General features: G+C 34.2%; 1 protein-coding gene across 2 annotated transcripts; it reads right to left on the bottom strand.

Moving 5' to 3' along the window:
• Positions 1-18,622: 18,622 nt before the first annotated feature.
• Positions 18,623-120,320, bottom strand: Hcrtr2 (hypocretin receptor 2). 2 transcript variants are annotated; one of them, XM_046426709.2, is made up of 8 exons: positions 119,832-120,320; positions 51,514-51,692; positions 46,054-46,297; positions 39,578-39,693; positions 26,519-26,739; positions 24,294-24,415; positions 22,678-22,903; positions 18,623-20,623 (listed from the first exon to the last, which is right to left on the bottom strand). In XM_046426709.2, exons 1-8 carry the CDS (start codon positions 120,052-120,054, stop codon positions 20,569-20,571), a joined length of 1,386 nt encoding a protein of 461 aa, XP_046282665.1. In that variant the 5' UTR covers positions 120,055-120,320; the 3' UTR covers positions 18,623-20,568. The 2 variants fall into 2 exon arrangements, with proteins under 2 accessions (XP_046282665.1, XP_046282664.1); XM_046426708.2 differs by having other exon boundaries at positions 18,623-22,903.
• Between the last annotated feature and the right edge of the window lie 15,707 nt (positions 120,321-136,027).

Genomic DNA, 136,027 nt, shown 5'->3' with positions numbered 1-136,027 from the left:
AAAATCTCCCAAATACGACCCAAGATTTTCCAAGACATTTGAGCTCACTCAGTTTCCATCTCAGTTATGGAAATGATTTCATGTAGTTGGAGGACATGCTCAAGGAAAAAAGACATAAGCAGTCCTGAAAAATTACAGGAAATTCAAGTTCCCGCAGTATAAGACTGGTTTACCTCATCTTCCTAAATGAGGAAAGTTTTGCTCCATGTTCCGTAAACCCCAGTGTGTTTAGAAATTTTGTCACTTTAATCACAGTTTCTCCCACTCTTCAAATACAGCTACGCTGTAAAAAAGTGATCTCTCACAGTGATGCAGAAGTCCTCTGTTCCGCTGGGAAGGTAATCATTCACATCTGTGTTCACACTTGACAACTCTTCTAGCTCTGATGCGGGATATTGTTTGTCTCACATCTTCTTTGATACTGCTCTTCCTCACCTAAGCCTAGAGCACATCATCTCCCTCCACCCAGGCTTTTCCCCACGCCCGTGTCATGAAGCTTCTGATTTTAAGTCACCCTGAGCCATTTCTGTAATGCATTAGGGAATATAAAATGCTGCTTTGGCAAGAAATTAGGAAAAGATAGAGTCAGGAGAGAGGAGCATTTGTGTTTGCCCAGTTACACAGTAAGGTGTTTTTGATCACGTGCTGTTCATGTTTATTTTATACTAGTAGAGAAGCTCTGTTTTGTTTTCAGAATGCATAGTGGAAAAAAACACAGACATTTGAGTCCAGCAAACGGAAAATGTAACACTTCTTCTTTATAGATTTAGACAGCTTACTTAATACCTGAAGTAAATCACTCCTCTGTAAAATGATTGATAGTATCCATGGTTATGATTGATATTAAGCATGTATACAGGGTTTTATATCACACAGGTCCACAAAAGGTTATATTACAGCCATTGACTTTATTATTATTAAATGAATGAATTATAATATCATTAAAATTATTTTTCCTTTTAAAGGCATTAGATAGCTAAACCTGTTTTATAACTTCTATCAAGATTCTTGTTCTTTTTGATATAAGCAACTCAAAATGGCTTGGGTTAGAGATGGAGTTGGTAACTCTCCCAATTGGAGTGGCCTGGGCTAGAATTAATTTCAGGCAAATTTTTAAGTTGTGCCTTTAAATTATATCTTCAGTGCCTTAGTTTTGTTGTTGTTATAGTTCGTTTTTTTCCTCTCCTGTCTCAGCTGCTTTCTCCTGTCTCATGCTCAGGAAGGTGGGGTTCTCCTTTCCCCTGGCTGGAAAGATGACTGAGAGCCCATGGTGTACATCCTTCTCTCTTAGAAATGAGGCTGGGAAATGAGACTTTTCCTGTTAGAATCTCAGAATTAGGTTACATCAGTTCTAGATGGGTCAAAAGAACATCAGTCTTCCCAATGGGTACAAGCAGCAGGAAAAGGGATCCTTGACAGGCAAAAACAATGTGATCAGAAGAGCATCTAAGTGCTGAATTTAAGTAGGGCAACCACAAAAAATAAAATAAAATAAACAGATATGACAAAGGAAAAGGATGGCATAATGCAGTTTCCTGTTTTAGGGAGGAGATGTAATTGTGACTTTTTAAAGTGAAATGATACACAGAAACTGAATTTAAGACACAGGGGGTAAATGGCTTTAGTCTTTGCCAAACAGAGACAGATGCTAAGGTCTATAGCTTACAGTGCAGACAGGACCTATGACCCTAGACCTGCTTATTCCATATAAGTAATAATTATTAGCTGTTGCTTCTAAAGCATGATCACTGTGTGGTCACTCTATAGGCCTTTTCTCAGAATATCTTTAAATGTCTGAAAATTTTAAAAGACAGACAGCTAATCATCATCAAATATAGTTATCAAAATATTTTAAAATAAACTAAGGTAATACATATGTTTTCTTCATAAAAGTAAATATCAAGATCCAAGAAGAGCTAATAATATATAATTCCAAAGCAGCAGTGATTATGGATCCTAATTTGTGAGATCTCCCACAAACTCCATGATGTACAAAAATATCTGTAATTTCTACTGGTAACAAAGATAGCACAGGATGTACTGAATTTCAATGAGTTTAGTAAAAAAATAGAACAATTTTTTTGCCACAAGCAAATTTATAGGCATCCCAGATGAATAAAACCTAATTAATGTCAATAAAACAATATGCTCAATTGTGTTTTCAAATAGAAAGTGGCAATTGCATCATAATAGTTTAGAGGTGAGAAGGATAATAGAATCATCATTTTCAGTAATTTCCAATGATAATGTGTATGATTATAAATATATCCTGTTTCAAATTAAATACTATGAATGCATAACTGAGACAGAATGATGAAGACTTGCTCTGGAAGGAATCTGTGAGAAGCCCAGGTCTGCTTATTGGGGTTTGCCATCAGTGACCAGAGCTGGCTTGAGGACATGCAAAGGCTCCAGAATTCTAATTCAAAATCCCCTAGTTTCATTTTATTGTGTTTTTTTTTTTTTTACAGACTAAGAAACCACTTTATGACAGTTAAATGTAAACTAAACTTCACACCTTGGCAAAATATATTCAACAAATATTTACTAGAAGTCCATTATAGCAAAGATTCTGGAAACACAAAAAATTGAGGCATAGCCTCAAGTTTTGGGATTAGATACACTAGGGGGCAGATGAAACTATACATAAAAAGGAAAAACAATGTTAACTGGGTGTGATGTTGTATATCTATAGTCACAGATACTTGGAAGACTGAGGAAGGAGAATCAAAACTTCAAGTTCAGCCTAAGAAACTTAATGAGTCCCTCTCTCAAGAAAAAAGAAAAAATATTAAAAGAGATGGACATGTAGCTCAATTGGTATTTGCCTACCATGCTTGAGGTCCTAGGATCTACGTACTTTTTATTTTCCTGTACTGAAAAATAAATAAATAAAGGTTGAACAACAAAGTCAACCTGTATCAGTCTATTTAATAGAAGACACTTAATAAAAGACATTTAATCTATTTAATAGAAGACATTTCCTTTTGAAACACAAAGCTCTTTAAATTTTTGTCTAATATTTGACTTTCCTTAATTACCCTGGCATTTATCATATATTTGTCTACTTTAAACTTCGTAACATTCTCTCATCTGAATGGAAGATACTAGGTCTGATTATCTTTAAAGTCAACCTAATATTGACATCTCTGGAAGAAGGAGCTCTGGATAGAGATAAAGGTAGAGATAGAGATAAAGATAATGTTCCTTCTCTATAAAGTCTGTAAATAGGGTTCAAAGAGAAACAAAGGAAAATTACTCACAAGTATGTTTTGTTTTCTTTTGAGAAATGAAAAATTCATACTATTTTTTTTACTAGAGGGATTTGCAGCATTTGGAAAGGAATTTGGACATTTTCAGGAATTTGGACACCTCTAAGAATGGTCTGTCAAGACTAACTATTGTAATGCATTCTTAAGTCTTTAAAATTTCTTAAACTTTTATTTGCACTCTGCTTCCCATTTCATGTTAATATTAGAGTACGTTGCACATTCTGATCATCACCATTAAAAGATATTATGTATCTGTAGATGCAGCAAAGTTAGCTATCTCCACCCATCATGTATTTATATGTTAATTTATTTTTCCCTTAGGTGTAGAATATAATAGTCTTTGAAATGTGTTTGTCACAGTGCAAACATTGTCCATCAGAGAGATGATTGATTCCATAAGGAATGCCTCCTACTGAATTCTAAGTTGAGCAATCCATGGGATGTCCAGACCAGCTCTCCCAGTGAACCCATAGAAAAAGGCTCTGGATATTCCTTGGAGATGTCTGGTGGCAACATAAAAGGATTTTTAATATGTGATCAAGGCAACTGGAAACAGATTCACATTGTGATAATTACCTTCCTTCTCTTTTCAAGGTAACTTTTTCCATTTTACAGTGTTGGTACCTAAATATATCCCTGGAAAACAACAAATAGAGAGGTAGTCCAGTTTAAGTTGCCCATGTATATCTTCTTTTAATTTTTTTGTACATTTTTGAATGTTTTTACTTAATTAATTTACTGTGTTTCTAAAGCATCCTTGTTATCATATTTATATTTGTATATTAAAATATTAATTGTATCTCTTGCATTTTTTCTTCCAAAATCAAGGAAACAAAAGAAAAAATTACCATGATTCTACTAGTGTAACTGATGTTAATGTGTTCACCTTTCTTAGTTTTGACAAAAATATACATAAATTTGTGTGCTATATACCGTTTTTCAGAGCATATTTATCACAGGATTATTAATAAATTATAGATAGAAAAAAGACTTGGTGAAAGTAGCTATCCTGAATTTCCAGTTGATTATTTCCATTTAAACTGTATATTTGTTTCTTGGGTGTAAGGTATAATTGAAAAACAAAACACCAAAAAATAGACTTTCCAAATCCCAAGTGTTAAAATAGAAATTCAAATGACTCAGATTCCATGAGTAGCATATTAAATTAATGCTTCATCCATGCAGTATATTTTAATTGAAATTATTCAGCTGTTGATTGTGATTACTAAAATAACTTATAATCTTTGTTAAAGATGTAGGAATTTATAAACTAGAAAATGTAAATAATGTGTAATTGAGTCTTAATGATAATTGTCAAGATTTTATGGGCACTTTTCAAAAATTTCTAAGCATTTTCATGAATGTACATCATGTGTGTTTTATTAAGATTATACTCTACATACTTTTCTGCAATCTATTTTGTGATCTTAACAATGGACAACAAACACATTTCCATGTCCATGTGTAGATAACAGAATTAGTGTGTTTATTCTATCTAGTATATGATTGTAGAGATGTTTTAAACTTTATTCAGTCTACTATTCACTTATTTATTCAACAAATAGTTATTGAGCCCCTATTATATTCCAGATACAGCTCTTATTTTAGAGCTAGATAATAATAAAGACATATCTCCTCCTTGGCAGTATATATTCTAGTTGGGGAAGATAAGCATAAACAAATAAAAAATAAATACCATCTACATTAGAAAGTTGTAAGTTGAATAAGAAACATAAGGCAGGACAGAGGAGAATCATGGGAGAAAGAATGATCATATTAAACAGGATAAGTAGGGGAAGAAAGTGCATGCATAACACAGAATAACTCAGAAGAGATTTCAGATGAGGAGAGAGCAATGTCAACATCTTGATGTCTTGATATTAGGTATGCGTGTGGCATGTTCTCGGAGCAGCTATTGGGCCACTGTGACTAGGACAGATGGACAAAGGGAAGAGAAGGAAGACATGGGGTCAGAGAGGTTCTGGTCCAAAAAATGTTGGGTGTTTTTTTAGGCATTTACTAGGGCCTTTTTAAAAAGATTATATGAAATTAGGAGTCATAGAGTAGTAACAGAATTTGACTATTTTTTTTCCCCCAGTGCTGGGGATTAAACCTCACATATGTTAGGCCAGTGCTGTGCCACTGAGCTACATTGCTATCTCTGTCTAACACTTTTTAAATACTGTCATAAATGTTGCTTTATGGAGAACAGACTACCCCAAATTAAAATGAAAGCAGGAAACCCAAGTATAAGACAACTCAGTGCCCTGGGGCACTTTAAAATATGAGAACAGAAAGATGAAGAAGAGACAGAAAGAAAAGCCCAATGAGGTGACAGGAAATCCATGAGAACAGAGCATCCTAGATGTCCAGTGAACAAATGTTTCAGAGAAAGGAATAATTAACTAGTAACAACTCTTGAGGACAGGATATTGATTTGGCAATGTGAAGAAGGCCATAATATGAAAATATTTGTGGGATTTGGGCCACAAATACATAGATGGATTGGATTTGGGATTAAATGAAAGTTCTGATAATAAGTGTTTCCTTTTTCAAGGGAATTTGCTGTAAAGAGAAGCAGAGAATTGGGGCTGGAGAGGGATGTTGGGTCAACAGAGATGCTACTGCAGACACAGATTATATTTATTCTATACTTAAATGACTTTTCTGACTGCAAAGAAAAACCAAATGAGTTTTTGAGTTATACCATAATGTGTACTTTGACTACTTGTTACAGCTCATTTGTCTCTAAAATTTAAGCTCCTGCCAAAGGTTAGCATTCTACTTCATTTTCTCCCTTGTAGAGTTATTTCTAATTTTTGTAGTCAAACAATTGTTTCAGAGGAATGAGTTTCAAAGCTTCTTCATTACTTTGGCGTAATAGGGAAACTTTGAACCACTAGTACTTCTTGGACACAATCTCTATCTCTATGTAGTTTCTCTACATAGTCTACCCATCTTAGTTGCTTCAAGAAAACTGAGCTTCTTACATGTCAGATTAGAGTTCTGTGTGATATGTGTCAAGAGTCAGATGGAAGGCTTTTTTTTTTTTTTAAGCAGTAGTTAGTTTTACTGTTACTGTAATGAAATATCTCAAAGGCAGGCTAATTTTATGAAGAAAAGTTCATTCAGCTATAGTTTTGGAAGCTGAAAGTCCAAGATAAAATGGCCTCCTTGGTTTGGCCACTGGTGGAGACCTAATTAATGGCAGATGGCATCATGGTGGGAGAGAATTCTAGAGGGAACATTCCCAAATAGGAAGCCAGAGAGGCCAGGCTTCCACAATCTCTTCTGAGTGTACTTCTCTAATGATCTGAGAACTTCCCACTGTGTTCTGCCTCTTGAAAATTCTACTACCTCCCAACATTGCCAACCTGTGTTGGGCTTCCAAAAATAGAACAACTGGGGGACACATTCAAACCATTGCAATGGATTTTGTTATTTAGCCTTCAAAATCATGTTATGTAAACTATTGCAAATTATTGGTTGAGGAAATTACTTAGTTTTGCCTCAGATCCCAATTCCTGATGGAAGAGTATCAACACTATGTTGTAAATAGCATGTGGGATGGTGTATATAATGTTGAGGGTATCTATGAGAAGAACATCTGCCATAACTTACAAGCATCAATTACCTTCTTCTTTGACTCATATTTCTCCCTGTATCATGCCCTTACATTTTGACATAATTTCCAGTCCTGCATGATTTTCTTATTCTCTCATCACTTTCCTGGTTTCATTTCCTTGCCTCCCAATTTGACCCTATGGCTAGGCACTTTTTCACATTCTTCAGTACCTCCAGATGCTCTCTCTTGTGATCCTTAAATACACTAAATATTTCAGTCACTAAATTTAATTATGTCTGCTTCTGAATTACTGTATCATATTGGAGAAAATTACATTACTGCATTGTTGGATTTATTTTCATTCTCCTTATTTTAATTTTTTACTTTCAACTAGAGTTTTTGGCACTGCCCAGCAGTACTGTCACAACTAGTGAGAAATATTGCTCATTCCCCAGGTTGACAATTATAATTATTTATCATTTATCTGAAATACAATTTTTTTACAATTCTTTTCTACTAACAGAAAATTTGGTCCATTGCAAACAGAAATTTATCTTATTTTTTTAAATTTAATCTCCACAATATTTAATTTCCAAAATTCAATATTTTTGTTCAGTTATGTTTATCATTAAAAAGAATATGAACATATAATACTTCATTTTTCTTTATAGACATAGCAGTTTTCCATCTATTGGTTTCTTAGAAGAAGAAGAAGATGACTTCTCTGACGTCTTCTCTTTATCTCTTTAATCTTTTTTGTTTAAATAAACATTAGTACTTTCTTTTTATTGTAGTTGTCAGTGCATATTAATTATACAAAACAATGGTATTCATTGTGACAATTTCACACATGCATGTAATATATTTTGATAGTATCCATCCACCCTACATCCCTCTGTTCCCCCTCACCCTTTCTCGGTTCCTTTCCCCTTCCCTAACAGTCCCCTTCTATCTTTTTTACCCCTAGCTTTGAGAGTAAACATGGGATGCGTGTCATTCTAATCTCCAGTTCCATCCATTTTTCCAAAAATGATATGATTTAGTTTTTCCTCATAGCCAAAAAATATTTCATTGTGTTTATATGTCAAGTTTTCTTTATCTACTGATGGCCACCTAGAGTCATTCCGTAACTTGATCATTACGTATAGTGCTATGATAAATATGGGTATGCAGATATTCTATAGTATGATGACTTTGATTTTTCAGGTATAAAGAAAGAATGTAATAGTTCTATTTTCAGTTTCGTGACAAATCTCTATAGTGGCTCTATTAATTTACATTCCCACCAAGAGTGTATAAGGGTTCCTTCACTGGCCCTTACAACATCCTCACCAGCATTTGTTCTTTTATAGTATTCTCAATAAAAGCCATTATTACGGGGTGAGATGAAATCTCAATATAGTTTTGATATGCATGTCCTGATTGCTAAATATTTTGAGCATTTTTTATGTATTTATTGGTTATTTGTACTTTTTAAAACTTGTTCTTTTTAGTTATACAGGACAATATAGTATATTTTGACATATTTATAAAAACATGACGTACATCTTATTCTAACAAATGGGATGGTATCAAACTAAAAGGCTATTTATAGAAAAAGAAACAATCAAGAATGTGAAAAGAAAGCCTTCAGAATGGGAGAGAAATCTTTGCCACCTGCACCTCAGAAAGAGCATTAACCACCAGGATACATAAATAACTGAAAAAACTTAACATCAACCCCCCCAATAACCCAATTAATAAATGGGCAAAGAAACTCAATGAGTACTTCACAGAAGAAATATGATTGGTCAACAAATATATGAAAAAAAATGTTCTACATATCTAGCAATTAGAGAAATGCAAATTAAAACTACACAGAGATTTCATCTCATTCCAGTCCAAATGGCAATTATCAAGAATATAAGTAACAGTAAATGTTGGCGAGGATGTGGGGGAAATGTACACTCATACATTGCTGGTGGACCTGCAAATTGGTGCCACACTGGAGAGCAGTATGGAGATCTCTCAGAAAATTTGGAATGGAACCATCATTTGACCCAGTTGTCCTACTCTTAGGTTTAAACCCAAAGGACTTAAAATCAGCATACTACATTGAGACAGCCATATCAATATTTATAGAAGCTCAATTCACAATAGCTAAATTATGGAATCAACCTCGGTGCCCTTCAACAGATGAATGGATCAAAAAATTGTGAGATATATATATATATATATATATATATATATATATATATATATATATATATATACACTACTCAGCTAGAAAAGAATGACTTTCTGACTTTCTGGCAAATGGATGGATCTAAAGACTATTATGCTAAGTGAAATAAGCCAGTCCCTCCAAACCAAAGGTTGAATATTCTCTGTGATATGTGAATGCTAACATCCAATGGGGACAGGGGAGAATAGAAGTTCAGTGGACTAGACAAAGCATAATACAGGGAAAAGAAGGGGGACAGGAATAGGAATGACATTGGAATGGATCTGACATAACTTTCCTGTGTGTGTGTGTGTGTGTGTGTGTGTGTGTGTGTGTGTGTGTATGAATATACCAGAGTGAATCTCCACATTATGTACAACCACATGACTGGGATCCTAATTAGAATAAGATATACTCCATGTTTTTATAAATATGCCAAAAATATACACTAATATCATGTATAACTAAATATGTCAAAATATTCTTTTTAAATTTTGGTCATAGAAATCGAACCCAGGGTCTCACACATGCTAAACATATGCTCTGCCACTGTACTACATGTCCAGCCCCCGATTTTTACATTATTTTTAAATTAAATCCATCCTACCTTTTACTTCCTTTTAAATCAAGTACTACTTAAGAGCATGTGTCTTAACTTTTTAGGCTAACATATATCCATATTAATATTATTTGTATGTAGTATATACCAACAAGGTTTCTAAGTGTTTTATATGTGGTGAGTAGTTCAATACTCAAAAGAGCTCTAAGATGTTGTATTATAATTATATATACTATTTTATATTATATTTATAATATACTGTATTACACCATTTTAATCCTTATATTACTGATGAACTAGAGAGAAGAGAGTAACTTTTCAAGATCATAAGACTAAGCTAATTTAAGGGTTTAAGTTCACAACCACTATTAATATTGACTCAATTTATGACTAGTGGGTATTAAATTATTAAATTAGTTCATAATATCTATAACTTCCTGCCTTTATCAAAGTTTTCTGATTGACTAAAAAACATTACCAAGTTTTATAAATATTCTGATATCTTAAGAAGATAATCATGTTCTTATGTATAGACAACAAAGTATTGTATACATATGTGTGATATCAATATATTAATTTAGTTTGATGTTACTTTGTGTGACAAATACATTAATGCTAGTATGATACATATATGAATAGATAGTTGACATGTGATCAAGTATTTTTTATTTTTATATTGTCAGTATTATTTCAAGTTCATAAAAGTTTGTGACCATGACCATGGATTTGGATTGTATTTATCCCTATGTAATGTTTCTCTTTGTCATGTTATCACCTTATATTTTACTTTGCCTAATATTAATATATTAACTTTATTTTAACTTGCACTTGCCTGGACTATCTTTGTTCATGGTTTTTCTTTAAAATTTTTGTCATCATTTTAGATGAATATATATATATATATATATATATATATATATATATATATATATGTATGTATGTACTGGGGAGATGGAATTCAGGGTTACAAGCATGCTAGACAAGTGCTCTTCCAATTTTTTAGTCTACATTCTCAGCCTTAAATACACTTCTTATAAACAATGTATGACCAGAATTTGGTTGAGTAGGATTCAATCCACTCATTTTTACTATAAAATATAGTTACTTTTATACTTTCTAAGTCATTTTTTAATGAGAGTTTTCAACCCAGTACCCCAACTCATTATCAACTTTCAGGTTTTTATCTTAAATCATTTAAGATTTTTAGTCCCAGTCTCCTATGAAGTTTTTCCTTAAGTGTCACTCCTTGTTCTCAAGGTTCTTTTTAAATTTTTTTTTAATATTTTTTTAGTTGTTGATAGACCTTTACCTCTGAGCCCCAGCCCCAGTCCTCTCAAGGTTTTCAACATGCATTTTATATACTTTCATAAATTGTAGCATTAGTGGAGAGCAGACTGCTGATTTCCTCTCCGCTATCTATGTTACTATTTTTCCCTAATCTGAAGCATCACTGAGCCCAGTTAAAGCACTTCATATCCTGTCCTCTCTGAAAATAAAAATGGTTAATCAGGGTTTCCAGGAAAGTTCCTGAGAAGGGGAAAGGCTGATGTCACAGATGCCATGTGTCTTTCTGTTCGTTTTTTCTATTCTCTTTGCCATGATTCGGGCATAATAAATGCAGTGTTAACAGCCACCTTTCCTGCAGGGCAACCTGGAGCATGAAAACCTTCTTGAAAGATACAGAGAAAATATGTGAGCCTGGTGTCCTGAAGACTGTGCACCCTGCATGCCGTCCTCCCCAGCCCTGCCTGCTCTGAAGTGCAAGTAAGTGAAAGACAAGGAGACTTTGGCTTTGAGCCACTCACTTGAACTTCTGTTTTCTGTAGCTAAAACTAACCCTATCTAATAGATGATCAATTTTGATTTGACATTGTAATTGTATGCGCATATGTGAATGTTTATGTTAAGATTTGCTACTCAGCTCATTTCTTGTCACCTTTATTTTTCTGTTCTGAATTCTCATTTTGCCACTTCAAGTTTAAATAGTTTTTAAAGTATTTTCTTGGGAGGCATTCTCTTTGATTCATAAAATCTCCCCCAAATGTCACCCTTTGGTTTGACACATCCTGGATTTGGCACCCACAAACCACTGACTTATCTTCCTGCCTAGACACAGTCTCCAGAAAGGGCTCAAGGATTACAGGGTGGCCCCCTGAGAAAGAGCAATCCAAGTGTAAGCTGCACTACTAAAGAGCTTCTAAGATTTGGACTTAGGACAGGTTTTAATATGAGACACCTCTGGATGTGTATAACATGAGAAAAGAAAATGTGTCTTGCATTCCTTCTGTTTAAAGTAGACACATACACTTATACACTCAATGAGAGAGAGAGAGAGAGAGAGAGAGAGAGAGAGAGAGAACAGACCCTCACAGCCCACACTCATATAGGAAGGCCACCATTAGCCAGGGAGCAGCTAGCTAGCAGAGTAGGCTGTGGGCCAGGTGGTGGCAGATTCTTGGCTGTAAGACTGGCAGATTGGCAGCAATGGCTGGGTGGGTGCCTGAGGCAGCATATGCCAGAAGGTGGGGGTAGGGTACATCCCTTGGCAGAAAAGAGGAAGGAGCCACCTCAGGGAGTGAACTTGCATGCATGGTCACAACTCAGCCTCCCCATCCATAAACAGAGAGTAAAACCATGTGAACAAGGGGAGGACAAACTGCAAATGTATTTAAAGTACCTCCTAGTCTGAGCTACTGGAACCGCACCACTGTTAAAGTAGGTGATGGCTAGGATCCATTGTAAATAGAATTAAACATTAATGTGATCTCTCTTATTCCCCAAATCTTCATCTAGATGTTAAATCTTTTGTTGACTTTCCAGCCCCCATTGCCACTGCCTTGGTATAGATCCAAATTATGTTCCTTGAGAATGGATACTTTTATGAAAGGCAATTTGAGATCTAAACTTACAACCCTCCAGCTCTCCAATTCATCACTATAGGGCTATTAATATACTTTGTAGAACACAAGCTAACCTGGTCACTGTTCTGAACAAAATTCTTACATTGCTCCTCATTATGTAACACAAGTTTCAAGTTTCCTTGAACATTGTAAAAAGTGCTTTACTATCATCTACCCCTTCCGGTCCATCCCACACCAGTTCCTGCCAGGGCCCCATTTTCCTTTTAATGATATGATGGGGGTGCTGCTCTACATCCTGTCTGAATATGGAGCTGTCCCTTCTGTACAGAATGGACTTCTTCATGTCTGCCTTTACATTCCAGCAACTCTTTTCAATGTCACCTTTCTTTAAGCAGAGCCAGACATTTTATCCTGTCTAATCTCTGACACCTAAAAAATGATTTTTAAATTTTGTTTAACTTCTTCCCAAGAAAAGCATTAGCTTAATGTGGGTAGGCATTTCCTTCTTTGATCTGTATATCACTTCTAAGTACAGTGTTCACATAAATAGTAAACATTCAGTTTTTGTTTTCTTTACTAGCAATGTCTCACATTGTTCCTAACACTTTTCAAAAGTAAGTAAAATAAAGCACAATCCGAGACAGCGGACCTCTCATTTATTGGTTCAGTCTGTGAATGTTTACTGTTAATGTGACACTTGATGGCACAGAAGTTTCTTAATTCCATCTAGGGAGGTCTCAAGATATGTAATGTAGGGAAGTTTACTCTTTGGTTGTGGCCTGACCTGGGCAGAATAATTTAACCAAGTCTTCATTGGAAATTTGTAGTAAGAACAATCTCTTACATATAGGCCATGTTTTGGGAGATTGGGGTTTAAAATCTGCATTTGTATCTAACCTGTATTTTTATAGTTCCAGTTCACTTGTGATACAGTTTAGTGATATTGAAAAGAAACATTGTGTATATGTAACTATATCTGAAGCTAGCTTTGCTTGCCATTCATGTCATTAAATTTTTTCAAGTACTCTTGGTTTTTGTGCTTTCTAACAGACTTTATTTATATTTATTTGTTCCAAGAATCATTTTAGTGCCAAATACAATTTTAAAAATTAAAATTACAGGAAATGAAGACAAATAGGGAAGGAAAAGTAGGAAAATAAAGTGAGACTAGATGGAGATTAGCACATACAATGTTGCCTAGGACATGGTATATATTTGCAAAGGTGGGAATGAGTAGGTTACAGATCTAATCTTTCCAACAGGCAATTTGAAAAGTGAGCACAACTTGAAAAAAAAAAAAAAACAACAAAATATTGTACAATGGTATTAAGATAAAAACAAGAAAAGTACAAGTACTCTTGGTGCTTAGTCCCCCCCAAATTTTCCTTACAAACTCTTTCATTTTAGGACTTTGGAATGCCATGAGCAAGGTCAGTCACAATTTTAGGTAAATGGAGTAATGTACTTTTAGGACTCATCTTTGGACTAGAATGCTAACATCCTGTAAAAGTATACACTCACACACCACACACTGTATCAGGAGAACCCAGTTTCTCCTGAGGTTAATATAAGAATGGGTTTTGAAGTAGATGGAAAGACAGGGAAAAGAAAAAAAAAGATTCCTTGATCTACCACAGAAAATTCTCCAAAGATATTGTTTCCAGTCATTGGTTTTGATATGCAAAAGTAAATTCTATAGGTTCTTTTCATTACTTCCAGTTAGTTTCTGAAAAACATCATAAGGAAGCTTATTTATAAGTAAGTTCAAAGTGACACCATCTGGTAAGGGTAGAAAATGTTTTGTTTTTTCTTATCATTCTTTTTGATCAAATATTGCTAGTTACAGATCTATAACTGGGAGAAAATCTGTGAATTGTGACAAAAGTCTGGAACTAAGCTATATTGCTAGAAAAGAATAGGGACTTATAATTTTGTTCTTATAAAACAGGATTATATCGACATTTTCAAACATTAAGAAGCCAAACAAGGACAATGGCTGCAACAAAACACAGCCAACTCGAGTCAGAAGCGGGCAGAGAGGCCCATAGACTAGAGATGCTCTCTCCAAGATACAACAGAATCCTTTCTAAAATGAATGAGTGAATGGTGGACCTCCCTAGAGTCCCAGGTGATAAATAAGTGGTTAAAGGCCATTCTGTACCATGTGAGTCAGAATCTGGATTTCATTCCAAACCAAGGGAATCTTCATTTTTAACAAGAATCTCAAGGGATATTGAAGCAAAAAAATTAGTAGTCCCTGCCAGGGAAGACTGGTCACAATAATGTAAACTTGGAAACAAAGTATAGTCAAAATCCACTCCCACTAAATCACTCACAGAATGTTCAACTTTATGAGGCACTAGCACAACTTACCATCTAAGAACTGCTGAAAAATATCAGTGCTATTGTGTGATTGGATGAATTGTCTTCTATATAGGTGACCAGGATTTACATTGGCCAAAATCCTTGAGTGGAGATATTAAATTATACAAACCCTGGCTAGTGAGCTTATTGGGGTATAGCTATGCAAAATAATCACGTTTATTTAATGTATTTTATTAAGCTCTGTAATGATGGTAGTAGCTGTTTTTAGTGATCTAGTCTGGATATTCCTGGTGACAACATGATACTGTTATATGTATATAAAATACTTAACTATCATTCTGTGCTCTGTAATTTAGTCATCCTAAATTCATCTGATTTAAGTATTGAATTAAACAACAACAACAACAAAAATAGTTACTTAAAGAAGGTGGCAGAACTCATTAATGTTTTATCCCAATGAAAATCTTGTTAAAGGAACATCTTAACAGACCATGGCTCTTAAAATATCAAGTTTTAGAACCAGTATAAGCATCAGTAGCTGGCCTTACCATCACTTTTCAACCAATTAACAGATGGTAGATGGTTTCAGTTTCTTGAACAAGTTACATTCAGGGCTCTTTTTAATCTGCTTGTAAGCAGTTGATGAACAATAAGCGTGAAAGACTGTCTTACAAGAATACATACAGTGCTGTGAACTTTTGAAACAGATACTTCTGTTCACAAAACAAGGGACATATTTCCTTTTTCAGCCTTCTGAACTCCACCATCTCACTGTATTCTAGTTATGTTTAAAAAACGTCATAATAAGAGCACAATATAGGGGCAAGAAGGTAAGGAACAGTTAGCACCTTTTAGAAATGTGACTATAACAACCTTGGGGTAGCATTTGAAGCCCATTCTTCAGAATCTGTTGGTAAAACCAAACAAACTTATTTGTGATGATACATCCTAAAGGCCTAGAGTGGATTTTCAGGTGAGGAAAGTGGAATTTTTAGAATTGGTGGACTCTAGATTCAGGAAAGAATACATACGTTGTCAGGAGAAAGGTAGTTTTGTAATACAAATATTTTAATTAATTTGGTCAATTCTTACCAATCTGTAGAAAGTTTCTTCCAGAGGAGAACAAAATACAATATACCTAGTTTAATAATTAAATGAGGAGGAGTTCTGCCACCTTTTCAACACGCCAGTGTAGAATGAGGTAAATTCTACATTTATAACAGCTCTGGATAAAAGGAATAGAATTACAGGATTTACATAGTAAAAGAGTACCTACTGCAGATACATTTCAAATGGATAATTTGCTATATAAAAAGATGAATAAATGAGAAAATTATTAATAAATACTAAAGAAAAATGAGATGAACCTATTCTTGCCTCCAAACACACCTAGTTAAAAGCAAAGACTGGGGAATAAGAAGTAAGGGTTGTAGAGGCTTTGCAAGATCAAGTTTTGCAGATTTGTGTGGTCTTAAAGAGCATTTATAAATAATAAAAATTATTTTCAGAATTGCTTCTAAATTAGGAGAAAAAATAGTGTGTGCTCATGACACGAGAGATGGGGTGAAGAAAGTGATATAATTGAAGCCCTGGCAGTCTTCCTTCCTGGAGTGTTAGGAATCTGTACCACAGGAGAGAGGCTGGTAATCCTGAGGCCCACCTAACTTCCCAAGGACTTTGTGCCTGGCTTGGACCTTTTATTTTCAGTGCTATAGAAGAGTGGTGTCTGCATTGTATAAAACTGGCATGATTTTCATTAGGAAAAAAAAGTAAGAATATGTCTTCAGTACACAATGTCTACAAATTAGTGCAGTACCATTCATGGTCTTGCTTTTCTCTGGGTAGGGAAGGAATTTCAGAATGGACCTTGTAATTAAGGACATTTGATTCGAAAGTACTATTGGCATGTAATGTTAGAGTAGATGGACTATTCATGGACCTCTCCTTTTCATTTGTTCTAATTTCTATAACCATATGAAAGCCAGTAAAAGTAAACGTCACAAAAATCAATACAGAGAAAAAAATCTGTTGGAAAATCTTTCTAGAACAGTAAAGATATGAAACCTGGATATTTGTAACAGGGTGAGGAGAACTAGTTACCAGATTAAAGAGAGTGAACTAGATAAAAGAGAAATCGTTAAAAGACTCATATGAAATTAAGATACATTGTGATATATTTGCAGACCAACTACCTGTGTTGAACCACACACACACACACACACACACACACACACACACACACACAGATTTGCATTTGCAAACATTTTACAGTGCTTGAATATGTGTGTTAGTAAGGCTCTAATATGAGTGGGTTATTTTTTTCCAATTCCATAATGGATATTGTGTATGACCTGGACACAGCTTATTAGATAAAAGTTCTCCACTTACATCTTTTAAATCCATGTCCTGTGAAAGGGAACATTATCCATTTCTGAAGATATCCTCTGTGTCACATTAGTAGGAAATGGAGCTCCAGGTTACCAGACACTATCAGGGTTTTCCCAGTTCCACAAACATTTTGGTTATTTCACACTTCCCTAGTAATTAACATATTGCCTTAAGCAATTTGAAATTCATTTTGAATTTATTATGTAAAAACAACATTTAAAAAATTATTATCTGTATTTATTATTATTATCTGTATTACCTTTTGGGGGTTTGACCTACAAAAGGTAATGCAATCGATGTTTTGCTTCTGAAGGTGCCATAGGCTACTCCATGAGCACATATACCCACTGATCTACCTTGGCTTTGGATCTCAAAACTTGGATCCTTTCCAGTTTGAGACAGCAAGCTTAGCTAGGCCTTGGAAAAGGAGCTGATACATCCAGAAGTCCATGGTGAACATTATTCTGGCAATCACTGATATTCTGGAAAGGAAATAACTGACCTTTTAAAAAATGTAAAATTGATAAGGTTTTTGTTGTAAAGCACATTTTTTCCCTTTTCCTTGAATTCTGCTTCATTTTTTTCTCCAAATTTACTACTGGCCAATTGTTCTTAAGAAATAGAGCCTAGGGTTGGGCTGCAGAGCACTTGCTTGGCATGTGTTTGATCCTCAGCACCACATATAAACCCATAAAATAAATGTCAATTGACAACTAAGGAATATTTGAAAAAAAGGAGAAAGAGCCTGAGGTCATTGGATGGTGCTGAACTGAAGGAAGGTCCAGGAGCTCTGTAAGGCAAGAGAAACTCCTAAGAGATCTGTCAGTGCTGAGGTTGGGGATCAGCCCTATGGGCAATGAGTGAGAAAGCAGTGAAAGGAAGATGGGACCAAAGAGGTGCTCCAAGAAACTCCTTCTGTTACCCACTTCTCCTTCATGGCATTGGCCTGGATCAAGGTGCAGATGCTCTGATCCCTCTTCAGGGTTAGTTCAAGGGGGAGGTGATTAGTACCTACTCAGTGATCATAGATTGCTCAGAGCAAAACATTCTCACCACTGAAATAGATTATCTTTCACTATAAAAAGTTCATGTACTCCTGAGGAATACCCCTAGACTCTAATCACATATCCCTAGGAGTCAAGTATTTATCTTGCCTGACTACTTTATCTTTGATAAAGGTTAAAATTAAAAGTGCTGAATAAAAAAGGATCTTGAACATTAAAATCCTTGGCACTTGATTCTGAAATTTAACAGAATCTTTTAAAGCAGAAAAATATATATTTTCAGAATTCACCATTGAGTTTAAACAGTCTTACACATAATGGCTTAGAACAATTAGTTATGTAAATAGATGCTTTACATAATATGATAATAAATTGAAAATCATGAGGTTGTTTTCTCTAAGTCAAAAGTACATTGAACCTCTGACTCAGAACGAAAGCTCCAACATTTAATGCTTTATGTACATAACTTTATATAACTTTTAAGAAATATTTCTGTATTAATCTTAACCTTTATTGTAATACGGCTCTTAGAAACAATATTAAAGATCTTTTATAACATGATTATCCCTGGTTATATAAACTTATTGGGAAAAATATTTTGGTCATTAAGTACTGCACCAGAGGGCTTAATCTGATCCTTAACTGCAAAGATTTGACACTAATTATGAGTGAATATTCAATTTATCTAATCAACAACAACAAAATTTTTCTTACAATAGAGAGGGCAGTATGATGTGATTATAGAATTCTCAATATGATTTTTTTTTTACTTAAAAACTGCATCATGAGTACTCTTCACAGCAGCGGATGTGTAATCACCTTGGGTTTGATAAGAAATTTCCTATGAAGATAGTACACTCAGGCATAAATAACTTTTAAAAGTATAATTGTTGAACAATTGACATGATGTTACACACATGGAACACCATAACTAGAGAAACACATTTCATGGAAAACTTCAAAATTTATAAAGAAAATTTAAAGAATAAGAATACGTGGCGAATCAGGGGGCATCTTTTGCCCCCTATTAGTAGCAGTAGTTATCTAGAAGACAAGTCCCTTTGAACTTTGAGTAAGTATTTTTCATGCCTTTGTACTTCATTTTCTGTGGTAAATAAAGTAATAAAATTGACAAATTAGCAATATTTCTCCTGTTTATATAATGGCTCTAAAAAACACTATTATTTTGCTTCATGCAACTTGAGAACCATTTGAACATAAGCTACTGGAATTATTATTATTTTTTTGAGTTGTGACTTGTGACTTGTAGGAAGTAGAAAAGTCATCAGTTGTGAAATTAACTTTCATAAAAAGCTTTCTAAATTGTAACAACTAGCCAGATATTTTTGAAAAGCAATTTACTATTATTATGATATACACCAAATGCAAAACATGGTATTATTACACTAGTATCAAAATACTAATAGCCCTCCTTGTAATTTGGATCAAACAACTTTGGGGTTTTTGCCATTCTGAAGTTTCAGATTTAAGCATATTCAGAGTACATTTTATGTGGATTTTCTTGATCATCTTTACAACAATGTACACTGGGAGTGAAACTTGATATCATTGTGGTGAACACAGCAATGAACTTACCAACAATTTGTGACAGGTATTTAGTATCCAGAAATTCTTCATGTTTTGTGAAATTTGAAAGTAATTTTTCTCACAAACTTGCTATAATCTATTGTCAAGAATGAATGACTCAAATATCTGGATTTTCCTGGTTTTGTAGTAATTCAGAAATAATAAAGCTCAAACATAATATATATTAGGTAAAATTATTATCCCTATTGAAAATAAAATTTCAGTGACAATGACATCTTACTACATTAAGTTTTTAAGATGTAACAAAAAACAGAGATACATATTCAATTGTATAGCATAAAATGGCCCAACACAATCTTCATAACAAATCTTCTCATTTGTGTCATTAGCACATAATGAGGTAAGTAGTTGACCCTTTATTCCATCACATTCATAGGGCTTACAAACTTGTGTCTTTACCATTTGTCCTATTAAGGTACCCATACAAGTCCAGCTCTCTTAGGAAGTTCCAGGGTCCACATGTTGAGAGATACATACATGGTCCATTATTTCCTTTCCCAGAGTTTAAGTACTGGCTTTATTTTATGATTTTCCTTCCAGGCAAGGATCATTCTTAAAAACAATCTGCTTTCACAAAACTTAAATTTTAATAAATAAAACTGAGAATTTGAAAGTCTTAGTTAAAAACACAAGTCATTCAGGTTACTATAAGCATATGAGTGCCTGGACACGGGTCTTCTTTCACACTGCACTTATAACACAGTGGCACTTGTTTTATAAGCCATTATCTCTTTGAGTGAGATGACACTTGTGAGGTTCAGCATTGACACTCAGCCTCTTCTTTCAGACCTCCAACCAGGTTGACAGTAGTGATGACGGTGGTCCCTGTTGTAGATACCTGTGCAGTAAGAGACTTTATTTCACATGGGCTAATAAATTGATGCCAAATGGTATCATTTTTAGCAGTGTTTCTCAAATCTTAAGGTGCTTGAAAATCACCTGTAGGTCTTGTTAACACATAGATTCCTGGGTACCACCCCAAGGTTTCTGGTTCAGTAGGTTTTGGTTTTGCATGTTTAGTAAGTTCCCCGGAGATGCTGATGCTGATTCAGGAACCACACTTTGAGAATCACTGATTTAGAGCAAAGAAATTCTGATTTCAGATCAGTTATACAAATGCCACCTCTCTGAGTTTTCTTCTCTCTCTCTCTCTCTCTCTCTCTCTCTCCCCCTCATTCACTCTTAAATCTCTCTCTCTCCTTTAAATGGTAAGAACTAGGTTTAATAGTTTTTAAAATATTCACTCTTATTCTGAGCTTTACTTGTCTATTAAGGCATGTTACCAAAATATCTGAGATTTTTTCTCAAACTATTTAAAGTGCTAACTTTTATCCCAATCTGAAAATTACAACTCTCCTTTCATGCAACACACATAAGACAAAAAATTATCACATGTACAAAATACACTATTTGCACTGATAATAGTGGAGATATTTAGCAATGTAGTTCCATAAACCTGTATAAAAGGGTTGTTTTTGCTTTGAGTAGGAAAAGGCACAAGGTAACAGAATCCTAAATTCAAAAGTTTATAAAATAAATCTGGATGCATTACTTTTCTCTGAAAATGATGAGTAGGGCAAAAAAGAAAGAGATAATAAAATATTAATTATCTTCTAAAAATATTCTGTCCAAATCTTTCTCAAATATTGTGTCCCTATCTTGTTTTAATACAATCAGAAGACTTGCTGATATACTATGAGATGAAGAGCATTGTTTTCATGAACCCTTCTTCTACTTTTAATGTAATTTCAAGGTGAATATTTGAATCAGAAGATTTTTGAAGAAGAACAAATCTAAAGTACTCAGTGCTTTGAGTTGCAGATCTATTGTTTATGCTACACATGCTCTACTCCTTTAGTTCATGTGTGAGTTGACAGCAAGGCTCTCTTTCCTCCTAACCACCTGAATCTCAGCACAAGCCCAGTGGAAATCACTGGCATAGAGAGTGTAATTAAATGTATGGTCCATTTTCTGGTGAGGACCATCCTCCTTAGTTGTGGCACAGCACTGCCACATCAGGTAGCATCCCTTGAGTTGTGTGTCCTCTTGTGCTCTTCAACATGTCTCCCTGCCTAGATTACAGCTCTCTTGAAGGCACTCACCTCTTCCTTATTCCCTGTGACCTTGATTTTATCTTATTTTTAAATGTTAAAGTTTTTCCTAAGAGACAGAAATTATTACATATTAGGAGTTACTACAATTTTAAAATTTTAATATACTGTCTTACTGGTCATATGTTGGGGAAGAAATATTTGCAACAGTAAGGTTATAAACCTGAGAAAATTGCCATCAATGAGTGGTAAACTAGTGGAAAATAAAGTTGAATAGTCCTTATTTTATGTGGTTTTGAAAGGTAGTTTATAAATTTTCTAATGTAATATTTTATTTTATATATATTCTTTCAGATGTCACATTGTATTGATAGTATTTTGTGAGTTTTTTTTTTTTAAATGTGAAGTTGTTAATATATGGCAGTTGTTAATCAAGAGTTAGTAATTGCTATCTCTTTTAGTAACCAAAAGAAAATCACTGAATAATACTTGGTGATTTTTAACAGCCAATTTGAATGTGTGAGATTAAAATAACAAGGGATTATAAAAAGGATTAGAAATGTTCAAACATTTAATTGACACACGTTTAAATACATGAAGCTAAAAGTCAAATAGCCTGAAATAAGTTCAGTAATGTTAAACTTCTAACATGTTCAAGTCAAAAGTTGAGATTAGTTTAAACTCACTTTTTTTTTATTTTCAAAGAGCAATAAGTTATTTTAAAAAAAATCAATGAATAATTTTAGCTTCAGATCATTAGGGTAATAAAATTTCTTTTACAGATATTTTTAAAAAGAATAGTTTGACTCAGGTATCCTCGTCATATGAATAAATATTCTACCAGTTTTGCAGTGGTCCTGCCCCGTTGGCTGCTGGGAGTGTGCTTATGCTGGTGAGCACAACTTGCTCTGAGAGTTTTGAAACATTATCAAAGTTGCTGATCTGGGTGGTCAGAGACTTCCTGCTCTCTGTGCTTGTCCTTCCCCGGGTGAGACGATCCTCCTGGCGATGGTGAGCTCCAAGGCAACAGCAAGAAAATGCAGCTTTAAATTCCTCCCGAAATTTTCCTGGGAGAATGAAAGAGAAAGGAATTATGCATAAACGTTTCAACAAATACTGCTTAAGGTACAACTGAGGAACTCCCCTGAGCCAAACTACCAATGAGGTGCAATGTTTTACAAAGATGGAAAAAATGGGAAAAGGAAATTAATGTTATTGGTAGATTCTTGTAACAATGAGACTTCTTCTATGTGATGCTCATTGTTTGTTTCATTCCTTTTAGATCATACCCCATGTATTTATGAATTTAATTGTATTTAACTATATCATTACAATAAAAATGATCATCTATAGAGGCATGCTCAGAGATACATTATTTTTATTCAAAAATAATGAAAGCCATGTTATGCATTGCCCAAATTGTACAGAAATGACTCCCTCAATTTCATTCTAAAAAAGATACTAATGGCACACAAAAGTTCAACAAAATATCTAGAAAAATATATTAAACCATTTATAAGCATTATAGCTTATATCAGAAGAAAATACAGAAGGGGGGAAATCTTTAGAAGTCTGGATCAAAATTATTGATGGACAACTAGAAAGTTGTGAAATGAAACAATCACCTTTATTAGAGCTAATGACAGTGCTGGAAATCATCACTTGTTTTCTTTGTGCCTCAGTTAACTTTGCTGGGTTACCAAGTATTTACATGAGAATATGAATGTTAAAGCATCAGGATACCCCAAGTTTCAGCAATTATTGGCTGTTTTCCCTAACTCATTCTTAAACCCATACCAGAACTTTGACTTGGCAATAAAATGAATTGTTATTTTTACATATAAAAATATCATATATTAAGCTAATAGGTTAGAGAAGAAGACAATCAAAGATGTAGTCAATGAAAATGCAATTATAAAAGTCAGGCAGGTAAAATAGAAAGAAAACAATAGTTATTTAAAATCATATTTTTTCCATAGACTTAGGTAGAGTGAATAATTTATAGATGTGTGTATGTACATGTTGCTTACCTTATGTATAATTTATTAACAATAGTTTTTGTGGTCAGTGAGACCACACAATTTGGAAAAGGAACAATAAACAGATAAAAATTATTTTATATAATTGTGAATCATTAAGTTTAAAATAGGACACACAAGATTCTATGTTATTCATTTCTTACAAATTTCACTTTCTTCCTATTTCAACACTTTTTCTAAATTTACCAGAAAACAAAACAAAACAACAACAAAAAAAACCACTTAGATAATTTTCTCTGACGAGTGAGGTAATGTGTTTCTTCTCAGAAGACACTCAAGCAAATCAGGTCAGAGGAAAATTTGTTTCAAGTAGCAACAAAGCTCTTCACATACTTCAAGATTGTTCCAAACTTTTGGTTATCGATCCCTCAGCCTCTTTTAGAATTATGGATTATAGAAAAAATAGTTGAAAACTTACCACTGAGAAAATTGTAAATAATGGGGTTTGCAGCACTATTGGCATATACAAGCCAGTGGGAAAATGTAAACCAAGCATATACAGTCTCTCTGTCTTCAGTGTGGGCAAACATTCCAAATACTCTGTAGGAAAAGAAACAAAAACAGAAAATCCAGAGTGATTCTGGGAGGCACATTTTAAATAATCAATTCAAAGGTGAGCAGGGCCCTTGGTAGGCCTAACCCCTAGTCCTCTGAGCAGGTATCTATCACTGATAATTTCATGACAGCAGAGTCCCTTTAGAATAGCTTCAGTACCTGAACAGACACACCATGGTTCAATCAGTAAGTCAAAAACTGAGTAAAATCAGAGGGGCGGCAAATGCAATGTTTTATGGTAAAAAAAAAAAAAAATACAGAAATCGAATATATATCCTTCTTATTTCATTTTGTTTCTAAATACAATTGTACAATGTTTTGTTGATATTCACATACTATTGTGATTTAAAAAGCACTTCTTTTAAGTAATACTTCTTATTTGTTGGATTTGACTGATCAGGCAAAAAGTTAAGTTTCAAGGAAAAGAAGCTAGGATATTTTTGTATGTGAGAGAGAAAGAAAAAAGCATTTAATATTCAGGGCAAACCTAGAGCTAAGTATTTTAAGAAAATGTATGTGGTAAAGAGAAGAACGATTTTCAAGATTCTTTTTAAAACATTTTAACTTTGTGGGAAAGAAAACACTCAAAAGCTTGAAAATATTTTAAATTGAACTTGGACTTTTTCCTTAGAAAGCTATTTGTTTTCCTTGGATAGGATGATATTTAACTCAGAAGTATAAGATAAATATTACTGACAAGTAAGTATTTGGAAATAATGAAAGGAAAAGGTACAAGTGCTGAGATATAGGAAATTCAAATGAACAACCAAGAGAGCAGTAAATCCACTTTTTGTTGAATTTTGACTGGGTAATAAAGGAGAGAGAGATAGAGAGTAAGAAACCCACCCATGAACATAGCATATTTTCTTATAACATTCTTAAGAACAGAACACAACATCTAGCAAAAGTTCAGAATAAATTTGTATGGGATTTCTCTGAGCAAGAAAAATAAGAAGGGGTGATTATGGAAAGATATGAAGGCAAAACAATTTTCATTATCTAGCATATGGCTCAAGGAAAAGCCACTCAAAATCTTATACCTTTAAGGTTGGGATGGCAGTAAATAATATTATTGAACAAAAGTTTATTTTCCAATTTTTTTTCTCTATTGAAAAATCAATTAGGCAATCAAAAACAAGGGCCAAAGAGAATGAGAAATTTTTGGAGCTGGTTCTACCATCTTTAGTCAGTTTCCAGCCAAAGCTGCTGCTCTCCAGAGTCCCCAGCTGTGAGGAATATGATATTGACTCTGAAGCAGGAAAGAAAAGCAGCAATTCAAGGTTAAGTTTGAAGTCTATTATAAACAGAATTAGTATAGCCTTGGGACCTGTCTATTTGCAATATTTTTGCTAATTCCCAATAAAGTTGACTGGTCCTGAAGTTCAGAGTAGACCACTGCCTTTGCAACCACTTTTACTGTCATATTGACCCATTATCTGAACTTAATAGTAGTCATGTCTGCAGCATAACAAATTCTATACTTTCCCCCATTGAAAAATGTTGTGCTAATTTTTATTAATCTTCAATTTGAGATTATTTCAGTAATTTAAAGGGATTTTCTCTTCTAAGGTTAGACATTCAGCACATAATATCTGTTTTGATTACTTTTTTGTTGTTGTTTAGTGCTTCAAACAAAAGCTTATCTCTTTTTATCCTTTGGAGAGAATTTTTTCATGATTGGCTACTCTTTGAGAACAAAGTTTTGCAAAACCCATTTGTTCCCATCAAAAAAGAACTCTTAAGCTGTAAATGAGGTTTTTTTTTTTTTTTTTTTTGGTTTTGTTTTGTTTTGTTGGCATTAGAACTTTTTCTGCATCTTAGGCTTAGCAATTAGCTTGAGGAGGTTAGAGGAAAGGTCTGTTTTATGTCTGCCATTCAACTGAGAATCTGCATGAACAAGAGCACATGTCAATGTACTCTCAAAGGATATTCACCTTACCTGCTGGTAACAACAGCATAACTGAGTTATCTGGCCTGACAAGCTATCAAGGCAGAAAGTGGAGATTTTGGGTTTTGCCAACAACAACAACAAAAGTTCTTAATTAAAATGTCAAGTCACTTTATTTTCAAATAGTTGATGTCCTTTACCTCTTTAGTACATTGAGGATGCTAATCGGCAGATAACAAATTGCAAACACCAAAAGCACCACCATCAACATCCTAGCTGTTTTCCTTCTGGCTCGGATCTGCTTGATTTCAGCCGCCACAGCACTAATCCGGGACTTGGTAGGCTGCCCTGGTCCTCGGGGCTGTGAAACCTGCTGCAGGGGCTTCCATTTTCTCTGAACTACAGATGATGTTCCAGGAATCTGAAAGGAAAGGGAATCCTTTATTGGTACTTGGTTTAGGAAAGTTCCACTTTGGAGAAGTCATTAGAAGACACAGGAAAGGGTCTCAGACGCTGGCTGTCTGGGAAGTTTGAGCACCTGTTTCTCCAGAGCATTTGCTAGGTTGAGTATGTTCTTGGCATTCATTTACTCGAATGCCAAATGGGTGTTGGTGGGAAAAAATAATAATAATTAAAAATAATTTTGTCGAGGCATACCGAGAACAGCAAGTGGAAAATATATCTTCTCATATAAAGAAAAGCAAAACGTGGGGGGAAAGAATGCTAAGAAAAGGGCAACCATATCATCCCACAAGGAATTCTAGATTCAGATCCCTTGACTAAATTTACAGAGAAAACCCTAGCAGGTAAAGGAAAAAGTAACGTGAAGGGATTTTTTTTCATGCATCAATACTGCCATCTGCTGTCAGAAGAAGAGAGAGGACTTAAGAATCAACTGCTTTTTGTTAAGGTTTTGTGTTTCGCAGATTTGGACAAAGCAAATCTTTGTGGTGGGGGCCGGGGGAGACAAATATTCTCTGTTGTTTACAATTTTTAGTAATGGAATTGTTTAAAACCAATTTTTCAGTTCAGCCTTTTAAAATGCACACATGCAAAAATAATGAGAATCCTTTGTGGTCTTACATTAACATTTCAAATAGCTAGAATTTGAAACAACAGTTATACAACTTGTACTTTTCCATTTCTTTTCAAAGTTATTTGATAATAGCAGGGAGTCCTGCCAAGTATAATATTTTCTTAATTATAAGCTCATGAAGATTGATAGGGTTTAGTGAGCAAAACAATAAAATTCAGCATGCCTAATTTTTTGTAAGAGGAAAATGTGCCAACAAGCACACCATACGGCTGTCTAACTTCTATTAAGATTATTCAGCTGTTGCTTTTATCTCTGTGCTGCACGCCAGGACAGACCAATGTGTCCCTGTGGTCTCTCAGAATGAACGTTAGATGGATTCTGTTGCTTTTACACCACAAGATCAAAGTCTGTTAGATAATCTTTAATTTGAGAACAAAATTTTACTTTGATGTCTACACAGCAGAAATAAAAGATGCTCCTTTTGACCATCTTCTCTCTTGAAGAATAGTCCATGATGCTAATGAAAACCTGAACTTAAATAGGAAACATCTAATAAATGATTTTCCTCCTCCCTCTGTATGTCCTGTTATGTTGACTACCCTTTTCACACAGTGGTGGTACAGTTCAGTCTTCTCATGTAGTGGTTAAGGGAAGATAGGAGCTGAGAAGCCCTTCCTCTTTTGTGACTCTTTAAGCATTTTTTTTTTAAGCAATTGAGATGAAGCAGCAATGGATGCTGGAAAGTTCCAGAACTCTAGCATGAAAGCCCCCAAAGTGCCTGCTAAATGGTCTTGAACTATTTTCTAAATGATCTCAGAGAGATCATTTAAACTTTTGTGATTCTATTATTGAGTGTTTCCCTGAAGGAGAGAACCAACAATCTGCATCTGATGATTATAGAAACCATCCGAAACAGTTCCCATGAAGAGAATCTACCACAGGGAGCACAGTTATGGTCCCAGCAGTCATTAAAAAAATTCAGTGATGCCCCTTTTCAGATCATAACCTAAACAAAGGACAGAAAAGATGCTCAATCTTGCAACTTATTTTGAGGACACATAACTGTTCTCCACTGATAAGCTGAACAAAGAAATTGAATATCCAGAGAAAACTGGCATAAAATTAATTAGGAGTTACTGACATTAACTGAATTTCAGGAATAATGAATAATTGTGAGTGATTCTTAACTCATAACTAAATCAGATTATAATCTCATTTTATAGGTTTTGATCATGTAGGTACTGAGAAGGATTATATCAAAGTCCCTATCTTTAATGTGTGAAACCAGAATTTGCAGTCAGATCATCAAAACTCATGTTTTTCTATTGCGATGCAAGTTTTTCATTTGTAAACTTGTGCAAAGTGATTTGGGATGGGAGTCAGTAAAATTTTGAATACATGTTTAGTTACATGGAAACAGTAATAATGATACAAAAGACATGAAAGTTTAATCTTGAGAGGCTGCTTTTGTGGGAAGGTCTTTTCCTTGCCATGTTGGTCAGGGCTCCATAATCTTTAACTGTGGAGAGCACATTCACAGACACAACACTTTTATAGCACTATTTTAAACATTATGAATCATCTTTCACAAGAAACTATGTCCTAAAAGAGGAATTACCACCATTATGAATTTGAAATATCATGTAAATGATGGACTTTGGAAACTACACTGTCTGAAAAAGTATTTGTGACCAGAATGAAGCTACATGAAAAGGGAAAACATGCTACAGACATTAAAAAGAGAATAAGGACTTTTATGAACAACCAGTAAGTTTGCCAACTTACATGAAATGGGCAAAGTACCCAAAAAAGGATTACCCAAAGCTGAGATTGTGCAGTATTTAACAAACCTTGCTGAAAAAAATCTGCAAGTCTATATAGATTCATTGATTAATCCTATGCAACAAGAAAAAATAAATAACATATATGTTTTGGGATTCCTTACAAAATTCATAGACAAGATAATACTGTGCAGAACATTTTATGAGGTTGCATTTACCTTGATAATCAAAGAAATGATAATAGAGGAAAACTACTAATCAAATATCCCTCATGAATAGAGAAAAAAAAGATCCTTAAAAACATTTTCAAATCAAATCAGCAATGTGTAAATACGATGATTCAGTTCGCTCACTTGGAATGTTTCCATCAGTAGTTTTGACTTTACTTTGAAATATCAGTTAATAAAATTTATCATATTAATGGTATAGAAATGATAAATTCAATAGATAAAAGCACTTGAAAAATTCAACATGGGAATTTGAAAATTTCCCATTCATGATTTAAAAAACTCTCAGTAACCAATAAAAGGAAACTTTCTCAATCTTTTATCACCCTACTAAATGATGAAAGATAAGTACATTTTTATAAATCTGGGAGTAATGAAGTTTTCCTATACTATTTCCAATCAACATTGTATAAGAGTTTTCGACCAGTATAAGAAGACAAGAAAAATAAATAAGAGGCAAACATATTGATTCTATTGAGAAGAAATCATTGCTTACAAAGAAAATCTGGACACAATCATGCCAGAACTAATAAATGAATTTAGCAAGATGAAGAACACAAAATCAATTGTTATATCTCTATACTGGTAATAAACAAATGGAAAATTAAATTACAATATAGACGTTTCATTCATACATAAAATTCAGACAAAATATGTGCCCTGAAAACTATTAAATGTGGTTTGAAGACCTAATTAATGAAGATATTCATGTTCTAGAAGATTTAGTATTGTTAATATGCTAATTTTTCAAAAATTGATCCATACATTTAATGCAAAAATTCCATTCAAAACCACAAACTCTTTTGTATTTTTGTAGCAATTGAAACACAGTTTTTAAGTTTTTTTGTGTGTAAAATGTAAAGGACCTGTAATACAAAACATTTTTGTTAAAAGAACGAAGTTGGAGAACTGATATCATCTGATTTCAAAACAGTGTGTGCTTATGTGTATGTATTAATTGTGTGTATTCAGAGGACTAGTCTGATTTTCACATTTTCAATTACCACATTAAGAAGGTGTCTAGGGAAAGAGACATCTAAAAAAAAAGTGCAAAGAATTGTCATGAGACCAAATACAGAATCATTCAATGGCCAGAAAGGAGAGGATAACCATTTAAAGGAAAGAGATGCAGAAAGACATACAGAAGGGTCAGGGTAGGGAGTATATGGATAGTGAAACCGTGAACACCATTGTTTAATTTTGTAAAAGTATCAAGCAAGAAAAATTTTAGGAAATTATTCTTTAAGAATCATTGGTGACTATAGTGAAAGCTGTTTCACTACAGTGATAGAACTTGAAACATGAACAAAGGTCCTGAGAAATCAGTGTTGTTGAGAGAAAAAGAAGACAAGTGAAAAAAAAAAAAAGAAGAAGAAGAAGAAGAAGCAAAGAGTGAAACTGGTATCTAGAATGGTCTTGAGAATTTGGATGACACTTTTTCTTACCATGTAACAAATGACTGCACCAGGAGGAGGAGTCTCAAGTCTCCTTTGTCCTTACCCTGTTCCTTGATTCATTACCCATTTCATCAGCACAGAGTGCAGCAGACACTTGACAGGTGCTGGCTGTCTTACATGAAACAATAACCACACATTTCTCTGTTTGGCAGGGAAAGTGGGACTTTTTCTTTTTCCCCACACTCAACAACATTTGAGGATAATTGTGTTCCAACACCCCAGTGACTTTTTCTCATTAAACTCTATGACTTTTTGTAATTAAAAAAAAAGAAAAGAAACAAAAACAAAAACAATAAAAAATAAAATAAAAAACTTGGCACTACTGTGTTAGAATTAAGATCCACATGCTAAGTTCTAACAACAAGGATTATAACAATGTTTGTTGTCCCTTCTCTGTTAACTTCATTCTCACAGTAAATACCCACTTTAAGAGCCAATAGCCTTATGGATTACCACTGCTATAACTGATCTTCTCAGCTAACCCCAAACCTTTTTTTGGGTTCCCTGACCATCTCCAGATCCATTGGTCCAACCTTATCTGTCTTTCAGGGTACTAGCTCTTCCTTGTAGAAATATACTTCCTTTCTCCTTTCAGACAACTAATATTTATTGTCCATTGACTAGGCTCTCTCACCTCCTGCACTTCTAGGGATATAGCCTCCACTCATAGACAAACCTTGGGTAGTTCTTAATTATACTCTTTCATTACATGGACCTATCAAATTGCATTTAACTCTTTTTCCCTTCTTACATATTTAGCAGAATTTTCAAAGAGAAATCTCCATCTTTTTAATTTTTATTTAAAAAATCAATTTTCCTTTTCTTTTTTAGAAACAGGTTGAACATACCATAAATTTATGGTTTTAAGGAGTAGAAATAAGTAGTTTTTACTGTACTTACAGAGCTGTACAACTACAACACCATCACTACCTAATTCCAAAACATCTTCATCATTCTGAAACACAGCTCTAAACTCATCAGTAATCATTCCTCACTGTCCCTTTCTGCCACACTTGGTAAGCACAAATCATTTTGTCTTTATAAATTTGTCTACTCTCAATACTTCACATAAATGAAAAGATCTTTATTGTATGTGATCTTTGTACCTGGCTTCTTTCATTTAGTATCATGTTTCAAAAATCACTTGTGCTGTGGTTTTGTGTCAGAACTTCATATCTTTTCATAGCTGAATAATACTCTGTGGTGAGTATAGACCACAATTAGTTTATCCAGTCATTCATTGATGAACATTTGGGTTATTTCCGCTTTGGGCTACTATTATTTATACTGCTGTGAACATTGTTGTGTAAGTATTTGTGGGGACATGTTTTCAGTTCTTTTGGCCATGTACCTAGGATTGAATTGGTGGGTCATATAATAGTTCTTTAAAATTTTGGGGAACTATCAATATGTTTTCCTAAGTAGCTACCTATTTTGCATTTGCAATGGCAATGTACAAGAATCTGATCTCTCCACATTTTTACAACCAAAATTATCCTTTAAAATTTGGGAGGCTGTCCCATTGATTATGAAAACATAGATACTGTGGTTTGGTTTGAATTTCTCTAATAACTAATAAAGTTGAAAAGTTTTCCATGGGTTTATTAGCCATTCATATATATTTTATTAAAACCTTTGAATAGAAGAAATTTGTATTTAAATTTATGCACACTTTTTTTCCTTATTGTTCATTCATAAGAATTCTTTATAAATTCTAGAGACCAGTCTCTTAACAGATAAATGATTTGCAGATATTTTCTGACATTCTGTGGATTTACTTTTCATTTTCTAATGATGTACTTTGAAGCGGAAAAGTTTTAATTTTGATGATGTCTAATTTATTTGTCATTTTATGCTTGTGGTTTTAGAGTCATATTTAAGAATTCCTTGCCTGAGCCACTGCATGGTGGAAACCTATGTTTTTTTTTTTTCCTAGAAGTATTTTAGTGTTACTCATACATTTCAACCTATGATTCTATTTAAGTTAAATTTTGTATATGGTGTGAGGGGATTCCAACTCCATTTTTTTGTGAGTGGTTATACAGTTGTCCTAGCACTACTTGCTGACAAGACTGATTCCCCTCAGTGAGTTATGTTGTAACCCTTGCCAAAAATAAATTGACCATAAATACTCAGGTTTATTTGTAGACTGTGAATTCTATTCTACGGAGCTATCTGGCTGTCTGTATGTAAGTAGTATATTATTGTCTTGATTACTACAGTGCTATCTTAGGATTTCACATTGTGAAGTAAATTTTCCAACTTGTTTTTCTTAGACAAGATAATTTTGGCTATTTTCTGTTCATTATATTTACATATTAATTTTTAGTATTAATTACTTGTCTATTTCATAAAGGAAAAAAAAAACAGACACCTAGAAATTTACAGGGATTGTATTGACTCCATAAGTCAATTTGGTAATAATTTCTGTCATACCAATATTCAGCCTTTTTTGTTCTTTATCAAATTGAAGAACTTCTTTTTAGCCTAGTTTTTTGAGAGCTCTGCTCATGAACGTTGTATTTTGTGAAATGCTTTTACTGTATCTGTTGAAAAGATCCTGTGAGTTTTTCTCTTTATCCTATTAATATTATGCATTACATTGATTGATTTTCATTTATTAGACCCACTTTACATTTTTAGGTTAAATCACACTTGGTCATCATGTGCAACCCCTTTTATACATTATTGGATTTAGTTTGATAATATTTTGCTGAGTACTTGACATCTCTGTTAATATTTAATTAGAATATAGTTTTCTTTGGTTTTAGTGGAAGGGTATGCTTTCTCTTGACCTTAAGGAATGAGTTCTCTTGTCTTCTATTTTCAAAAGTTTGTGAAGTATTTGAAGTATTTGTATTAATATTTAAATGTTTGGCAGAATTCAGTGAGAAAGTCAATAGATGCTTATAGATATAAATTTTCCTCTCAGTACATATTTTACTAAACTCTATATACATATTTGGTATATTGTGTTTTAATTGTCATTGATTTCAAAATACTTGTTTTCCTTGTATAATTTCTTCTCTTAACTATTGGTTATTTCAAAGTATTTAATTTTAATTTTCTTACATATGTAAATTTTCCATTTTTTTGTGTGTGTATGTGTGGTAGAACTGGGGATTGAACCCAGAGCCTTTCATATGCTAAGCAAGTGCTCTAACCATTGAGCGACATCTTTAGCTCCCAAATTACTTTTCATGGTTATTTTATAATATAATTCTATTGTGATAGGAACTTGTACTTTTTATTATTATAGTCAGTTAACATGTACCAGTGCTTGTTTTATGAAGCCCTATCATATGATTTGCTTGAAACATGCATTATATGCATCTGGGACAAATGTATATTCTACTCTTTTTGGTGACATTTGGCAGATATTTGTTAAGTCTAGTGATTGATATTCTTGTTCCAATCTTCTAATTCCATTTTGATCTTCTGCCTACTTTTTCTATTCATTAGAGTTAGTGGAATAGTGGAGTTTTCAATTGAAATTGTTGAACTACTTATTTATTTCACAAAAACTGTTAGTTTTTGCTTGGTCTGTTTGAGTTTCAGTTATTAGGTCCATTTGTATAAATAATTTTTGTATCTTCTGGATGAATTGATTCTTTCATGAATTATTTCTCTTTACCAGTAATGTTTTTTTATAACTTATTTTGGCTAATATTAGTATAACCACTTCAGTTCATTTTTGAGTCCTTTTTACATGGTACATTGTTTTTCCACTATTTTACTTTTTACCTATTTGTATTTTTAAACATAAGGGGTATCTCTTGTAGACAGAGAAAGTTGTTTGTTTGTTGGTTGGTTTTGTCTACTCTAATATTCAATGCCTTTTGATTAAAACATTTCACCTATTTATATTTAATATAATTATTGAGAATATGCAATCTGGTTTTATTTTGAGCCTTTCCTTGGCAAATTTATTGGATCACCTTATGGTTGGCACAATTAGATAATTTTACTTTCAAAGTAGAACTTAGTAAGCTAATTAACTGATATACTTCCTAAAGAAGGATTTTAAAATTCTTTTTATTTGTTCCAATTACTTATACATAATAGTAGAATGTATTTTGACATGTTATACATATATGGAGTATCACTTCTCATTCTTCTGGTTGTACATGATGTAGAATTGCATTGGTCATGTAATAATATATGCACATGGGAAAGTAAAAGTCTGATCCATTCTACTATCTTTCCTATTCCCATTAGCCCTCCATTCCCTACTTCCCCCTTTGTCTAATCCAAGTTACTTTGATTCTTCCCTACCTAACTCCCTCATTGTGAGATAGCATCCACATATCACAGACAACATTTGGCCTTTGGCTTTGGGGAATTGGCTTATTTCATTTAGCATGATAGTCTCCAATTCCATCCATTTACTGGCAAATTCCATAATTTCATCTTTCTTTATGGCTGAGTAGTATTCCATTGTTTATATATAACAAATTTCTTTATCCATTCATAGGTTGAAGGTTTCCTAGGTTGGTTCCATAGTTGAGCTATTGTTCATTGAACTGCTATACATATTGATGTGGCTGAATCACAGTTGTATGCTGATTTTAAGTCCTTTGATTATAAAACTAGGAGTGGGATAACTGGTTCAAATGGTGGTTCCATTTCAAGTTTTCTGAAGGATCTCCATAGTGCTTTCTAGTGTGGTTGCACCAATTTGCAGTCCCACCAGCAATATATGAGTGCACATTTTCCCCCACATTCTCACCAACATTTACTGTTACTTGTATTCTTGGATGATTGCCATTCTGACTGGAGTGAGATGAAATCTCAGTGTGGTTTTAATTTGCATTGATGCCAATTTAATTTCAATAATATACAAAATGTTTGCTCCAATATAGCTACATTCATCCTCTTCCTTCTTTTCAATTATATCTTTATACATCATAAACTGAATCTTTATTATTTTATGCAAGTGTCTTTTAATTTAGATATAAGAAATAATTACAAATAAAATACATGTACACTATTTTTATATTTACCTATGTATTCACCTTTACTGGTGCTCTTTATTTCTTGGTGTGGACTTGAATTACTGCCTTCATGATTCTGCCTTGCAATTGTGATTGACTATTTCTCACACTAGACTTATTTGTTATCACTTAACATTACTGTGTTAATTTTAAGTTCTCCAAGAAGAATATTAAAAAATAAAAAGAGACATAAGAGGGTAAGGAAAGAGCTGGGAAGTAGAAGGTCTTTCAAACTCTTCTGAAAGTAGAAATATAGTCTCAGACCCAAGTATACACTATAGTTCATCCCAAATGCCTCTTGCAGTACCAGAAACAGTACGTGCTTAATAAATATTTATGAGATGAATTAACAAAAGTTCATGCAGTCTTGAAGATTGAAGTGTTGTTAAACTCTCTGAAGGATCAGAACTGGAAATAATGCTGACACTATGCACACAGGGCCAAGCAAGCCAACGTTAAGAAGTTCTTAAACAGAAGATTTTAGATAACAGTCTGTAGAGTTTTCTAAGTCATATTGTCAAAAAAAAAAAAAAAGTAAGTAATTGATTTCAGCAAAGCAATAGCTAATTCTTTTAATGAGGCTTAAAGTTCTTGAGAAAGTTGAACAAGGGCACACAGTTCACTTACTAATAATCTTATGCTTACCAATTCAAAAGTATATAACAGATTCCCTCCATCTCCATAATTTTAAACAAATAGGACAGGCCTTCATTTGATGGCTCACTTGATGTAGCCTATGGCACACATAATGCCTTACAACTCTGTTTATAGTCACTAGCAGTTGGAAATTGAGAGTTGCTCAAGCAGAATTCTACATAATTACCCATTTGAGGTTAATTTACTTTATTGTGGCTGCTAAAGTGAGCTCAGCTGAATTTGCCATTTTCCATTCCAATCTGTTTTGTAAATGTTTTTACTTTCACAGCCCAGGCATTTTACTGCAATCTTCTGAATCATGTGGTTTGCACTAACCAGGACAGTTCATCAACAAGAATGTGGATTATTTCTGAACCTCTAATACAATTTTGAAGTATTTTAGAGTTCATGCAATTGTGAACTATAAGCTTAATTAAGTTATGAAGACATAAATTGTTTGGAGCTTGGTAGTCATTCATTTATTCAAAAATGGTTTTGGAATACTTTCTATGTGAGGCATCTCGTAAGGAATGGGGTACAATGGTAACAAGGCAGGTCTTTGTACCACCCTTAAGGTGTTTTAAATGAATGTTAATTTATAAATAAATAAGTAAATATGAGTTTCTATTATGCATAATGCACTAATGAGTAAAACTGTGGAAGGGGATGCTCTTAACACTGAGCAGTTTCAGCATCTCAATCTAAATAAAAATATCTTCATTACTCTGTGCTCACTGAATATTTTTTCTTCCACAGTAATTTTTTCTAGGTTTTCTTAAAACATCTCTGAGTTAACTGGGCAATGTATTCTTCCACGTCCCCCTTCACTTAAACCCTAAATACTTTCTCATATCTTCTCATTTTTTAACTAAAGCATTTATTGAGCAACAGATATGTATTGAGCATTGTTAACTGTAGTGATACAAACATGAAGGCTATAGTGTATTATCTTAATTTAATACAGTAAAAGAGTCATTATAAGGTAATTTACAAGTGCTATGAAAGAGGTTCATTTATAAAAAGGCAGTCCTATTCAACAATTCAACACATTATTTTGGAAATATAAGCAGAATTGGTTTAAAAGCCAAATAACAGCATATACTATTAAGGTATTTTATTTAATGAGCAGTCTCTATGCTTTAGGTCCTTAATTAGTCTAACGTATGTAACCAATCTGTGAGGTGGATGCTATACAACCCCACTCTAAAGATGAAAGTGAGGCACAAAAAAACAAAAATTAAGCCATTGACAAGATTATGTAACTACTAAGTGACATTGTTAGGGTGTAAAATTCATGTTGTTTGGCCTTTGGGTCTGTCAATTTTACTTCTTTATACTATAGTATTCCAGATTATCCACCCCTCAGCTTGCAAAAAGATCCCCATAGCCCTGTGACCTTCTGTGTCTTTAATAAGGAATGCTTCCCTTCTTCATGGTCAAGATTATACGTACGACACATTTCGGCTATTGAAAAGTAAGGAGGCATAACATATGCCACCTCACAACAGAAATTTTAAGCCACATTATTCATTTCTTCCAGCTTTCTGCTCCTTCTCTCAGCCCCAGCATGCCATGTCTAAGGAAGCACTGTTTACTCAAATGGGAGCACAGCCATGGCAAATCCCCAGCCCTGACATGAAACACAGAGTGACACAGAACTGTTGCTGCAAACCACATCCACCTTTTTATAGCACAATAATCAGTGAAAACTTACCAACACAATTATACACCCCAGGAAGTGGGATGCTACATTAACAAAACACCATAAAATATGTGGCCTTCGCTTCATGGGTAGGTGGAAAATGTTGAGGAAACTCACTGGGATCAAGAAAATCACCACTCATGTTTTACAATGGTTCACATTTTGGGATTTTTTAGATAAAAAGGTTGGGGAATGGAATGCTAATAAACTTTGCTATTGGTTGCACTTAAAGGTCATAAAAGAAATGGCCTCTTAGCAAAAAATTGAGAAAATTGGAAATTATACAACATATTTGGAAGATGCAAGTATTGCTCATATCCAATCAGTATATACAGGATCTTAAAAAAAAATGCTTTGAATGACAAGAGTCGAATTCGACATGAATGAAGACCCAACCCCAATGACCAAATAATAGGTCTGTGAAATCCTTTTAACAAATTAAGATGGTCCTGATAAGTTCTTTCAGTTCAGTAAAATATGTCAAAGAAAACAGAATAACAGCATGGCTTTTCACTAACCTGATAAACTCAATGTAATGACAATAATTTTAAATAAGGACAAAAATACATTTTAAAAAATACATCTTTAAGAAGTGTGTCATTTTAAGATACAACTTACAAAATACAGAAGGCTGACCCATATTCTTTTTCTGTGCCTTTATAAACCACTTCGAGTATGTGTTAGTGATTTCATTCAAATCATCAACTTAATACTTCAGCACTTACATGTTGTAGGTCTTAGATTCCATACCCCTTCACTATGTCTTATTCTGGTTCCCTGTACTTATATAATTAAGGTGATTTTCATCCTGCATCTGACTCTGCTCCTTTGTATGTGTTACTCGGTGACATAAAATGAAGCTTTTAGCTTCTCGCAAGCATCATTCCATGATGAATGTTTGGTAAGTGAATAATTTGAGTGAAGCAATACAAGCCTTCGCCGACACAGCGGAATTATCTAACAGATTGCAATAACTCAACTGGGAATTATTAAAGTTTTTAAAAATCTAAATGAGACTTGATTCTTCTACCCTTCTAAAAATGAGATCTCTGAAGTTGGAGATTTAACCCATTAGTTAAAATTTAAATCTTATTTTAAAATATTACCTTCTAGATATAGTCTTAGAAAATTTAAAGAAATTTTTATTTGCTTCTTCTCATAAAGAACAAAATTAATAATGTTATTCCTATACAAAAATCAACCCAATCACTGAAGTTAAATTTTGGCCATAAATTTAAATTCCTTAAGACAAGACTTACGGTATTCCCTACATATCACTCTAAAAAAAATGTTAAGACATATATTTCCATGGCTAGGGCCTCATTATTTTATGATCCTTTGCTGAGCATGGTATGTGGCACAATGCATTCTTAAATTTTAAGCACATCCTAAAGAAAACACATGCAAATTATTTGGCATTACATACCTGTCGGCACCAGAGTTTCCGGAATATTTGCAGATAAGCCAACACCATAAGACACAGGGGTGCCATGTATGTCACAAGAAAGAAACAGATGTGATACATCTTGGGGTAAATTTCACCTGGGATGAAAGTTAAAATAATAAAATAATTTTTCCTTCAGAGTCTGCATTTAGTCTTCTTATGGTTTTATCAGCACATTACATATAGATATAAAAAATAATTGACAATATTGAACTACTTAAATTTACTCAGTATATGTGTATACATATACATGTATACGTACACCAAATGTGAAGTTGTGATTTCACTTTGTGTACTTATTAGCCATTCCTAATTTGTACTACCATAATCTATCCAAAATCAAATATTCCTTTATTGAAAGGCCTTTATTTCGATAAGTACTAAACATTAATTGGGATTGTTATGTTTCTATTTACAAAAAGGGACTTGACTTGATCAAAGCCTAATAAGGAAATCTTTGGTTAAAGTGGGAAGAGAATAAAAGCTCAATTGATTCCTTCTCATTAGAATATAAATTCCCTGAGAAATTGGGAGGTTGTTTCCCATTGTCTTGAATGAAATGTCTAAAACTTTTGGAAAAATAAATACAATAAACATTTGATGATTCTTTTTGTTGACTTACTGTAACACATACAAAACTTCTCTTAAAACATAGAACATGTGTGTGTGTGTGTGTGTGTGTGTGTAGAAGAATATGTGAATGCACTTTCAATGAAAATGAGAATTTTAGAGCTTTTTAAAGTTAATTTTTAATCCAACATGGGATTTTTCTTTATTATAAGCATATCACTTTTTAGGAATGAGTTCCTTTAGGCTTGTAGTGGTTTTAAAAATTTATCCTTAATCTAAATACACCAATGATGTTTATTACTAATTAGACATTTCACTGAAGAGTTGATTAATTAGTTACTTAATGGCATTGTGGCTTACTGTTAACATTATACCATTTCTAAATTACTTCTATCACTGACCTTTTATTTTGTTGTTGTTTTGTGGTGCTGGGGATCAAATGAAGGACATGCACATGCTGCACAAGCACTCTGCCCTACCACTGACTTTTTAAATGCTATAGAAAATGTTTTCCCTATGCTAGTATTTGGATATATCACAAATATACCTATTTTAACTGTAATGTAAAATAAAACAGTATATATTACACAGATAAGATTCATATTAAACCTAAAACCTCAATAAAATTGTAAGTGGATGCTAACAAAACAAAGTTATTATCATTTCGTTCTAAAACCACATGCCTTATTTTGACCTTGATATCGGCAAAAGGGTTAGTTCTATACTATTACAGAGAGGTAATGCTACCCCCTTCATGAAATATTTTCTTTATTACTTCAGAAAGGGTATGAATGATGAAAGATTAATTATGTGATCAAAATTCTGATAAGGGAAATTTATTGTCAGGATTTGCCAACATTAAGTCTGATAATGACCATAATAATGGATAACATTTATGTGGCAATCATCCACTTTATCCTTACTGAAAATATTTTAAACCTTTCTATGCATTTAATATTCTCCATATTCTCTATTCCATAGTTTGTTGTCCTGAGTTGGTTGAACTTGAGTCTAATATTCTCTGTATTCTCTCTTCTAAAAATATCTTATTTCTCTGTTTTTTTCTTCACTGTAATCTTCTGAAGGGACAGCAGGATGCATGTGCTGCTAGGAGGTCTAAGAGACCAATTTGAGCTGTCATTTTTAGCTCTGCCTGGCGCAGAAGGCACTCACCTACCTCATCAGTTTCTAACTTCCTTTCAAGTTTATCCTGTAAAACCGGCCAGTGACATAAAAAGTGATAGAATTCAAGCAGCCTGACTGGAGGAATAACAAATAGTATTTCCCTTTGAAGTGCTACAGCCTGAGATGCATTTGGTGGGCCAATTTCAAAGGAATTGGGAGGTGACCTCAGCACTTTTCAGGCACCTAAGTGTCTTTGAACTTTTATTTGTTTTGAAGAAAGTGTCACATGAGCTTTCCACATTAGAAAACAAAAATTTATCTTTGAAGCTTACATACCTGTGAAGCCCTGATGTCTGCATTAGACTAAATTGACTGAGGGAAGGAAAGTAGATTTTATAGCTAACTTTTTAAAAATATCAACACTGTGATAACAGTTTTGGGTTTTGAACAGATGGGTGCAAAAGCTTATTCTGCAGCTTAGTGTACTTATGAATAGTTGGAAAAATATGTAATTGGCTAGTAAATGCATATTATGATAATGAACACTGAGATGGAGATCAGTTGATCAAACAAAATTATATTTCCAGGCAAGGATAGATTGTTTTAATAAGGAGGTTATAATAGATAATTGGGGAAACATGATAGTCTTAAATTCCTCATTTTGTGCTGAGAGCACAGGCCAATAGGAAACCCACATATGCCACTGAAAATTTAAAATGTACATTGAAAATATCTCTGAAACCTTTCTGCAGTAGATAAGCAATGTCTTCTAAACATTATATGACACTTATATATAACCTACAATGGAGCTGTATAAAATGTGTTTCACTGGAGGACTATTTTAATTAGAAACCAGCATTTCAAAGATGGACAAACATTAAAAAATCTTTGTCTCTATTCACTTGGTGGCAGCTACAATCTAAATAAATATTTTGCATAGGTGTGTATGTTTCATATATATGTTTATACACACATATACATATCTAAAAAATAAGGAACAAATGAAGTTCTTAAAGCCATCTTTGAAATCAGAGATTATAGATTCCTGTCATATTACTAAATTTGACCATTGTTTCAAAGCTCATGGGTCCATTTAATGTACCTGAATCTTTAATATGCTTTATTATCTTCTCCTCTAACAAATGTTTTTAATAAATGTTCCAATTAATACACACAAGTACATATTTAAATGCTTTGAAAGCCTCATAATAAGCCACTCTTATAGAAGAGTGCCACTATTTTTTTTCAGACCATCAAAGAATAACTTGTAATATTCAAGAGAAGAGCTTTTCATCAATCCCTAGTGTTCAGAACCATGTTTGACTAACAGTACAGGTTCATTAAAGATTTGCTAAATGAGTAGTGAAGTGATTATTTTTCTGACTGTGCAAAAAGAAATTACTTCCTTCTCAATAGATTTTTATCATGTGGAACCATGAATTTACAAACCAAGCATTCGAGAAAGTAGAAATATAATTCTGAAACAATTTTTTTAAACCTTAGGAGTATGAGTTGATGTCAGTGGAGCAGTGAACACATACAAAGAGAAGAGCTATTCACCAAGATCCTTAAAATCAGTAGTATGAATATACTTCATATTTCCTTAAGTATACATGTGTCTATCAGAATATGTGGTTTATAGTCAATTTTTAAAAAACAAACAAACAAAATATTGGCATGATGACTATTATTTGTTTCAGAAATCATTTATCCATAACAGTTATATGTTCTGGATAATATTTCCATTGAGACATGATTCCAAGTTATTTTTTACCACATGTAAAACAGGATTTGCTGGACTTTCTCAGAAGAAATGTGATAGAGATAAATCAACTGGCCACATGGTTTTCCTGACTTTTTCTCCACTGTGATATTGGTTGTAGGAAAATTAAATATCACTGTTTACTTTTATAATTGTATAATTTGTTGAATTTAGGAGAAAGACGAGAAAAAAAAACAGATTGTGAATTAATCTCAAATAAGATAGTGTATTTTACAGCAAAAGTTTTAAAATTGAGTTCAAATGTATTGGGCTTTTAGAAATACTTGAATTTAGAAAAGTGACATTATAAAGTGTACTTTCCTATGATGTTTTTAGGTTTTGACTATAAGACATATCCCAAATTTTAACATCTTTACTTGGATATGGAATTATAAATATTCTACTTGAAAGGACTCATGGAATATAAAATCATTTTAATAAATGATATATCTATAGAACAATAAGATTAGCACCTGGTTGGAATTATTTTGTATTCCTCTAAAAACATTAAGTGATTAGTAACTTCATTAAATATTTAAAAAGCTAATTTACAGCTTTAAGTAAGTTCAAATTGTGGATGTTCAACTAAATTTAATATCACTTAATTTTGACCTTTATAAGCATTTTAAATAAATGTTGGACTCTTTAAAAATCAATTTCAAATAGTTTTTTAAGTGACTCTGAAGACTATTTTTAGATATTCAATAATGTCTTTTATGAAAGAAAATATCCATGCAAGAGTTAGGCAATATAATACAGAGGGAGAAATGAACTTTTTGTATTTATGTTTATTGCTAAAAGGCAAGAAAAAATAATGTGCCCATTTTGTCATATTAATAGTAAATTGATAACAATAACAATAATGGACAGGATTCATAGCTTTATAACTTTTTTGTTAGTAGGAATTAATGCTCCTTAATTACTTAGGAATACATAAGAACTTTATGTGATAGTCCATAAATATGTAATGAAACTAATACCAAAATAGAGAAGATACTCCTGACACATGTTGAATAATAACTGAGTATTTTATCATAATTTATAATCTTCATAATCTTCAAGGATACCAGATTTTGAGTTGGAAGCTTTAGATTTACATGCAGATGTGATTGTATAATCTTGAACAAATAGTTTTATCTCTCCAGCACTCAATTTAGTCATACATTAACTAAAAGATTCTGAGCAACAAACTTTAAGCTGTTTTTCAAATATTGTTAAGGAACTGTATAAGAAACACAATGTCACAATCTGTCCTCAACATACCTTTTTTTCAAATTTTATTTTTTAGCCTATCTGCTCTGTGTTCCAGAAGCGATAAATTCCCATTAGTTGGGTTCCCATTAGGTGGGTTTTCTACTTCCTGGTACACCCCTTTCCTCTTCCAGAATTCCCACTTATTTTTAATGCTTTGCTGAAATGTTCATAACTCCTCTGTAAACTTTTGTCCAAATGGCTAGGACTAAGTTTGTTCTCTCATTTGTGTTCCTAACACTTTGACTAGATTAGATTAAATAGTGATCACACTATAAATATTTGTTTATTTGCTTTTCAGCCTCACTATAATGAATATGCTCAATTAGGGAGAGTCTATTTCTCTTCAGGCTGGCAAAATTCATGGCACACTCTAAATATTCATAATGTTGTTTGAACATTAAATAAGTGGGACACAAGGCACTTATGAAACATACCTACAATATTGGAACTTTCCATTCATTTTTTTGGTCTATATTATTAAAGGAAAAAATTATAAGATTGAAGATGATCCAGAAAATAAATATGGAAAACCAATTCTGATTTTATAAAGGAAGTGTAAATCTACATTTTTTAAAAGATTACTTAATATTTGGGGTAATAAAATTTGGGTGAAATTACTGTTTTTGGCAGGTCTTATGACAATATAAGATAATCCCAGTGTCTTTTTAATTTTATATTGCTATAATGAAAGCATATTTCTCAATTACTGATTTTTCTCCTTTTTTGTGTTCAAAAAAAGCACCAAAGTCAGAATTATCAGAAATTCAAATATTCAAACATTTGAAAATAACATATCTATAAACAATTCTTGGGGTACACTGCCTTTTAACCCATCTTTTTAATAAGCATAACTGTGCCTTTTTCTCACAAACAAGGACTCTACTATGTTTAAGTTGCCTAAATATGAGGTAGGCAATACACTTATCCGAAAGAAATCACATTGTTTTCTTCCTTCATGTGATAGTTTTGTTACTGCTGTATGCTATGTGAAATGCAGGATTACTTTCTATCATTGTTTGTTATATCTAGGATTGTGCCAGCACCAGGTATAGACAAAAATGTTCCCATACTTACTAGTTTTGAACCAAAGGAGCACTTCTGCTTATTTAAATTTTGCTATTGTACATGTCAGATGGAAAAACAGAAATGATTCCTAATTAACATAACTCCTTGATCAGATAACATTTATTCCAATGATAAAACTCATCAACTGATGTGTTGAAAAGAGAGAAAGCAAATTTGAATAATACCACTCAGAACAATACAAGTCCACATAGTCACCTCTGGTCTTGTTCCAAGGACATGTTTCCAGGATGTGGTTTTAAAATAGACAGCAGTTGCATTTGAGGTTCATCAGAGGATTTGAAACTTGAGACAACATGAGGTTCAACCATTTTAGAAGATGCTAACTATTCTAGAATATATATATTTTTTATTTGTATTATTTGACTGCTTTTTAATAGAATTTAAGAAAAATGAAAATAACAAAATTTGGACTATAGAATAAGCTTCTTCTTTCATTTCCTTTCTGAAAAATTTGGACACTGGAAAATAGTGCATATAACATTTTCAAAGGACTAAGGTGGAATTATTCTATAAAATTGTTTTGGGTTTCAACTTGGTTTTCACACTTGTGCAAAACCAAATTAACAAATACCAGTGAGATACATAAGCCCAGCTTTATAATGACTATTTTTGGTTTTCAGGTGTAATGTTAATGTCAGCTCATGGGCCATAATGTGCTTACCTCCCCAGTGCTCATCACATACTGTAAATAGAGTGGTTTTATTAGCTAAGCCGGGGAGCATGGTACTGCACTCCATGACGATGGCCTGAGGAATCATTATGATGCAGGAGACAATCCAGATGATGACAATGCTATTCCGGGCCCGCTTGGCTGTGCTCTTGAACATCAAAGGGTGACAGATTGCATACCATCGATCCAAGGCAATGCAGCTCAGTGTTAGGACAGACACAGACACAGACACAGTCTAGAGGAAGAGAACAAAGTACAGGAGAAGCATCAAGTGTCAAAATCATTGATTATAGCATATTTACCATATTACAAAGGTAGCACAACCAAGATTGCCAAAAAGCAATCATGCAAGTGATTTCTATTTAAAGAAAGCTATGTAAAAAGAAGAAACAAAAATAGAAGTCTGCTACTAACATTACTATGACGATTACTATCATGATTCTGTTTACCCACTTAGCCATTGACAGGGGAAATCATATCCTTGGATGGACAGAAATAAAACTTATATGAGTGATATGAACTGGAAAATTCTCTTTCACTTAAAGACAATAACATAACATGTCTTTCCTCTAAATCATCATGTAGGGATTTGATTGAAATTATATTCAATTTTCCTACTTGAATTCTGAGTACCTCATTTCATATTTTCAGATAATAAGGGATATTTGTACTTTGATATCTAATATGTTTCATCCAAATAAAGACATGAGTCATGTGACAAGAGAATTCTATATATGGATCTCCTTACCATAGTTTGCTTACTGTTAGCATAAACAATTTGCCTCTTAACAATCAGATTAGGTTCACCCAGTCCAGCAGTCCAGATTTCTAAATATTACCACCACAAATGATTCTTTGTCTTGGAGATTTAAGGAAATAATAAGCATTTAATCTTATTTCCACACAAAATGTAATATGTTTAATGGATTCTTCTATACTGAATGAAACATTGATCCTGATATTAGTCTCAAAATTCACCCTTAAAAATAGAGGGTCCTTCTTATTTTCTTCTTAGTACTAGTCATATGATGGATTACTTATTTAATTTGTTCATTTGTGTGTATGCTCTATTGCAACAAAACCCTATGGCAGAAAGAGTTATTTTTTTTCCACAACTGTGTCCTGAAAACCTAGCACAGCATTTAAAGTGCTTTATGTAATTAACACATATTTTTTTTTTACTCAATTAATAGGGGAAAGCCTCAATGTAAAGTAATAGATATAATCCAATCATTTTCCTCTTCTTTTCTGTCTTAATTGTATTGATGCCATAGTGTGCAGCAAGGATAGGTATAATTACTTCATACATAAGGATGCTCATTATTAATACATTTACTACAGGTATAAATAAATGAAAGGGAGCTAAGATTCAGTGAAGAAGAGAAGAAAGGGCTTTGGGTTAACTGTTAGGGTGACCTAGTCTATTCTTACTCTTCCACCAGTGGACTACATAATATTGGGTCAGACAATATTTTACAGCTTTGGACTATGTGTGTATGCGTACATCTGTTAAATGGGAAAAAAAATCAGCAAGATGAGATTTCTATCAACTCTGATTCTTTTGAATCTCTTTGGGAGAGACAGAAAGTTGTAATTGGATCAATTCTAAAACTAGGTTTCCTAGGCAAGAAGCACATCTGGTAGTATTGGGTAAGTTACTAACCTCTTTATTCCTCTATAAAATGTGGATGATAATAGCACACAAAATAGAATTGTAGAGAGAGTTAGTTGAGATCAAAATATGAGCTCAAGACCATCACATAAGTGACAGGCTTATGATTCTTGAGAATTTTTTGTGCTATGTTAGAGTGCCTTCAACTAACTTTCACTTTCTCTCTCTCTCTCTCTCTCTCTCTCTCTCTCTCTCTCTCTCTCTCTCTCTCTCCCCCTCTCCCCTCTCCCCTCTCCCCTCTCTCCTCTCTCCTCTCTAAATTCCACTCCTCCCTTGACCTATTAAAAATGAATCAAGTACCTAGAACCTCTTAATTCCATTGCTAACCCAGGAAATCCACTATGGCAGTCTTGATCTGCAGTTGATTTTTTTCATATCTACTGGGTCAGGGCTATATTTATCCTCCCTAGCAATTAGAAGTATAAAGTGTTCATCAAGGCTTAGTAATTTATTATTCATGAATTTTAATCAACCTGGATGAATGAGATAGAAGTAGCATACTTCAAACTTGAATGTAATTTCTAGTATTTATCACTACTATTATATACTAATAATCAATTCATACCAGCTAACTTGAAAGACTGATGTCCAGTGCCAAAGAGGTACCCAGGGTGCAGCGCCATCTGTTTTGTATAGTGAAGGGAGAGAATACGCTGGTGTGATCCTCACAGCAGAATCCATTGAATGCACCCTTGACAATCAGTGATTTAATATTCACTCTTGCTACATCCATATTTGCAGGTGTATAAGGCACACCAGTATGCAATTAACATCCAATTTACAAGATTTTCTTGAGGGGATATAAAATTTCATCTTACCTTAAGTGATTATAAATGAGAGCTTTGTTGCTGATTTTCACTTCTAGGAGTTTACTTCTGGGTGCCTTTTTCATTTACATGCTGATATTAGCTTGTGTCATCCTGATAGTAAGTCATTTGAGAAATGAGTCTAGTATGAATTATGAATGTTGTTGAACGTGAGATGATGGGAGCAGGTTCTGCCTTCAGGTTCTTGATGTCACTCATCCTAGAGGCACCAATGCAGAGGGCAATGCTTGAGGACTTCCTTTGGTAGAAAAGGATTCTTTTTTGTGCTAGCATAAAGTATGCCAAAAGAATCTCAAAGGTCCATGACAGGTAGGAATAGAAATCTTGCCAAATCATAAATTTGGATGATAGGCACTAATAGATTAGAAAGTAGCAAAATATAAAACCGAGGGAGTAAGAAAGCCTGTCTTACCACCCTACATGCACCACCTACATCTCACTTAGATTTTGTTCTTTTTCTGGGAGTTCCTATGCAGAGCCCGTTATACAGTGTTTTTTAAAAAATAAATTCACTCTGAAAAATAATCATCTGTTCCTGTCATTGAGTGAAATGCATGATTATTTTCAGTCAATATTCTACTAAATGTTAATGGTCTTGGAATTATAGAATTATTAAAAATCTAAAAGGGTCATTTTAATTTTTCAGCTAAGCTTTATTACGTTTGTGAGATTATTAAGTTGTTTGAGTCTTTGCCAAAGTGTAATAGTACATCACTCATAAATCTAAAGGTTGTGTTGTATTTAGAAGAAAAAGAACATATAAATCATCGAAAATTAGTAAATGCCCTACAAATCTTAAGTGGAACCAAATAACCTTAAAATGTGGCTGGAAATTATGTAATGTTTTAAAATATTAAATAGGACATAAATATAACTTCAGAGATAAAATTCATTAGCTTCAGAATATCACATCTAGGGGAAAACTACTCAAGGATTATTATCCATTGGCACTATTTGTGACATTTGGAAAACTTCTATGGAAAGGAAGCAATAAATATTGAGAATTTAGACATAAGTTTTGTCAGTGCATGAAACTCTTTGTATGTTAAGAAGTGATGTTGAATGAGTGAATGGAGAGACGTAGTCATTTCCATTCTGTGACTACTCATTTGTTTCCTCCATGACTTGTGGAGAAGAGAATCAACTGTGGAATCAACTAACTGGACACTGTTTATACAGAAGTAGAACTGAGGATGCTCCTTTAATTGCAGGACTTGCAGTTAAGCATGTGGTATGGATGACCACTGTCAGTGAATTCAGGAGAGATGCCTGCTTGCATCACTTACTGGTTCCTTGCTGCTCCCCCTGTGTGTCCTTTAGTGCTCACAGGGCATCTGAAATACCTGCTCCATAGCAAGATATTGCTATGCATCAGAATAGGGCTGCACCTGCTATAAAGTGATGAACCCCTCCTCATCACTCCATTCCCACTAAAGCTTCTGGTTCACAGAGAAAACACAAAGACACTCTTAGCTAGCTGAAGAATCTGGGTAACTGTAGCCATTCTGAAAATTACAAGAGCCCCATCATTTCCTCCTGGTGGTTATTGGCACCAAAAAGAATAAAAGTTTTCTGGAAGTACCACAGGCAGTAGAATATTAGAATTCTTTGCTCCTTAGAATATTCCCAGTGCCTCTATGCAAACACTGTCAAAGGTATTCATCTGTCTGTTGTTCCTTTTACTATCTCTTGAAAAAATTTTGCTACAGTTCATTTTTTATAATCTGTTCATGGTTTGCAGCAGGCTGACCCAAACTAACCTTACAGTTAAACATATGTGCATGATGCTTACAACTTCTAGGGCATTTTCCATTACTCTGCAAATGATGTCTGACCTTAAAAATTATCACTTCTCTTTATAAGAGGTCACTGAAGAACTATTGAGCTGAAAATCCCATATATCATTTCAGTTCTAAAAGACCAAACAATATAATTTCCAGTAATGAGCTATTTGTGGTCTCCCCCAACTTTCTGTTATCAGAAGCCTATTTTCTCTTCCTGTAAATATTATTATCCCTGCCTGGGAAACTGGAGAGAATAAGACAAGAGGTGGAGGAAGACTATGGAAGACAGGTTGAATAGCCACCATTTCACTTACTGTCCACTTCCTAAAGGGGATCTATGTTTAAATAGTGTGGCTGTGGCCACTATCATGGGAAATTTTTTCCCCAAAAGTCTCAGAACTACAAGATGAATTAGAAGATTACTCTCTTAAAGTATTTGTTTTTAAGGTCTTATATGGCAATTAAATATAGAAAACCTGCCCTTGCTGTTGACTAATAAAACATGCAATAACGATGTTGATAACTGAGGTTTATTGAGAACATATTACGTTTACAAGATCATCAGAGGGTAATCACTCTGCGAAGGCATTTATGTAAATTATCTAAGCAAACTGTCACAACAACATATGAGACAGATCTCATTAAAGATTTCATCCTTGTAAAATAAGTGAATTGCAAACAGTCTGAGTATTTGACTTGATAGCATGCCATTTGTGAACAGCAAAACAATTTCCAAACCAGTTAGCCCCAGAACAACACCAAAACCTGTTCACTGTAGTGCTTGACCCCACAGCTCTTAATTCCTCCATGTGAAAAGAAACCATTGTAAAAACAGATATCCTATTATTTGTACTGGAAGAAACTTAATCATTATTTTTTTTCAAATTCCTTATTTAACAATGGTGAGATTAGAAATCAAAGAAGCCAAATACGTGTGTAACACTATAAAGATAATTTAACAGCTTTGTGTCTCTGTTTTGTACTCAGACCTTAACTTGTTTTTCCAGAAAAATCTCAAGTATTATCTTCCTTAAGTCTGCCAGTTCCTAGCAAAATATAATTCTTTCTCTATTCATTAGTTTACCCAAGGCCATAGTTAGCTACTATTGAAAATATTTTTTGGTAGTGTCTGTGTTTGAATTGAAAATATATGTAATAAAAGAATTACCTGTAAGTAAGGGATCACTTTACAGAGGGACTGTCCGAAGAACCAGGTCTCTGTGATATCGACAACCAGCGTGGCCGGAAGGCAGGTGATGGTCACCAGCACGTCAGCCAGAGAGAGGTTGACGATGAAGTAGTTGGTCACTGTCCTCATGTGGTGGTTCTTCCACACAGCCACACAAACTAATGTGAGAAGGAAAGGGAACAGTAAGCAAGCAAAAGAAGCAGGGATGGATAGGGTAATGCTGTCTATCTGGCTAACACTTCTTAAAGTCCCTACAGTGAAAAGGCAAGGTCATGAAACCTGTACTGTTTTAAACTGAACTAGTCAATCTGTGTGGATGGCTGAGTTACATGCTCAAAAATCTGTTCATTTGCCTTGCTAAATAATTTTCGATCAATCATAAGGCTGTGTTTTTTTCCACTGGAGTTTGAGTTGCAGCTATCAGAACTTAAATAATAATCTTCTATTTAGCCTCGATTTTGCCAGCACTCAGCAATGCAGAAGGGCCTCAAAAAATATTTGATAGTTAAGATGAATTAGCAGCCAGTGGTTTTCAACCAACTGTTATGGTTTGCAACATCCATGATCTTTACCCAAATCTGTTAAACTGCATTTGGAACTTCTAACAGAGAAAAAAGTCGTATATTTAAAAGTCAAGAGCCAACAATTATTCAGCCCCTACTATTGCCAAATACTGAGCTGGACTGCTCATATACTTAAGTTGTTTAATCCTCACAACAATCCTAAGGGAAGACGTCACCCACATGCAAATGTGAGGTAATTGAGACATAGGGAATTCATGAGACTTGTGTAAGAACACATGGCTCATGAAATAGAAAACTACAGTTACGACTGGGATTTAGTTCCAAGTGAAAAGCTGGCTTTTTCACCACACAGGCTGCCTTCTTTCATGAAAATGAGGGAGCTGTAACAAAGCACACATAACTTTTGGAAACTCTATCCTCCCTCCTTTTTATTCTTGATGGTCTCCAAACATCACCCTCGAATCAAACCTGTTTTTCAGTACTCTCACAGCGGGCCTCCCTCATTGCCTTGTAGAACATCCCCAGGTTAGAAGCTGTGCTATCTCATTCAGTTGCTCTTTCCTAAAAGAACATCCAGTTCCCCTATTCATGGTCTTCCGCTTGTCTGGTGTGTGCAAAGTTTACAAAATCACTGGCTCCAAAATTATATAGGTCTCCATGTCTATTGATGGGTTTGCTTTACTGAGAGTAGCTGTGATTGTGTCTGGGGTATTATTAACCTGTCAGAGATGTCACCCATGCACCCAAATGATACAGTGATTAGTAACCTTATAGAGGGTAGAAATTAAAGTACATTTTGTTAAACTTACATTACGGAGTAAGATTTTTCTTTTTGATTATCATGTGCCATTTATTAAGAGTCTTATATGGTAGGATATGCTTTTATCAGATTCTAAGGCTGAAATTGGCCATCAGCTACCAGTTGATGTCAATTTAATAAACTACTTAGATTTCTGATGATTTCATTTTTAATATTTCACCTCTTCCTCTAACACCTGCACATAATACCCAGAAACTCAGGTGAGCCTTAACTAGGTAAATGATACTTTATTATTTTAAAATGATGCTGTAGCATGATTTATTTCTCATAAACACTTGAAACACACACACACACACACACACACCCTAGGCAACTTACAAACACATTGTCACAGTTTGTAAGGAGAAAATTGGCAAAAAACATATTTCTGATATTTGTTCAACATATGGCCTAAATCATGGAAACTTGGATCTAGAAAAGAACATAGGCCTTGAAAAATGCAATTAGTTCTGGTTTGACTTTCAACTCTTCATATTTTGGAGATGAGGAAAAGCAGAGATGGGAAGACTGTTAATGCACTGCATCTAACTGACATTAAAGGAAGTCTATGTTCCACAAACACTCCTTTAGTACTTATTGCATGCCATGCCTGTATAAGGTACTTTAAATTATTAACTAGTTTAACAGCAATAACACCATGAAGTGAATACTATAAGCATTCTTTTCAACATGAGAAAAAAGAATAGAGAAGTTAACCTAACTTAGAAAAAAAAAAAAAAAAAAAAAAAAAACAACTATATGCACAAGAGCTTCTATTTAAATCTCATCCCCCCAACTTGGTCATCCTTACATACTCCTTTTTGGGAGGCAGGTACTGGGGACTGAACTCAGGGTCACTCAACCATTGAGCCACATCCCCAGTCCTTCTTACATACTTACATACAAGTTCTTTTTCTTGTTGAGTTGAAACCTGCTTCTCTTTTATTTCTGCTTACTCATTTTTAATTCTTTCTTAGAACCCAAGGAATAAACTTTACCTAATTATTAAACTTGTAACTGCATTCGTCTTCTAGGGCTACTTCAAAAACTGAGCATCTTAAAGCAAGAGAAATTTATTGTCTCACAGTTTTGGAGATCATAAATCAGATACCAAGGTATTAGCAGGGCTATGCTCCCTCCAAAATCTGCAGGGAAATCTTTCTTTGCCTCTCCCCAGATTCTTAAGGTTTTCTGGTTACGTGGGTGATTTTGACATTTGGGGCAGCTGCGTAAATGAAGTCTCTGCTCTGATCATCAGGTGTGGGTCATCCTGGTTTCTGTCATCACGTGGCCATCTTAGAATAATAACCATCAGGCTGGAGAGGCTCACCCTATATGACTTCATCTTTAAAAATTATATCTATAATGACCCCATTTTCAAATCAGGTCATCTTCTGAGCTAATGAAGTTAGGATTTCATCATTTATATGGTGGTGGAGGGGGCAGATTTCAAACTACAACAGTATTTATTCAAATATTTAAAGACCAGTTTTTTTTTCATTCCCTAGCCTTTGCTTCACCCTTTTAAAGATCTCCAGAATCATTATGTGCACCTGAGGGGCTCTGTATCCCACATCACCATGGTCCTTTTGTTCTGAACACACTCTAGAGGATCAGTAATGGCTCTGAATGAACCATCTGTAACTGCACACACGTTTCCAGGTGAGATCTATCCGAAGCAGCAAGGAGCAGGATGATTTCTTGGGTTGCTCTCTATTAAGACACTACAAATCTTGTAAGCTTTCTTAAGAATAAAGTCACACTTCTTTGGATCATATATGTATCTAATGACTAGAAACTGGTTTTCTTGTGTAAATGTTACACTGTCTTTACCTTTGAATCCTCAGGAGGTAAAAAGGGGGAAAATCTATAAAGAATATTACTGGGACAATTAGAAAAAAATGAATTTAGATTTTATGCCAGATTACAACTATACTATTTTAAAATAGCTTAGGTGTAGTATTTATATTATGTTCATTTGAATATTTATATATTGTGGCTATGCTTACTTCCCAGGGCTTTGTTTTGCTGGGAAAAGGAATTGTAGTTTTTCATATACAGAGTTTTGCTTACTGTCACCTGATCTATGACACATTCCAGATTATGAGTATCTTCTTCTAAATGACATATTCAAAACTGTACACACATCTCCAGGTGCAAATATCCTAAATTTTTGTTAAGCTAACATTCATTTGTTAACTCACCCATTCAAGTACAAAATTCACAAAGTGAATACCTTCTTCTTCTGATAGCATACCAAATTGATACAAAATTAAATTCACCTTTTCCTGAAATTGGAAATTTAATCTTTCCTTTTTCTTTCTACTGGCCAATGTTTGAAATCTCCAAAATATCTCCAAGCTCTATCACAATCTTTCTTTTCCTATTGCAAATACCCAATGTCATATCCATGGAACCATTAGCTACAATAGTGCAGACCACCTAATATTTTCCTCTGCAGTATATCTGTCTTTATTCCTGTGTATCTTATCTAATAATGCTATTCACTAAAATTATATTATTTTGATAGGGTGTCTCTTTTCTTCTCAACTAAGCATAAAACTCTCAGGTTACCATTCTACCATTGGGGGTCTTCCCCTTGTATCTGGCAAGGCTCCCCATATAATATTCAGACCACCTGGATAAGTTTGATATCTCACTGTTAATCAACCATATTCTATGTACAGGTCATTTCTCATGTCCTTCTTCTGCCTGGCATTGCCCACAGTTGATTTAAATCTCCTTTTCAACTAAATTAGTGCTTCCCAGAGCTATCCAAAACCAACAGAACAAAGAAATTTCTGATTCATGAACCATCGCCTAATTAGCCTAACTCACCATGGTTTCTTTCTTCTTTACAACACTTTTTCACCTTTCATGGTCATGAATTATATTCTAAAATTGCAGATCATTATGGACCCTTTTGGTATCTTTTTTTTTTTTTTTTTTTGTCTACCTACCGTCACAGAGCCTCTTTATCATTATAAGGTGTCCATTCGCTTTTCCTTACTGTTTTTTGTTTTGTTTTGTTTTTACAACCCCCGTCTCCAACCCCCAATGCTTCCTAGAACAAAACTTTGCAATAACTATTAATTAAATTGACTTTCATAAAATTATAGTTTGGTACTTTGGTATGGCACATTCTCCCAAATGAAAAGTCTTTAAAAGGAAAGGAAAACCCAAATGACAGAAAGGAGTATTTACTTTCTCCATTTCTTTTGAATGAAATCTGAGAGCTGAGAACTCAATTGCTTCTCAATGTTCTCTTGACATAGTAAGCTACTTTTTGTCATTCTCTATACACTGCCTTCTGGTGAACTTGGGCAAGTCCCAAGACCTGAATTGGATAGTATATTTGACATCAGTTCTGTGAATGACATCATATATCAATATTAAGGTCTGTTTGTAGTTTCTACAATTAAAAACCTGCACTCTCAACCAGGAACAGGGGAAAGAAATTGAGCATGAAGAGGTGAAAGAAGATAATAGAAGACCAGAATGCAGATTGCATGAAGATCTGCCTTTAACAAGGACTTTGTTGAATAGAGATTTCTGAAATGCAGATGTGCCAAGAAGATAAAAATCTACTTTCCCTTGTCTTATCATGTCTTTTTTTTTTTTAAAGAATATGATGAAAGGCAGCAGAATACAACAGACACTAGTATGGCAATATGTAAATCAATGGATGTGTAACTGATGTGATTCTGCAATCTGTATATGGGGTAAAAATGGGAGCTCATAACCCACTTGAATCAAATTGTGAAATATGATATATCAAGAACTATGTAATGTTTTGAACAGCCAACAATAAAAAATTTAAAAAAAAGAATATGATGATGTATAGCTCTTGCTTTTTGTCTGTACGACAAACAGATGGAGGTGGCTCAAGCTGCGTAAGAACCTCCACAGGCTATGATTCAGAGGGATTTTTAAAAGAGCACACAAATATAATCTTTAGAAATGAACTGATCTATTTGCTTGTGACTGTGTGGACCTAAAACTAGAGACTAAACTGACATTGAAACAGGAAAGCAAAATATGAATTTATAAAAGTTCTTTGCCACTATTGTCTACATTTATGATAAATTTGCTTTATAATAAATTGGTTTTTAAAATCTTTCAGATCACATATGGACAGAGTTAATTTTTCAAAACCAATAGTTATATGTAGAAAAAACTGAAACTATGGTGATACTATTAGTCTACTTCTATTCTGAATTAATTAACAACATATAAACTGCATGACTAAGATTGCATATCTTATTAAACATCTATTTGGTCCTTGAAATATCATGTAATAATTTTCCATAAAACATGATTTTGAGATGTGACTGTGAATGGTATATAACTAGTGTATTACTGCATGTTTTCAATGCTTTGTTCTAGATATCTCAGCACTTTTTAATTTTTCATATTTTTGATGATAGTCACTCTTCTAATGGGTAAGAATGTTCCTTAAAAAATCTTTAACACTGAATGGAAATGCCCAGGAGTGATCTTAATAGCTAATTTTATGAATGTATATATTTTAGGTCTACTAACATCTAAAGTAAAAGATAAAAAATTTCAAAATTCAGTAGTTTCAATATATTAATGCAGTATCAAGGAAAGCAGTCATCTGATTTTCCCACAGAAGTTTAGTTATTCATGTGCTAGCATGCTATTGAAATATTTTGCAATTTCTTGGTTGTTTATTTAATTTACCTACCTATTTATATCTATCCATATGTATACAAATAGGTGAAGTAACAATTTATAGATATTTGTTATATTGTGCACATATAAAATAATAGTCATTTCAGAAAATTTTCCAAAATAACCTGTAGTTCCACCATTTGCCACAAAGTGTCAGTGAAAGACTTTGAAACCATTTACCTTGTCTTGTCAAGGACGTTTTAAGCATTAAATAAATGGAAGTACTCTTTATAATGTGGAAGTTGATATATTTACTTCAAATTGGATTTTATAGACCAAAAACAATGATCAAGAAAAGATAAAATTGCCAATGCCTTCTAAATTAAGTGCAAATGAATGAATGAATGGGAAAAAAAGGAGGAAAAAATGAATACATTCAGAAGAGAGCCTATAGTTAACTCCTTAAAATTAAAAAAAAAAAAAAATCTGTCTTGAAACAGATCATATACTGGAGAAATCTAGAAATATTGTGGATACAGACTTCAGTCCCTTAGAAGTTCGCCATCAGTATAGTCCTGAAAGAGTTGAAGGAATTTCCCTCACATTAACAAAGCATTTTCCTTTGTCTCATCTTCATGCCACCCCATTATGGCATTGATATTATGGCATCCTTATTTCTACCATTGGTTTTACTCCCTTCTTTTCCCAGATCAACATGCCTCTCTCAATCTTCCATTTTCCATCTCCACATCTTGGTGAAGTTTTCTATGAATCTCTCTGTCTTGGAAGCATGGCCCACGAATGGGCCACTACAGGCTGACAAGTGGGACACTGCAAAGAAATACTTCTGTGTCCTGAAATGACCCACTCAAAATTCATTACTAACTGGCAGAAAAAAAAAAAACTTTAAAAACAGGTTATTATTGTATATGTTTAAGACCTGTTTGAATTTTCATTTGCTTAAGAAAATATAAAAGTCTGTAATTTGATAAATGTCTCTCATGAGCACCGCCCATTATGTGAAAGTGGGCAGAAATTTACTCTTAGAGTCTAATAGTGTCATTGTGGTATTGAAATCAGTGAGGCAGTATGGGGAGTAATTAAGATTTCACAACTAATAATTTTCCTGGGAAGAGATTTAGAAAGACAATACTTTTACACATGCAAAAATTCAGGGAAGAGATGCATAAAGGAACACTATAAAACAGAAACTCAAGGGAGATAATAATCTATAGGAATCAAGTCCAAAACCAAATTCTTTAGAGAGGAAAAAATACAGCAAATAAAGTGGGAAAATAAGCTTATCAATGGCCTCTGAGTGGCATGATTCCTCACAGGGAGGGCTGGCTCAACCTTTTATGCAGGACCTGCCTGAGAACAAAAAGCATGGCTATTAATAGGTATCCATACTGCTGTCCTGAAGGAAAGGTTAAGAAGGTGAAATGCTCCATGGTCTGAACATTCTCAGTTAATTAATGGTTGTATGTAGTACATAGTTATAATTATGCTTCAATGGAATTTGTTTTTGAGGAAATGTCAACTTCCTGTTTACCCATACCTTTTGACTCTTTGCAAGTAAATCACTACAAGTCCCTGTTCTTAATGCAGCCTCTCAGAATTGCACCTGAATTTCTACCCTACCCTCAGAACTCTTTGGGGGCAGATGGTCAGTCCTCATTTTTGACCACTTTGCATTCATTAATACAATTAGCCCACACAAGCAATGGATCCTTCCCATGATATTTGATGCTTGTTCATCTTACTGTGTGAATTTCTTTTGGGGTCTTTGGGAAGAGATGCTTTCTCTTTTCACCACATATAAATCTTCAACCTACTTGTCTTTTTTTCTTCCATGTTCTTTCCTTAGTTGTTATTAACTCTCAAAACTTCAACCCTAATCTGTAGGAGTCTAACTCACAGCTTTAGCTGACAGTTTTAACTCTAGTTCTTGGCCCTCTCTCAATTTCCATATCGTAATTTCTAACTATCATCAAGATGTCAGAAAGAGCTCACATTTTATAGAGTCAGAAAATGAAAAGATTCAAAAACATATAACAATGAGGTTGAAATATGAGGATTCAGAGAGGGATTAGATATGAGAGTAAGGAACTGAGGCTAATTAGCAAGTATATGGCTGGGAGAAGTTCCTAATACTCACTGAGGTAGCAAATAAAGGAGAAGGATCTGGCTTTGTTTGAAAGAAGGGATAGAAGATGAGTAATTCAATTATGTGTACATGTGTTTGAAGCAATTGTGAATTATCCGAGTGAAAAATTCAGTTGGTATTTAGATTTATGGCTTATATTTCAGGAGATATATTTCATTTATAGGTAAATACGTGAGGTTCATCAGAATAGAGATAGAGATTAAAACCAGTTGAGTGACTAATATCAACCAGGGATAGAATGAAAGTAAGAAGGGACCTAAGTCATCTCCATAAATCTGGGAAATTTCAAATATATATTTCAGACTGGGAATGCCAGAAGTTCCAATTGTCCTGCTCCAATATTGAAGCATACGTATGTTTTACTATTACAAAATAATTTATACTTCTGATAGTGGCAGATAACATTGTTGCAGAAGAAAAGTCTGACCTAAAACAACCAGAACATTGTACATTTCTTTAAGACATGGGAAAGCCAAAAAAAGGCAGGAAAAAAGTTCAAGGGCCAATATCCTGAAGGAAATGTAACAAGAAAGATGTTCTAGCCTTCAGTACCTCTTTTATTCCGAAGGCTTTGGCAGTTTGCAAGCACTAGTTAATGACTTAGAAGACAGAGCAGAAACTGAGTCAAGCAGAAATCTGAGTAGTCCAAAACTGAGAAGAGAACCTTTGAGTTTAAGCCTATCCAGCAGGTTTCAGTTGAAATTCCATCTCTGGTAGGGATAAACCTGAAACATATGAACTCTCCTGAAGAGGAAGCTTAGGTTCAAATGCCTCCCTTGTTGACTAGACTAATGTACCAAGACGAATGTAATGGCTGTTCTATAAACAATATCTAGTAAACTAATTCTACAGGACAAAACTGAAATTTAATTTCTTTTTTTTGGGGGGGCACCATTGCTGTGATAATATTTACTACATAAATAAGCAATCAATCCAGAAACATCATCGTCTCCTATTTTCCCCCACAATTTTTATTGATACATTTTAGTTGCTCATGTTGATGGGATTCATTGTTACATATTCATATGTGCACACAATATAAAAATATAATTTAACCAATATCACTCCCCAGCACTTCCCCCATCTCTCCCCACCTATTACCCCTTGGTCCCTTTCATCTACTGATCTCCCTATGAATTTTTTGGTGATTGATTCCCCACCTCTGATTTCTTTATCACATCTTATACAAATACTAATTTTAGATCAATTGTATATCTAAATATAAAATATAAACAATAAATTTCCAGGCCTGGGGCTATAACTCAGTGGTACAGTGTTTGCCTAGCAAGGGTAAGGCACTGGGTTTGATCCTTAGCACCACATAAAAAGTAAACAAATAAAGTTATAAAATTTTTTTTACAAAAATAAAGAAATAAATTTCCCTTTGCTATGACTTTGTGGTACATCAGCATATCTTGAACAGATTGCCTCAAAAATATTAAACATAAAGAAAATGTTCAACAAACTAAACAACCCTAAAATTATAGTACATCCAGAGAGCATGAAAATACATGCCACAGAATGAGAGAAGTTAACTAGGGTACATTTATTTGAAACAGGTCAATTTGCATAATTTCTTCTTGTAGCTAATGAGCTCCCACCCCACACTGTTGATGATGCTTTTAAGATAGTTTTTATTGTGGGATGGCACATGTATAAATACATACAGACTATAAATATATCACTGGTTTCATGGAGTGAACATACCCTTGTAAATACACTTCAGACCAAGAAATACTATATGATTTGCACCCAGAAGATTCCCAGTATTTCCTCTCTACCAATATTCTCACTATGGCCAAGATAAAACCTACATACTGATTTATATCACCATAGATTAATATTCACCTATTTTTAATGGAATCAAATGTTTGTTTATTGTGTATCTGACTAATTTCATTCATGATTATGTTTGCAAGATCATCAATGTTCTTTTTGCTTGCGTAGCTGAAGGCCCATCATTTTCATTGCTGTACAGTTTTCCAATGTACAATTAGATTACCATTGATCTTCTCTATGATTCATGAACATTTTGGTTTATTCTAACTTGGGATATGGTGAACAGGCTACTATTCACATTCTTGTATATGTCTTTGACACACATTATGTGTGGATTTCTATTAGTTATAAATCTAAGAGTAAAATTTATATCATATAATATGAATATGACCCCCAATACTACATAATAGCCAATGAGGTTTCCAAAGTACTTGTTGCAGTACCAGCTTTTACTCTTATCAACAGGTAGGACTGTACTGGTTGCTCTACATTTTTTGCCAACACTTAGTACTGTCAGGGGACTTCTTTTCCCATATTAGATACTCTTTTATGTTAAGTTTAACATATTTTATATATTTATTGACTATTTAAAATTGAATAGACCATTACTCTCTAGGACTTTTGTTATTTTCCAGAAGTATTATTAAAAAATACATCAGACAATTTGAGGACTACTTTAGGATGTGATTCTTTCAGAATTAACATGTGTTATTTTGTTTAAATTTGGATCCATTTTGGGCTGGGGTTGTGTCTCAGAACTAGAATGCTCACCTAACATGAGTGAGGTACTGGGTTTGATCCTCAGCACCACATAAAAATAAAATAAAGGTATTGTGTCCATCTACAACTAAAAAATAAATATTAAAAATATATACACCAGACAAATTGAGGACTAGTTTAGTATTTGGTTCTTTCAGAATTAACATTTTTTTGGCTTAAATTTGGATCTATTTTAAAACTAAGCATGCTTTAAATTTATCTAGTCATTTATCTTCCTTCTTCCTATAGTATTTGGCACACTTATATATTTTTCCTATCTCACATAGTCTATCTTTTTTTAAATTTGATCATTATTTTATACATTAAATCTTTAAACATTTATTTTCTTCTGAATATAGTAGGTGCCCAATAAATGATTGCTGAGTGATTCACATTACACAAAGAAAGACATTTACATGCCTGAAATTTTACTTTGGACATTAGGGACTTAATCACAAATATTTAATCCTGAATAGAAAAACTATTCACTGTAAGTAAAGCATAGAAGCTACACTGGATTTTGTACCTTATATCATTTTGTTCACATGAGGTCCTAAAATAGTCTCAGATGAAGTCTCAGATGAAATGTCTCAGATGAAGGCCCAAAATAACAGAATAACTTTTAAATAATAAGATACACCACATGAAATCTTGGCACCGAATCTAAAGACTAAGAGGAAACTTTTCTGTCAGGGTATAGGTACACTGCAATCATAAAAATTCCATCTCTGCCACACATCATACTGATTTCTATGTTATAGAAATTTATATTTAATGAATGTAAGTGGATCTACTACTCAATTACTACATGTTTAATTTTACTAAATAATTTAAAATCATGTTTGGCGTGCTGCCTTTGAATATAGTTGCAAAGACTGAGTAAATAATGGAAAACAAAGACTATTTGCATCTCTTTCAAATATTACTAATTTTAAGCTTGTCCAGGATTATGATAGTCAATTGAAATTTGATAATAATATGCAATGGCTTCTTTTAAAAAAACAACCTTATTGATTTTCAAAAATCTGTCTTTATCTCTCATTTGATTTTATAATACATATTTCACTTTTCCTGGATCATAAAACATTCTTTTCTCCAAACAATTGTTAAGATCCTGGAATGGTATAAAAATACCTTAATTTTTTTTTAAAGAGAGAGAGAGAATTTTTTAATATTTATTTCCTTTAGTTTTCGGGGGACACAATATCTTTATTTTGTATGTGGTGCTGAGAATCCAACCCGGGCCGCATGCATGCCAGGCGAGCCTGCTACCGCTTGAGCCACATCCCCAGCCCTACTTTATATTTTTAATAAGATTTTATTGATATAATAATGCATAATACTGGGATTGATTATGCCATATTCATACATGCTTATAACATACTTTTTATTAGCGCACTGTAGCTATCCATAGTAGTTGGATACATTTTGACAAAATCATACATTCAAGGACTTTGATTTCAATCACATTTTCCTGATTTTTCCTTCCCCCTGCTGTACTCTATTCTCCTTCCTCTACTGATTTCCCTTTTGTTCATGTATTTATTGATTTTTGTTTGGCACTTTCTACATACACATAAAGAAATTTGGTACATTTACATATGCATACAACATGGTTTTGTTAAATTCGTCCCATTTTCCTCCTTTTTACTATCCTTCCTTGCTCCCTATCATTCTTTTTCTTCTCCTCCACTCATCTTCCCTTGTCGTTTTTTAAAAATATATATTTTTAGTTGTTGATAGACCTTAATTTTATTTATTTATTTGTGTGTGGTGCTGAGAATCGAACCCAGTGCTTCACACATGCTAGGTAATCACTTTACCGCTGAGCTACAACTCCATCCCTTCCCCATGGCTTGTGACATTCAATCCCCCCAAACTTCTTTCCCATATTTTGCTCTAGCTTCCACATATGAGACGAAACAATCAACCCTTGATTTCCTGTGTCTGACTTATTTTACTGAGCATTACTTCTTCATTTCCATCCATTTTCTACCAAATTCCATTATTTCATTCTTCTTTATGATTAAGTAAAACTCCATTGTGTATATATACCAGATTTTCTTGATCCGTTCATCTGTTGATACGCATCTAAGCTGATTTTATAATTTGGCTACCGTGAATTGTGCTGCTGTAAAACTGAAATGCTATATCTAAATGCTATATAGTATGCTGATTTAAGTTCTTTTGGATAAGAACTAAGGAGTGGGATATCTGGGTCATATGGTCCGTTCTACTACTAGCTTTTTGAGAAACCTCCATATTGCCTTCCAGAGTAGTTGTACTAATTTGCTGTCCACCAACAAAGTATCAGTATGCCTTTTCCCCCACATGGTCATCAGCATTTATTATTATTGGTGTTCTTGATAGGCCCTAATTATATATACTTATAACATAACTATAAAAAATAAGAGGATGTAGTCTTTCAATCATCATTCCACTTGTATTAAAATCATTCTCTTCAAACTGTTTTTTGTTTCATAAAAGTTAAATTCATGTACTTAGGAAGTAAAAATCAGAATTCATATTCCACATTCAATATTCTGTTAACTTTGGGCAAGTTATTTATTCTCTCTCTTAATATAGATATGAATAAGATTGAGATTCCTGTATCTCTCACATAGAACTCTTGCCATGCTTGGGACATAAATATGAACTAAACCACATATTTTTCAAAAGAGAAAACTCAATAAAATTTATTAAAAGTGACCTATGCCACACAATAAGTAAGATTCCTATTAATGAATATTTTTTTTAAATTTTACTGAAGAAGCTAATCTTTATTCAGTGTAAAAACTTGACCTGCAATCAGACACCAACAAACTCTTCCTGGTGTTAGAGTTTGCACTAAGTTTCAATTTCAACTCTAAGCAAGGAAAAAAACCATAACGAGTGTGTCCACCTGGCTCCATTAAACAGCAAGAGCAATGGCATAAACAGCCACAGCTGCTTCAAATTCACATCCCATGGATTCAGTGAGAACTCCCAAGGAATTAGGAACTGTGTGATGCATTTTAATAAGTGAATATGTAAAGATTATATTAATTAATTGCCCATCTGACTCAGTAATATCCATACCCCAGTGAATGGGCATGAAAGTGAATTACATGCAAATTAATGTAAATAGTTGCACATTGACAAAGACAGGATGCTCTTTGAAGCAACTATTAGTATTGTTAAGTTTTTAATTATATGTTCAGGCCAAATGTTTTTTGTCAGAATAGATATTTGAAATAAAAAAAGGAAGCATTTTGTGTACAAAAATGCATTTAGGAAAATGGGTTAGGACACATCTGTTCCATGGAAGATGGTGGACAATTAACCAAAATGGAGAAATTGATCACAGTGGGAGGGGAAGGATGGAGGTAAAGAGATTATGAGTTTTATTTTGAACATGTTAAATTTGATTTACTTACAGAACATCCATGAGGATACATAGTGAGGTGTAGTCAAATGTAGAGCAACAATGAAATATATGATGAAAGAGACTCTACATGGGTGATAGAGCATTTATTCAAGCAAGGATCGTAAAAGTAGCCTAGCACTTCACAGTTTTGCAAATCTTTTTCCTTCATTCTTTTCTTTCATTCATTTTTCAAGGATTGAACACATTTTTATACCAACTGAATCTTCCACATTTAAGTAATTCATTTCTAATTTGAAAAGACAATAAAGTAGAAATTTATTTTTTTTTAAATCCTTGCTTGTTTTTCCTAAAAAAAAAAAATGTGTAACTACCATAGTTTTAATTCAGAAATTAACAACCTGGGCACTTTTCCTTGTTCAGTTAAATAAAGTGAGTTATTCTTTTTAATTCTTTTCTCCATTAAAACAAAGAGAATGATCAAATGTGTAATTTTTTTAAAGCAAAAGACAATTTTAATGCTAGTAAGTTATTTCAACATGCATTTATCTTTTTGTTACAAAGTACACTAAGAAAGCCAAAAATTATATTTTTTTGAAACCTCTTAAAATATTGCTGCTGAGAAAATGAATTTCAGTCATTTTCAAATTTGTGTAATAAAACGGATGATTACCATTAACTGACAAAGCTTTGGCTATTTTTAAACATTAGTTTTTTGTGTGTGTTACCCAAAACTACTACTGTTTCAAAGTATCTTAAAAATTGCCCCAAATTATTTCTGTAGCTGTGTAAACTGTACTTTGAAATGGGTATCCAAAAATCCTTTTTTTATTAAGTGAATTATTACAGTGCACCACTACATTTAAAGACTCAGTTTTATTATGCATGAGCTTTATAAACATTAAAGAATAAATTGTGAGGTATTTGACGGTCTTTATTTCAAAGGCTGCACTTAAAGGAAAGTACAAACTCTTGTATCCACATGGAGGTGTCTGATTCAGTCTGAAATGTTTGCCAGCTTGCCAAGGCTGATTGAACTCTCTATGTTGGCAAAAGAGGCAGGAGGATGGTTTGCCTGTTTGACCAACTGGCTATGGGTACCCTGCAGCATGTGTGAATGCACTGGCATCTGGAAGCTCAGTTTTCCCCATCAATGAGCAGAAGTGAAATTTTCTTGAAATGTCAATGTCTGATATGCACCCAAAGTCTTCTTTCCTTTGGAGTCTAGTGCCCAACAAGTGTATTTGACTTTCCTCTTGATAACATATGTGAATGTTGCAAACTTCATTCAACCTCAAGAGATGTACAAATTGGTATCGTTTTGTAGAGCTGTCTCTAGCTAGGAAAGTGCCATTCTCATTTATGTTTCAAAGAGCAATTGCTGCCTCTGATCAGGTAAAGTAAGAAATGTAGCTCTCTTGTTTAATGAATTATCTTCATCTCCAGAGAATGACAGCTAAGGTTTGTTTGGCAGAAGTAAGGGAAATTATTTCCCTTTGGCTCTGAGAGGTAGTCTGTTGCTAGGGCCTTGAGAAACAGTTGGGTACTGTGGGGGACTTTGAGTTTTTGAGAATGCGCTGGCCCTGTGAAATGATGGGAGAAAGCACTCGGGATTTGACTTGAAGGGAAAAGTATGGGAGCTCATAGAAAGTAACAATGGCTGGGTCAAGAGTCTCTTAATGCACATCATTTCCATCATTCTCTCTTCTTTCTTGTCCCTCATCCATGCTTCAACACTGATGGCTTCCCGGGAAGGGCGCTATTTCTTTAATGCCTGTGATTGGAGGTTAAGGAGGTTTTTGTATCTTGGATAAATGCTTCTTGAGAGACCTTCTTGCTGGAGGGCAGGGCCTGCCAGAAAACACTGATTTTTTTTTTTTTTTTTACTATGAAAGGTGTGGGCTTTCTGTCATGTGGGCTAATGAATGACAGAGGGGGAGGTGGTATACTTCTCTCTACTGAAGAAGCAGGGAGCTTTGTTGTTTCTGGGTTTTACTTTTGCTAGGCTCTTTGTGGTGGCACTGAGTGAGTAGAAGTCGTGATTCTGGCTTTTGGGACAAAGAGGGCAGCCATGCATCTTTGAGGAACCAGAAGGCTGGGGGACATTTTTGGAGCATGCACATTAAATGAAAATTTATATAAAAAAATGGAAACTTATATAGAACATGGGATTTGGTTGGGACAAGGCTGGGCAGGTAGGATGGAGTTCTGCAGAGCCTCATCATTTTTGGAGGATGGTGGTTAGCAATCAACAACTTATATGGCCTCCACTAGTCCAGGTTGGGAGACTCACATTCTCCATCATCCTCCCTATCCTGTCACTGGGACTCGCATAGTGATCTTCTTCAAAAGATGCCCAGCCCAGGTTACTTCATGGTGTTCTATCTTCAGGAAGCTGATGGACTTGGGGTTGGCTTGAAAATGCTCCTGCTCTCATACTTGTTCATATCTTTACTTAATTTAATTCTTGCCCCCAACAAGTCCCCTTGCCCCACTGGTGGCCCTTTAGTGTATGATAATATATGGATATTTTATCATTGCTCCTCTTAAGAGAGACTATGATTCTCCCCATGCATATCAACTTTTGTAACTATAACTTAAGAAATAATGAAAATCGGTATTGAAATATTTATGGTTTAAAGTTAAAAAGTACCCTTAATAGAATCTAAGTCTATGCCCATTATAAATATGTGAGTGTTATTTACAAATTTCATTCATTTTTTCTTAATTACTGAAATGTCTGCAGATGACTAATATGAGTTTGGTATTATTTATATCATATTTTTTAGAAATACAGCATCTATTTCCTAGTGCTTGCCCAAACCATATCTTTGAATGACACACTGGTCTAAAAGTGGCAAGAGCCCCAGGACCTAGGAGCTATGGGGAATAGTAATTACCTGGGCTAAGTATGGAAATGATTAAATGAATTATCTGTCTCACTGTCTCATAGTTCCCAGTAAAGTACTCCACGCAGAGATAAGGTGAATGGGTCTTGGCCTTGTTAGTTAGAAACAAACTGGAAAAGGAATTTTGAACTATTTCCTTGGATAATAACATTCAGATGACTGAGTACACTTCTTGAGTTTTCACCTAATTCTTATTCTTCAATCAATTCTTTCAAAAGATAGTTACTGAAGATAGTATTTCAAGCTTACAATCAAGCAAGCTTTGAATATACAAAAACTTTTTGTGTGAAAAGTATAAACTGCACTGTGGCTTGAATAATTCTGATCTGGTATTTCAGTATTCAGGCATTAATGCACATGAAATGGAAATTTATATAGTAACTAATACATGTCATTCATTAGGTTAGATCACAGTGAAAAATGTTTTGGTGTATTTTTAAAATACATCCTAGAATTGTTTAATTCAGGAGGACAGTATTTCTTCTCATGTTTTTTTTTTTTTTTTAAATTCCTGTTAAATATTTTAAAGTACGGTATCGAAAGGACTGAAGTTTCTCAGGCAGGTGATGGCTATGGCTGCTTCATGAAATATATTTTGCACAACAAATCTCTAAGGGGTCTGTCATATTAAACATTTTGTTTATTTGCTTTACTGTTGACATTATTATTATTACAGAGTTTAGCATCATACTACCCTTTAAATAAAGAATTATTAAGCACATAGGCAAATATTAGTACTTTATCATATGTAGGTCTACAATTCATAATTTAAAACAGAACAAATAAGTTTTTGGTGGGATTAAAAGAAAGTTATTTATATTCTTGGTTCAGCCATATCCTGGTTAGGAGATATACACTCTTCCTTCTAATGGTGTCTCCACTAAATTATAATTAAGGAACACAAGTGTTGTTTGGGTTGGCGCCTTCCAAGTCAGAGAACTACAGTTACTGTCATTTGACTCCCTAGGACACCCCACTTCCCTCATAGGACTCTAAAAGACTTCCACTTCTATTCCCACTCAGCTGACCTCTTTGAAGCAGCATATGTAAGTACTGCTGTATTTTATTTTATTTTTATTATGGTAATATACATAACATTGTATCTACCCTCGAGATGAATTTTAAACACATACTGTAGTATCATTTTAAGTACAATGTGGTAGAAAAGATACCTAGAACATACTCATTTTTGTATGATTGAAACCATATACTCACTGGATAGTAAATCCCATTTCTCCCCTTGTGTTCTGGTAACCAATATTCTATTCTTTGTTTCTATGAGAGTTGAATTATTTTAGATTCCACTTTAAAGTAAGATAAAATCAATACCTGTCTTTCTGTGTCTGGCTTGTTTCACTAAGAATAATGACCTTCAGGTTCATCCATGTTACTGTACATAGTAGGATTTTTTTTCTTTTCTCAAGGCTGAGTAATATTTGGTTGCGAATACACACAATATTTTCTTTATCCATTTATCCAGACATGGACATTTAGATTGTTTTATAAATAACGGTATAATAAAAAATAGAAGTACAGATATCTCTTTGAGATTCTGATTTCAATTCTTTTGGATACATATCCCTAAAACAGATTTGCTAGATCATATGATATGTGTATTTTTGATTTTTTGAGGAAAAAAAAATTCCTCAAGAAATTAAAATTTTCTACAATGGATTCATCATTTTATATTTCTACAACAGTGTACTAAAGTTCTAATTTCTCTACGTTCTTTGCTATCATTTGTTATTTTTTGGGTTGTGTTCTTTATTTTAATCATAGCAATACTGATAGGTGTGCAGTGATATCTCATTGTGGTTTTGATTTGCAAAAACTCTATGCCTAAACACTCCATCATGAAAATCAGCCTCATCACATGCACGGTGACCAAAACTGTGCAGTAGGCCTTCATGGCAAATGAATGTGAATATGTAGTTTATTTCTGAGTGCATCCCAAACAAATGCTAAAAATTTGAGTTTTAGTAAATTATTTCTGTGTTCTCAGCTTACTGTCATTAAAATATTTTGTCCAAATAAAAAATTAGAGGTAACTTGAAAATGTCCTTCCTTAAATGTCTTGGGAAGACGTTTAAGGAAAAACAAGGTAGAAAAATTAAATTGTTCAATCTAAAAAGTTATAAGAATAGAAGTGAGCTTACTAATTGTCTAAGAAATTTGTTTCCACTTGATATATAAAGTCAAATGAGAACTCTAAAGCAAAATGAATGTGTTGAGATCTTAGAGACTATTTGTTTGATTAATGAAAAATATTAGTGCATGTTTTTGGAAATTTTGGGTTTATTTATAATGTTTGTCAACATGCTCTCTGAAGAAGCCCCATGGCCCAAACTTACCAGGAGTCCTGGCCTGTAAGATGCAGAGATTCTTACACTCCAGTCTACATTTCCGGCCAAAGAGGCTGTGAAGCAGCATCACACACTGAATTCACAGGCTTTGGAGGCCAAACTCTATGGTATTACATATTAAACTTTAATGTTTTGATATCTTATTAAACTCTTATTTTCTTTTGAAGTTACAACTAAACATTCTCTGTTCTCCACAATTTCACTTTCTTTGATCAACTCTGACACACAAAATTCAAACCTTTTCTCTGCCTGGATTCTGCCTGACTTATTGGTTCTCTGTCCGGCCATTATTCCTGCTATGCTCTAAGTCCTCATGCTCTTTCTATTGAGATTCTATTCCCCATCACTGTCCTGGAAATTCTCTCAGCACCTCAACCAAGACTCCTGCATTTGTTCAAGTCTTAATTAACTCCTCCCTCACGGTCTGTCTCCATGCTTTAGGGCCAAATAAACCAACTTATTGAATCATCTTCCAGACTCTGATCAGGTCCTAAAATAATCTGTTTCCTAACTACCAAGATAGCAGTTATTTGGATAAATAATAATTTATGCCCACCTTCATTTGTCTTCTCAGATAAGTCTGTCCCAGGATATCAGTACCTTCATTACATAGATTTTTCTATATTCTCAAATCTGAATTTCATTTTAATTCCATTTATCTTTTCTTTTTCTATTTGTTTGCAATAGAAATTGACTCTCCAGGTTTGGCGGTCCCTATTCTCCTCACCAAGTGTAACCAAGAGCATCTACTTTAAATGAAGTACAATGTACCATGTAGAAAACAGAGATGCATCTGATACTGTACTTACACTTGCAATAATACAGATATTTTTATGGGGAAAGAAAAATGTTAGAACAGATAAAGACTGCCAATTGTCAAATATTTAATTGTGCATGATGTACAGAAACAATTTTTTATGCAGTACAGAATTCTCTAGTAAAACAAACATCTTAAAATATTAATGTTTTACATGTCACAGAAAATTAGGATAGGAATTTTCGCTGGTGACATTTAATGCCAGCTGCTCTTATAAATCTCCCCAAAATTATACAACTTGATGTTACTAAACTTTTTGCCTTTCTCATAACATAGGGATGCCCAAATGGGAAAGATGCCCCAACCAGCATAGACTGTCTTTCCTACAGAGTTGTGATGAGGACCAAATAAAAAGATTTTGAAAATGTCTTGTCAGTAATAAGCATATGAAATAGGCCTTACCAAACATTTAAGAATGAAAATCCTTATATAAAGCAAAGAGTATCAAAGACATTTAATAGCAGATAATACTAAATTACAATCTCAATTTGATCAGAGTCAATCTTTGAAATGCATTTATGATTTATTAATTACAACACTGTTTTTTATGTGTTTAAATTATTAGCCTGCGCCTGTGGAATTACTATTATCATGTGCTTGAACATTGCTGAATAAAAGAATCAGGGGTGCCTCTCTGTGTTCACATTTGCCTTATACATAGATTGTAGTAGAATATTCAAGAATCAATTAGGGGGCTATTGACTTGGCCCACACATTCCTTGTGTGCAGCAAAGCATATGCCTTCCCCACACCACTTGGCACCAGAGCTCTACATCATTATTCTAGAACAGTCGATAATCCAACTCCCAGAAGAAAGGGCATGCATGAGCAGAACATACTTTGTTTTCCAAAAACTGATGGGGATAAAAATCATAAGTAGGTAGGTAAAAATGTCCTTACACACCATTCCTGAAGCCATTTATTAGATATTTGAGTAATGTCATCATGGAAAGAAACATTTCTGTGAACATAGGCCAATAATACAAACTATGAATAAAATTTCATACACTAATTCCTAATTTTATTTCACCACCCATATTAAAAATTGTATTATTTGTATTTATTTTTAATTAATGCAAAAATTTTATGTAATTATTGTGTACACCATGATGTTTTGAACTATATATATAAAATCATATACATATGAACTACACATGTGTATATATATATATATATATATATATATATATATATATACACTCATACACAGTGAAATGGTTTAATTGAGCTAGTTAACATATGCAGGACCTGTTATACTTATGTTTTAGGAGAGAGAACATGTACAATTTATTCTTAGCAATTTTCAAGAATACAATGCATTGCTTTAACCATTGTCTGCTATTGTTAAGTACTGTCACCATGTTACAATACCTCTCTTGAATCTGTTCCCCAGATATAGCAGCAAATCCATATCCTTTGAAAGCCTCTCCCCAATGCCATATAACCCACATTCCTCAGCCTGTAACCACTATTGTATTCTCTATTGTGAGTTTGACTTTTTAAAATTTCATATGAGAGCGAGATCATGAAGTATTCCTCTTTTGGGGTCTGGTTCAGTCCACTTAAACTAATGTCTTCCAGGTTCACCATGTTGTTGCAAAAGACAGGGTTTTCTTCCTTTTAAAGGCTGAATAATATTCCACTGTGTGTGTGTGTGTGTGTGTGTGTACACATCTGTTTTTCTGCCATTCTATACAGTTTTGATTACTATAGCATTGGGATATGTTTTAAAATCAGAACTTGTGAGATCCCTTGCTTTGTATTTTGGTCTCAAGATTGTATTGGTATTACGTGCACTTTGTCATTCCATATGAGTTTTAGGTTTTTTAAAGTCAATTTCTTCAATAAAAAATTGCCATTAGGATTCTGATAAGGATTCCACATAATCCACAGATTGCTTTGGGTAATTTGAGCCTTTTCACAGCCTTCAGTCTTCCACTTCATGAATAGGATGCCTTTCCATATATTTGTGTCTTCCAGCAATGTTTTATAGATTTTAGTATATAAACCCTTTACCTTCTTATTTGATTTTATTCCTCACCATTCTTTATAAAAATTTGTGATGGGGAATTGTTTTCTAAATAGTTTGTTATTATTATATAGATTTTTCTGTTGATTTTATATTCTGAAAACTTTGCTGAGTGTACTAGTTCTAAGAGTTTCCTTGTGTAATTTTTAGGCCTTTTTGCATGTAAAATAATGTCATCTCAGACATAGGCACTTTTACTTCTTTCCTGATTTCAGTGACTCTTATTTTTTGCTTATCAGGTTTCTCTAGCAGGGACTTTGAGTAGTATATTTTGTTGAAGTGGCAAGAGCAAGAGCCCTTACCTGGTCCTTTAACTTAGTTGAAGAGTTTTCAGGTTTTTACTATTTAAAATGAGGTTAGCTGTGGACTCTACAATTATGGCTTTTATTATTTTGAGGTTCAGGTCTTGTTTGATTGTTTGTTAAGTGTTTCATCATGAGAGTGTTAAATTTTGTCAGGTGCTTTATCCACATCAGTAGAGATCACCATGTAATTTTTACCTTTCACTCTGTTGATGCAGTGTATCATATGGATTGATTAGCCTATGTGAAACCATCCTTGCATTCCACTTGGCCATGATGTATGATCCTTTTAATGTTTTATTGAATTCAATTTGCTATTATTTTGTTGAGAAATTTTGCATCCAAGTTCATCAAAAATATTGGCTTATAGTTTTCCTTTCTTGCAGTGACTATTTGATTTTGATATCAGGGTAATGATGGCCTCATACAGTGGTTTAGAAATACTCCCTCTTCAGTGTTCTGAGTTCCACAAGTACTCTGAGATAGATGAGGTAGGAAACTGTCCCTCCAGTAGCCTCTCTAAAACCTGTAAGTCTGTGCTCAGGTTCTTTGTCTCCACAAGAGAAGATAGAAGTTGAGAGTTTCCTCCTGCTTATTCTGTGCTGAGCTGGGGAAGGAACTATGGAAAATGAATGCATGCTAATTTACACTGATGTCTTTGTTTTCTTAGCCCAAGAACTGGCTCCCTTTTCTGCTAACATTTACATTCAGGCAAGGCCAATGATATTCCCTTGTGTATTCCCCAGAAATGTCATATTATTGGTCATATGCATAGTATTCTCTTTTCTTCCCCAGGGAGGAGCAGTGGCTGGAAGATTTTATTTTTCCAGATGTCACTTTGCTATACCTGGAGGAGTGACTGCTGAGCAAGTGCCCCAAGCTTCCTTCTGACTTCAATGCAGCTAATGCTATACTTACCAAGTGTACAAGACCCTCTTCACTGGCCTCTTAAATTCTTACACAAAGAGTTTATTCATTTATTATTTTTGAATCAGTGTCTCCATGGACAGAGATTCTTGGGCTTCTTATTTCTCCATATTACTAATACCTAATTTTTAGTTCTCCCCCAAATTTTTAATAATTGGAAGGATTCATAACAAATAATTCAATAGTAATTATTTACACTATATGTTGGTTATTTTAAGATGTCACAAAGTGGATTGTCACTTATTGAAACTTGTTTTTTGTAAACACTAAGAGTTTTATGCACCCCTAAGATTGCTACTTATTGTCATTTGGTATTCTCTTTTCATTCTATTCGGTTGTACCTTTTTTTTCAAAACCTCAAGCATCTACTTTCTGTAATGCTTACTCCCATTCAGGATTTGACCTTTTCTTGTTATTTTTCTCTCTTATCTTCCCTCTCTTACCCTACTTCTCTTTTATATCTTATACTTTAATTTCCTTTTCTCCCTTAAGAGTCACTCTGCCACTATCTGGTACATACCAGAATGGAAATCAAGAATCACAGCTACAGTGCCAATGTAATAGCCTAGGAAGCTCTCCCTGTTGAACAAATCAGGTCTTTTATACCCTCTTCTTACTTTAGGAAGTGTAGATAGTTAGATGTTTAAACTAAGTGGCCATTCTTACTTTAGGAAGTGTAGATAGTTAGATGTTTAAACTAAGTGGCCATTGATCAGGTGTATTTTTATTAGATCAAAGAAAGATTACATTACTCATGAGGTATTCATCTGTGGAGAACAGGTTAAGATAAAAAGGTTCATATTATGTAACAAGAATCCAGATGAATGCTTTCTTAGGGTTGGTTCAGCATTTTATGAAGTAAAGGGTCTCTCTCCACTCTTCCACATGGCCCCTCATCCTCCCTTTTACATCATGTGATTACAAAATGTCTCCTCAACTCCAGGTACCATACTCTTTCATAACTGCATCGAAGCCAGGAAGAGAGGAAAGAGTCCTAAAGGGATCTCCACCTGGTATTGCTTTTGCTTTACATTAGAGAAAAAAATTTCTCTAAGGCTCCCAAACTGGATTCTCCTTAAATCCCTTTGTCTAGAACTTGTTGACATGTCTTCTTCCAAACCAGACATTTGGAAAAGAGTGGATGATTGATATGGTTTCTGTAGAGTAATTATGTCTTATCCTTGAATCTGGGCATGTTTCAACCTGAAAGAAATTGGGATTCCTATAGTAAGGAGACAGGGAGAAACCACTTGTGTAGTTATCAAAATGCATCTGCTTTAGAGTCATTTCCAAATGGGTGGAGTCTCAAGGAGCCAAACTCTTCAGTTCATACCAGCAGCAGGTATCGTACTCAGAAAAAAATGCAACCATCGTAGGGTTCTTAGGAAGCACAATATTTGTAGGTATCCTCAGTTCTGGTCCAGGAATTTATGAATGAATTCTGGGCATCCAACATATTTTTGGGTTATGAATCAAGACATGTATTTCTCTGTATGTGTGTGCTTGTGTGCATGTCTTTTAATGTAATGCTTTTGTTGTTGTTGAGCACTTACTTATAGAGAGTAACAGTGTTAAAACAGAGGACAAGACTGCCATGACTTTTGTTTATATAATGCTCATGGGATACCTGGAAAGATGCCATTGAACAAATAAAAATAAAGGGAGGTATCACTGTGGCATATAGTTCAGCAAGTTGTGGGAGAACACATCCTACCTAGTACATTGGGAATGATAGAAAGCCTCCTGGAGGAAATGGTGCTCAAATGGAAATCTGAAGCGGTCAAGCAGGCAATTCCATATTGGGAACAGTGCATGCCAATGCTTCAAGCTCAGATATGTGCTCTGTTTAGAGATACAAGAGAAAACCGATAGCACCCGAAGGCAGATTTAGAAAAGAAGTCATAAAAGATGGGCCAGATCATGAGAGGCTTTTATCATTACCAAATGTATCTATTCCACACAAATAGGGATAGACGGCAAAAAATCCATTGACTAAATGACATACTGAGTACAATGGGAATTATAAGAATAGTGAAAAAGTCTGTGTTGTCCCATCAATATTTAGACCAACTGCCTTTTCCAGAACTAAGAAGTGTATTAATTATAGATTTTTAAATGGTGATTTGAATTATACCATTTGATGTTTTGTAAAATACATGTGACATACTTAAAACAGAGGGTCCAGGATACTCATGATTTGAAATTTACTATACTTGTAAGAATTTTATTTATTTTTATATATCTTATTATCTAGTGATACAGAATAAATCGACTTGATAATATACTTTTCTGAACTAGAGTCAATGTCAATCATGTTCAGATAGGAATTTAAATACAGGGGAAGGTCACAAAATTAGGTTGTACCCAATAGTTTTATTTTGTTGCAAGTAAAAGAAACCAATTCTAACTTATGAAAAGATATAGAAATACTTTGTAAGGATGCTGGCATATTTTATTGAGCCAAGATAGGACTATATTTGTCCACCGGAAGAGACTGTAAGCAGGAAATAAAAAACCATCAAGGCCATCTCTGTGTGTCTTGATCTTTTTCCTGCCCTTGATTATTTATTTTATTCTCCGCATTTGTTCTTCTGGGGACTGATCTTCTCACATTCCCACTACAGCAGTGGAGTATGAATATCCATCCTATTTTAATCTCAGTTATGGCAGAAAAGTGCTGCAGCTTCTAAGTTCATAGTATAAATTTTAAGAAAAAATTGGAGTAACCCCAGAGCAGATGTCCATCCCTGCTATAGTCAGTAAGGATCAAAATTACAGCCATACACAGTCTGGCTAGCCAGTTCTTTGTATTCAGAGAGCAGACTCCCAGCTCCAAAAGTGTCAATCTGAGGCAAGAAAATCCCAAAAATTCCATTACGTTATTAACAAACTAAAAAGTAATGCTAGTAATTATGTTTTTAGTAATTTCAAATATTTTATCTCATTATACCTGCCTTAAAATTAACACATTTCTAATCATCCATTTTATATTTGCAGTATATCATTAATGTAAGAGAGGCTATGTTCAGTGAATTCGTTTCTGAATGGTAATACTTTGAAAGAGAAATCAGAGGACATCTTGTGGGAGAACTGTTCTGTTCAATGAGACTCTCTATAATTTTTACCAAGTTATTTTTTTTAATCAGTTAACTTTTTCTGTGATACTTAAGTAGCCTGATAAAGCTTCCGTTATTATGTAACTCACTAGTGTTCAGATAGCCTAGAGATTCAGTCATGTTTTCTGAAGCATGCTGATAATGTACAGTAGGTAGAATATAATTATTTACAACTTCCTCTAGGTGCCTACTATAATGGATTTAGAAAACTCTGGTTTACTTTGAAATTATACTATCATAACCTACAGTGGTATCCAGTAGTTAAATGAGAAAATACATCTATAAAGAAACATTATGAGTAAAAAAAAAAGTAATTTTTAAATTTGTGCATATTTTCAGTACTTCACATCTCCTTACTAAGAGCTGCCTCACCAGCAGTATCCACATCTAGACCTTGATTTAAGGCCTTGAAGACGTGATTAAACTACAATGCAATTCAAAATAGTGCTTGATTTCAAGTCCTCTGCCTAGCCCTGTGTGAACTCTAATAAATAATGCTTTTAAGCAAATGTCATTTCAATGCATGTTTCTTTATTTATGTAGTACATCTAAGTCTGATGCTGATTAAAACATAACTCATCATGGAGTCAATCTAAATGTACCTAAAATACTCATCATGGCTGCATGCCATTACAGATTTAATCTGAAGGAGGTCTTGAATGTCATCGCATCAGAAAATGGGAAGAAGGACACCAGCTCAGAGTGAGGTTCAACTTCATCCATATGAATCAGAGCAGAAATCAATAGATGACTGGGGTGACACCCTGGATAAACATTCCTCAAAATATATGTCATTGAATGATTAGATTTAAACATAAATAAGACAAATTTAAGAGTAATTTGTTCTTCACTGCAGGTAAAACTTGGAATTCTGCTTATTTTATTAAACAAAAAAAATAGTTCTTGTTAAAAAAGGTTGACTATGTTCTTATTAGGGTGGGAATTCATGCTTGTTCAAAGCCTATCCAAACATAAGTATAAAGCCATATCACATGATAATGTCATTAAAGTACAAAAAAAAAAAAAAAAACAGCTAAATTTCTTTTAGGATCACAGATATTACAAACTGTTTTCAATATCTGTCAATACAGCAGGTTTTTTAGTGGATTCTGATTATATTTTGACATGTGACACTAGATAATTGCATGTTGTTTTTTGATAATATATCCTCTTAAAAGATAGGAAAAGGTGAGTTGTTGCTATTTTCCTATCAGAAGAAACCGTAAAACTATAGGAAGAAAATCTATGGTGTAATGGCATGTTGTACAGTGAATTGCTTGAACATTTGCATTTTTAGGAGCTTGCATCATTATTTCAATCTGTTTTATCACTTTACCATAATTCTTAGAAGTTCTTCCCTATTGTAAACTTCAATTTCTCCATATTATTTCAACCCTTTTATCCTAATGCAATCCTACAAAAGTATGAATGTGGTTCTTGTATCCTGTATGCTCATAATCAAATTAAAATTTTATGCTCATCTCAAATGCCAAGGTTTAAAACAAATCAATCACATATGTATTTCAGACTTGCTATAAACACTATTGAAAAGAGATACACTAATTACTAAGTGTGCAGAAAAGATGAATTCTTCAACCTATCCATTTTTATGTTTGACTGAGTTCATGGCAAAGAAAACATTCTGTTTCACATGTTACATATTCCATTTAGAATTCCAGCAAATGCTTTTATTATTCAATGTCTTTATTTTACAAACTAGGAATGCATTTATATAAAATAAATGTCCTTTACCTTATTGGAAAAATGCATTTGAAAGTTATCTCAATCCTCCCACTTTATAGAAAAGTAAACCAAGCCAAAGGGTTAAGCTTATTTTATATGGTCACACATCAATTAATTGTAAAGGCAGGACTATCATGAAGTCTCTGGTCCTCTCAACAAGTGTTTTTTTCATTTGTTTGTTTTGGTACCAGGGATTGAACTCAGCAGTACTCAATCACTGAGCCACCTCCCCAGCCCTATTTTGTATTTTATTTAGAGACAACATCTTACTGAGTTGCTAAGCACCTCACCATTGCTTAGCCTCTGGAGCAGCTAAGATTATAGGCATGCACCACTGCACCTGGCTGGTTTTATAAACTGAAAAAATAACACATTAAAATTGTGCATATTTGTGGTTTACCTATTTAAAATCAATAGTAAGTCAATAATAATAATCACAAAAATTATTCTATAATAGTCATTTGAATATTTTTGTCTGATGTGATCTTTTCAAAAGGAACAGATTATATTAGGAAGTTTCTAATTAAATGATAAAAAATTTCTCTCAACATTAATACATCTAAAATCTCTTGTGCTTTTAATGAATGTCATGTCTTCATTTTGCCTCCATTGTTTTGATCCAGTTAGGATGAACTAAGGATATGAGACCTCCACTTGTGGTATGCTACTATTGTTTACAAATTTGGCTTTTCAAATGCCAGTACATAGATGCTGTCTTTCAATACACTTCTTGCACTTACTTTTTGTAAAAGAAATCAGATTCTTATTAAACTCTTAATTGCCTCAAGCAGTTTCCATTAACTTTAGTTTGGGTTTGAATATCTGCGTACTTCCCCTGTACTTTATCTTGGCTAGTTTAATAAAATAAAGATAAATAGAACAAAGACTTTTCTTTCAAAGGGGATGAAGAAAACTCAAAGGTGCAAGATCAATCATGGGTTCATTTTTTGTTTAAAGTTGTTTTTCAGTTTTACATTTTAAAAATTATTGTTACTCCTTACCTTTTAAGTTGTTTCAAAGATTATGAATTCAAATAGGTGTTCCATAAACATGCACAATTTTAGTGTGTCAATTTTTTACAAAGTAATCTAGCTTGTAATTTATATAACTCCATGCATACTTATTTAAAATACTGAGTTAGCAAAAAATTGTTTTTTCATTAATAAAATATATGAAAATTTCTCTGATCAACAACTTGCTATTTATTAGTATCATTAAATACTTCTCAAAATCTTCCTAAATATTTATTTAGACCTTAGTTTCCAATAAATGAAACATGCCTTTATTAAGTCAAAGAGGTAGTCAACATTATTAAACACATTGTTGTTTATTAAAGATTATTAAAAATTTTAAAAATAGGTGCAGTGGTGTAAACCTGTAATCCCAGCATCTTGGGAGGCTGAGGCAGAGGATTACAAGTTCAAAGCCAGTCTCAGCAATTTAGGGTTCATTTTTTGTTTAAAGTTAGTGAGACCCTGTCTCAAAAACAAACAAACAAACAAAAAGTGCTGGGGATATGATTAAGTGGTTAAGCACCCCTGGATTTAATCCCTGTTACCAAAAATAAATAAATAAATAAATATAAGTACTAATATAATAAAAGTGTGTGAGATTAACAAAGGCTAGCAAAAATTTATTAGCTGAGCAATATGGAAAGGTATTATGTTATGCAGCCAGGACAAGAGTGCAAACCTAAGTAAAAATACAAAAGATATATAACCATAAAACAACAAATCTCAAGAAATCACTCTTGAGTCTATTTTGCCTTCCAAACACTCCCCATTTATTTTTTAATTGCAAAACTACTGGAAATAATTGAAAAATTATCCATTACCTCCCCATTGCCCTGTGCCTCCTCTTAGAATCCTGTCTATATTTATACCCATCCCCCACCATTTCTACACACACACAAGAAACCTCTCCTTAGAGTTATGATGATCTCCAAAATGCTAAGTTCCATGGTCTCTTCTCATTTTTCATCTTATTGAACTTATTAGTAGCAATTGAACTGATTACTCTCTCTTTCTTGCATCATTTCAATTTCTCAGCTCCCTCAGATTTTTTCTGCTCTGGCCATTGTTAGTCTTTTCTCATGTTTCACCCTCTCTGTAACATTTATTGGCATACTCCTTATCTCAGTAGTTGGGTGTTTTCTCTTTTGTACCTGTATTCACATATGTAGGGGTCTCAACCAACTCATTACTTCAAATATCAAGTACATGTTGACATTTCCCCAGTATGTATCTCCAACCTGGATTTCTCTATCAGACCCCACTCACATATTAAGGTGTTTGTTTGTATTTTTCACTTGTATATATAATAAACTCATCAAACTCAAATATTTAGAAATATAATTTTTATATTCTTGGATTTGAATTCTCTCAAATTCAAGTTTCCACTTGCTTGCTCAGGAAAATAGTTTTGGGGACATCCTTGACCTCTCTCCCTCTCATCACAATCACAATCTGATTTTCAATAAATCATGTTAGCTTTACCTTCAATATGTCCAGATCATGATAGTTCTCGTGATCTTCATTGCTATCATCTTGGTCCATGCTACCAGACTCTTTCCTTTACTTTACTACTGCAATAGTCTACAAAGTACTTCCACGTTTCTATTCATTGCCTTGGTCTTAGCTCTGGTTCCTATAGAAGCCAATTTCAGGTAAAAAAAAAAAAATTCAAGCAAATGTAGTTTATTTGGGAAGGAATATCTGCTGGGAAATCGAGAAGTGAGGTCAAGGGGAGAGAAAATTAATAATAGCTCGGAGAAACCCTTCTAGGTGACAGCATAGAACTCATACTCAGCTATCCCACCTGAGGAGTGTGAGATCTGGAGTATTTATCCACTAACTTCCCCGAATCACATCATTGTGGGTGCTCCTGGTGAGCCCTCTGGGTCTAATAGTCTGCTAAACGTGTGTTTAGGCTCTCATGGTGTTCATGAAAGGGTATAGAGAGAATTTTTGTGCAAAAAGCCATAGGATTTGACAATGATAAGTTAGGCTGTCCTGTAAAACACTGAGCAGACACGGTTAGGGTCATCATAGGATCTGATTCACACCTTTTGCTCCATTTTTTACCCAATAACAGAGTAGTCCTGTGAACTGTAAACTAGATCAGGCCACATTTTTGCTCAGATGCTTCAAACAGATCCATGTCTCAGTTGGAGAAAAAAGTCTTAAGTCCTTACAATGGCTCACAGGTTCCCATAGATGTGCTGTTAGGTTCCTATGTCTGTTCTGCATGCCACTAATTCCTCCCTGTCCTTGTGGACCCAGAGCTGCTGCACTGGTTGTTTCCTGGGTTGGGAATGTTCTTCCTTAAAATAGCTGCCTGGAGTTCTTCTTTCCTTCTGAAGGTCTTTATTCAAATGCCACCACCTCAGAATTCCTGTGGCCATCTACTTGTAAGGTAGACTCATGTTTCACCAGGAATCCAAAGTGCCTGTCCCATTGACATAGAACCTAACTTCATGTAAAATTACAATGAATATATTTTTACCATTGTTTGTGCTCACTGTCCCTCTTCCTTCAACAGAAATTAGCTCCAAAAGAGTAGGGATTTGTTTCTGTATTTTTATTTCTCTCTCCCTTATACTCTTTTTATTTTATTTTTGCATCAGGGTTTAAACTCAGGGGCGCTAAACCACCGAGCCACATCCCAGCCCTTTTTTGTATTTTTCTTAGAAACAAGGTCTCCTGAGTTGCTTAGGGCCTCACTAATTGCTGAGACTGGTCTTGAACTGACAATCCTCCTACCTGAGCCTCCCGAGTTACTAGGATTACAGGCATGTACCCCCCATGCCCAGCTCTCCCTTATACTCTTAACACAACTGGATATATAATAGGCCCACACTATAAAAAATGAACAATAAAAAAATCCAAGAACCTCAAACTATGACTATAATGATGAATATCATTGTTTAATATGAAAGGTATACAATAATGAGGAAAAAAATTAAACTATTTCTTGAGCTTTAAATTACATATGTTATTTTTCAAATGAAACTTTTGTGTAAGACTAAAGACAAATTTCTGTACTCAGAGAATTTTATTGTAGATATGCATATATAGTTATTTTTAACTGGGTTTTAACGAAGTTTAGGGCACATGCTTGAATTTAGAGAGCGGGGGTCCTAATTATGTGGTTGTTTTTGGTTCTAATTTTAATATAAAAAAAATTGGAAAAACTTTCAATAATGAACTGTGAATATTCTTTCTGAATCAGAGTTTTTCACATCTTTAAGGCACTGGAAATATATTTAACAACTTTGATGTAAAATTAAATGTCATGTAATGCTGGATGTAGTGCTAGGTTGGGGTTATAGCTCATTGGTGAAGTACTTGTCTGGAGTGTGCAAGGCCCTAGGTTTCACACACACACACACACACACACACACACACTGAGAAAACTGAGCCACTGACGAATACGTTTGTGTGTGTGTGTGCATATATGTCACTTTCTTCTGTCCTACAACATTTATCCCTGCCATACTTTTCACAAATCCTATATTGAGTAAATTAATTCCACAGGTCAGATCCTGATGTTAGGCCCTGCTCTACACTGAAATTATATTATTCCCAAAATTCATGTTGACATATTCTCAAAATGAGAGCAATTGAAGATAGACACTTTCATTAGGTCATAGGGTGCACCCCTCAGTTGCAGGATCTCAAGGAGTTGTGTAATTTGAGGACACACTAAGAAGACCCCTCTCTGAACGAGGAGATGGCTCTCACAAGATGCCAAATTTAATCTTATACTTCTCAGCTTCTAGAATAGTCATAAATAAATTTCTGTTGTTTATAAGCCACCCAGTCTTATAGCATTTTCTTATACCAGCCTGAATTGCCTGTCTTAATCAGTTAAATGCTTAGTATGCATATCATTCTTTCCAATTAAAAATGAATGATGAGGCAAGGGGAAGATACATGATTAAAAAAAAAACTGGGCTGAAGACAAAGATATTGTTTAGTCAAAAATTATTCTAAGAAACAGAGAAAATATTGGGATTTTGCTTAAGTTTCTCAAAAATGAGAGGGTCTTATAGTCTCATTCATGAATGAGCTAAGATAAAAGCAGAGCACAAAAGGTAAGTGAATTAAAAATAAAGCAGTACCATGAGGCTTTCAATTCAAGGTAGGAATTAAAAGAGACACTACAGGCGACATGTCCTGGAACCAATAGTGTGCAGGAAGCAATCCAGAATTCAGAAGAGAGAATGAAATATAACTATGTCAGAGATGAATAAATAGACCAGACCAAAATAAAATAAAAACAGTGTAAGAATTATATGTAATACTGAAGAAATTCCAGCCCTATGCAAAGAATAGAAATATCTTTAAAATGTAAGACTCAAATCAGATAAAATGGATGCATACAATTCAGATACTAAAAGTGATTATGGAGTGAAAAAAACAGATTGCTTCTCTAAGAGCAAAAGAACCAGGTTTGATTAAAATTATCTCCTGACTGTACTAAAGTGCAAACAATTTGGGACAAATGTGTATAGAATAAGATTTAAAATTTTTATGAACAAAGAATTTCATGTCTAATCAACCTTAAGTTCAGTTGCAAAACTAGTGAATTCCATTATCTGTTAGGAAAGGACAATTTGGATCCAAAAAAGTCAACGCATCAATCAAAATCAAAGACAACAGTGGGAAACAAAATATGAATGAACTGCATTTGGAAATCAGAACCAATTATATTAAAGAATAACAAAATAATTGGTAAATATTTATAAAGAATTCAAAGGAAATGCTAAAAGCTGTTGTACAAAATAACATTTACAGAATATGTAACAAAATATTGTATAAAATGTATTGTTAAAAATAAGATAAAATTATACTCAATATCTCATCATGAATAGTAAAAATCAGTAAATGTAGTTTTAAATTTTCAGGATAAAGATCAAGGAAATTATAAAGAAGAATATAGAATCATGGAAAATTATAAGCAAGGCCAAAAGAGAAACAGCAGTAGATGTTCTCACTGGGAAATTAATAGACTTCAAGGCAATAATTAGTAGAAATAAACATGTGAGTCCTATCTTCCAAATCACAACAAAGTGCTTTGAAATATATAAGAAAATGGGCACTCTATATGTAACTATATATATATATATATATATATATATATATATATATATATATACATATATATAATGTGTATATATATAATATATATATATATATAATTTCACTGTTAATAATCTGTAATAGTAAAAGTATGTACATATATATATATATATATATATAATACAGTATATAATAAAAATTTAAAAGGTCATTTTAAGGACTGAGGAAATATATAGTCAAAAATCTAGATTCATCTAGGAAATTTTTTTAAGATTTTAAAATGATGTGCATTTTCACCTTGATTGATACAATATGTATTGCCTTCCAGGGAGAGAAATCTACTGGATGGGAAAATTCCCTTAAACAGGGTGTGGCAGAGCCCAGATCAGACCATGGGACACTCTAGACCAACCCTTACTCACTGTGTTCTTACTCAATCACGTTCAGAACACAAGAGGTAGATTTCTTTAATGTATGTATTCAGGTACTGAGCACATTGATAGTGTGCAGTGAATAATGTTTTGATGGATTTAGATTTTTGACTGACTGATTAAATCCTTCCCTTATGAATTTTTCATTTCATTCCTGCAAACAGGGGAGAAATGTCAAATTTTAATATAATATCATTCTCAATTCATCCATTATAGTGAAGAATATTTTTCCCTCAAGCTTTAAATTAACCCCAAATTGCATCACTTGTTATTTTTTTTTAAATAAAACAAATGCAATTATTTTGAAATTCACATGAGGAAAGTTGAACACTATTATCCCTAAATGCATAATTCTATTGTGTATTTACCTTCCCATTGCTATTTTTTTAATACATAGAATGCATTGTTACAAAAATCAGCAAAATACATGAATTGTGTATTTGTACTCTGGATGGATCATCTAGGAAAAGACAGAATGTAACTTTGCAAATTTCGGTAATTCAGATCAATGAATTAGAAAGAAAATAATGTTGTAAGTTTTTTTTTTTTCCTAGCAAGCCACCTACATTGCCTGAGTCAAAAGCCTCACTGTTTACATCCTCCAAATTATCCAGTCCTGCCTTTTGTAGACATCTTTGTTAAGTCATCTCTAAAGTTTCAAAGACAAAATATATATATATATATATATATATATATATATATATATATATATATATATATTATACTCATCTCTACATCAGCAGAGAAAACAATCTCAAAGGAGTATAAACTACATCAGGAAAGAATAGTGAGTGGTAGTGAGTGAGAGCTTCTTATCTACCTTCTCCTTTCTTTTTTTCCCCCTTTAACCTTGTTTTTTTCTCCCTTGCCCACTTCCTTCTCACTACTTACAAAATACAGGCTGGATCTTGTTTTATTTAGTTTTGAAATACAACCCTTTGAATCTAATAAATTTAAACAACACAAGGCACATGCAACTGGGGAAAAGGTGAAGAAATTTTTTGGTCTTCTTAATCTAGGAATTCAAACAATATCATTAGGGTTCTCTCCATCTCTTTCTCTATAGTCAGTAAGTTGGTCTAAAATGCACCTACTTTACAATAGTTCCCTCTCATCCAGTGTTTTAATTTTCAGATTTCACTTACCTGAAGTCAACTGCCATTCAAAAGTTTTAAATGGAAAATTCCAGAAATACACAATTTGTAAGTTTTAAATTGTCTCATTCTGAGTAGCATGGTGTAATCTCACACCATCTGCTCTGTTCCACCTGGGACATGAATTGCCCCTTGGTCCAGTGTACCTAGGTTGTAGATATTACCCACTCATTGGTCACTTAATAGCCATCTCGGTTATCAGAGAAATTGTGGTGGTATCTCAGCACTCATAGTCAAGTAACCATTACTTAATTATGGCCCCAAGATGCAATAGTACTTATGTGGCAATTAGGATATGCCAAACAGAAGTCACAGAGTGCTTGCTTTATGTAAATAGATGAAAGTTCTTGATGTAATAAGGAAAGAAAAATGAATCCTACGCTGAGGTTGCCAAGACCTGTGATAAGTTATCATTGTCAAACTCCTGCCTATTTTTTTAATTTTATCACATATCTGTATGTATAGGAAGAAACAGTATGTACCTATCTATTCATATCTTTATAAATGATATATACATACATATCTGATACTGTTTATCTCTCTGTGGTTTCTGGCATCTATGGGGGTCTTGAAACAACCCCTGCAGATACAGGAAGGACAACTGTAGATTGTTTTCAATGTGGGAAAGAGAAAGATCTTAATCATCTCTAGGTGTAGTCAGTTCAAATGGTAAAATCTTGGGAAAACATTCATTTGTCTGTCATAAAATAGCTGAAAATCCAACAAGCAAACTAAGTGTTTCCTTAGATTATTACCCCTTAGATAGGAGATGACCAGGCATTTCTGTATCTGGTCCCAACAACTGGAGTATTGTGATTCAAAACTTCTCTTCTCCTTCCGTCTACATTGAATGGCAAATGAAAAGTCTCCTAAAGGAAGAAGATGTGCTGTTAGAAGAAGGGTGTCATGGTTTAGATTTGAGATGTCCCCCAAAACTCCTGTGTGAGATGATGCAAGAAAGTGTAGAGGTAAAATGTTCGGGTCATGAGAGTCTTACCCTAATCAGTGCATGTAAACCCCAGATAGGGATTAACTGGGTGGTGATCATAAACAGGTAAGGTGTGGCTGGAGGAGGTGGGTCCCTGAGGGTGTGCCTTTGGGGATTATATTTTGTCCTTCTTAAGCAAAGCTCTCTGGCTCTGCTTCCTGGTACCATGTTCCCAGCTGCTTTCTTCCACCACATACTTGTGCAGTAATTTTTTGCCTCATCTCAGGACCTGAGGAATGGAGTCGGCCATTGATGGACTGAGACCTCTGAAACCATGAACCCAGAAATAAACATTCCTCTCCTAATTTCTCTTTTCGGGACTTTTGGTTCCAACAATAAAAAAGCTGACTAAAACAAAGAGGGGATATGAAGAAAGGGGTTGTAGATAAGGAACATCAATTACAGATCCCTATGCTACAGTGACATTTTTAATGATTGACATTTTAGTTAATGTTGAGGTACACAGGATTGTGTTTCAATTCATCATCTGTCTTTTTTCTATGACTAGAAAAAAATCTCTCTCTCTCTCTCTCTCTCTCTCTCTCTCTCTCTCTCTCTCTCTGATTTTAATCGATTTCCTCTGGTTTTATCTTTAGGGGTTGCCTAGGACAAAACGATGTATTATGTTTCTTATGTTACCTCTCTTGAAATGCAGTTTAAAAGTTCAAGTCAACCTCAAGTCATTCTGATATGCTTTCCCTTTAATTTTGTTATTTTTGATGTTTCTCTCCCAGAGGTATTTTATATTGTAATGTTTCTGTCTTTTTTTAAAAAGTCGATATCCTATTGACTTTTCATTATATCTTTATTCACTTTTTCTGTTCTCCATTGTTACTGAGTTTCCTCTTCATTCATTCTTTCCTCTTGCTGCCCTTTATTCTGATAGCGAATGATTTGACAATTTTCAATATCGCAGTGGTTTTGGTATTAATTTGACTGGAAAACATGGTGTGTAGAGGAAGTAATATGCCTCTATATTTTCAGTTTCTAAAATATTTTATATGAATCACTCCATGTTTGTCTTTTAATCTAATTTTGTCTTTTCATATGATTAAATTTTATTTAAAAGTCATTCTTTTTTATATTATAGAAATCCAAGAGGTTCACAGCTCTTATGAGCTGTACCAGATTCAGTGATAAAGAGCTGTCACTTATGTCCCATTGTTTTGATGTTCCACAGGAGCCATACCTCCAGCCCACTCAGTAACACAGACACGTAATTAAATATCAATCTTGTAGGAGCCAAATATTATGAAACCAAACAGAACACAACCTCCCAAAATACATCTCAAATTTTTGTATGAATCTGTTTATCATGTTTATTAGAAAATTAAACTCTCATATTAATATTTTATTCTATTTTCAAAATTTCACTAAATTATCAGAATTTCTAGATGATGTAATTTGTTGTTTTTAAAACAGAATGAGCTATAGTATGAAAATATATGTTTAAAATGAACTCTGTTCTTTTACTATTATTCAGAGTAAAGCATTATGGTCTTTTAAAGGAAATGAATGGTTACTTAGCAACATAAAATATTTTCCCCTAATAGAATTTTAAATAGATAGAACTTGCAAATAACCAATGTTCCTAATAGTATTATATACATCCCAGAGGTGAATATATCCCATAATTTGCAAATTGGAGTGACTGGAGAAAAAACTCTCAAATACAAATGTATTTTGTCATTCTCTAAAGTAGCAAAAGTTTGGCTTCTTAATGTCCTGCTTTTACAAAACCTTTTGCCTTTTCAAACCTTTTGCCTTCTCTTGTCATTCATTTATTAATGTACCAATCTCCTGTGTTAATGTTTCCTTGTCATCCATTGAATAAATTTTAGATATATATACATACCCATATGCATGAATCTGATCCCACTTCTCAGTTCTTTGTTCATATCTCTTTAATAGTAGACATCATGTTGAGTTGTACTTTAGTACATTGTATTTCTGACCTTTGAATAAGACTGCTAACTCCTTGAGGTCAAGGATGAAATATTTGTGATCTATGATCCTTCCTGGTCAGGGGAGAGTGCTTGGCAATTAATAGATTCTCCATATTTGTTTCATGAATGAATGAATGAATGAATGTTCTCTTATTATCTAAATTTAAATTATACCTAGTCAACAGTGGCACACTACCCACATTAGATCTGAGCAGAACATGAGGATGTAGACTTTTTCTCTTGAGAAAATGGTCTCCAAGTTTCTGAAAAAAATTGGTCTCTGTGATCTGCAGTCATTATCAGCACTTCTTTTTTTTTTTTTAATTTTTTTTATTGGTTGTTCAAAACATTATAAAGCTCTTGACATATCATATTTCATACATTAGATTCAAGTTGGTTATGAACTCCCAATTTTACCCCAAATACAGATTGCAGAATCACATCGGTTACACATCCGCATTTTCACATAATGCCCTATTAGTAACTGTTGTATTCTGCTACCTTTCCTATCCTCTACCGTCCCCCCTCCCTCCCCTCCCATCTTCTCTCTCTACCCCATCCACTGTAATTCATATCTCTCCTTGTTTATTTTCCCATTCCCCTCACAACCTCTTATATGTAATTTTGTATAACAATGAGGGTCTCCCTCCATTACCATGCAATTTCCCTTTTCTCTCCCTTTCCATCCCACCTCATGTATCTGTTTAATGTTAATCTTTTCTTCCTGCTCTTCCTCCCTGCTCTGTTCTTAGTTGCTCTCATTATATCAAAGAAGACATTTGGTATTTGTTTTTTAGGGATTGGCTAGCTTCACTAAGCATAATCTGCTCTAGTGCCATCCATTTCCCTGCAAATTCTATGATTTTGTCATTTTTTAGTGCTGCGTAATACTCCATGGTGTATAAATGCCACATTTTTTTTATCCATTCATCTATTGAAGGGCATCTGGGTTGGTTCCACAGTCTAGCCATTGTGAATTGTGCTGCTATGAACATCGATGTAGCAGTATCCCTGTAGTACGCTCTTTTAAGGTCTTCAGGGAAAAGTCCAAGAAGGGCAATAGCTGGGTCAAATGGTGGTTCCATTCCCAGCTTTCCCAGGAGTCTCCATACTGTTTTCCAGATTGGCCGCACCAGTTTGCAGTCCCACCAGCAATGTACAAGAGTACCCTTTTCCCCGCATCCTCTCCAGCACTTGTTGTTGTTTGACTTCATAATGGCTGCCAATCTTATTGGAGTGAGATGGTATCTTAGGGTGGTTTTGATTTGCATTTCTCTGACTGCTAGAGATGGTGAGCATTTTTTCATGTACTTGTTGATTGATTGTATGTCCTCCTCTGAGAAGTGTCTGTTCAGGTCTTTGGCCCATTTGTTGATTGGGTTATTTGTTTTCTTATTGTTTAATTTTTTGAGTTCTTTGTATCAGCACTTCTTAAATCCGAGCACAGAACATGTTTGCTCGTATTAATGCTCAGTGCTAAAGATGAACTTTAAGTATTAATCATAATATTGAACAAAAAATGGACATTAAAAATAAAATATGTATCAAATGACTGTGTTGTATTCTGAGTACGTAAAGTAACATATGAAGAAGGCAATTAGATTTAGTGAAGAATGAGTTTAAAATGTTTTACAAATCAGCAGTTATCTCACTTATCAATACAGTTAAGTAAACACAAAGCAGTAACTGGGATATATGTATAGAAAAATGCATATTCCCAGTGTTTAAAATAATGGCTTTCTTAATAAAAGCCAAAACAGACCCAAAATATTTTTATTGGAATGAAAATAGGAGGTTTATATTATAATAGCTTGAAATAAACCTAAAGGGATCCAGATTATCTACTACAAATCCACTGATAGAGCCTTATAATATACGTGAATATACACAAGGTTACACACACGCGCGCACGCACACACACCACTTATGCAGTGTATACAAAAAATAGGCTTACACATTTAAATTCTGAAATTACTTTTACTTTGAAATGAAAATGTCTCTTCTTTAATCTGCTATAGCTAAATACATCTCAAGTTTTATAAATCCGGTACAATATTTTGGTAATACCTACACATTGGGGTTCAAATATTTACAAACTCCAGAGTACTGAAGAAGAAAGGTAGATAACCATCTGTCTGCAGTGGATTAGATGAAGCTTTCTAGAATCTTATTTTTCTCCCCTTTTTTCCACACAGCGGATTAAAGATATTTCAGTGAAAATTGCATCTCTAATATCAGTATAGACAAGTCCTTAGAGGAGAGTTTTATTCCTTGTTGTAACCTTATTCTTCCAGTATTTTCATGTCTCCCATATTATTGCTGAAGTTTTTGATGTTTTTCATCTTTTATGTAATCTTAGTATCTACGCTGTGACCAACAACTTCTGACTTCTCTCATTTAATAAACCAGAATTGCTAGGTCTGAATCAGAGTGAGATTTTCACAGTGCTTTTGAGTGGTGGTGAAATGCCTTTAATTTTAATACCAATCCTTCATTTCTCTCCTTAACATAATTAATTGCATTTATTATGTATAGAAGTGAGTGTATGGACTTTGTTTAATGGTTCAAGGAACACAAAGTAAAAGGAAGTGATTTCATTTTAATCGTGAACAACTGACTTCTTATATGGAAAATCGTGAGCTAGAAAACATAGAACGAGATTTTGCTTTATTAAATCTATTGTGTAGTCAGTCCTATATATCATACCAGACTTCTGAGATGTTCTCTTTTTTTTGGGGGGGGGGCGGTGCTTAAGATGTATTATTAAAAGCATATTGGTTGGGCTGTGTCTGTGACTCAGTGGTAGCACACTTGCCTGGCATAGGTGAAGCACTGGGTTTGATTCTCAGTACAATAAATAAATAAATAAATGTCTATCAATAACAAAATAATAATAATAATAAAACATATTGGTTGCTTAATACAATAATAAAGTGTATATGTATAATTACAGATGGAAAAAAAAACAAACATCTTAGAGAAGCAAATTAACTTTGAATGGCATGAGGGAGGGATGTGGGGAGCAAGCCCCATTTCCTGTTGGACACGAATATTCCTGCAGCTATTCCAGTTCAACCCATCTTTGCTAAATTCACTGTGATCCCTCTAACTATACTTGATTTTCTTTTCATATTCCCTGTCAATGTTAAGGAAAAGACAAATAAGAAATCATTGTCGTTTCTTTGGCTCAAAACTTCTATTGACCATCAGGTGCTATTTGTTCCTTTTAATTTCCCACCTCTGTGGCATTGCCAACCTCCATTTCCAGAGTTTCCATTCTATTTGTTTAATTTTTACCCATATTCAGTTCTATTACTGACTTTACCTATCATTGTCCTGAAGAGTCTCAATGAACTTCTATATTTTTAAGTGTTTGGTCTCATACCTTCAACCCATTCCCACCATTAATTGCCCCAGACTAGTCTTCCCTTAGAAAGTTCTGAAAGATTAGAATAAAGTTATTTAGAAACAACTCCAGAAATTTTAAATTTTGTTAATTTCAATTCACCATAAAACAACACAACAGAGATGACTGGGCCAGACACCCACATAATTAGGAGGCTGTAGAAGGGATGCAAATCCCAGAAAAGCCTAAGTTGCTCTTTCTTGAAATTCCTCAGAAAATCTTATTAGAATGAAAATGGGAACTTTACATTTCTATCTTAAAATAAACATAAAAGCCTATGTTTTACTGAAATTTCCTGAGAAATTATTTTGGTATGGTATATAGACAACTATTTCTATCTTTTCAAGCTATCATAAATTTGATACTTCATCAACTTTGGTGGAAACTATTTTCACTCTCTGGAACTTTTCAAAATTATATTCACATGTCAGCAAATGCAACTTCAAATGTTACTTCCTCAATGAAGGAATACTTCTTACCCCATGTCAGATCTAGCTCATAATTTGATGTTCTAGTACTTAACATATGCCTCTTCAATAACCTCTATACCATTGCCTATTGTGCACATGTTAGTCACCCTCACAAGATTAGAAATTCCTTGTAGGTAAGGACCATGTCTCATTCACTTCTGTATTTCCTCCACAGAATGCAATAGAACAGATTACATGTTGTGGGTGTTCAATAAATATTTTCTGAATGAAATAAGAAAAGGAAATGGCTCCAAATTGGATAAGCCCAAGAAAGTCAATGTGTTGGCTCAAGATGTTTTATTTCTCCTCATTTCTTTTACTGTTATAGCAAAACTGAGCCCTCTGTGATTCTGTTGCTTTTGCCTCCATTTATATGAGAAAGAGGAGTTTGCATACCTTCAAACCACAATTTTCACATAGATCCATTGTTGCTGAAGGTAACTAAGCAATCAGAGCCAATATTATTAAGTCCTATTTACCAAGTGAAAAACATCTGTGCTTGACTTGACCCTTGCTCTTGAATTCCTCACTCTTCACTGCTTCTAATACCTGTGACCAGCTACCTGCAATGAGATACATAGATCACTGAGGCAGTGGTGATTAATCAGGGAACTCAAGTGACTTTCAGTTGAGTTTACTGGAAAATATGCAGGAGAATTTGTGTTTTCCTACAATTTCCCAGGTTATATTTTTAACTCGTTATGCAGACTAGCATAGATATACCATCAAAAGAAGAATGGAAATGGGAAACAGAGCATTAAATTTTCCACTGTTTAAGAATGGTAAAACTGATAAATAAATAAGCTTTTGATCCACCTCAAGGCTATAGAAAAGGAACAACAAACTGATTCCAAAATTAGTATAAGATGAGAGACAGTTAAGATCAGAGTTGAATTTAATAAATTAAGAATAAAAATACAATACACAGGATCAATGCAACAAAGATTTGGTTCTTTGAAAAGATAAATAAGATAAATAAACCCTTAGCCAAACTAACCAAAGTGGGGGAGGGAGAGAGAGGGTGTGTTTGTGTGTGTGTGTGTGTGTGTGTGTGTGTAAGAGAAAGAGAGAGAGAGAGAGAGAGAGAGAGAGAGAGAGAGAGAGAGAGAACATAAATACATAAAATTAGAGATGAAAAAGGAGGTATCGCTACAGAGACTTCCAAAATTCAGAGAATCATTAGAAACTATGTTGAAAGTTTACACTTCTATAAATTAGAAAATCTAGAAGACATTGACAAATTTATATATACAGATGACCTGCCCCCAAAGAAACCAGGATGATATATAGAAAATATAAACAGATCAATATCAAATAACGAAATTGAAACAGCAATTAAAAGTCTTCCAACAAAGAAAAGCTCAGGATTAGATGGATTTTCAGCTCAGTTCTGCCAGATACTTAAAGAAGAATTAGCAGCAGTCTTTCTCAAATTATTTCATGAAATTGAAAGAGAGAAAACACTCTTAAATACATTCTATGAGTTCAGTATAATCCTGACTCCAAAATGACGAAAAAGATACCTCAAGGAAAGAGAACAACACACCAATATCCCTAATGAACATAGATGTAAAAATCCGTAATAAATTAGCAAACCACATTCAAAAACACCTCAAGAAGATAGTACAGCATGATCAAATAGGTTTTATCCAAGGGATACAAAGTTAGTTAAGCATAAGCAAATCAATAAATGTAATTCACCACTTGAATATAATTAAGAACAAAAATCATATCATCATCTTAATAGATGCAGAAAAGGCCTTTGATATAATCCAGCAGCCATTCATGTTAAAAATATTGGAGAAACTAGTGTTAAAAGGAACCCAATTCAAAATTATAAAGGTTTTATATGACAAACCTAAAGCCAACATCATACTAAATGGAGAAAAACTGAAAGATTTTTTTTTTAAAATCAGGAATAAAACAAAGATATCCATTATTACTACTTGTATTTATTATTAAAAATCTGGTCAGAGCAGTCAGGCAAGAGAAGAAAATTAAAGGAATACAAATAGGAAAAGAATAAGTCAGCCTCTGCTTGCTGATGATACGATCCAAAACTAGAAGATGCAAAAAACTCCACCAGAAGATTTCGAAATAAATGAAATAAATGATTTCAGCAAAGTAGCAGGATACAAGATCAACACTCATAAATCAATAGCTTTCCTAAACTCCAACAGCAAATCTTCTGAGAAAGAAATGAGGCAAACCATCCCTTTAATAATAACCTCAAAAAATTAAAGTATTTGGGAATTAATCTAAGGAGGTGAAAGATCTCTAAAATGAAAATTATAGAACGCTGAAGAAAGAAATTGAAGATGACACTTAAAAAATGGAAAGACCCCCATGTTCTTGGATAGGCAGAATTAATATTGTCAAAATGGTCATATACCAAAAGCAATATATTCATTCAATGCAATTCCCATCAAAATATCAATGATATTCTTCACAGAACTAGAAAAAACAGTCCTTAAATTCACTTGAAAGATTAAAAGACCTGGAGTATTTCTTCTTCTGTGAAGTGCCTGCTCAGTTCCTTTTCTCATTTATTGATTGTATTATTTGTTTGGGGTTTTTTTTTTTGGGGGGGTGGGGTGTTAAGTTTTTTGAGTCCTTTGTATATCCTATAGATAAATGTTCTAGTTGAGAAGTAGGTGGCAAAGATTTTTTCCCCTCTCTTCACATTCTTGATTGTTTCCTTTGCTGTGAAGAAGCTTTTTAGTTTGATACCATTCCATTTACTGATTCTCGATTTTACTTCTTGCACTTTAGAAGTATTATGAGGAAGTTGGTTCTCAAGCTGATATGATAAAAGTTGGGCATACATTTCCTTTTAATAGGTGCAGGGTCTCAGATCTAATGTCTAGGTTCTTAATCCCTTTTGAGTTTTGTGCAGATAGGGGTTAAATTTCATTCTACTACATAGAGATTTCCAATTTTCCCAGCACCATTTATTAGAATAATGATAGATATTTATGGCAGCTTTGTCTAGTATAATCTCTCTCTCTCTCTCTCTCTCTCTCTCTCTCTCTATATATATATATATATATATATATATATATATATATATATCTTTTATTCTGTACCATTGATCTTCATGTCTGTTTTTCTTTCAATACCATGCTGTTTTTAATATTATAGATCTGTAGTATTATTTAAGGTCTTGTATTGTGATGCCTACTGCTTCACTTTTCTTGCTGAGGATTGCTTTGGCTATTCTGGGCATTTTGCTTTTTCAAATGAATTTCATGACTGCTTTTTAAAAATTTCTATGAATAGCATTATTGGGATCCTATAGGAATTGCATTAGGTTTGTACAGCATTTTTTGGTAGTGTGGCCAATATTTATTGACAATATTTTGGTAGTATGGCCAATATTTATTGATAATATTTATTCTGCCTATTCAAGAACATGGGTGACCTTGCCATCTTCTAATGTCTTTTTCAATTACTTTCTTTACAGTTCTGTAGTTACCATTGTAGAGGTTTCTGACCTCTTTTGTTAGGTTGATTCCCAAATATTTTATTTATTTATTTTTAGGCTATTGTGAATGAGATAATTTTCCTAATTTCTCTTTCAGCTGATTCATCATGAATGTATAGGAATACAATTGATTTATCAGTGTTTACTGTATATCCTGCTATTCTGTTCAATTCATTTATGAGTTCTAGAAGTTTTCTGGTGGATTTTTTTGGGGTCTTCTAAATATAAATCATGTTGTCAGCAAATAGGAATAGTTTGAGCTCTTCTTTTGTATTTGAATTTTTTTTTCTGTCTGATTGCTCTGACTAGGGTTTTTTTTGAGGACTAATTTGAATAGGAGTGGTGAAAGAGGGCAGCCCTGTCTTGTTCCAGTTTTTAGAGGGAACACTTTCAATTTTTCTCCATTTAGAATAATGTTAGCATTGGGTTTAACACATATAGTTTTTATAAGTGGGCAAAAGAACTGAGCAGGTACTTCACAGAAGAAGAAATACAAATGGTCAACAAATATATGAAAAAATTTCAACATCTCTAGCAACTAGAGAAATGCAAATTAAAACTACATTGAGGTTCCCTATCATTACAGTCAGAATAGCAATTATCAAGAATACAAGTAATAATAAATGTGGAAGATGTAGGGGAAAAGTATACCCATGTATTGCTGGTGGGACTGTAAATTGGCACAATCACTCTGGAAAGCAGTATGGAGGTTCCTCAGAAAACTTGGAGTGGAATCACCATTTGACCCACTTATCCCACTCCTCAGTATATTCTTAAAGGACTTAAAATCAACATACTACAGTGATACAGACCCATCCAATGTTTACAACAGCTCAATTCATAATAGCTAAGCTATGGAACCAAACTAGGTGCTCTTCAACAGATGAGTGAATAAAGAAATTGTGATATATACACACAATGGAATATTACTCAACTACAAAAAAGAATGACTTTATGACTTTTTCCAGTAAATGCATGGATCTGGAGACTCTAATTATAAGCAAAATAAGCCAATCCTCCCAAACCAAAGGTCAAATATTCTGATATGTGGATGCTAACACACAACAAGGGAGGGGAGGGGAAGAGAGAAGTTCAGTGGATTAGACAATGGAGAATGAAGGGAAGGGAGATCAGATAGGAATTAAAAAAAAGTGGGATGAGTCAGACATAACTTTGTTATGTTCATATAAGTGAAACTCCATATCATGTACATCTATAAGAATGGGATTCTAATTAGAATAAGTTATACTCCATATAAATATAATATGTCAAAATACACTCTACTTTCATGTATATCTAAGAAGAAGAACAACAACAAAAATTACCTAGAATAGCCAAAGCATTCCTGAGCAAGAAAAGCAATGCTAGAGTCATCACAATATCTCAAATTACACAATATATCTATAGTAACCAAAACAGCATGGCATCAAAATAGACATGAAGACCAAAGAATAGAACAGTTCACACAGAGACAAACTCACATACTTATAGCTATTTGTTATGTGACAAAGGTGCCAAAAATATATGTTGGAGAAAAGATAGTCTTTTTAACAAAAGGTGCTGAGAAAAATGAATGTCTCTATGTAGAAGAATGAAACTAGATCCCTCTTTCTCACCCTTCATAAAAGTCAAAGCAAAATGAATCAAATACTTAGGAATTAAAAATTGTAGTAACTGCTAGAAGAAAAAAAATGTTACCCCTCCATTACTCCTGTACCAACTTCCTCAATGAGACCCCAGAAGTTCAAGAAATAATACCAGGAATAAATGAAGTGAAATGCCATCAAATTAAAAAGCTTCAGCACAGGAAAGGGAATGATTAAGAACATGGAGAGAGAGCCTAAGAATGGGAGAGAAATCTTTTGTCAGCTGCTACTCTGACAGGGGATTAATGTCCAGAATATATAAAGAACTTGAAAAACACCAAAAAAGTAAATTGCCCAATCAGTAAGTGGGCAAAAGAACTAAGCAGATATCTCTCCCAAGAATAAACATAAACGGCTCATAAATATATGAAAAATGTTCAACATCTCTCACCATCAAGGAAATGGAATTCAAAACTACACTAAGATTTCATTTCATCTGGTCAGAATGGCAATTATCAAGAACACAAAGAATACATGTTGGCGAGGATGTGGGGAAAAGGTACATTCATACAATTTTGATGGGACTGCAATTTAGTACAATCACTTTGGAAAGCAGTATGTAGATTCCTCAAAAAAAAAAAAAAAAAAAAGGAACAACTCTATGACCCAGCTATCTCACTCTAATATTTATCCAAATGGAGAAAAGTCAGCATACTATAGTGATACAACCTTTTCAATGTTTCTAGCAGCACAATTCACAATAGCAAAATTGTGGAATCAGCCCAGTTTCCCACCAAAAGATGAATGGATCAAGAAAATATGGTATATATACACAATGGAGTTTTTTTACTCATCCATAAAGAAAAATGAAATACTAGCATTTGCCTGTGAATGAATGGAAATTGAGAATATCATGGGAAGTGAAATAAACCAGGTGCAGGAAATCAAGGATTGAATGTTTTCTCTCCAAAGTGTAAGCTAGCTCAAAATAAAAGAAGATTGGGGGATCAGATATTATAAAGATATAGGGAAAATTATTGTAGTAGACTCCGAAGATTGAGGTGGAAAAAGGAGGGATGGGAAAGAGGAGGAAATATTTTATGAATTTAACAAAATTATGTTATATGCATTTATAAATTTAACTTTTATGTATATGTACAAAGTATCAATGAAAAATAAATAGAAGAGCAAAAGGAAGATTAGTAGAGGAAGGATAATAAGGGGAGGAAGAGTGGTGGAAAAGGGTAGGCAACCAGGATTGAAATCAAATTCCATGTCTTATCTTTTCAAAATGGACCTACCTTCCATGTATATCTATAATTCAATAATAATGATAATAATAATAATAATAATAATAATAAAAGAATAGTAATGCCAACTGATACAAGTAAAGCGATACAGACAACCAACACAATAGCAGCTCTCTATTAATATAAAATTTCACTACCTGGGAAAAGGAGTAAATAATAGTGACAGGAGAATTAACTAATACAGTCTATGATGAAGACTTTTGTTGATGTGTTTACTCTGTAAATTCTACTGCAATTCACTGACTTATAGTAACAACAAATACTGATAATCTTGGTTTGATTGTTCCAAGGTCTGCCAAAATTCTCAGTGCCACCCTTCTCTGAGTAAGATTGCTCTTTGGATTTTTAAAAATTTATAATTTGATTGACATTTCAGGAAACTGAGGGCCAGAGTCAGTCAGAGGGTTATTGTTTTCTTTATTCACTATTAACATAAATTTTTACAATTATTCAGATTTGATCTACATTGCTCTTGAACTCTGCCTGAAGTATGATTCTTTTATTTATTTTTCTCGACAGTGCTGGGGATCAAAAAAAAAAATGTAGGACCTTGTCCATGCTAGGCAAGTACTCTAACACTGAACTATATTATATTCCCAACCTTATTTTTTTTTCAATTGTCTACACAGTCCAGAGCCAGAGTCAAAGAATTGGTATAAATCACTGGTAAAGTAAGAAAATGACAGAGGAATCCTTAATCGGAGCCTTTTGGGGGCATGCCTGATCCCTATGCAACTCTTTTTACTGAAAAAAATACATAGAATCGTGGTGACACTTGGTCACAGCTCTTACATCATTTAGGACATTAATGGTCAAGTGTTTCCTTAGACTTTTATGAAAGTGGCTGGGGATTATTTTGAAACAAATAGTTAAAGTAGAAGTTTTTGCACATTACATGTTCTTCTCCATTATGGCAGAAATACAGTACATTATTTGGAAGGTTCTTGGTGTACTTTCCTTGAAAAAACAAAAAGCAATACTATTACAGTTTATAAATCACATTTGCTTTCCATGAAAAGCAAATAGTTTCATGCTGTAAGTCACTAAGTAATGTCAAAGAGATCACAGAACTGTTGAGGAATTTTGGAAGTCATATCTCACAATCATTATTTTAATAACTTAAAACTCTTATTTTAACATACATGGTTGGTCCTTAAAAAACAGACCAAAATGGGTCTCAAATATAGCTCAGCGAGAGAGCATGGGCCTAATATGTAAAAGTCCCTAAATTCAATCCACAGGACCAATAAATAAATAAATAAATAAAGATATAGACCAAGATAATCACCAATATAATGCAAATCATTGAAAGTTTATTTTATGCCAGGTAGGGGAACTGTGACCACGGACAGAAAAGGCCCAGTGGCCCGCGGTGGGGCAGAGCTTCCAATCACTCCTGCAAGGTAGGCGGGCCTGCGACCCACCTGCAGAAGAGGAGCAGCAACCTGCTGAGAGGCAGAGCCGCCCCCTCCCCCTGCACCGGCAAGGTAGAGGGAACTGTGACCACGCACAGAGCAGGCCCAGCGGCCTGCTGAGGGGCAGAGCCACCCCCCACCCCCCGCGCCTGCCAGGTAGGTGGAACTGTGACCACCGACAGAAAAGGCCGAGTGGCCCGCGGCAGGACAGAGCTTCCAATCACTCCTGCAAGGTAGGCGGGCCTGCGACCCACTGGCAGAAGAGGAGCAGCGGCCTGCTGAGAGGCAGAGCCGCCCCCTCCCTCTGCACCGGCAAGGTAGAGGGAACTGTGACCACGCACAGAGCAGGCCCAGGGGCCTGCTGGGGGGCAGAGCCGCCCCCCACCCCCCGCGCCTGCCAGGTAGGTGGAACTGTGACCACCATCAGAACAGGCCAGACCTGCAACCGAGAGACAGAACAGGCCCAGTGGCCTGAGGAAGGGTAGAGCCGCCCCCCCCCCCGCACCTGCAAGGTAGGCGGACCTGCGACCCACTGGCAGTAAAGCCCCAGAGGCCTGCAGAGGGGCAGTGCCGCTGCCTGCACCTGCAAAGTAGACAGAACTGTGACCACCCACAGAACAAGCCTAGCGGCCCGCAGAGGGACAGAGCCGCCGCCCGCGCCTGCGAGGGAGACTTTGCAACTATACAAGACCAATATAAATATATAGGGGGAAAATTCAATAACACAACAGTTTCACTAAGTAGAAAGGAACGCGAACAGTATGAAGAGACAAGGAAAGAAAGGACCACAAGCAATGCAGGTCAACTCAACGTTAGAAGAGGTAATAGCTGCAGCAGATGGAATGTCAGATAAAGAATTCAGGATATACATGCTTCAGATGATCTGGAGTCTCAAGGAAGACATCAGACAGCAAAATCAGACAATGAAAGATCACTTCAACAATGAATTACATAAACAAATCCAAGAAGCAAAAGATCAACTACACAGGGAAATAGAGGTTATAAAAAACAAACAAACAGAAATCCTAGAAATGCAGGAAGCAATAAGCCAACTTAAAAACTCAATTGAGAATACTACCAGCAGAGTAGAACACTTAGAAGACAGAACATCAGACAATGAAGATAAAGTATTTCAACTTGAAAAGAACATAGACAGCTCAGCAAGACTGTTAAGAAACCATGAGCAGAACATCCAAGAAATATGGGATAACATCAAGAGACCAAATTTAAGAGTCATTGGGATACAGGAAGGGACAGAGTTTCAAACCAAAGGATTGAGCAATCTATTCAATGAAATAATACGAGAAAACTTCCCAGACTTGAAGAATGAGACAGAACCCCAAATCCTAGAAGCCTACAGGACGCCGAATGTGCAAAATCATAAGAGACCCACACCTAGACACATTATAATGAAGATGCCCAACATACAGAATAAGGAGAGAATTTTAAAAGCTACAAGAGAAAGGAAGCAGATCACATTTAGGGGTAAGCCAATCAGGATAACAGCTGATCTTTCAACACAGACTCTGAAAGCTAGAAGATCCTGGAATAACATATTTCAAACACTGAAAGAAAATGGGTTCCAACCAAGAATTGTGTTTCCAGCGAAATTAAGCTTCAGGATGGAAGATGAAATTAAAACCTTCCACGATAAACAAAAGTTAAAAGAATTTGCAGCTAGAAAACCATCTCTTCAAACATCCTTGGCAAAACATTACAGGAAGAGGAAATGGAAAATAACAATGAAAACCAACAGTGGGAGGTAGGACACTAAAGGGGGGAAAATAATCAAAGAGGAAAACAAACCATGTTTAGTAACATAAATAAACAAATATGGCTGGAAGAACAACCCATATCTCAATAATAACCCTAAATGTTAATGGCTTAAACTCACCAATCAAGAGACACAGGCTAGTAGAATGGGTCACAAAACAAGACCCAATAATATGCTGCCTACAGGAGACGCATTTGATAGGAAAAGACATACATAGGCTGAAGGTGAAAGGTTGGGAAAAATCATATCACTCATATGGACTTCGGAAACAAGCAGGAGTATCCATACTCATATCAAATAAAATAGATTTCAAGCCAAAGTTAATCAAAAGGGATAAAGAGGGATACTACATACTGCTCAAGGGAACCATACACCAACAAGACATAACAATCATAAATATATATGCCCCAAACAATGGTGCAGCTATGTTCATCAAACAAACTCTTCTCAAGTTCAAGAGTCTAATAGACCACCATACAATAATCATGGGAGACTTCAACACACCTCTATCACCACTGGACAGATCTTCCAAACAAAAGTTGAATAAGGAAACTATAGAACTCAATAACACAATTAATAACCTAGACTTAATTGACATATATAGAGTATACCACCCAACATCAAGCAGTTACACTTTTTTCTCAGCAGCACATGGATCCTTCTCAAAAATAGATCATATATTATGTCACAGGGCAACTCTTAGACAATATAAAGGAGTAGAGATAATACCATGCATCCTATCTGATCATAATGGAATGGAACTGAAAATCAACAATAAAAGAAGGAAGGGAAAAGAATACATCACTTGGAGAATGAACAATAGGTTACTGAATGATCAATGGGTTATAGAAGACATCAAGGAAGAAATTAAAAAATTCTTAGAGATTAATGAAAACACAGACACAACATATCGGAATCTATGGGACACATTGAAAGCAGTTCTAAGAGGAAAATTCATTGCTTGGAGTTCATTCCTTAAAAAAAGAAAAAACCAAGAAATAAATGATCTCATACTTCATCTCAAAATCCTAGAAAAAGAAGAGCAAAACAACAGCAAAAGAAGTAGAAGGCAAGAAATAATTAAAATCAGAGCTGAAATTAATGAAATCGAAACAAAAGAAACAATTGAAAAAATTGACAAAACTAAAAGTTGGTTCTTTGAAAAAATAAACAAAATCGACAGACCCTTAGCCATGCTAGCGAAGAGAAGAAGAGAGAGAACTCAAATTACTAACATACGGGATGAAAGAGGCAATATCACAACAGACACTTCAGAAATACAGAAGATAATCAAAAATTATTTTGAATCCTTATACTCCAATAAATTAGAAGATAGTGAAGGCATAGATAAATTTCTTAAGTCATATGATCTGCCCAGATTGAGTCAGGAGGATATAGACAACCTAAACAGACCAATATCAATTGAGGAAATAGAAGAAACCATCAAAAGACTACCAACTAAGAAAAGCCCAGGACCAGATGGGTATACAGCAGAGTTTTACAAAACCTTTAAAGAGGAACTAATACCAATACTTTTCAAGCTACTTCGGGAAATAGAAAAAGAGGGAGAACTTCCAAATTCATTCTACGAGGCCAACATCACCCTGATACCTAAACCAGACAAAGACACTTCATAGAAAGAAAACTACAGACCAATATCTCTAATGAACCTAGATGCAAAAATCCTCAATAAAATTCTGGCCACTCGGATACAAAAACTTATCAAAAAAATTGTGCACCATGATCAAGTAGGATTCATCCCTGGGATGCAAGGCTGGTTCAATATACGGAAATCAATAAATGTTATTCACCACATCAATAGACTTAAAAATAAGAATCATATGATCATCCCGATAGATGCGGAAAAAGCATTTGACAAAGTACATCATCCCTTTATGTTCAAAACTCTAGAAAAACTAGGGATAACAGGAACATACCTCAATATTGTAAAAGCAATCTATGCTAAGCCTCAGGCTAACATCATTCTGAATGGAGAAAAATTGAAGGCATTCCCCCTAAAATCTGGAACAAGACAGGGATGCCCTCTCTCACCACTTCTGTTCAACATAGTTCTCGAAACACTGGCCAGAGCAATTAGACAGACGAAAGAAATTAAAGGCATCAAAATAGGAAAAGAAGAACTTAAATTATCACTATTTGCAGATGACATAATTCTATACCTAGCAGACCCAAAAGGGTCTACAAAGAAACTATTAGAGCTAATAAATGAATTCAGCAAAGTGGCAGGATATAAAATCAACACGCATAAATCAAAGGCATTCCTCTATATCAGTGACAAATCCTCTAAATGGAAATGAGGACAACCACTCCATTCACAATATCTTCAAAAAAAAATAAAATACTTGGGAATCAACCTAACAAAAGAGGTGAAAGACTTATACAATGAAAACTACAGAACCCTAAAGAGAGAAATAGAAGAAGATCTTAGAAGATGGAAAAATATACCCTGTTCATGGATAGGCAGAACTAACATCATCAAAATGGCGATATTACCAAAAGTTCTCTACAGGTTTAATGCAATGCCAATCAAAATCCCAACGGCATTTCTTGTAGAAATAGAGAAAGCAATCATGAAATTCATATGGAAAAACAAAAGACCCAGAATAGCAAAAACAATGCTAAGCAGGAAGGGTGAATCAGGCGGTATAGCGATACCAGACTTCAAACTATACTACAGAGCAATAGTAACAAAAACAGCATGGTACTGGTACCAAAACAGGCAGGTGGACCAATGGTACAGAATAGAGGACACAGAAACCAATCCACAAAACTACAACTACCTTATACTTGATAAAGGGGCTAAAAGCATGCAATGGAGGAAGGATAGCATCTTCAACAAATGGTGCTGGGAAAACTGGAAATCCATATGCAACAAAATGAAACTGAATCCCTTTCTCTCGCCATGCACAAAAGTTAATTCAAAATGGATCAAGGAGCTTGATATCAAATCAGAGACACGCCGTCTGATAGAAGAAAAAGTTGGCTACGATCTACATACTGTGGGGTCGGGCTCCAAATTCCTCAATAGGACACCCATAGCACAAAAGTTAATAACTAGAATCAACAAATGGGACTTACTCAAACTAAAAAGTTTTTTCTCAGCAAAAGATACAATAAGAGAGGTAAATAGAGAGCCTACATCCTGGGAACAAATCTTTACTCCTCACACTTCAGATAGAGCCCTAATATCCAGAGTATACAAAGAACTCAAAAAATTAGACAATAAGAAAACAAACAACCCAATCAACAAATGGGCCAAGGACCTGAACAGACACTTCTCAGAGGAGGACATACAATCAATCAACAAGTACATGAAAAAATGCTCACCATCTCTAGCAGTCAGAGAAATGCAAATCAAAACCACCCTAAGATACCATCTCACTCCAGTTAGATTGGCAGCCATTATGAAGTCAAACAACAACAAGTGCTGGCGAGGATGTGGGGAAAAGGGTACACTTGTACATTGCTGGTGGGACTGCAAATTGGTGCAGCCAATTTGGAAAGCAGTATGGAGATTTCTTGGAAAGCTGGGAATGGAGCCACCATTTCACCCAGCTATTCCCCTTCTCGGTCTATTCCCTAAAGACCTAAAAAGAGCATGCTACAGGGACACTGCTACATCTATGTTCATAGCAGCACAATTCACAATAGCTAGACTGAGGAACCAACCTAGATGCCCTTCAATGGATGAATGGATTAAAAAAATGTGGCATTTATACACAATGGAGTATTACTCTGCATTAAAAAATGACAAAATCATAGAATTTACAGGGAAATGGATGGCATTAGAGCAGATTATGCTAAGTGAAGCTAGCCAATCCCTAAAAAACAAATGCCAAATGTCTTCTTTGATATAAGGAGAGTAACTAAGAACAGAGTAGGGTCGAAGAGCATGAGAAGAAGATTAACATTAAACAGGGATGAGAGGTGGGAGGGAAAGGGAGAGAGAAGGGAAAATGCATGGAAATGGAAGGAGACCCTCAGAGTTATACAAAAGTACATACAAGAGGAAGTGAGGGGAAGGGGAAAAATAATATAAGGGGGACAAACAAATGTCAGTAGAGGGAGCAGAGAGAGAAGAGGGGAGGGGAGGGGAGGGGAGGGGAGGGGAGGGGAGGGGGGATAGTAGAGGATAGGAAAGGCAGCAGAATACTACAGACACTAGTATGGCAATATGTAAATCAATGGATGTGTAACTGATGTGATTCTGCAATCTGTATATGGGGTAAAAATGGGAGCTCATAACCCACTTGAATCAAATTGTGAAATATGATATATCAAGAACTATGTAATGTTTTGAACAGCCAACAATAAAAAATTAAAAAAAAAATAAAATAAAAAAAAAAAGAAAGTTTATTTTAAATATTTATACAGAATCTTAAAGCCCACAATACCTAATTTTAAAAATATATTTACGTCTAAGATATTTCTCCTAGTGGAAGTCTAGCCATTAATTTGGTAGTTTTAAAACGTTCTGTATTCCTGGCACTGTTCTAGGCCCCAAGGACATATCTGCAAACGAGGAAATTAAAGAAACCACTTTTAAGGAACATACCCTTTACTTAAGTGAGATGGCAAAAAAAAAAAGAACAAACAAAACAACAATATAATTTTAAAAAGTAATAAGTCCTTTTATTGAAAAAAAGGTGGGGGGGTGTCTTCAACTCTTCTTGTACAGGAAGGGGTAGCGATGCAGACTTTGAAGTCTGAGAGACTTTCTGTGAAAATGTGACACATGAAAGGAAGGCAGCATGGGAGCATCAGAGTGGGTAGCAGCTGAGAAGACCCTAAAGCACAAATATATGGAGTCTGTTGAGGAGAAGAAATGATGTTACAATGACTAATCACTCAGGGAATGCTCCTTCTCTGAATATTAATTCAAGGACTTATTCATCTCCAGTGTATTTAACTTTTCTACTACCCTAAAGTCTATAGTTCATTTACACAGTGGATAGTTCCCTTTGATTTTGGGAAGATCAAGGCTTTAAGTCCAGTTTTTGGCATATTTAATATTTGAAAAATAGCTTCTTAATCCTGCATTGAAAAAATACTAGAGCCTATTAATCATATTATTCATATTATTAAATCTCCCAAATTTGTATTTATGTGTAAGATGTGTGAACATATTTTTTGTGTTTGCATTTTTAAATTCTTAAATTTTTAATTTCCCCTTTTCTCTAAAATGGTTTGGTTTCCTGTCAGTGACTAGTCACAAATTTTACTATGTCTTGGGGAAAAAACATAAATTTATAAAATAAAGGCAATGTAAAGTAATCTAGTAATATTTCAGGAATCTCTGAGTCACCAAAATCCTTTCCAATGACTTCAAAGAACAATGACTTTCTAGGCTTTCTTTTGTCCAAAGTATAAATCAAGCCCATGCACATAATTATTCTAATCATTAAGATGTTTTTCTATATTGGCTTATAAAATTTGTAAATACGTTTGCTTCCAGGCTTTCCACCATTGATAACTTTTGTATAAAATACTATAATTGAAAATATTACATTTTTAGCTATTTTTTCATAATGAAAAGCTGACTCAGTCTCGCATAATAATAATATGCTTGCATAAGCACTTAGCCCTACATCCTTACTCCTGTTCCAGAAAGATTAGCATAATCTTTCCTTTTCCAGAAAGATGGATTTCCTTCAAAATGGTATTTGTAAGCATTTTAGTTGTCCACCAAAGTGGATGACTCATCAAATTCTTTCCAAATTGATGAAATAAACTATTATTGCCAGTGTTTTTACTGACCCCATTTGTAGTAGTGTAGTAAGCTCAAGTCCTCACAAGGTTACAAACCATGTGCTTTATAAATTTCATTTTAGAGTCACTAAATAGGGTTAAAAGACCATTGAGAATCTAGAAAAGGATACTACAGCTTTTAATCACTGTTGTCTTCTCATTGTGAATGAGGAATAACAAATGAAAGTTTTTAAACTATTTTTAAAACTTTTGAAGCATGTTCTCATGCCAATTCTTAAGGAATTCACTGAAATTCCTTAACAATTGATTGGGATCAATTAAACATCTTTAATTATAATTTAAATGGTATAAATATCAATTAAAATCAATTTTCAAATGAAAATTTTCCTTGTGGTCCTGGGAATCAAAACCAGGGAGTTGCCCAAACTTAGCAAGCATTCTACAAGTAACCATATCCACAGCCCCTAGAAAGTTGTAGGTAATGAAGAAAAAAACCCTGAAATTTAATTGATAAAAAGTGTGAAAAAATATTGATTGGATTTCAATATTTTAATCTTTTATCTTTCAGTGTGAGGCCCAAACTTGAATTAAAGGCCAAAATAAGGAATTGCTAAGAGTATAGTAACACACAACAACCCAAAGTGTTAAGTTATTACAAAATGTGTTAGTGAGAACCTATATAAAATATTGAAAAGTATTAATAAAGCTATGCCATGTAAGATTCATAAGCATATATTCAAAAATAAATTATAGATAATTATTTCATAGATAAATTACTTATAAATTACTTTTCAAAATTACATTTTTTCTTTCCTTCTGTATTTCTTATTCTTTTCCCATTTTCTATCTCCTTTCTTTATTCCTTATGAATCATGTAGAAGGCCTCCCAGAAATAATTATCTAGGGAATTTATATTATGAACACTACTGTCAGTCAGGTGTTTTTTTTTTTTTTCTTTTCTTTGTCATTAAAGCTCTCTTGATTAATTAGAGGAGCCAAAATAAGACACAAATCTCAGTATGAAAACTTTCACTTGTCTTTCTTTATTTGGATTTATTCTCTACATCTTCTTCAGAATGCTCTCATGGGAAATGCAAACTAATGAAGTCACTTTCTTTAAAATCCTTTAATGGCTTCCTCTTAAGCCAGTGTCCAAGTCTCTATTTTGAGCATGGTACACAAGACTATTCATGGTCCAAACTTATCTCCAGACTTTCCTCTTCTCTACTCACACTGGAGTTACCCAATTGTTTAATATTCTCTTTATAGTTCCTGCAATTTCATGCCTTTTTGATTTTGCTCATGTTGTTTCCTCTGCTTAGAACATCCTTACCCAATTTTCTTCACTTGGGGAACTTGAATGCATCCATTAAAACTCAGTTTAGGTGTCATTTCTTCCTGTATTTTCTCTAATCCCCCAGATGGAGCTAAGTGTCCTTATATGCTTCCACTACATTTTGTGCCCCCTCTATCACAGCAAAGGACACATTCTATTGAGATTATCTGTTTACATGATTATCTCTTCAACTGGACAGCGGGTCCGTTGGATTCTATTAGCTAGCATTCTCAGATCAGCACAGTAATTGGCACAATTGGCTGATGACAATTCAGAGTTAATGCTACTATGGCGCAGCCTGGCTCTTCAGACCAATGGTCTTCATGTGTCAGTGACATGTATGTCATGTGACCTATGTGTCAGTCATGCTGATAATCATCTGGCCAAATCCAATCATGTCATATCAACCTTACTGCAAGGGAATCTAAGAGATATGCAGCTTCTGTACAGAAAAAGACTGATGGCTAAAAGGACAAAATCCCTCAATGTTATCAGTTATTTCTATTTTCAGAGATCCAAAATGTGAATGAAGTATCCATCAGTTTATCTTAGTGGTATACCATAAGGTATGGAATTCCTTGATTCCTTGTTCTGAGTTTATGAAAATTAAGAATACTTTTAACTCTTTTGATTTCTGTGATAGAGATTGCACGTCTCCCAGCTTCCCTTCCTGTTAGGTTGATATAATATGATTGGGTTTGGCCAAATGAAATGAGCATGACTGACATCTGTTGTTTTTTGGTTTTTTTTTTTTTTTATGAGCATTACTGACACATTATATTTTGGAAAAAATTAGTTAAGAGCCAATATGTATTCCAGTTCACTCCTCTGCAATGACAACTTTAGAATCTGTACATCAACTTATTCCAAAATTTAACAGCTTAAAACAACAAAAAATGCACTGAGAGAATGGTCAAGAAACTACGAGAAGCTTAGCTGGATGCTTTGACTCACAGTCTGCCATTAAGTTGCTCTCAATCTAGGGATTAGTGAGGTTGGGGGGCGCTCTTGTAGTCATCTCAAGACTCAACCTGAACTGTGGAATTTGCTTGTAAACTCACACATGAAGTTGTTAACAGACTGCATTTCCTCTATGACTTTGGCTGAAGAGTTCAATACCTTGTCTAGAGGAATACATTTAAGAGCAAGACAAAGAGTGGACACTAAAGCCAGATGTTATGATCTTTTATAATGTATTCTTGGAAAAGAAATCCTCTTACATTTTCTGTATGCTGTTGTCACCCAGACCAATTCTGAAATAATATAGAAAGGCAACAAACAATGGTATGAATATCAGAAAGCCTGCAAGGGGTATCACTAAAAGTTTTCTTGGAAGCTGGTTACCAGAGTTCATGTGGTGAAGGGGTACATAAAACATGCAGAATGGTCCACATACATCATTAGGTGAAACAGACTCCAGCTCACACTAAATGTTAAATGAGCAAGCAATAAACCTCTGTGGTATTAACCTGATGACAATTCAGGGTTAATGCTACAATAGAACAGCCTAGCTCTTCAGACCAATAGTCTTCATATATCAGTGACACATATGACATGTGACACATGTGTCAGTCATGCTGATAATCATTTGGTCAAATCCAATCATGTCATATCAACCTAACTGCAATTGAATCTGGGAGATATGCAGCTTCTGTACAGAAAAAGACTGATGGCTAAAAGGACATTGAGAAACCTGGGATTATAAGTTACTTCTTACCATAAATTTAATTATTAGAATCATTAGTTTGTTTTATTTTGACAAGTTAGTGACTTTGATTAATGTGAATCATTCCCTGAATACTAATAAAATTAAGTAGCAAAGATGAACTAACTGAAGGCCAGACAAAGGTCATTATATCCCCTTTTTCCTGTGCTCTTGAAATACAAGAAAATCAGCAAGATTTCCCACACTAAACACCTGACATTTCTGTGTACTCATGCTTTTCATTCATTGTGACTTTAAATCACTTCAACTACTTGAGTTTTCATAGAACGTCAGCTTCATTGCCTGAGGTTGTGGCTCAGTAGTAGAGCACTCGCCTAGCACATATGAGAGACCCTGGGTTCCATCAGCACCACATAATAATGAATAAATAAAATAAAATTATTGTGTCCAACTACAACTAAAAATTATATATATATATATATATATATATATATATATATATATATATATATATATATAAATGTCCACCTCATAAGGTCATTGTGAGGAACAATTGAGACCCCCCCAAAATAAAACCCGCAACAATATCACCTGAAGGTTAAAATACTATAGAAATATTAAGCATCGTTTCTATGTTTCCAATGTTGAAAGTAAATTACTAGTAAAAACACAGTGATAATAATTTCTAATATATATTAGGAATACATTTTAGAAATAAAGTAGTCACTTATTTTAAGCATTTTGGGAGTTTTATGAGAAAACAATTCCACTGGCAAATGATTTAGTGTAATTTTAATACCTATCCTACACATCTATTTGGTTAAAAAAAAAATCACCTGTCCTTGAGAACAAAGACAAAGTGAACAAATATAGTCATCATAGTCAGCTATTTGATGGACTGTCCATACACATCAGGCATTTCATTCCATTGCATCTCAGATTTTCTACAGTCAGTGTCTTAAGTTTATTTCATGTATGGTGTAATACGTGACACCTCTTTGTACATATGTAAAAAACATTCTGGTCTAGGAACACTATTATGTGATATAAAGATTGACCTATTTAACAAAAGGAATATAAACTTATGATTTATTTAAGCAAATACTTTTAAAGACAATTTAATAATTTTTTTAAACACAAGAAAAAAAGATCTATAGATTATGTGAGGTTGTAAGTGCTTAGGTCTTTGTCTTCATTTATGTCTAACAAAAGCACTTTTGATAACAAAATAATTCCTGGCCACAGCTGTCTTTCTTTTTTTCCAGTGAGTCACCCCCACCCCCAGAAAAGCAAAAGCATTTTTGGCAGCACCTATTTTACCTTAGATTTTTCTCTTGTACAATAACCCTAGAATGACCTTGATTAGCTTATCAAATGAGCTCATCCTCAGAGCTGAACTGTAGTCTACCAGAAAAACAGCAGGGCAACATGCCAGAAAAACTGTAAATCGTCTAGAGGGCACATCAGAGCATTACTTTCTCCATCCTTTCTCCTGTGTGCCTCCAGTTAGGGTTAGAAGCTGGAGAAAGAGGAAGAATGAAGTAATAAAGCAAGCATGGAACATGGAATCTGATAAATGGGTGTTTGAATCTTAGTGCTGCTACTTACTATCTGACTGATCTTGGGAATATGTTAAAATTATTCTTTGCATTTCATTTTTTTCACTTATAAGACAAAGTTAGTAATCTCACAGTAAGTTTGCTGTGAAACACCAACTAAACACATATAAGTGAAGTCTGGCATATAGGACTTGACATATGGAACTCTATTGAGTTCTTTATTTTCTTTTGCAGTGAGAAGAAGAAGTGGATTTGAACACCCTCAGTTTTACCTCTCACTTGTCACTGCCTGAATGATGCCAGTGAGCCATTAATCAACAAAGAGAGCATCCCTCCCTGTGGGAAACATCAAGATTCCACAGGAAGGAAGGTGGAGGGATCTTCTTTCACTAGTGAACTAATATCAACAATGGATATTTCTAAAATTTGAGGAGTTCGATGAGAATTCAGAAACTTTGGAATAATAACATAGCCACAGCACATGAGATTTTTCAAATATAATTAAAATACAAAATAATGAAAACTCATACAGATACATGATGCATTGTAGTATGTGCGCCCTACTAAAATGAGAACAAAATTTTAAAAACTAAAGAATTACACTTGAATTTGATTTTCATATTTTTCCTCTTTTAACAATGCTTTTTCTTCCATTATTTCACTTTCAAATATGCAATGAATCTGTTACATTCAAATTATCAGTACCATGTTACTCTCATTATTATCTGCTCATGATAAATGTCCTGTTATCTATGAAGTAGCCATTTGAAAAGTTATCATTGAGATTCTATTCAAGTCAGACATAATGTATTTTTACCAATTAAAACTAAATGGCTATGGTTTTAGCAAAAACGCAGATGTATGGGTTGGTTCAACTCTTATTTAGATAAGCATTTTTTGAAAATCTATTACTAAAAACACACAACAGGTTTAGAATGTAATGGCTTATATCACCATTTACCTTCATGATTCCTGATTTCTACTGATTCTTGGCAAACTTGAGTAGTGTACCTAATCCTCCTCTTCTTTTTGTGTAGGAAAGGATGGGTTTACAGACATCCATGCTGCTGAACTGGATAGGAAGAGAAGCAGAAGAGCACTGTCTCCTAGGCTTAGGAGTGACAGTGGTCACCTCTGCTACTTCCCCTTTCAGGGCATAAACCTGACTCTGTAGAAATTCTGTAGAAAACAGCACTATTACAGATTCCCACCCCCCACATATACAAATTATCCTAACTTTTACCTGATAAATTCTTTAATTTACAATGTACTTAAACTGAATTAAATCAACATATTGTATATATGTTATTTAAAACATTGGTAGTGATAGATAAAATGATAGAAACAACAGCAACAAATGAACTTTAAGTGAAAGATACCCAGTGCTGGCAACTTAAACTGAGAGAAAAAGAAAAATAATCCAGTCATTAGGAATGACCTTCAGAGAGAGAGAGAAGGGAATATTGAGCAGTCAGTAAGAGGAGGGTGGATGGATGGAGCTAGGAAGGAAAAGAAGAGTAGTGCGCCAACTCCAGCTTACTTACATTATTGAGAAAAAGGTGAGGGCAGAGGCCATAAAGAGCTACAGAGATTCAGATTGGCCATAAAGGCAGAAGATGGCTACAATCCACACTGAGGAGAGATTACAGTAGTGGGAAAAAAGGGATAAAGATTGACATAAATCAATAGTGTTTACTATATTTCAAAGAAAGTGTGTGTGTGTGTGTGTGCGCGCGCGTGTGTATGTGAGTGTGTATTCCTCTATATACATCCACAGAGGATATCTATACATTATATTCTGATATAATTTCTATAAGGCAAGCATTATCAATTTTAATTTTTAATTAGAAAAAAATAGACCTGAACAATTTAAAACTTGCTAATGGTCACACAAGAAACAAGAAACACATCACTGGACTGATGTCTATATTTCTTGAATTTTTTTATCATTTTTCATATGGGAGACAGTAATAACTAATATAGAAGCATGCCACGTGGATGTTAGGATATCTGAATACAAAAGAGAGGCAGTATATTGATTATTTTCTCTAGGTGTTTAATGTTTGAAATGACTAGAAACCTTTCTTCTCTCTTTCTCTCTCCCTATCCCCCTCATTTCCATTCAAGGAATTAGAGGTAAAATTTATATCAAATATATTTCTTCAAGTTTCCCCAGGAGTCCTCACTCACATACACATTAATTTTAAAAACCAAACATTGAACTGGGCACAGTGGCTCATACCTATAATCCCAGCAGCTTGAGAGGCTAAGGCAGGAGGATAGCAATTTGAAGCCAATTTCAGCAACTTAACAAGGACCTAAGCAGCTCAGCAAGTCCCTGCCTCAAAAAATCAAAACAAAACAAAAATAAATAAATAAATAAATAAATAACAATGCCCAGAATATATTGATTAAATAATTGGGTATATGTACTTGATCATCATACCAGATAAATTTATGAATAGGTTATGTGTCATCAGTTTGCAGATAACAGAAAAATACTCCTTCCCCAAAGAGCTTTTACCTATGCTCCTTCCTAAAAATCTGCAATTAGACACACATATGGCTTTTTCCTAAATACAAATTTTCATGCCATTCTATTTACAGTAATTTGTTTCTTCATGTGAATGACTTGGTCATTTTTCCCAGAAACAGCTTTCTATCTCTGGAATTAGCATCTGATAATGAAGAGTAGACATAAGGATAGAGAGAGACTCTGTGTGTATGTGTGTGTGTGTGTGTGTGTGTGTGTGTGTGGTGGGGGGGAGGGTGGTGACCAAGACTTCATTATTCTGCACAGAGTATCTTGTTACGTCATTTCACCAAAGGACACAGTGGGAGAAATGACTTCTAACTGGTGGCATTATATGTGTAAGTTCAACAAGATTGATATTTTCCAAGCAGTTACATGAAAGCTCAAATAGTGAGTGGACCCAATGGGTCACTGTTTACATCTGCTGCCTACACTGTTATTTCACCTTCATACCTCCCATTGTCTCTTTATCTTGAATGAATAATGTGACTTCTTGTTCTGGTATTCTCTGTAAAATTAGTTATGTCAGAGGGGCAAAAAGGCATTTCTAAATCTAATCCATTTTGTATATTTGACAGTGACATCAAAGAGCAAGAAGTTGACTATGAGTAATGGCACTGCTCATTTGTGTAAATGTCAAACCTGAACCTCATCAACTTTCAGGGATATGGCAGTAAGGAATGAGTTTCAGTTCATCTGCAGAGGGTTTCAGCGTTACTCAATCCTGAGGAAAATAGCTGTCAGTATTTTCAGAGCAAAGTGCTTTGAGTAAATATTTCTTTTTAAGCTGAATGAAATTGGCTCTTTCACCACTTGGGGCTGTGGACAGTGCTCTTTTCCTTGATGTTATGAAACAGGTAGCTTTTACTGTAGATGTGTTTCCTTTTAGAAATTAAAATTCCTCAGGCTAGTAAACATATATCCCTAAACTATGCAATTAGGATATGAAGACCATGGAATACAAAGTATGTGCAATGAAAAAAAAAATGAAATAGCATCAAAGCAGAGTTCATTTTATCACAAAGATTAAGCCTGAAATAAAAATAAGTAAGGGAAATGGTTATGGTTTGTAGTTATTCCTGCAGGGAAAAAAATGTCATTTTGTACTGCACAGAAATCACATTCCTCCTAGACAGGTTTTTGGTGGAAGGAATGACAGTGCCATTAACCTCTTGTGGTACTTTATTGGCTGAGGACATAGATGAAGTCGAGAAGAAACCCATCCAATCAGCTTGCAGACAATCAGGAATTCAGATTCCATTCTCTATATGCTTTCTAGATCTAGCATGGAATAACAATGGAGAATTCTGAGTCTGAGGTCAGAAGAAATGGAACTGAATCTCAATCATGACCTTTAATAAGTCACTTAATACCTCTAAGTCTTGGTTTTCCCTCTAATGTGGGCTATTTTGCATTTTAAGTGACAGCACAAGTGAATGGCTCTGGCACACAGTAGGTACTCAATATATGTTCATTTTTGATTACCCACCTTTCAGTAAGTGTTGGCATAATGCAGTAAAATGTTGCTATGCTGGTAGCCATGTGTATTAATAGTTTTAATCTAATGATGGATCACAAGAAGAAAAGCAATAAAGGCATTTTTATTAAAGAAATCCTTATAAAAGATCCTTAACTCTGCATATTTATACTTTTATCCACTTTGTCTGAATCCCAAGATGATCCCCTTTATTTTACCTTTAACAAAAATCAACAAAAGCAAAACTGTCCAAAAATTATATAGAAAGAGCAAACTAAAGTTCTCAGAGTGTTCTTATCTCATCAAATAATATCCTACTAACTCTCCAGAGAATCCTTCTCAGTCTCAAACTGTCAGCTACTCTGCCTGCTGAATTGGTGAGAGAGTATTTTGGATGCTTCCTACCCATACTAACACACTTGGGAGAAAAGGTAAAAATCAGGTGAGTGCTCAAAGCCTGATAAGTTCCTTATCTTCCTCTGCTGCAGCCACAGATCTTTTGCTTTCAACTTCCAAGCCTCCCATCCCATTTCATCTCACTCACCTTCTCCCCTTTTTATAACTGAAAATCAGGAGTATTTTGTCCTAGCCTCCCCCACCTCCTCCTGTGATTTTTCAGCCCAGACTTCCTCCACACTGCCCTCTGCATTTGAAATGCCTCCTAGCCTCCCACCTCCATTCATTAAGGTGCATGCTCCTTCCATTCACAATTTATTTTAAATCGCTCTTTCCTTTCAAAGCTCCTTTTCTTGAAGTAGATTCCCCTCTTGCCCTAGCAAACTGCATAACCACAGCCTCATAAGGTCACCTAACCCCCCTCCACATCCCTCATAAATTATAGTGGGGAGGGTGATGGGGGGAACAAGAAAATTTGTGTTTGCATACAAACCTACCTAGGGACAAGTAGGGGGAGTCTAGTATTAAGTTTACCATCATCTTTGAAAAAAAAAAATCAGTTCGTACAAATATTTTCATGAACATGGCAACAAGCGCCCTCTGGAGAGGAAAGAAAAAACATATTGGTTGAATGGATGAATGAATGAATGAGTGAATGGATGGGTGAACGATTAAGGTCTCCGTGGTACTTTTCTTGGATGCTCCTCCTTGCTCCCTGCATGATTCCTGTTTAATTCAGTTTTGGAGAATGAGTGTGCTTCCCTGCTTTGCTTCTGTCTCTGCTCTCTGCCCTTTCATTACCATTTCTTGATCGGAGCCTAAGCCTCCTTGCCAGAGGGCATGCTACCTAGCTCACTATATGCTTTGTGACTTCAACAGCCAAAGAGAGCTTACTCCCTAGGGTCGCAAGCATTGCATTCTGCAAGCTCTGTCTGCCCCCAAAGCTCCTAAAACACCTAGCCAGGTTACACAAAAGCATGACTGATTCCCTTACACTCCACAAAATCCACCTGGAGATGCCTGTCACTGTCCCTCTCCCTGTATTTGTAACCTAGGTGCTCAGAAGAAAACAAAAATAAAAACAAAAACAATCCACGGTTTCTTTTCTCCCCTTGCAGAAAGAGAAATAATCACCCTTAGTCCTGATTAGTAAAATCAGAAAACTTTTAAAATTTTTTTCTTTGTATCAAAAACCTCACGGAGAGCAGCAACCTCTTTGTTTGCATCCCAAGGGAAGGGAGGGGTCTTCAGTGTCTTTTGCAGCCTGGGGCAGGGGGGGAGGTGACAGCCCTTTGGAGGTCTGCCTGGGAGGAGACTCACCCAGGACGTTCCCAATGAGAGCCACCACAAACACGATGATGTACCCGGCGATCAGGACCCACTCATATTCTTTCGGGTGTAGGTATTCCCTCCACAGGTACCGCAGGAATTCCTCGTCGTCATAGTCGGTGGGATTTAAAAACGGCTCTTGAGTTTCATTCAGTTCCGAAGCAGATGACCAGTTGCGACGAGGGAGGGAGTCCTCCAATTTGGTGCCGGACATCACGGGCTCGAGTCCGGTTCAGCTTAGTGCTGCAAGCTCCTCTTCGCCTGCCCCATGAGCACTGGTGATTTGCGGTGGGAAAAGCTGCGTGGAGAGGCGAGAAGGGGATCCAGAGCAGAAAATGACGTGAAAAGTTACTGAGCCAATACCTCCGTAGTCTTACGCCGGGCAACTTCTGCGGCGGCTTTGCTGTCTTTGTAGGCGATTTTACACCAGGAAGAGAGGCAGCTGAAGAACTAGGGACCTGGGAGTGGAGGCTGCAGCAATGACACCGGGAGGAGAAAGCTACCTCCAGCTCAGCACAAGCTCAATTACTCCTCATTCCAGCACTGAGTCCGCAGCCTCCAGCCTCCTCCTGCTTTGAGCTGAAATAGGAAAAAAAAAAAAAAAAAAAAAGTAATGAAATTTTAACCTGCTTCTCTGTGGGTTAAATGTCCTTGTTTTCTACCCTTTTATCTCTCTCTCTCTCTCTCTCTCTCTCTCTCTCTCTCTCTCTCTCTCTCTCTCTTTCATGCATTTTTTTTCTCAAAATAGAGATGTAGGTATAGGGACATGAGGAAAAGGTCATCACATGGTTAATACAGGAGGTGTTGATAGATTTGTCTTTGTAATGCAAACATAAAAGTAATGAGGAGGAGCCACTGTGGTCCTCAAGCCCCACAATTCAAAAGTCATTTAAGGCAAATATTTTAACATTTCATAAAAACATATTTTAACACTTATCATTTGCCAAATTGGCACTAGCTGAGTCTTTAAGGCATCTCCCTCCTCCTCCTCATCCTCAAGACTGGAGGATGAGAGAGACCATTTTTTAATTGAAGGGTATATTTAGCAGGAATCTGTATTGGCAACAGCAAGTTTCCTACAAAATACAACAGCTGAATCCTTGATGGATATCAAGTTTCATAAATATGACCATTTACAGTTGTCAACAAACAACTGTAACAATACTAAAGGATATTAAAGAGAGTCTCAGTAGGATGACCAATACAAGCAGCAGTGATCTCTCTGGCTGAGTACCACACCCCATTGGTCTTCTTATTGATTTAGGGCTGATGTCATCTGCCATTCTCTCATGAATTGGGTTTATCTGTAAGAATAAATATTCTTGGATTATTTTCAGCACATTAGTTCATGATCCTTTCATTCTTAATACTTATGTTAGGAATATGGCATTTAATTACAATATGGGAATTGGGAAGAACCTTGAAATCACCTAGCCTCAACTTCAGCTAGTTGAAACTCTTGGTAACATTGCTGACAAGTCCCCTTTTTACCTTGGGTGTGATTACCCATTTCTCTACCTCCACCACTATAAAATTGCTATAGTTAGTAGGTTGTTCCTTACATTCACCAAGTAAGACCTTAAAAGAGTCAAACCTCTATTTGACTTTTTAATTTCCCTCCAACTCCTCATTTGCATCTTGGTACTATACATATCTTCTAATTAAAATTATTCACATTTTCAAAATAAGCATCACAGCCTCCACTTTCCTTTCCATGTTCCTTATGGTCATACCCCCCCTCAAATTTCTTCACTGTTTTTCAAATTTCACTATTTCCACACTTGTAGAAGTATTTGGTCTACTTGTACACAATTGACAATATCTTGAAATATGCAACTGGGAGGAAATACAATAACCTGGTTTGAGTCCAACCAGTACAAAAATTATTCTTTTCTTTGGATGCAACATTGTATCTATTTTTTAAAGTTATCATGAGACACTAACAGTTTACACTGAGGTTTTGTTCAACTGCCCTTGGTTCTACTATCTGTCATAATTTTTCATAATTGTTTTGTATTTTATAGTTAAAAATTCTTTCCTATGAATTATTTTAAAATTATTTTAAAATTCTTGAGAGGTTGGACTATGATTATGAGTGCTTGACAAATGAGGAAACTGTTTCTGAAAAAAACAAGTGATTTACTAAAGATCAAGTGATTGACTAGCAGCAAATTCTGACCCAGTGATTAAATAATGTACATATATTATATTTCACATGAAATACTTTTTTTTTTCAATGTGTACTGTTGAAATTTATTTTTAAAGAGAAAGGCATAAATGAACATTTATTTTTCACCAAATGATTTTATCCCACTCAGTGATATAAATCAAATAGTTTGCTATTTGCATGTATTTTATTGTACTGTGAAGCTAGTGAAGAAACAAATCAACCAATAAATATATATAAAGAAAATACTAGGATGGAATAAATGCTATGATAAAAACCAAACAGGATGAAGTAATGGAAAATGGAGAATCCCAAAGGTTACATTAGAAATGAGTCGTCAAAAGGCCTCTATGGAGAGGTGACATATAAGCAGGAAACTCAATTGACATATGCATATATTAATTTGGTTTTGTTAATCTGAGATTTGAACAGATATTCTTAGATGCTAATGTCATTATCAGAGATCTTAGCCATTCCTCCAGACATGTTGTTCATTGATAAAATCCTGATAGCTTTCTGCTGTGGTATTATGTCTTCTCCTGACTTTTGAATACTTGTATTTTTCTTTTACACTGATGATTTCTTTAAAAATAGGAAAGCTTGTTGCAGCTTAGTTTAGATCTGTATTCATTAATGTCTGCAGATTTTTTTGTCATTAATGATCCACATGTGAACCCAGTCTGCTATTTTCTGAGTAGTCAGTGGCATTAGCTTTCACTTTTGACATTTCAACTTATCTAGAGTTTAATCTTCTCTTTTGAAATCTCCTACTGCAATTAATCATCACTGTTTATTAAAGTTACAAATGAGGAGAAATAAGAATATTTTCAAGATTTTATTCTGATATCTGCTTTATGTTGTGACAAACCTGGATTTATCTTGAGCCTACAAAATATTACAGTATCTATCCATGATAAATCAGGTGCTCTACTTAATGTCGATATTCCAATGTCAGACAAAATTCCCCCCAAATATTCAATTAGTCTCTTTCTTTTTGCAAGCACAATAGAGATGATAAATACTGCAATACTCTTCACTAATAGGTTCTTTCTTAAATACTTTAATCTTTCAAAATATTTTAAAATAATTTGTTGTTATTAGGTATTATTAATTCAAAATCTTTATGCATTATATAAGGAAAAGAAGTCAACCCACTATCCCAAAACACTAAAGAGAGATTTAAATTTGCTCCATGATCTCCTCTTAAAGTTGTTATGACAAATAAATGAATAGATATTTTTAAAACAGTTCCCTGTACATAGAAAGTAATCTGAAATCTTTAATAAGTAATGCTTTAACATTCATGTTTTATGAACATTATTGCTATACATGATAAGTTTCTATGTTAATACTTTTTTTAAAAAATAGCTTAAATATTCTGAATGATTTGGTTGAACTACATAGCTTGTTTCCTGTAACTGTCAGGCACAATGATGCATGCCAGTAATCCCAGCTACTTGGGAGTCTGAGGCAGGAGGATCACAGTTCAAGGCCAGCTTGAGCAATTTAAGAAGACCCTGTCACAAAATTAAAAAAAAATAAAAATAAAAATCAGTCAGTGATAAAGTTCAATTTCGAGTACTGGGGAAAATAATCCTCTAACTTTTATTTCTCCTACTAACCTGAATATATTAAAAATGAGTGTGCATGTGTGAAGTGAAAAACAAAATAAAAAGGGGGGGGAGGAAGAAAGAAAGAAAGAATGAATAAACAACCAAAATCCAAATTTCTTTTCTTAGGGGTTGTAGTTAGGTTGTTCAGAGATCTCAGATAGCATATACCATGCCAGACTTTATTTTCTTATTCCTAGTGAAAGATCATTCTTTTTTGTGGATCTCTTATAACTTTCTAGATCAATTTCAATAAATATTTCTGAGTGTCTACTATATACCCAGGAGTTTAGGTAGGAACTGGGGACACAAAGATCAATAAGTGTAGCTTCAATGATAATTTAGTCCTCTGGTAAATTAGAAATGTTATGATTTTCCAATAAATCCGAATCTTTAGGATTGAGAGATGCACAAAGTATCATGAAATCATGAATGAGTTCTTATTCAGTGTGGAGAAATTGAGAATGGACAGGGAGAGTTGCTCAGGCTGACTCCTCAGGGAGAAGAAGGAGGTTCCTGAGTGGTTAAGGAGAGGAAGCATTCAATCAGAGGCAACTGCACTTTGTGAAGACTTGGCAGCAGGAGAAAACATGGAGCAAAAAAAAGCAAAGTGCAGTGAAGCAAGGTCAAGTTTTAGAACAATCTCTAGCAGAAGCATGGAGAGTGCATTATATCAAGACGGAGGTGAGATAACCACTGAGAAACCAGTAGAATGATCCTACTGTCACAAGAATGGCTGTGATTATGGGGACAGGGTGGAGTTGGGCCTTAGTCACAAGTCTAAGGATCTGGACAGACATCCTCCAGAAGACAGGAGTCTTATTAATACTTCCTTAAGGAAGACTGACCTCATGGTAATAGGGTACTTGAAGCTTGTTTCTGTTTTCTCTTTGTAATTTTTATGACTGCAGTTTTAATTTTTAATTGACACATGGAAATTTTTCCTATTCATGAATTATACTGTGAGGTTTTGATAAATGTATATAATCTCTAACGATCACATCAGGATTAGGAGCAGATTCATCATTTCAAATATTCATCATATCTTTGTGGCAAGAGAATTCGAAATCCTCTTTTCTAGCTATTTTTTTAAGCTAGGGTTTTTTTTAATGCCTAATTAATTAATTAATTAATTTTATGTGGTGCCGAGGATAGAACCCAGTGCCTCACATGTGCTGGGCAAGCTCCCTACCTCTGAGCCACAGCCCCCACCCCGCCCATTTTCTAGCTATTTTGAAATGTACAATGATTCTGGTGAGCTATGGCCACTGTGCTGTGCTTTGAAGCCTGGAAATCATTCCTCCTATCTCTTATCTCACAGGAACTTTTTAATCAATCTCTCCTTGTCCTCTCCTGCCCTCTGCCCTCCCCAGCCTCTGGAAATCACTCCTCTACTCTCTACTTCTGTGAGGCTATACTCTGAGGAAAGGAGCAGAGATGTGTCCAAAGGTTGACTTCCTGGAAATTCAAAGAAGTCACTTTCCTTCCTTGTTCCCTGTTGTAATGAAAACAAAACCAAGCCTGAGAACTCTTGGTAATGACTGTACTGGCAGTGTGTGTTCCCAAATAACTGTATTCCTCTCACAGGAAGTTATCTGACATCTCTAGGCTTCAAACACCATGTTTTCTTACAGGATGACCTTGAGCTAAATCATTCTGGAAAAGTCCTAAATTACAGCAGGTCTAGAAAGCAATGTAGAGGGAGAAGCAAACTCCTGATTCCAAGGGTTACTATTGGTATGTTACTGAGAATCATACTAAGGCATGCCTTAAAAGATGAGGCCTTAAACCATCAAAGCCACTTGTTGCAAATTGCTACAAAACATTTCTGTCTGTCATTCTTCCCCCACACTCTTTTAATTGTGTCTCATCTCAAGCAATTTTCCCTCTTCTCTTTCCTACATCCTGATTCTGCATTATCAGGCCTGATGATTTCCCCTCATGATTGATGAATATCCCACTATCTTTCTATGTTGAGCATACAGACACTGTTCCTGTTTTTCAATCTTTATTGTATGAAAAGCATAGAGGAACAGGAAAATAACTTCATTCAGCAAAACTAATATCTTTAGAAGTACACCCTAAAAAGTCTGAAAATGCAAATGGAAGAGACATCTATTCCTCCATTGTGGGATGGAGAAGGCTACCTGAAGGACATATTGTTAAACTGAGAATGGGTAGTGGTAACCAGATTATGGAAGGGATGGGAGGAGGCTGTGGGTGCCAAATGGGAGGAAGTGAGTTGTTTGTAATAACAAGAAGAGTGAATGTTCATCAAGTCACTATGCAGGCCAAGTTCAGTGCCAAGGACAATATATCTATTAACTCAATTGACCTTCATAACTCCAGGAGGTAGATCTTATGAATTTTTATTCCAAGTTTGCAGATGAAGACTTTGAGACACAGAGAAATTAAGTTACTTGCTTAAAGTCACACAACTAGAAAGTTGCAGAGTTTTTGAGAAAACTTGTTAAGGTCCAATTTCAGAAATCAGCTTTTTGCCATTACCCTGTTCAGTTTCCACAGTAAAGAACCAAAAGGTTTTCAGTATAAGTACTATTTCCAGTATAATAATAATGATAACAACAACAACAACAATAAAAGATTTTTATTCTTACCAAACACATTTATAAAGTTATATGTTTTTATATTTTTAAATACCCCTACACTTTAGTATTGGAGTATGGAATTGTAGGGGAAATTGTTACAATCTTTAAGATGATGTCTCTCCTAAAGCAAATCAATCTTCTTCTATGTTCACTTGGATATGAATGTTTATTTTTCAGAGCATTATATACTGAAGGTCTTAAATGTTGTCTCATTCATCTTTATATCCTCAAATTCAGAACAGCACTTTCCAAGAAGCTATTGTTCAGTCACTTCTTTTTGACCAGGCTTGAAACTGAAGGGAGGAATCCCTTTTTCAAAAGGGAAATATTTCGTAAAACGTTACAAATGTGTAACCTTGGTTTACATAACGCCAAGGAAATTGCTGTATTGCTGCCTGTTGTTGAATTTTCTCCCTTGAAAGGACTTATCCATCTTTCTCTTCTAAATGCTACTCTATTAATTCCTTTTCTCTTGCAGTAATTTAAAGTTTGTTCTTCCTATTTACTGTGACAAATGTTTATTTTAAAACATTTTAATGACATTATTATTATTTAAAAATTATAATAGCAAGTAGAAACAGAGTGTGTTTTAAAGTATTCCTGGAGTGCATACTCCCTTCAGGGGAGTCATTTGAAGCACCCTTAAATCAGCCCCCCTGGACCTCTGTAATCTGAAGGTGGGGCTCCTGTGATGGTGGGACTGTGAGCAGGAGCCCTGCGTTTCCAAGTACCATCCCTGGGACCCAGGAGACTCTGCCAGAGACTTGCACCTTGAAATACTTCTATGTTCTTTCAATATATATTGTTTTTTTCTTGTCATGTTTCTGACCTTCTCTTGCTTAAAAATAATAATATTTGGCCTTGTTAGGCAAGCAGCAGGTTCAGCGTGTAAACATTAAGGCACACGCTCCAATTTTTCATATTAAAAATAATCCATTTTATTGTGTCCATGAAATTCACCTTAATTCTATTTTAACAAGTATAAATGCTGGGTATTCCAAATAGTTATAGTGAAGACGAATCATGTATTGAATTCTAATATTAAAATCAAGGTGACACGTTGTTACTCAGATACAAATGAAATAATTGAATTGCATTTGGATGCATTGTGGACCACATGCTGTCTGGGAACCTCTGTTGTTGATTATGTTTGTTTTATTTTTTATTTTCTAATTTAGGTAACATTCACATAAGGTATACTTTTGTACATTTTGAAGGGTACAATTTAACAGTTTGTATGTATTCACAACATTGTGCCACTGTCGGAGCTATCTAGTTCCAGAAACCCCATAACTGCTCTTTCCCTTCTCCTCTCATTCTGCTTCTATGGACTTAACTATTCTGAGGAATTTTTATAAATAGGAATATAGCCCATGTTGGGTTTTGTGCCAGGTGTCTTTCTCTTAGCACAGCATTTTCAGGATTCATCCGTGTTTTAGTATGTATCAGTATTTCAGTTTTGTGGCTGAATAATATTCCATCACATTGGTATAGCACACTTTTTTCATAGCTCAACAAACTTTTTAGATATTTCCACTTTTGTCTAGTATACATAATATTGACATGGATATTCATATTCAAGTTTTGTGCAAACTTATGTTTTCAATTTGCTTGGGTATATATCTAGGATTGGATTTACTATGTCAGGGAATAACTATGTTTAACTATGTTCAATGAACTACTCTTTGTGGTAGTTTAGTTATATGCTTTTACAAGCAATGTATGAAGATATGAATTTCTCTACATTCTTTTCAAAACTTGTTACTTTCCTCTTTTATTATAATTATCCTAGTGAGTGTAAAGGAGTGTTTTGTTGAGATTTTAATTTTCACTTCCCTACTGACTATAGATACTGTATCTTTTCATAGGCTTATTTATCATTTGTGTATCCATGTTGGAGAAATAACTATCCAAATTCCTTGCCTGTTTTAAAAAATCAGATTATTCATCTTCCTTTTTATTGTTGAGTTCTAAGAGTTCTTCTATAATCTGAACACTTGGCCCTCCTTATTAAATAAATAATTTGCAAATATTGTCTACCATTCTGTGGGTTATCTTTCCATACCCTTTATAACATCCTCTGGGATAAATCAGTTTTTCATTTTTATGAGGTCCATATCTCCACGTGTTACCTATTGCTTTTTGTTTTGGGGTAATTTTTAATAAATTCCCACTTAATATAACATCACAAAGATGTATGTCTGTTTCTTTCCTAAAGTTTATAGCTTCAACTCTTTAGGTATTTGACTTATTTTGGGTTAATATTTGCATATGGTGTGAGAAAGGGTTTCAAATTCATTGACTTTCTTGTCAAGATGTTCAAACACCATTTATGGAAAGAACTCTGAATTTCTCATTAATGATCTTGGCACCCTTGTTGAAAATGAATTAACTGAAGATGTATGGGTTTATTTCTGTCCTTTAAATTCTATTCTGTGGACCCTTGTCTGTCTTTATGTCAGTACCACAATGTTTTAATTATTGTGTCTTTGTTGCATGTTTTATGATCAGTACAAATGTTTGCAAATTCAGTTTTCCTTTTTAAGATTTTTTAGCTATTCAGAATTTCTTTCAATTCCATATGAATTCTAGGATCAGCTTGTCCATATCTGCAAAAAAAGGCAGCTCTAGACTTTGTAAGGATTGCTTTGAATTTGTAGATCAATGTGCAGCATATTTCTATCTTAACAACAATAAATCTTCTAATCCACAAACATAAGAAAGCTTTTGATTTATTCAGGGAATTTCAACAATATATTTTTCAGAGTCTACAGGTGTAAATTTTGATTAAATGAATTATTAATCATTTTAGTCTGTCATACTATTTAAATGGTGTTATTTTGCTATTTTTATTTTCAGATTGTTCATTGCTAGTATATAGAAATGCAAGTGTCTTTGTGTATTGATCTTACATCGTGTAACTGTGCAGAACTCATTTATCAACTCCAATAGTTTTGTGTGTGTGTATGTGTGTGTGTGAGAGAGTGATCTTTAGTTTTTTAAATATAATATGGCATCTGCCAGAGATAATTTTACTTCTTCCTTTCTCATCTGGATACCTTTTAAACTACTTTATCATGCCTAATTGGCTTGAACTCCTGTGTAGTGTTGAGTGCTATTTGTGGGCCTGCTTATCTTGTCCTGATCTTAGGGGAAAGCTTTCACCACAAAGTATGATGTTAGCTATGGGATTTTTGTAAATGTCTTTTGTCATATCAAGAAAGTTTCCTTCTATTCCTGGTTTGTGGAATGTTTTTATTGTAAAAAGGTATTAAACTTTGTCAATATTTTTCTCCATGGAATAATCTTGGGTGCTTTTTTCTCCCTTTATTTTGGTATACTACGTTAGTTGTTTTTTTTTTTTTTTTAACTTTAACCAGTCTTGTCTTCCTGAGATAAATTCCATTTGTCCTTGCTGTATAATCTTTTTAGTATACTGATAGATTCAGTTTACTAGTAACTTTTTTCACTTGTTTTGCATCTATATTCATAAGAGATGTTGGTCAGTAGTTTGCCTTTCTTATAATACCTTTGTTTGGTTTTGGCATCAGGGTAACACTAGCCTCATAGAAGGACTCTCTGGCATTGATTACAGTTTACTATTCACTAGATATTTTAGTAAGGAACAGTCACTTAATAAGTTAGAACTTTATATTCTTCATTTCTGGATTAATATCTCCATACAAATTGTGTTAATGATTAGATAATATTATCATGTATGCTTCATCAACTTTAAATTGCAGTATTTATATCAAATTATGAGAAGGATTGGTGTGGGTGGAAGTACTAACAGCAGCAAATAACAAAGAGAAAAAACAGCTGTCCCTTCACTCAAATTATTATACTTAATTTTCCTTGTTCCCCATTATAGCATCTATGAAATTAATCACAACCATTCCAGTTGTGTTACAATAACTCTGGTAATAATGCAAATTTTATGATATAATGGATATTTTCAATATTATATATACTGAGTGCACAGGGCTCAAGCACTTGATATCTATGAACTTATTTTATGTCCACAGCACTATAATGAAAGTGCTGATATCATCCTGCATTTTCTAAGTGAAGATGGCAAGTGAAGTTTGGGTGACTTTTCCCAGGTTACACAACTTAGAAGTTTCAAAGAACCAGCTAATTATATGACATAGTAATATTCACAAAATTAGTCATTTTTCACTCATATCCAGAAATTCCTCACATATTTATGTAGATGAGTCAAACTTTGTTCATATATTTTTCAGAAATCATCCACATTTCCTTATATAATCAATGCAATTAAATTAAAATAAGAATGAATCAATATATCTTTTTTATATCACCTTGAAATTAACTTCTTTAAAAAACTTTTTTTCCTTTAATGCCTGAATGAATCAACAGTGTGCATGTTGACAATGTCTAACCACCACCCCCGCATACCTCTTCAATGAATAGCACCCAGGCCTTGGCAATCCAGACAAGTGTTTCTGGAATAAAGCACCATGCACTTATAAAAAACATTTATGAGTAATGGCTGAATGTCTTCCCTGAGAGACAGAAACAAAGTTTATCTGATTGTTTAGATTGCTAGTAAGAATATGAATTGGGGGCTGATTTAGAAATCCTTGGCTATTTTCTGTGCTCCCACAAAGTATTACTTAAATACATTTAGCTCTTGTAAATAGCGAAGAACTCATTAATTGCTTTTGGTAGTTGATACTTAAAGCACAATTAGGGACCAACTTTTGATCTTAGAGGCAAATTCAGAAACATAAAAGGAAACCCATTATAATCTGACTGTAAAACCATGGATTGGTTTAATTGGTTTAAACATACAGTGTTAGGATTGTGTTTTCTATTTCTGTAAAAATCCTTTTTTTTTTTGCATGAAAATTGTTGGTATTTTGATAGAAATTATATTGAATAGGAAGACTTTTTTTGGAAGTATACACATTTTAACAATATTAGTTCTTCCAATCTGTGAACTTGGATGTCTTTCTGTTTATGTGCATCTTTAATTTCTTTCATCAGTAGGCAAGTCTTTCATACTCTGCTAAAGTCTATTCTTGTTTAAGAAAAGACTTTGTTATTTTTGATGGTATTGTTTTCTTAATTATCTTTTCAGTTTGTTTTTATTATATAGGAATGCAACTAATTTCTGCATGTTGATTTTGTATCCTGCAACTTTATTGAATTTATTTTTTTAATTGTATCAATTTTTTTGTGGAGACTTTAGTTTTCTACGTATAAGATGTTATTGTCTGTAAATAGGTTGTTTTATTTCTTCTTTTCCAATTTGGCTAACATTTTTTTTCCTCTTGCCTAATTGCTCTGTCTAGGACTTCAGATACACTATTGGATAGACATGTCAAGATTGTTATTGACCTTAGAGAAAAACCTGTTTTCCCCCACTGAGAGTGACTTTAGCTGTGGACTTTAAATATGTGTATTTAAGGGCATTGAAGTAAGTTCCTTCTAGGCTTAAATTTTCAGAGTTTATATCCTGAAATGATATTGACTGTTGTCAAATATTTTTATGTGTTTGTTGAGAAAATCAAATGTTGTTTTTTTTTTTTTTTTGCTTTGCTCTTTTGATGTGTGGTGCCACATTGATTTTGATATGGTGAGCTTTCTTTGCACCTCAGTGATGAATTCTATTTCATCTTGGATATGATTCTTGAAATGTGCTGTTGAATCCAATTTGCTAGTATCTTATTGTGGATTTTTACATGTATACTCATTAGACGTATTGGTTTGTGGTTTTCTTTTCTACTAGTGTCTTTTCTTTTAATATCAGGGTAATGCTAGCCTTTTAAAATGAGTTTGAAAGTGTTCCCTCTTCTACTGTTGAAATTTTAAGAAAGGTTGTTGTTAATTTTTCAAATATTTGGTAGAGTAAACCCACGAAGCCATATTGCACTGGGTTTTCTCTGTTGGGATTTTTTTTTTTTGGTTATTAATTCTATTTCCTTACTTGTTCCTGATTTCTTCAAGATTTATGTTTCTTCTTGTTTCAATCTGGCATGTTTAAAATATTTTGAATTGGCCTACTTCTAGGTTGTTTAATTTTTGGTATATAATTGTTCATTATAGTAATTTATGATTTTTTTTTAATTTTGAAGCATCCATTTCAATGAGTTATTTTCCTGGCTTTATTTATTTCAGTCTTTTCTCTTTTTCTTAGTCAAGCTATAGGTTTGTTAATTTTATCATTTCAAAAAAAAAACAACTTTCAGCTTTGTAATATTTCCAGTGTTTTTTTGTTCTCTGTACCATTAAATTTTTCTTTAATGTTTACTATTACCTTTTTTTCTGCTAACTTGGCCTTAGTTTATTTATTTTTCTTTTTACTCTCCTAGTATGGAGCCACTAGAGTCCATTAGAATGGATACTCAATAACTAAAGCAAATTTTGAGTCGGAAGAATAAAGCTGGAAGCATCACATTTCTTGACTTTAAATATATACAAAGGTATACTATCAAAACAGTATGGCACTTCAGTTAAGCACAAGATATACAAACCAATGGAACAACACAGACAATCCAAACATAAATTTGTGCATTTATAGTCAGCTGATCCTTAACTGGGGTGCAAAGACTAGACAAGGGGAAATGAGAATCCCTTTGACAAATACTGTCAGAAAAACAGGATATCCAAGTGCAAAGAATTAAATTATATCCTAATCTTAAACCATACAAAAAAATTCAGCTCAAAATGGATCAGACTTAAGTCTACTTAAGACAGGAAACCATCAAATTTCTAGAAGAAAACAGGGAAAAACCTTAGCATTGACTTTGGAGATGATTTCTGGAATGTAAGACCAAAAGCACAGGTAACAAGAATAAAAACAGACAAGTAAGATTATATAGAACTAAAACATATAGGCTGGAAATGTGGCTTATTGGAACAGTGCTTGCTTAGCACACAGGAGGCCCTGGATTCAATCTTCAGTATCACCAAAAAACAAAAACTCTAAACAGCAAAGAAAAGAATCAAGGAAATGAAAAACTAACCTATGAAATACAAGAAAATATTTTCAAGCCATATGTAAATGTTTATGTGTCCTCAAAATTAATTTGTTAAAATGCTGTACTTCAAAGTAATAGTATTGAAAACAGGCCGTTTGGAAGTAATAGGTCATATGGATGATGTTCTCATGAATTTGATTAGTTTGTTTAGAAAGGGTCCACAAAGAGTTATCTTACCAACTCTTTCCTTAATGGTGAAGATATGACCCAGAAGAGTATCCTCATCAGAATTGCCTATATTGGCATTCTAATGCCAAGTTTCCTGCCAGAACTGTGAAAGACACATCTCTGTTGATTATAATCCACCCAGTCTATTGTATTTTGTTATAACAACAAATGTTTACTGAGACACCATACTTTAGATAAGGAATTATTATTCAAAGTATATATGGCAATATTACAACTTTCTTCCCCTCAAAACAAGTTTAATTAAAAAATGAACAAAAGACCTAAATGCACAATTTGCCAAGAAGATACACAAGTGACAAACAAGAATATGAAATGATGTTCAATATCACTAATAACTAGGAAAATGCAAATCAAAACCACAATAAAATATCACCTCGTGCAGTTAAGACAGCTATTCTAAACAAAAACAAAAACAAACAAAAAAACTGACAAATAAAAACCCAGAAGATAACAAATGTTGGTGAGACTGTCGAGAAAAGAAATATTTTGTACACTATCATTTGAAATATAAACCAGTGTGGTTATTATTATAGAACTTATACTATGGAAAATAGTATAAATTCTCCCATACTATTAAAAATTTGAAATAAAACTATGATCCAGCAATTCTAACTATGGCTATATATCCAAAGGAATTCAAATGAAGATCTTGCAGAGACATCTGCAGTCTATGTTCATTGCAGCATTATTCACAATAACCAAGATATTGAAGGAACCTAGATGTCCATCGTCAGATGAACAGATAAAGAAAATGTGGTCTGTAAATACAATGGAATATTATTCAGCCTTAAAACAAAATGCTGCCATTTGCTATAATGAGTGGATCTGAATGAGTCTGGAGTATGCTAAGTGAAATAAGTTGGAAAGACAGAAAAGACAGAAGGACAAATACCACATAATAGCATTAATATGAGCAACTCAAACATAGGAAGACTCATAAGCAAAGAAAAGAACTGTGGATGCTAGAATCTGAGAGTTTGGTTTGTGGGGGAGATAAACATGGGAGGTGTAGTTAAAGGGCAAAAAGTTTTAGTTAGAAAAAGTTCTGAAGATATACTTTATAGCATAGTACTTAAAGTTAACAATACTGGGAAATGTGTGTGTATACATGACAAAATTAATCCCACTAATATGAATAATTATAATGCACTGATAAAAAATAAATAATATTGTATTGTATACTTAAAATTTTGCCAAGAAGCTAGCTCTTTTGGAAATGTTCTTACCACATAGAATAATGATCATAATGATAAAGAGATCAGGTGAAAAGTTTAGGAGTTGATGGCTATGCTTATGGCATTGATTGTGGTGTTGGTTTTATAGATATATATTTATCTTCAAACTCATCAAGTAAAATACATTATATATGTACAATTTTTTAAAGTTAATCAAATTTTAAGTTTAGTGAAGTGCAACATTGATGTTGTTTAACCTTATCAGATATTCTAAATGATTTCCAATCAGAAGTTCTGAAAGTCAAACACATCTGTCTTGTTTAAATAATATATTCCAAACATTTTCTGAAAATAGGACTCTGAATTTTATGTAGATAGAATTAAGAATAAGTAGAAATTGGAGATAGGTATATTCCCCCTTACTTAAAACATATTTAAGTATGTTTAAATTCATAAGTTAAACATACTTAAAAATTTATTATTGGAATACATCTAAAAATTTTATATAGTTGAAGCACTGATTTCACAATGTTAGTATAGGATATAAATGTTACTTGTCACACTATTTAAATCCTGCATTAAAAAGCTTACATTTTACTTTTAATTTGCTGTTCTTTTTTAGATGATAACCTGTTTGCCTTTGCCAAGATGTTTTGATATATCCTCAATTGGCCTTTCTTGTGTTCGTGCTTGATAGAACGAAGAGAACAGAAAGCACAGCTAACTTAATCATAATAGCGATTTACTCATCTCACAATTTACCCATAATTCTGTCCACTTGCACTTGTGATAAGATCTTGAAAATGAGTGGTCACATCTGCACTGTCTCAGAGAAAATTCCTGCTGTGTAATATTAAAGTCTGTTGGGAGTTCATCCTGGTCCAAAATATTACAAGCATTGCTGATTTCTTTTAAATACAGTAACAATTATGAGCTAACAAATTTTGAAGAAATAGCATTAACATAAAACTTTTCTCACAAAATAAGATTGTGTTTGTTTGAAATAAAACAAATAATAATTTTAGAAGAATTACAAACCTAAAAAATGACAAGGAATGAAAGATTTGATAGTGAAATTTCCTTTATGAGGTCCTCTGGCTATGATCACACTAGAGTAATCAACCAGACAATTGCCCTAAGGTTATAGGTATCCATGCAAGTTTTTTCATTGGAAGATATTAACTTTCCCTACTTCATGAAAATATCTAGATTTACAATTAAAGCATAAAATAGCAGGGAAAAGAAATGTATCTACCAGCAGTGTCCATTTTACTTTCTTACCATTTAAGTACTTTGTAAAATTGCATTGCAATTCAGTTATTCCTCTAAGTGGTGGTTCTTAAACTTTGGTAGTTCCCACATGTGTTCAGGCATTTAATGCAATGCAGTGGAATCTATCCCTATTGAAATGTTCAAATAAACAAATGCAT

Source organism: Marmota monax, unplaced genomic scaffold, assembly GCF_021218885.2.
Source record: "Marmota monax isolate L192 unplaced genomic scaffold, Marmota_monax_Labrador192_F-V1.1 WCK01_AAM20220418_F8-fsc00247, whole genome shotgun sequence".
In the NCBI taxonomy this organism is placed as follows: domain Eukaryota; kingdom Metazoa; phylum Chordata; class Mammalia; order Rodentia; family Sciuridae; genus Marmota; species Marmota monax.
Note: the sequence above shows the minus strand (reverse complement) of the source record. Positions and strands in the feature narration are given on the sequence as shown.

What these genes read in the sequence shown, in the direction of transcription:
- Hcrtr2 (XM_046426709.2), bottom strand. Translation starts at nt 120,054, where the DNA reads ATGTCCGGCACCAAATTGGAGGACTCCCTCCCTCGTCGCAACTGGTCA. An exon ending in ATCCTCAATGTACTAAAGAG is followed by an intron (nt 24,416 to 26,518) that starts GTAAAGGACATC and finishes CTTTTCCTACAG; the next exon opens with AGTATTTGGAATGTTTGCCC. An exon ending in TATTTACAATTTTCTCAGTG is followed by an intron (nt 22,904 to 24,293) that starts GTAAGTTTTCAA and finishes TCATTCTCCCAG; the next exon opens with GAAAATTTCGGGAGGAATTT.